Here is a 143,797-nt window from a genome sequence, read left to right as displayed (position 1 = left end):
ACACTCTACCAGATGGAAATGTCTCTGGAACCATAGTACACAAACATGCTTGCGCATACTGCATGGTAAAAATGATTAAAATCAATTAATTAAATTAAAATCACTCTCTGTTCTCTTGTCTTTTTGAGGCTAGTAAGAACAATAATTAGCGTTAAAGACTACTCTACTTTGCAGACAGCAGGTGTGAATTAAATTAGAATCGTGTAGCTGCGGTGATCTAAAAATTGATCGGCGCCCACCGCCAACTGTGAGACATAAATACAAGCTTAGCAGAAAAAAATACACAGCCATCAGACCCAGCAGAGGAATATAGACCATAATCTGGAACTTGCAACTGTGGCGTTTCTAGTCCCTGAGGTGGCACATTTTCCCTGAGTAGCTCATCCTCTGCAAACAGGAAAGACACACTCAGCTGACCCCAATATCTGAGAAGCGCTTTCCATCCAGCAGGTCAGCCACACAGACGGCGAGTGGCAGGGGGCAAAGGTCACAGTGAAGATATAGTACACAGAATTCTGTGCACCATCTGACCTCAGTTAAAAAATATATCAGGCTTCATCATATCTTTGTCTCCAAACCAACAGAAACTGTACGTAAAATAAATACAGGTGGGATTTTATTCATCGAAAATGGATTGGGTGATACCTGCTCACCTACCTGCCTTTTCATGTTATATCAAGTGTACAGTTTAACAGTTTTATTTTTTGCATCTTGAAATAAATATTTCTATGTTCTGTATCACTCTGTGTTGTGTTTGTTTCCTTGTTTTGTTGAGAAAATAACTGAGCCTTTAAATCTCCTTTGTAAAAGCTTTACGAGGCATAAATAGTCACAAAAATAGTGAACTGATAACCAGTGTTGGGTGTAACGCGTTACTAAATGACGCATTACTGTAATTAAATTAGGCCTACTTATCTACTGAAAAAGTAAAGTAAGGGATTACTGTTCATTTTTAGGTAGGCTAATTTAATTACAGTTACTTATAATGTACTTGCGTTACATACTGTAAATTAGTTCTGTATAAATCAATATTGAATTTAAAATCTAAATTTGTCGTCTAAAGGTAAAAGTGAACGCTGCCTCTTTAAAATCGTTAACTGTAGTGCAGCTGCGCGTGAGCTCGCAACTTCGCACCAGTTGGCTGTGTCGCTGTCTGAAGATGTCGGCAGAAGCGAGTGGCTGTTTTGCAGAATGGAAATATTCCAGTTACTTCACTTTTTACACAGGTAGGCAAGAACATTACGGAAAAATGTAAGCTATGTCCTAGGGAGAAAAAACTACTTGCGCGTTCTCTTAGAGACGGTCTTCAGTCAGTGCCCACTCAACCAAAGCGCACACACATAGCCGCCTCTCGCGAGTGTCAGATTTTCGCGGTTTATTACGCATAAACGTTCAAATACACACACAGTTATGTCAAAATGCCCGTCTTGGCGCATATTCGCGTTGGTTATGTGAATGTGAACAGTATGTGTAACAGCATATTGTCTCCGTCCATTAGGTCTTAGTGACAGAAGCCTTTAAAACATAGCCTACTACTGTCTAAAGATAATCAAACAACAAAAGAAAAGCTTTAATAAGAATTAATCTATATTTAATTTATAAAGTTATGACTATGCAGAGTTATTTAATATTTGATTATTCAATTTCTGTGATATTTTTACTTAACCTACTACTATTAGACCTACCTGAAATAAATATATAGCATTGTTTTATTTGTATCTTTAAATATTTTTACCGTGGTATCGACTTTGGTATCGAGTATTGTGCACTTTTGGTGGTACTGGTACCGACTACTAGATTTTTGGTATCGTGACATCCCTATTTGTTACTAAAAAAAAAAAAATAAGTATTTTTAATAAAGCTAAAATGTTTTAAAAAGCTATAAAAGGTTAAAATATTCCATGTTTGACTCATATTTAAATTATTAAAAGAGTTTGCTTTCTATTGTCTATCTGGTCAAAGTTTATAGGGATTTTAAGAAGTAATTAGTAATGAGTTGAATTACTTATTAAGTAATTAAATTACTTTCTAGACAGAGTAATTAGAAAAGTATTTTAAATACAACATTGATGATGTAATTAGTAATTAATTACTTTTTTGAAGTAACTTACCCAACACTGCTGACAACTACTAACTGACAACTACTAACTACTGACTACTACTACTAGGGAAGTGATTTTTGATGTCAGTCATATGGAGACTTGCAGAGTAATTAAAATTTGATAAAAGTGATAACAAATACAAACTTTTTAAAGTTAAAATAGTATGCGTCAATAAATCATACTGGTGTAAAGCGACTGAGCCATTTTCTGAGTCAGGAAAGCGGTGACTATTCAATGTGATTAGACATTCATATTTATTTATATTTACATGTTTGTCCAGTCAACCTTGTTAGTCAGGTTAGAAGGTGAATAGAATGATTTCCTCAGAGATATGACAAATTGCAGTTGACATTTCATATCACAGCCTCTCACAAAACACAAGCTAAATCTTTTTAAATTAGTCTGGTCCACACTGAAAGAATTCTCAAGTAAACAGATTATTGTCCGACTGCAGCGTGCTAACAGAAGTAATGCCACCTGCGTGATTAAATCTGACATTTTCACTGACATTTATAGAAAGAAACAAGGAATTATTACTATTACTGTTATGTTTGAGATTTATGTTTGTATTATACCTGGTTTCTCACTAAAAGTGTTGTGGAGACCCACTGTTAGGTCATGAAGTCATGTTTGTGTTTTGGTGGGGTTAGATGAGTTTATGAAAAACACCTGATAAATATATATTTATAGATGCTGAATGCAAGTAAAAATATAGTGAGTAAATAATCTGGCTTAGGAAGGACTCCAACATATGCAATAACCAAAACACACAATAGTGTGATTGTTGCATAATTCTCATAAGTGATTTAAATTAAGTACATATACATTTCTAACAACTACATGTCTTCTAAAAATGTATACCACTTTCCATCTGACTGGCATGTAATCTATTTGTCTATCTACTGAGTTTGCCAGACTGTGAAAGTGCTTTTCTGTTTTGTGTGCTACATGCATCAGACAGTCAAGTGGACTGTGGGCGGTTTGTGGGTGTGTCATCTGAGAATTTATTTAGCACAGAAAAATAGTGATTTAAACCAAGAAATAAAGGAACTATTCAAGTTGATAGAAAAACATCGTTATCTCATCCGAATAACATTTTGAGCCTAAAGTAGCCGCCTGCGTCTAAGAAAAGTTTTCATACAGAACATACAGTACAAACCTCAAGTTGCATCCCTCAAATGGAAGCAAGGTGTTAATACATCATTTTCCTCATCTTCCTTTTCTCCACCTTGCTGATTGCCAGATCAAAGTCACCAGCCGCTGCCGAAGGCCCGAGCCTAAAAGACGGAGACACTTTAGCATATAAAGACTCGCCTGCAGTCATGATCATTACCCCACATAATGTACAATCACACCCAACCTGGGAGTGCACAGATAAAGGTGTCTGGTAATTTGGTGTCTTCCCTTTCACTTCTATTTCTCCGCCTGTCAGCGCAAGCTAGCGAAGGAAAGATTGTTTCATTAGTGTCGGGTCCCTCGAGCAGTCAATCAGAAATTTTAGTTGTTCCCCTTTTCTTTTTTAGCTCTCAGCTGTGAGTAATTGGTGTTAGCATTGTTAACAGTCACTCGTGTCAGCTGACTAACGGTGTTTTCTGTCTCAATTCTCCAGGCCTGTTTGCCGAGCAAATGCTGCCTTATAGGAAAGATGTTTTGAAAAGAGATGACAACTGAATAATGAATCTGTCAGGTGTTGTTTATTTTAAGATGTTATTTCGCTAACTCATAAACTTCAAGAGGAATCATTACCAGCTAATACGGCTAAATAGACTGCTTGCACTGCTTGTGAAGTAAATATTTGCTTGTAATTTCAAACACAACTTAAAGGGATAGTTTACCCAAAAATGAAAATTCTGTCATTAATTACTCACCCTTATGTCGTTCCACACCCTTAAGACCTTCGTTCATCTTCGGGACACAAATTAAGATCTTTTTTAATAAAAGCTGATGGCTCAGTGAGGCCTGTATTGACAGCAAGATAATTAACACTTTCAGTGCCCAGAAAGGTACTAAAGACATATTTAAAACAGTTCATGTGACTACAGTGGTTCAACCTTAATATTATGAAGCGACGTGAATAATTTTTGTGCACCAACAAAACAAAATAATGACTTTATTCAACATGATGGGTGATTTCAAAACGCTGCTTCATGAAGCTTTGAAGCTTTACGAATCTTTTCATGTATCAAACTGCCAAAGTCACGTGATTTCAGTAAACAATGCTTCATTACTTCATAAGTGTTTTGAAATTTCAATGGTTCACCACTAGGGGGCGTGATTTTGGCAGTTGAAGTCACAGGAACTGTTTTAAATATGTCTTTAGAGTAGCTTTCTGGGCATCTGAAAGTGTTAATTATCTTGCTGGCATTGGAGGCCTCACTGAGCCATCGGATTTTATCAAAAATATCTTAATTTGTGTTCCGAAGATGAACGAAGGTCTTGCAGGTGTGAAACAACATGAGGGTGAGTAATTAATGACCTTTCCATTCCCTTTAAACTATTAACCACAAGTAGAAAACCTAGCAACACGCTAGCAGCTACATGTGCTAAAAACACTTGCAACACTACTTCCAACACACTAGCATCATAGAGGCTATTTTTATGCAGGCAAACACTAAGCAATTTTAGTTATTTCTGAGTAGGCCTACTTACTGCAGTGAGTCAAAAGTCAAATGGTAGGACATTTTAAAAAAATCACAACCTACACTGTTTAGCTGCTGCATGTGGACTGTTATCTCTCTGCACTTTAATCAATGCTATCTATATGTACTCTTTTCTTTTTCAGGCCCTTTGTTGCCAAGTTGCAGGTCGTCTCCACTGACGCTTTTAATTGATTTTACTGCCGGCAGAAAAGAGCACAATAGGCCGACTTGCACTCTAGAGAAATCGAACGTAATATAGTGCAAATGTCCCTTGCCTTCAAAAGTCTCAATCAGAGATGCCTCTCCCGTAGACGAAGTGTACATGATCAATACTGATCCTTCCTCAAAAGGGTCTCTGTTTCTCGCACAAATACACAAAACACAATCGCTGACACGTAAAACTATTTCCTAAGGGCAAAATTAGCACAATCATGCAGCTTGTCACAAATAATATTTCTGGAAGTTGTCGTCAGCTCACATCCGGTCCAGGTTTTCGTGACAAATTCTCAAAATCATATTCATAAAAAAGGGTTTATGTTTCATATAAAGATAATCTTCGGATAAATAAGGAGCCTCAAAGAGGCACAGGAAATATTGTTTTCATTATTTGTTATTGCACTGAAGGTAATGCCATTTGTGCAAGAGCGCTCGCAGTTTAGCTGACGGACAAATATTGCACATATTGTGTTTATGATTACTTATCGGGAATACAAAAAAGCAGCTTTCAAAACTTGCATTCATTTGCTGAACCTTTCAAACTGATGTGGCTGTTTATACAAACAAAAAGTTGATTGTTCGATTGTTTCGTCTTGAAGTCAGACTTTACTATTACTGAGTCATAGGCCTATACTTAAAAGACATTTTCTCAATCTAGCAAAACAAACAAACATACAAACAAAAAACAGTTAAGTATTAGCGTTAACGATTTTTCTTATCTGAAAATGAACTCAATAAAAACATTCACACTTTATCATTTATAAATTAAACTCTTTAAAAAGTTAAAGGTGCAATTAAAAGGTGTTTTGTAACATATAGACCTACACTATTAGACGCCTAGACGAGTCACAGTTTTGGTAAACAATATCACATTTCCAGTTATATTTGCCCTAACATGTCCTCAGGGAAATGCATAATATTGCACATGGAAATAAGTGCGAATAGTAGGTTAGAGAGAGAGAGAGATAATGAGACGGCGCGAGGCTGGCGGCTAGAAGACCAACCCTGAAGGCTGTTGATTTCTCTCAGGTGCTTCAGCCACCACAGCATTTTTAAAGAGCCAAATGCAGAAATCTCACGGGGTTGCTGGGCAACCAGTAAGGCAGGGTTGGGAAGACTTCAAAAACACCTTCAGTCTCATATCTAACGCTGAACACTGATGATGTCTGTCCTCATGCTCTTTACTAAATGTCACATAGATACTTTAAAACTGCACATAATCAACATTGTTTTCAGATTATAAAGTGTTTCTCTTAAAGTATTGACCCTAAAATAGCCAGAAACCCCTCTGTTAGTGAAAAAAAAACAAAAAAAAAACAAGCATGTTTTAGTCAAACACGCAGCAGTTCAAGTTTTCTGAAGTTATGAGGGAAATGGCACGGAAGAGCTCAGACAGAGGAATGAGCAGCTGGTCTTTACCACACTTCTGTTTAAACGTGCTAATTTATTCATGTTGAGCTGAGGGGATACTACAACAATTCCTATAGAGGATTTGCGTCATGAAGGAGCTATTTTCACATCTTTCTTTCGCGACTTGTTTGACACATTTGCGTGGTGGTTGTGATTTGATAGCAAGACCAGACTTGTTGTGTAGCCTATGATCTACTTAAGTTTTCCTTGTGTGAAATTAAATCATACAATCCTAGTTCAGTGATTCCCAAACAGGAATAGCTTACTTGTTATTTTTTCTAATCAGAAATTGTCTTAAAAATATTAATTAACATAAAATATTAAAAACATTGAATATGAATATTAAAAAAAAAAATAAAATAAAATAAGTAATCATTTAAGATAAAATATTAATTATAAAGAGAATGCTAAATTATATCCAGTAAAATATATTTAGTTAATAATAACCATAATAATATATTTCATTTTAAGTGAATATTTCCATTTCATCTTTGCATTACAGTACTTGCATCTTGCAGTTCAGACATATTAAATAAAGATAATTATTTCACATTCAGCATTTCCTGATTCAATCCACAGAAAGATCATTGCCTTCTCCCATGTACTGGCATCATGCTTTGTGCTGTTTTAGGAAGTTGACTGAGGGCAAAAAAAATCCAAACAAGGAGAGTGATTCATTAGTGGTGTTAATTGCAGTTGTTCATTCTCAAGTATCAAAGTTTAATGAGTAGCTCATCCCACATTTGTGCTACAGACATCATTGACACCTCAAATCATGGAGCATGTTGAGAAGTGTTATTACTTTTCTAAATGATCAGACTTATTATTTTTTGCCTGACAGACAATATATATAAATATTATAGACTTGCATTGAAGGAGGGACATATGAAGCCTTTGAGTAAAACCTTAAAAAAAATGTGATTTTTAAAAATAAATAAATGAAATAAAATCACACTGTGAGATTTCATGAGATATAAAGTCATATTGGGAGAAAAAAGTCATATTATTATGAGACCTCATTGGGAGATGTCATATTATGAGATATATTCATAATTCTGTTATGAGATATGTTAATATTCTGAGATATAAATATTAAAATAATGTCATATTATGAGATATATATTTGGAGAACTCAAGATAGTGAGATATAAAGTCATATTATGAGACAGTCATAATTATGAGATGATAAGTCATATTGTGGTAAAGACTATTCAGATATATAAATGTCATTGTGATATATACAGTCATATTTTGAGACAAAGTCAATATTGTCAAAATGGGAGAAATAAAGTCATGTTACGAGATATAAAGCCATGAATGCCAAATGAACAGTCATAATTGTGAGATATAAAGTCAATATTGAGATATATAAATGTCACATTGTGAGATACAGAGTCATATTTTGAGATATAAAGTCAATTTTTAGCAATGTAAAGTCATATTGGGAGAAGTAAAGTCACAATAGTGAGATATAAAGTCATGTTATGAGATATAAAGTCATAAATATCAGATGAAAAGTTATAAATGTGAGATATAAAGTCATATTGGGAGAAATAAAATCACAATTGAGAGATATAAAGACATATTACAAGAAATTAGATTGTATATTGTGATATAAATCTCCATCTGTGAGATATAAAGTCATATTGTGAGCTATAAAGTCCCAATTATGAGATACTTTATTATGTCATAATTGTGAGATATAAAGTCACAAGAAAAAAAAAGTCACAATTGCCTCTCTTTTTAACTCTGAGGAAGAAACAGGCTTCCATGTGGATACATGTCATATCTAGAGACCAAAACATGATAAAGACTTGATGGTAAGATATTTAGACCTTGACCTGCTAAACTGCTAACCAGAACATCCTAGTCTCACGTAGCCAGACCTTCAGACTGACGGCAGAAGATCTGGACTCCATAGCAGCTTTCATTGGCCAAGGGCCACCCAGAGTCCATCTGACTGAAATGTAAAGCTACCAATCACATTTTGTTTCTTGTCATGTTTAAGGGCCTGAAAATGTAATATCAGTGTTCCCGCAAGACCCAACAGACCGGTGTGCAAAACTCTTGGACATATTTTAAAGAGTCTATTCATGCCGTTAAATTTACAGACTTCACAAACTTTTGAAAATCCAGTGTTTAGTTGATCCTGATAAGCGCTCATTGTCACAGTTGAAAACATGACAGCATTCTTCTTCCAAGAGGGGGTTTGGCGTCACGGCATCTTTGTTTCCAGGCAGACCGTTAAAGAACGTGACACACATGTCTCCCGGACATCCTGTAGAATTCAACCACTCAGATGACGACTTCGAAAATCCTGAAGTGTGCCATATCAGACGTTAAACCAATGGTCCGTGGGTATGATGTCTGAGGCTGAGACTAAGAACATCCTAGCAGGCACCTAGCGACCAGTCAAAACACATTAGCAACCATTTGGCAACACCTTTCCAACCATACAACATAGTAGAAATGTGTTTTGCACATAAAAATCTATTTTATAATACATTTTCATCATTAGTTGAACTCACTTGCTTTCAGAAGAAATTGACACACTGCATCACCCCCATATAGTTTTGTTTCTCAAAGATTTTACCTTTTCACCCTCTTCTCTTTCGTACTTGTCTCTTTTTAAATGTATATGCTTCTGGGAGAAACCTGACAGGTTTGTTTTCGGGTGTGTTTATAAAGTAGTTTAGTGTGCCCTATCACTGCTCTGTATTATGTGTGTGTGAGGCAGAGACGGAGAGGCGTTTTAGAGCTGAGATAGCACTGTGACAGATGTTTGTCTCTTTTTTTCAATGACACATTGGGTTATGTTCCAGCTCTCTTCCACCTGCTCTGCTGAAACATCTCTCAGTTTGAACGAGTCAGCATATGTTGGGGCACAGAACCTACAGAATGTGTTTTAAAGGGTAAAAGACCATCAAAACCCCCTTGTTGATAAGAACAGCTCCCTGATAAACTGTATTTTTATTTCTTTGACACAAAAGTTTGCTGTAGTAAACTATGAAACAAGAACTCAGTTCAGAGTAACTGCAGAAGAGGATGGTGATTATTACCGTCTTGGTTTGTCTCAGATACTACTCCTAAAGTTCCCTAGGAGAAAGAAATGAGACAACTGTTGACATACATTACAGACATGCAGTATTACTGTTAATGAATGTGGATAGCAACTCTTTGATGAGAAATGTTTGAGGTCATATTGAGATCTGACATTTCATTGCAGTCTTGGTCTCTTGGCAAATTGGAGGCCTTTCTAAAACACTTGAGATTCTTCTGAAGCTCTAGTGGAGGCAAATTTGAGATTATTTTGAGACACTGTTGAGATTTCTTCTGAAGCTCTAGTGAAGGCAAATGGGAGATTATGGGGCCTTTTTCTTTCCGGTCTCTTGGCAAATCTGAGTGTATTTTGAGACACTGTTGAGATTTCTTCTGAAGCTCTAGTGGAGGCAAATTGGAGATTATTGGGAGCTTTTCTTTTCGGTCTCTTGGCAAATCTGAGTGTATTTTGAGACACTGTTGAGATTTCTTCTGAAGCTCTAGTGGAGGCAAATTTGAGATTATGGGGCCTTTTTCGTTTCAGTCTCATGGCAAATCTGAGTGTATTCTGAGACACGTTTGAGATATCTTCTGAATCTCTAGAAGAGACAAACTTGAGATTATTGAAAAACATGAGAAGTAGGAAAAAGTCTTAATTTGATCTCCATTTAATCTCATCAGTGGCTAGGAGAAAGAATTGAGATAATAAACATTGTTTATCCTTTCCTACATTTATTCTTTGAACATTTATAATAGGAATGCTCATTCAAATTTTATCCAGCTGTCTCGCACAGACTGATCGTTGAAGAGCTGAAGATAATTTTGGTATTTTCCCTCATAAAACTACGGTACAATACAACTATAATATAACAAAATATTTGACAGTTTTTGTTAATTTCAATAGATGAATGAATAAGTAAAAATAGTTTTATATGTTAAACAAATAAAAAGCAGAAGTTTCAAAATAAATGAATATCACCATAAACAGTTGTATATCCCAAATAAATAAATAACACTGCAAAATAGATGTATATTCTAAATAAATGACACTGTAAAATAATTGTATATTCCAAATAAATAAATAAAAAAACTAACAAAATATTTTTATGACGTGTAATTCCAACACCTATACTATAACCAACGAAACCTTGACTCCCTCTGGAGAAGGAATGGTGAAACAAATGCATTTAGATATGAATGTCATACATTTACCCATAATCCTTTACATCCATCATACCTTCTGATGTCGTATGATTCAGTCAACATTTACTCACCTAATCCTGAACACTTGTGCAATTTAGCACTAAATCAAGCCTTCCTGATCTACATCTGTCACAGACAGCTGACACTTTGATTCATGAATGATATGCCCTTCACCTTAAAACAGGGAGGAGAGCATAGAAAGAAAAAATAAAAAGGATGGGAAAGAATGCCAGAGGTGTGCATTTATAAATGATGGCGGTGTGAAGCCATTAGTTGGATTTGATCTGAGCTGAGAGGCAGAGGTTTTAGGCAGGAGACAGAAAACCAGAGAGATGATCGATCTGACGAGAGGGGTCGTACATCACGGAGGAGAGAGAGTGTTTCTGCAGGTTTGAGTGATGACACGAGATAGTTACGGCTGAGTTCAACTCCGCTCTTGGACTCATTTTAATGAAATTACTGGTTGAAGGCCCAGCTTTAAATTAAAAGCTGATATGTGGCCACAACGGCTGCCATCACTTCTGCTCTGGTTAAATTCCATCTATATGCGGCGAGTGGGAGTTTGATGCTTCGTAACACTTCACCTCCGCCCTCTCAGACGGGTGTTGAGTGTTTTAGCCCACTATTTTTTATTCCCATCCATTTTTCAAATTCTATTACACAGCAGGAGTCACTACTTTTTAATTTTAGCAAGTGCTCAATGCAATTCGTAAGGCGAATTCAATTCTTTATCTGACAAATAAATGGATTATCATGAGTTTTTTATGATTAGAACTGTGGCTAGTTGCACATGGTTTATTGCTACGTGACCATGCTACTACTAACTCTTGCTATGCTAGCATATACTAATACGTTTACACTGTTCCCTTTCAGTCGGTCACGTTCGACGTACGTCAGAAGTGAACCGACGAATTGGGATATCGCTAGAGAGCCCTATCATCTTCGAATGTAACTAAATGAGCCAATGGAATTGCCGTGCAATATTTGCATAACACGCACCGCCCGCACAGAAGCGGATGCACTCGCACTCTGTCTTTCGCTTTGGAGCTAACTTGTGTGTTCCTGCAAGACTTTTTTGAGTGTGCTACTACAAGCCTTTGAAGAGCTTTTGTGCATCTGTGCTGGTGTTAAGGCACCCTACAGCGAAGGCGCGAGCTATACAGAGCTCCCAACTGCTGTTAACTGCTGTTAGCACAGCAAGCTGTTTCTGCCGGTTGGTTTGCGATTTGGGCCGGTTCCTCTCTGTGTGTGACTGTTAGGCGATCAGTGTGTACCTGCAGTCACACCGCGTCTGATCCCTGTGTGCTTCAGCACAAAAACAAAGAGCTGTTTTACCCCCTTCTAAAAAGAGCTTCACAGACGGACACTGCGTCTTTTTCAAGATGTCATTCCGTATGTGCGTTACTGGATGCGGTCGTTCCTTGCTCCCCGCTGATGGTCACAATCGCTGTGTCACATGCCTGGGTGTTCAGCATGCCGAGGCAACTTTTGTGGATGGCTCATGTTTTCACTGTGGGAACACGGTGTTGAGGTCTAGACTTTCGTTCCTTGGTTCTCAGGGAGCGGGGGTCCCCTCCCCTATGCCCCGTTTGGCCGTTTTCTCTGGCCCTGGCCAGGGGGACTGTGCGGCGAAGAAGAGTGACATGAGGATCATGGAGACGAAGACTCGGCTGCATTGCCTCCCTCTGGGACCGTAGCATTGCCCGAGTCTGACCAAGAGTTGGCGGCTATGCTTTCACGGGCCGCCGAGAAGGTCGGGCTCATGTGGAATCCTTCTCGACTGGACGATTGGTTTCTTGGGGCGGCCCGCACTGGTCCTCAGCATCCCGCCCTGGTGCCATTCTTTCCGGAGGTGCATGATGAGGTCACCAGGTCGTGGAAGACGCCGTATAGCGTTCGAAGCAGACCTGGTCCCTCGTCTGCCTTCACCACTCTGGATAGCGGGGAGGCTAAGGGGTACGCCGGGATCCCTCCAGTTGAGCGTGCCGTCATGATGCAACTGTGTCCGACGGCCGCTGACTGGCGCGGTGTCTCCCACGTCTCCCATCCCGGGCCTGTAAGTTCTCCTCCGGTCTCACCAAGAAGGCTTACAGAGCCTGTGGACAGGCTGCCTCTACCCTGCATGCCATGGCGTTGCTGCAGGTCTATCAGGCCAAGGTGCTCATGGACATGCCCCAGGGTGGCCTTGACCAACAGCTGTTGAGGAAGCTGCGCGCTGCTACTGACCTCGCCCTCCAGATGACGAAAATAACTGCGTGCTCCATTTGTCAAGCGATGGCCACACTTGTGGTCCAGCAGCGTCATCTGTGGCTGACCCTAGCCGACATGAGGGAGGCCGATAAATAACGGTTCCTGGACTCCCCCATGTCGCAGGTCGGCCTATTCGGCAACATGGTCGAGAGCTTCACCCCGCAGTTCTAGGCCGCACAAAAGCAGACGGAGGCTATAAAGCACATCCTGCCCTGGCGGTCTGCTGCTGAAATCTTTTCAGAGGCTCCTGGGGCATGTGGCATCCGCAGCCGCAGTCACGACGCTCGGATTGCTTCATATGAGGCCGCTTCAGCACTGGCTTCACGGCCGAGTCCTGAGATGGGCGTGGCAACGCGGTTCCTGCCATTCACGTCCCAGGCATGCTCAACCGTGCAGCCTCCGCTTCCGGGCGAATGGAGACTGTATCACCAGGTGGTCCAGCTGATATGGCAGCGTTTCAGGGCCACACAGATAGATCTGTTTGCTTCTCCGGACACAGCCCATTGCCAGTTGTTCTACTCCCTGTCCGAGGGCACTCGGCACGGATGCACTGGCACACAGCTGGCCCCGGGGCCTACGCAAGTATGCGTTTCCCCCAGTGAGCCTACTCGCACAGCTTCTGTGCAAAGTCAGGGAGGACGAGGAGCAGGTCTTGTTAGTGGCTCCGTATTGGCCCACTCGGACCTGGTTGCCAGATCTGATGCTTCTCGTGACAGCACCTCCTTGGCCCATTCCTCTGAGGAAGGACCTCCTGACTCAGAGACGGGGCACCTTTTGGCACCCGTGTCCGGACTTCTGGAAACTCCATGTCTGGTCCCTGGACGGGATGCGGAGGTTCTAAGTGATCTACCCGAGTTGGTTGTAAATACCACTACTTCCGCTAGGGCTCCTTCTAAGAGGAACCTCTATGCTCTGAAGTGGAACCTGTTCGTCGAATGGTTTTCCTCTCACAGAGAGGACCCCAGAGTATGTTCAATCAGGTCAGTGCTTTCCTTCCTGCAAGAGGGCTTGGAGCGAATGCTGTCTCCCTCCACCCTCAAAGTGTATGTTGCCGCTATTGCCGCACATCATGATGCTGTTGATGGTAAGTCCTTGGGGAACCATGACCTGATCGTCAGGTTCCTGAGAGGGGCGTGGAGACTGAATCCATCCTCACCCTCCCTCCATACCCTCTTGGGACCTGTCCCTGGTACTTACATCTCTCCGGGGACCTCCCTTCGAGCCTTTGCAATCAGCTGAGTTAAAAGAACTCTCCCTTAAGACCGTCCTCCTGGTTGCATTGGCCTCGGTTAAGAGGGTAGGGGACCTGCATGCATTTTCGGTCGATGAATCGTGCCTGGAGTTCGGGCCGGGTGAAGCGCTGCCCTCGGAGGAGGCAGACCCAGCCCTGGCTTTGCTCTGTCCCATTCGTGCTCTGCGCCTATACGTGGACAGAACGCGAAGCTTTAGGACCTCAGATCAGCTCTTCGTCTGTTATGGAGGCCAGCAGAAGGGAAAGGCTGTCTCCAAGCAGAGGATGGCCCACTGAATAGTGGACGACATCGCCTTCGCTTATCAGTCCCAAGGCGTGTCTTGCCTGCTCGGGTTGAGAGCTCACTCCACTAGGGGAGTTGCTTCTTCCTGGGCACTGGCGCACGGCGCCTCGCTGACAGATATATGTAGAGCTGCGGGCTAGGTGACACCTAACATGTTCGCTAGATTTCATAGCCTTCGTGTAGAACCGGTATCTTCCCGTGTATTCGCTTCCAGTAACTGGTAACATGAAGGACCAGTTCTAAGTGTTGGCTTGCTAAGCCATTCCCGCCCCCTGGGCCGGATACGTGCATCTATTTTTTCTCCAGCGAGTTCCCTATCTCGGCGAACCCTGTTGAGTTCCTCCGCCACCCCCTGTGGCTCGGACATTGGGGAGTGTCTGATGCTAGACCAAGTGTCCGTCGCTGACACTGATGCTTGGCTGGGTGCCATATGTTGTGACCCCTTTACGTAAGCGGTCCCATATGTAAATTGTCTGTGGTTAACTCCCCACGGTGAGCCTGTGTCTTTCCCTTGGCAGAGCCCGCTCTGCCATTCCTGTCAGATGTGTCTCCCCCTGTCCAGGCTGGAGCCATCCCAGGAACTCCATATGCGCACTGCCCACGGCCAGTCCATATGTGTATTTCATGTAATACCTCCCCCTCTGGGTAGGTTGTGGCTTCCGCAGCGTCCCCTATGGAAAGCGTCCAGCGTCCCCCTACTTCTGGAAACTCCATGTCTGGTCCCTGGACAGGACGCCGAGGTTCTAAGTGATCTACCCGAGTCGGTTGTAGATACCACTACTTCTGCTAGGGCTCCTTCTAAGAGGAACCTCTATGCTCTGAAGTGGAACCTGTTCATCGAATGGTTTTCCTCGCGACAGCACTTCCTTGGCCGATTCCTCTGAGGAAGGACCTCCTGACTCAGAGACGGGGCACCTTTTGGCACCCACATCCGGACCTAGCTCTAGCGATATCCCAATTCGTCGGTTCACTTCTGACATACGTCTCCATTCCCTCCTTCAGGGAACGAGGGTTACATACGTAAATGAGACATTTCCTAGCTAGACTTACTTGTTTTTACACCGGATTTGCTTTAAGAGTTACGAATAGCAAAAATGCAGCACAACTTAATGTTTTGATTAAAATACAGCTATTTGAAGTGACTTTTGGACAAATTAGTTTTCACTGTGGGCTAGTTAGCACAACATGACAGAAAAACAAACTAGTGGCCTGATTTTTTGTTTTAATGCACTAGGCTAGGAAATGGTGTTATATGTAATGAAGCTTGAAAATAGACAAAACATGCTCAGAATGCTAGTTGAAATTACTGCTAGTTTTGCTTATGGACACATTCACAAAAGTAACAGTAGCATACATGCAAATGCTAAACTGTCGTCAATTACCCAGCAGTCCCTTGCTGCAGACATCACTATTTTTTCATTCATTTCAATAACATTATGATAAGTAAGCTGAACCAAAATGTGATTTTTATGTAAACAGAAAACATTTTTATGTAGTGGTTAGAGATGCTATTAGCAGCGTTGCATTATAGCGACAATATAAACACATTCTAGAAAATGTTTTGAGCTCTCATGTGGTTCTGTGTAAATTACATAATTGAGAATCATTTTCATGTTTCTGGAGGGGAGAAGATGATAAACAGCTTATGTTTTCAGGTAAGAGTTTCAATTGGAAGAAAAATCCATCTTACATAATTAGGTGCTTGGCATCATGTTTCCTACACTGTATCCTAAAAGTGACCCTCCATCTAATACAAATCAATAAAATATAATATTTAATCAATATTATTTAGCCTCATTAAATAATCAATAATTTAATTGTGTTGAATGAGAGTCCATAGCGGTCAGCAAAAAATAAAATCAGACACATTCAAATCTTTTAACCAAATCTCTTTTGTTAGCTAATTGTGGACTTTACATCAATAACCTGTAGTTAAAATCTAAAAGCAGGGGAATTAATGAAAGACATGTATCTCAAGGGAAGTTCAGTTTAGACAATAATAAGAGCAAGACTGTACTTTAAATCGCTAATGCATCCGTAACAAGTACAAATGGCAATCATGAAAATGTATGAAATCAAAAAATCGACCCTATTTACATTTAGAATACATATTCTTGGTCTCATATTTGCAAGTTTTATCTTCATAATCTTTCACCAAATTATAACAACTTGCTCCGCCCCCAAACGATTCTTATTTCTGATGACATCATCAAGGCCTCTTATTTTCAACCCCTCCCGTCAATCTGCCTGTCATATAAAGACTCAAATCGAGCGCAGCGTTAGTTCAGTCAGGCCACGTAGGCATAGAGCTGCGACCAGCTGATGCAGTCAGCTGTCAAATCGCTCCAGTCACTACCATTCTCCTATTAGACACGGGGCATATATACGTGGCATTACTGCTTGGTAAGTATGCTCGAACTGCTCGCAACCCTCCCTCCCTCCCCATTATATGCATGAGCATATTACTGTGCACCTTCTGGTTGTCGTCTTCTCTTGTTTCAGATCACTAAGGCTTTCAAGTCCTGGCTGGCATGGACCTCACTGCTGAGAGACACTCATCCTCATAGCCAAGCTACAGTATAGACGTCCCACTGCCATATCTACACGATTACCATGTTCGCTTATAAAACATTACTAAGTGTCATAATTGTCTATGTATTTTCAAGCTGATGGTTCCAGGGGGTTAATGTTAAAGCACTTGTATGTTCAATTAATTTTGGAGCAAGAACCCCCATAAGGAACCATACCGCCAAAGATAAATTGTGTTCAATAAACTCAAGTAACTTGCCAAAGTGGTCCTGTCTGAACTGAATATAGTGGCTTCTGTTCCCGAGTCATTACCTAACTACACTAATCACACCGATGATGCAAACGAACCACGGTTAATAGTCAAATACTAAAATGTGAAAGTGACCGGCAGGGACTATAAGATGAGGGGGTGGCATCAAATTCTGGTTTAAACCAAGCAATTGAACCCTGGCACTGGAGACCACCTGCAAACAAGCGAACTGTGGGAGTCTATATGTTCCAACCTACTTGTCTGCTCATTACAGACTTGAATTATCAAAGTACAGTTCCCACTTCAACAGCCATACACCCACTAAAAGAGCTGTGCTGATAGATGAAAGAATGAGAGAGGACAATATGAGCAAAACTAAACATGAAAATATTCATTTTGGCTGTTGGGAAGAGACGGGAAGTTAAAATGACTCAAAATGGTGACATGAATCCTGCTTTATCTTCCTCCACAACAAGGTGAAAAGGGAAATAAAAAGAGAGACTTCAATTTTTCTTCCCGTTAGTTGATACACTCAACCTTTTGTCCTACAACTTGTTAGACGGTTGCTTTTGACACCGTATCCCTTCCTGTCTGTCTTTCTGCATTAGGGACTCAGAATTACCTCGCTACATTCACCTGGACTTTATTTTCCCTGACACTCGGATACCTGATACAGTCCTGAAAGGGCTGCCTGCATTGGATGCTGAATTCTCCTCCAAAAGCTTTTAACCGATCTTGATTTATTTATTTTTTTTCTTTCAACATCAGCGTCTGAAGCTTTGTTGCATCGGTATGAAGAAACTCAAATACTGCTGTCTTCCCAGGTTCAACTCCAAGAGATCATATTCAATGGGATAGTAGTAGTAGATTCTAGATCAGCACTTTCATTTAATTTTATGCTTTTTCTTAAAAAAAAAAAAAAAAAAACAAGAGAGAGAGAGAATCGTCATTACAGCGAAACTTGGTATGGGACTACATTTTAGCTGTCTAATATTACGGATTGACCAAGCAGCAAATAATTTTCTTACTACTTTTTTTTTTTTTTACCTAATTAGTTGCGCAAGTCAGTGTCGGAAATACATTTTGACAGTTTCTAATTTGGTTTTGCTAGTTTTTGATCTAATTGGCTGCATTTTTTCGCACTGTGCATTATTTCGCTTTCAGTGACGACAACAACAAACATAATACTCAAAATTGGATCCATTACAACTGGTGTGGACAAGGTGTACCTCTCCTAATGTAGCTTCAAAATTAGATAAGTAAGATAAATCATGATTTTCCTTTTTTGACTTTATGCAGCTCCAAATGGGATTGTTTTACAAAATGTTTAGGCAGAAAAATGGTATTGTAATTAGGTACAATGCAATGAAATGTCAATTGCTAACTTATCGTGTGTTAATTTGAGTTTTTGTCCTAGCTACGTGACAGCCAACATTCTATTATTTGATTTAGGGTACATTTACACAACAATGATGTACTAAAAACTGAAAAGTTTTTCCAATGCATTTTTTCCATTCCAACAGACAACAATGTTGTCAAAACGATCCCCATTCATACGGATCCACAAGAACGACTAAAAAACTAGGGCTGCCCCCTAATAGTCAACTAATCGTTAGTAGACGAGAAGAGGCTTAGGTGCGATCACTTGAATTTAACTTAAAATACTCATACGTCCTTTCTGGTCATACAGATAAGAATAATCCAACGTCGAAACTGTAAATTTATTTCTGTATAATAACAAAACGTTGTGCTTTTGTAAAACAAGGAAAACAAAAAGGATGTGCTTTCTGCTGTCTCAGTCTCAAGTAAACTTGAGTGCGTCACAAAAATAAACCGAAACTCAGCATATACTACAGCCTCACAGACATAAGAAATATATCTATGGAGAGCTTGAAATGTCTACTTTTAAATGAACAGATTCAAATCTAAAACAGATGATGTACTCTGTATGAAACCTGCATATGGGTGCATCCACTACTGCAAGTCAGCATCGTCAACTTCATCTCTGCAGCCAAAAACACATAAAACACTAGCTTATCAATAAATTATTCAAATGTTCAGACAGTCTCCTTCTGCTTTTTCAAGCCACAGTTATAATCACCATGTTTGTCGGTGTGCTGCTGCAAGCTTTATGCATGCGTTTAAGTGCTGATTACACTATGTAGGCAATTAAAGGCTCATTATTATGATTTATATGGTTTATTAATACTGTATAATCTTAAATGAATGACTACTAATCGACTAGAAAAATCTTTAGTCGAGGTCAGCCCTACTAAAAACACTCTGTTATGCAAGCCAGACCAGTAGTTGGCTATGTTACTTGATGCGTCATGTAACTAAGTTAGTTGTTCAGGGAAGAAGGAGGCGGGAAACGGCAAATGTTCGATATACATTCATAGTCAAAATAAACAAACAACAAAATGAAAGTGGCAGACCCTCACAGACGACTGCCGCACAAACATAAACAAAACACAAAGTAAAATCCTCTCTCGTCCTTCACTGTCGTCACTCCTCCTTTTATGCTTCCGGAGCTCCTCTGTGAGAGATACGATTCTCACAACTCTCGGCCCCACCCTGCTTGCCACACGCCAATAGACATGTTATACGCTTTCAGGCCTCCAAAATGCCATTGCTGAGAAATGACAGTACAATGTCAGTAAAGATTACGGCCACTTTTTCCTTCTGGAAAAATGTCTGGAAAAATTACCTCAGGTAATGCTAATTCCGTGTATAGTATGTATATATGTATGTATGTGTGTGTGTGCGTGTGTGTGTGTGCACGTGATATCAGGAAGCAACGTAATATGCACATGACGACAAGGAGGTGACAGCGGTGTGTAAATCGAGTTACCCCTCCCACTTCTGGTAGTTTTACTGAGATTTCTTATCCCGTGCGAATTGGCCATTAATATTACAGATGTCCTGTGGTAAAATTACATTACTCCATCTACCCTTGTAAAACTAATTCCGTCCCATAGGGCTTTACAGTATGTTCATCCCTATAGAGCAAAATACTATATTTTGAACATTCACACTGAGCTACAAAAAAGCAGGATAAAAGTTAGGACAAAATGCAACTATAACTCACCCAGTGTTTCCCATGTTTATCTTTACACAGTTCCAAAGCAGCCATTTCTAACACTTGACACTTGCTTAATGAACGCAAACCAACAAGAACAAAACCCATTGTTTGTTCCTGTCAAGGCCGCGACAGATTCTCAATGCATGTCAAGATCTTTTATAACATAACTATTACAAATAAACAGAGTGGTTAGAAGAAACGAGACACACAGAAATGTAGCACATAAAGCTACAAAAATGTCTGTTTTTTATTATTAAATATACATTTATTTACAATACACTTGTATAATTCTAACCATATAAAACCAGCCTAAAATAAGTCAGTCATTATAGTCCATAACACAGTCAGTGATTTGTCATGTTAATGTAAGATTTGGTCACACTTTATATTAGGTGTTCTCAACTATGTACTTACATCAAAAAATAAGTACAATGTATTTATTGTGTTCATATTGTATGGCAAAACACTTTTGCTGCTATTGAGGTGGGATATGGGTAAGTTAATGGTATGGTTAGGTTTAAAGGTGGGTTACGGTGTAAAGGGAAGGCTCAGATGTAATTACAGATAAAATGAATTACAACTGTAATTATTTGCGGGTATTTTTAAAATATAAGTACAATGTAAAAACATGTAAGTACACAATAAGTGCACTGTATCAAATGGTTGAAATTTAAATGTAAGTACATAGTAGTTAAAGACTCCCAATATAAAGTGGGACCAAAGATTTAAATGCACTTCAAAAAATTTGTTTAGGCAACTGACTGCATTTTTTCCAAGCAGACCTGTGACATTCAGCAGAATGCCATGCAACCAAGACTGTTCGGATAACATAAGATTTTACCTCTGTGAAAGGTGTCATTTGTTAGTGCTTTCTGGTGTACTGGACACTCTGGCTTGTTATGAAGGAAGAGAGCTGTGTGCATTACGTGCAGCAGCTTGGTGAATTTCAGCAAACATCTACAAAACAGCATAACACAACTGCCATGGCTACAAACACAATACTCTGGGTCCTCCAAAAAACAGATACTACTTCATATTCCTGCATTCGGTGAAAATTCACAAAGGCTAAACAGGTCACACCTCCTGGAGACTTAAGTTTTTATGATACGACTGTTGTACCAGGGGTGTAGGAAGAAATGAATAAACCTTATCAAATGTGGCTCATGAATATTAATTTGATGACATTGTTCACCCATTAGTACTAAATTATTTGATGAAAGGGAGGTAAATTGGCTAAATACAGCTCACGCATCAGTGTTATTATTTAATCTTTTCCCCCCCAAAATGTCCTTTTAATTTAGTCAATATTTAATCAAACTATAGCCTATTTAGGTGATGTTAATGTGTAATCAGTGTTGTTACTGTTAACTAAAACTATTAAAATGTTTTCAATAGGCCTAATTAAAATGTCATTTCCAAATATTAACAAATACTATAATAGTATATTAATAACACTAAAATAACCTAAATTTAATATGACTAACTTGAACCAAATTATCTATAATTTTGGAAAATTTGTTTACCCAATTTCAAGCCAAATTAAGCTGTTTAAATATAACAATTATTTCCCAAAAAGTCCCATGCATTTTAAATGGTCATTACACTGCTGGATGTACTGAAAGCTCCCATTTTTGTACTTCTAGTGATGCGTAGCTTAATTTAAAAAACCTACATCACATCTTAAACTTCCTTTGAGCTGCTAAAATTGCTCGGGAAGCCATCCTGCTTTGCGTCCGTTTCGGAGGCATGAATATCTGAGATTGAGGATTCATTACCTCTGTGAGACGCACTGAAATCTAATGAGAGGAATGAGCCAATCGTGGTACAACATTCCGGCTGGTGTTTATCCATGCTGAGATGGATTTAGCTGTAAATCGGACTCAGTTCTGAGCCCAGGGCTGTTTGAGAGAGGATCCATCATCTCTGTTCCATCGCGGGAGTGACATTTACATAGATCACGGCTAGATAAATATCTAGCATTACTGATTCTTTGTCCTGACGCCACTGAAAATGACAAATGAGGGGGTTGGGTGGGGCGATGATTAGATACCGCCTCGAAGCTTCGATCTGCTGCATTGTGGGTTTTATCAGAGGAATCTGCACTTCTTGACCCTTTCCTATGCTATCCTGTTCAGAACATTTTTTTATCATGTTGAGTCCGGGAACCAATTATATTTAGATTATATCTTATAGCGGCGAGGAAGAAATCTTAATATGATCTAAGACATATTTGAGGCTCATACGGGAAAGACCTGGCAACCTTTAAAAGGATGTGAATGATATTTTGACTCCATTACTCGGTTCCTCTGGAATATAATGCAATAGAATCAGGTCCCACCAGTACAGAATGAATTCTCATATTCCCAGTCTAAGAGTTTATTGTGGACTGGTGTGATGCACTTCAATGTGAAACCTTCTCTTCAGTGGATTCTTTTTTTTGGAACTGTTTTTTCCCGGAAAAGACATCATGGTCACTTTTTAACAACATATGAGACTTTACACAAGTAAACGTGAAAGAAAATGTACCTTCTCAGTTTGTTGGTACATTGAGGCCTTATTTAAGGTTCTTCAGCCTTGGCAGAGAGTTTACAATACAATTTTTATCTTTTGTCTAGTAAAAAAAAAAAAATTTTTAAATGAACTTTTGTTGTTGAGACCCAGATAATGTGATTTATGCAAGAAAACAAGTTTCAACATTTTTTTTTTTTTTGTGGTTCTGTAACAGCATATCTTCCAAGCAACCTCAGATTTTAGAGGTTGCGTTAGGGCCTGGAACATCCTTATAGGGCGCATCAGACATACACTTCCATAAAGAAAATCTGTAAGAGCATTTGATGGAGTGATAGCACCAGAAACAGATGCACTGGACAAATGAGTCTTAGAAAACATAAAATCAAAATTGACCCTATAACGTTCCTTAAAGACCCTATGAAATCAAAATCGGTGTTCTGCTGCTTGTAAGGTCAATTCTATTAGCTTTGATGCCGTTTATATGCTAGCTCACCTTTAAAAATGGACTAAATAAACGTTTAGCACCTCTACGCATTTCAAATTTACAGTCTTCATCTACTAGAAGACCCATCTTGGACTACACAGATTTGTGTCCAAATAAAATCCACTAGATTGAGAATTTCCCTCCCCAGATACCAACTACAATTGATTAGCAAAATCAGAAGAAAATCAGGATTTAGCCATGAATACATGAAATAGCCAAGAGTAGTTTACAGCATAAAGGTAAAGCTCCTTTGATATATCATGCCTCACTTTCCTGTTTCAACAGGAAATACGTCAGCACAGGAAAGAAAGCTGTGTCAAATCATTTCATCGGGTCTTTAAAGACTGATCTAAATTAAAGATTAACCTTTACTTTATTCCACATCTGATACAGCTTAACTTTTCTGTTGATGCAACTAAGGCCATGTAGGCAGAAAAAAATAATGACAAATGTCAAGTCTATTTTTCATGATCTAATCAAATCTTGCCGAATAAAATAAAAAAAGTCCCACTCTACATTATTTCTTTCTAAATATTCAGTTTCACTGAGCTATAACACATAACATTAATTAAATGGTCCCTTGTATTTTGGAATTTTGAATGACATTGGTGCAACATTGGTGCAAATTACTCAAAAAAACAAAAAACAAACAAAAACTTGCTCCGCCTCCTTTTAAGATGACATCATAGATCCAGCCCCTCCAACCACCCCTTCCATTCTGGAACATAATACCTACGTTTCACGACTCAATCATGGATACAATCAAGTCATTAATTCCCTCTCTTTCCCTCTGAGATTCGTCACATGACTGTAAAGTTAAATGCATTGTGAATGCCGTTTCAAGTAGTCCTTAGGAAAGGAAATAGGAGTGAATGTAGAAACAGAGCAAAGGAAGGAGGAAGTGAAAGAGCCTCACTGGTAACATCACCCACTTTATTTGCATTACTACATTGTGCTCGCCCGTGGCTGAACAAGACCATTCGTGCCGGATTAGTACGGCACCAGAGCTGTTTGATTGGTCACGGTCCACAGAATGGAACCGTCGAGTGTTTGTTTGTCTGCCAGAGTGATTCGCATGTGTGCGCACACAAACGATCCTGTAATCTCTTTGTTGTCTGGTTAAATAATTAGCCCTGAAAGCAAAAGAGTCGCTTCAAATGTTTGATTCTCCATCCTCTGCGAAGGGCTGAAGGCCATGTTTGGGTACGGCTTCAGAGCTTTGAAGCCACCTGATCTTCTAACTCTTGGGAACATTTTGTTTAAAACTGCAGCAAATAACCACCGAATTCAACCCCGTCTGTTAAAATCCGCCTCGCTGCTTACGTACCACTATAGTTCAACGTATCTGTGTTGTGAACTTTCTGTTCCCTGAATCCTGGATGCTAAAGGACAGTGGTTGGGAGGGTGAAGGGCACTGGCTGTGTCCACGAGGCTCAGCTGACTTCCTGTCCCCGATCCCTGTCCACTGAGTTGGCGCACAACACAGGGTCACAGCGACTCAGTGGGGGTCACGAGTTCGTATGCCACAGGTCAGATGAAGTACTCTTTCCTGCTGTCCCTCATGGCACTGTGTAGGTCCAACTCGGCCCGATATCGGAGTTCTGGCCTGGGCTGGTGATCTTTCTCCTTGACAGTGGCCAGCTGACGGTTACGTTCGTGTCGATGGCGGTACAGGAAACGGGTCATCACGGCCACGGCGCAGAGGGTAATGAGCACTACTGCTGCTATCAAACCTAGGAGAGACAGAATAAGTAAGTGGCGCCGTTTGCCGATGCAATTGCAGACAATTAACAGTTAATATATTCACATTTTCCGTTACTCTGTGAAATTCCATGGGCAAAATCCAGTCATTACAATAGGAATGCACAATTCCGAGTTTAGATTTTGCCTGTGTTCAAGTTAGTCATATTAAATCGCCATGCAGACCAACAGAAAGTGACTTCTGTGTTAGCAGTGCTGCATACATCTCTGTGCTACTGACAATGGACCTTTTTTGCATGCAACATTTTGCTACTGTGACTGCAACTTAGTGTCAGCTTTTTCACCTCCAAGATATCTTACCAAAAGTTGACGGTAAAATTCTGTGAATATTCGTAAAAGGCGATTTTACAGCAAATTTGCTTTTAAAAATGGAGCAGGTAAGCAGCACATACCTCCAATTACTGCGGAATCATTCTGGGTAGAGTTCGTAAGTTTCTTCCCTCTACTTCCTGTATCTGCGTGATCTGTGAATAAACAGAATAAGAGATGTGGAAATTACATTAAAACGCACCTTTAATTCGAACGTTGGCTGGTTTGTTAGTTTGACTGGTTGGTGTTTTAATGCCATGCCAGCTTCCTTGGATATTTTCATGGCAAGTAACAAGCTGAAATGCTATAAAAGAGCATATAGAAACTTGTTTCCACTACTGAATGAAAAAAAAAAAAAATGTAAAAGATAATTGCAAGTTTATATCTCGCAATTCTGACTTTTTCTCGCAATTGCAAGTTTATATCTCACAATTATGACTTCATTTCTCAGAATTGTGAGTTATAAAGTCCAATTTTGAGGAAAAAAGGCAGTTCACAATTCTGACATTTTCTTACAATTTTGACTTTATAACACGCAATTGCGAGTTTATCTTTCACAATTCTGAAATGATCAGAATTGTGAGATGTAAACTTGCAATTGCGAGAAAAAAAGTCAGAATTCTGAGATAAAAAGTATTTAGTGGCGGAAACAAGCTTCCATACCTAAATAAGGCTTTTAAAGTTTGCTTTGGATAAAAATTCTAAAATGGATTCAGGGTTGACTCTGGCATGAGGAGCACAGCAATGAACCTTTATTTGATATTACATTTGACATAACTTGTCTGTGATTCTGGAATATTCCTATTTAACATTGTTTATATATGATCTGATCCCAGTGATTATTGTAAATATAGATGTGACTTTTACCTCACATCAGGGTTAATTTCTTACAGTTTTTTGTTCGTACTCTGATCCCATTAATTTTGCCACTTGGTGAAAACATAAGATACTATTGTAGCTTTACCAACCTGAAAAAGATCTGGACGAAGACTTATCCGCCAGCTCTCCGCAATTTGACTCTACCAGGTTACCAAGAACGTTGACCAACGAGCTGCCTCGATTCAATATGGCCGCCTTGAGAGGAGCCAAATGGTTGAACTGAACTGAAGACAGACAGCCGATGAAACCTTTTGACCCTGCTTGGAGAACCTCCTCATCTACACCAGCTCGACCTGAGAACAACGAGACGGCACCTTAAATGCAATTGGTGGACTGGAGGTTCTTTAATATTTGTCCGAACAACTAGCAAAAATAGTGCTAAGCCAGGGCTAGACAACGTCGGTCCTGGAGAGCCACTGTCCTGCAGAGTTTTGCTCCAACCCTAATCAAATACACCTGAACAAGCTAATCAGGGTCTTCAGGATTACTAAGGCTACAGGCATGTGAGTTGTATTTTCAGGGTCGGAGCTAAACTCTGCAGGACAGTGGCTCTTCAGGACTGAAGTTGCCTACTCCTGTGCTAAGCGAAAGATTCTTGCCTGTCGAAGTATCTCAAGGTGGCTTGGTGTGGTGAATTAGTCAGTTAAGCAGTAGCTTGCACACCCACAGCTTTAATCTTGAAGTTTAATTAAACCGCCTACCTGTGACTTTCCCCAATGTCAAAGACCTTATCGTGATTAACTCTTTGTCCGTGGACAGGCTGTATTTCAGATTGGTATCTTTATCAATCTAAGAAGGAGAGGGATACAGAGAGAAAACCAGTGAAAGAGAGAGATGTGGCGTGACTTTTGTAAGATTCCACAAATACTCAGATATTTTATTGGTGTGAGAGAAAAGCTGTCATGTGTTAATCTGCAACACTGTGTGAAGAATACTGATAACATCCTTGAATTTAAGCACTGCTCATAAAGTCTGTGCTACTGGGGTGAATACAAAACTTCAATGTATCATCAGCCATGCACATCAAGGGTACTTTATTTAACTCAGACTGCAAACAAATCTGATCTAAATCAATTGAGAGGAACGTGATTAATGATGCTACAACTTTCCCAAAGCAATATCGGGACTCAATCATGAAAAACAAGTGAAACACTTTCATTGTAAACTGTGTAATACCATCATGTTTAAATCAAATTTGTGTAATTTATTTCATAAAACTATTAAAGGGTTAGTTCACCCAAAAATGAAAATTATGTCATTAATTACTCACCCTCATGTTGCACATCCGTAAGAACTTTGTTTATCTTCGGAACACAAATTAAGATATTTTTGATGAAATCCGAGAAGTGTATGACTCGTCCATAGACAGCAATATAATCAACACTTTCAAGGTCCAGAAAGGTACTAAAGATATTGTTAAAACAGTTGACGTGACTGCAGTGGTTCAACCTTAATTTTATGAAGCAACAAGAATACTTTTTGTGCACAAAAACAAAACAACATTCAACAATCTCTTCTCTTCCCTGTCATTATCCTCACGCAGGTGATGAGGTAAGCACAGTGAAGACTTCTGTGTTTACGTCCGAATGGCGGCTCAGTATTGGCCAAAGCTGATCACGTGAGCAGCACGACGCGTGCTGACGCAGGAGCTGGCCAATAATGAGTCAGCATTCTGATGTAGAACCTGGAAGTGCTGGATTAAACAATGTATGAGAATGACACAGAAGAGAATGTCTTGTTGAATAAAGTCGTTATTTTTGTTTTGTTTTTGCGCACAAAATGATTCTCGTCGCTTCATAAAATTAAGGTTGAACCGCTGCAGTCACGACGACGGTTTTATCGATGTCTTTAGTACCTTTCTGGACCTTGAAAGTGTTGATTATATTGCTGTCTATGGATGAGTCATATACACTATATTGCCAAAAGTATTAGGACACCCCTCCAAATCACTGAATTCAGGTGTTCCAATCACTTCCATGGCCACAGGTGTATAAAATCAAGCACCTAGGCATGCAGACTGCTTATACAAACATTTGTGAAAGAATGGGTCTCAGGAGCTCAGTGAATTCAACCGTGGTACCGTGATAGGTTGCAACCTCTGCAATAAGTCCATTCGTGAAATTTCCTCACTACTAAATATTCCACGGTCAACTGTTAGTGGTATCATAACAAAGTGGAAGCAATCGGGAACAACAGCAACTCAGCCACGGAGTGGTAGGCCACGTGAAATCACAGAGCGGGGTCAGAGCATGCTGAGGTGTACAGTGTGCAAGGGTCGACAACTTTCTGCAGAGTCAACAGCTACAGACCTCCAAACTTCGTGTGGCCTTCAGATTAGCTCAAGAACAGTGCATAGAGAGCTTCATGGAATGGGTTTCCATGGCCGAGCAGCTGCATCCAAGCCCTACATCACCAAGTGCAATGCAAAGCGTCGGATGCAGTGGTGTAAAGCACGCAGCCACTGGACTCTATAGCAGTGGAGACGTGTTTTCTGGAGCGACGAATCACGCTTCTCTGTCTGGCAATCCCATGGACGAGTCTGGGTTTGGCGGTTGCCAGGAGAACGGTTCTTCGCCTGACTGCATTGTGCCAAGTGTAAAGTTTGGTGGAGGGGGGATTATGGTGTGGGGTTGTTTTTCAGGGGTTGGGCATGGCCCCTTAGTCCCAGTGAAAGGAACTCTTAATGCTTCAGCATACCAAGACATTTTGGACAATTTCATGCTCCCAACTTTGTGGGAACAGTTTGGGGATGGCCCCTTCCTGTTCCAACATGACTGTGCACCAGTGCACAAAGCAAGATCCATAAAGACATGGATGAGCGAGTTTGGTGTGGAGGAACTTGACTGGCCTGAGTCCTGACCTCAATCCGATAGAACACCTTTGGGATGAATTAGAGCGGAGACTGTGAGCCAGGCCTTCTCATCCAACATTAGTGCCTGACCTCACAAATGCTCTTCTAGAAGAATGGTCAAAAATTCCTATAAACACACTCCTAAACCTTGTGGAAAGCCTTCCCAGAAGAGTTGAGGCTGTTATAGCTGCAAAGGGTGGGCCAACTCCATATTAAACCCTACGGATTAAGAATGGGATGTCATTAAAGTTCATGTGCACGTAAAGGCAGGCGTCCTAAAATTTTTGGCAATATAGTGTATCTCTTGGATTTCATCAAAAATATCTTACTTTGTGTTCCGAAGATCAACGAAGGTCTTAAGGGTGTGGAATGACATGAGGGTGAGTAATTAATGAATCTTCATTTTTCAGTGTACTAACCCTTTAATACGTAAAAACATTTTTACGTAAATTGTTGCACAATGCAACACACCTTTATTCGAGTTTGTGCAAATTGTTCATAAAACCAATTTTACATAAATGTGACTAAGACATTTAAATGTCCGTGCCAAATGTTCGTAAATACATTATGTAGAGTCGCAAAATACAACTTGCACCTTTAATTTAATATCTGTTTGTAAAACCATTCATATCTAACTTGTCACACACATTTAAATCTGTGCAAATTTTAAATAAAACTCTTCTTACATAAATTGTTGGATGACTGCAGCTTACATCTTTAACTGAATTTCTATGCAATTCGTTCATAAAACTATTTGTCCGTATTTTGTTGCATGACTGCAACCCACATCTTTAATTTCTGTGTAAATTGTTCAGAAAACTATTTAGTGAATTGTTGCATATTTTTCACTTGAACTTGTGACAATTGTTCATAAAACCATGTTTATGTACAATGGTTTTGGTTTTGTTCAATGAACAATTTGATGCTCGTAACGAAATTTGTGGCTCATGTTACATTAATGAGGACCAATGATTTAACCCTCTATGGTATGCAATATGATATCAATGAGGAAAAAATTATTTGTGTTGTTTTTCCTTTAACAAAATCAATAAACATTTTCACAAATGTTTAATTAATTTATTTTTTATAAGTTTGTTGCCTCGAGGCAACATTTGAAACATTTGGCATTTTCATGTAGAAAAAAGAAATATATTTATTGAAAACATCAATTTCTTTAACAAACAAATTTATCCAGTTTTTAATGTATTAAAAGTTTCATATTTAATAAAAAGTAACATTTTATATTCAGCTGTTGCCCTCAGGCAACACTGTACCATAGTGGAACACAAGTATTACCAAACCATCATACTATTATTTTATTCTATCAACTTATCATATCCATCTTCATCCTCATCTCCATCTTCTCTCTCACTCTCACTCTCTCCCTGACGGATTGTCACTATGATTTCATCTTCCTCATCACAGTATGACCCCTCATCATCACCCTCATCAACTGGCTGTGCTACCTGTGTTTTATACCTTTTTGAAGCGCTATAGAAAATGTGCAGATCATAATATATGCAGATATAGTATGTGAATTACTATTCTTATAATTGCATTACAAAATCATGTGAAAATGCAAATATATTTAGATAGTTCTAACTCTTTTCCTTACAAATAAAATACTAATAATGTGTATTCAAACCTATTATGCCTGTATGGCCTTATGCGATTCCATTATGGTACAATGTTGCCTTGAGGCAGCACACAGTTTTTTGTTACTTTTTCTGAAACATTTGATGTTATATAACGTAAAGTTCTTGAAAATACTTTTTTACTTGCCAGTGAAGGTGACTCGTAGTTTTTGTGGGTGATTAAATAGATACGAACAAGTGAAAAAAGCACTTTTCATTGGAGAAAATATGGATCCATGTGACGTGCACATGTGCTGAAACAGGACACAAAATGGACCCCTGTTGGTCATGTTTTGGTCTTTTTTGCACTTTTATTGATTAGTATTTTAGTTATTCTGTCCTGAGATACGTTTGATCAATCAATTGGTGCCTTATTTTATTAAAAACAAACTAAAATAGACCATGTTGCCTGAAGACAACACCGTACCATAATATATTGTTGACAACTGTGCAAATATTCACTATACAAGTTAGTAGGTGCCACAGGACTATGGTCCCAATTTCTTATGAAATTTATTTTGCTTGTTTGAAATATAGGCACAACTCACCTGGACGTACATGTCCCTTCCTTCTCTATGGATCTGGACTCTGTGGAGCTCTCCGTTAGCCAAATTAAGAGATGTTGGCGTAAAGATGTCAGGCTCTTTCTCTCTGTTCAACCGATACCAAATCTGCAAACTCCCTGTGGGACGCCAATGAGACGTGAGAAAGGCAGGCAATTTGAGACATAAGTGAGACAGAATCAAGTCAGCACAACACACTTTGAATGGCTCATTTCCTTCCCCACTGATGAGGGTAATTGCTAGCTTGACCGCTGTTTTGAAATATGAGAAACACAGAAAAAGATGCTCCTCTCCAATCATCACCATCACTGTTATAATCATCTACTGACAGTTTGAAGGTAATCAAAAAACAGCTCTGATTGGCTGATATAACACTGTGATTGTAACAGCCGTAACAGGACAAAATAAAATAGAAAATTTCATATATAATGCAATGAGAATACAAAAAAAGATCCTAAATAAAAGTTATATACAGTATAAGTTCCTATATATATGATGTACATTATATACATACAATATACATTAAAGTAATGACACTATTATAGTAATAAACAATATTAAAGTAACATTATATTAGTACCGTTGTGAGCCAGAATAATGGCCATATATTGTTGATGATAGGTGTTGACTGTCAGAAGCATGGCCGGCGTTTGAGTGGTGAGGAAACTGAATGCGATGCTCTCTCGTGAATTGCTGCTTTGGGCGAAGATAGCTGAGGACTGAGGACTATGGTTGCGCATCACGGAAAACGGTTCTTGGAAGGTGTAGGTCACCGAAGACCCACTTTCAAAGGACACGGAAACTTCTGGAAAGAAAGAGAACACAAAAGCTTGAAAAATTTGGTGCAAACACTTGTGGCCAGATCCTAGACGGTGATTGGCTGTGTTTTTGTTTTCCCTATCAGCATATTAACGCGCTGTCGAACACCAAGGACACAATGCTGAATGGACAGAGTGGAAAATACAGAGGAAATGAATCATTTAACTCTAAATGAATGCAAAATTATGCTTGGACTGCAACCGACCCCTGGGCATCTCATGGTGTTCATTTACTCATAATATTATCAGAATAGAAACACCATCCCTCTAGAGTCCAATAAAGAAAATGCAAAGCCAAGAAAGTCTCATTCACAGAGCGTTGAATGACTCGGTTGTCTGGCATATCAGAGGATCAAATGTGATAAAGGCTGTATTGACAGCAGAGAGGTTTAGCATTGAGCGTGATGGGCAGGGAGGGTCCACTGGGATTGGTCAGGTTGCAGCTCTTTGAGCGAAATTCATCCAAACAACTGCGGTTCACGGTCATGGACACAAGCCATATCAAGACAGCGAGACAGACAGAAAATAGCAGAACTGCACTGAATATCTCATGTTTTATCCTGCTCAGCTTTGATCAGGTGCAATCTGTGGGCACAGCGCCGTCTTCAGAAATCAAGGTTACCGAGCTCTTAAACGTCCTCCTTCTGGAACACACTTTTGATACTCCGTAGAGAAGTGTGGAGGATACCAAAGTTAAAACAAACTGTTTTTGATGACAAACTGTTCCCCTGAACAGCAAAATCATCTAGATTGTTGGTCAAAAATAACCACAGATCGATTTATTGATCAGTATTATTTGGCCATTTTTAGTGCCTTATTTTAGTTACAAATTTCTTATCTTTTTTTCAGGATTCGGTACTGTTTTAAGATTCTGTTTAAGATCTAATTAGAGATTTTATAATGTATATACTGTATTAGCATTATGTCGACCATTGGGTAACCTGCTTTTTAGATATTGTAACTGGTATTGGCAATTGAACAACCTGTATTGTTTAACTACCAGTCAAAAAACAAAACAAAACAAAAAAAAACATGTAAAACCATGAACAAACCAGGTATGATGGTAATTTCAGATAACTGTTTTGGTCCATATTAATTCTTTCCCTGCCAGTGTTTTTTTTTTTTAAGTTGCCAGCCAGTGCCAGCATTTTTGATCATATTCACAAAACTTTCATGGGCCCCAGAATATGTTAAACATGCAATATATCAAAAGAAAGAACAGAGCTTCCGCTTTTAAACAACAACAACAAAAACATTTTATTCTAGCTTCATGCATTTTTCTAACAACACTTGAATGTGAGTATAAGTTTCATTAAAATTTCAGTAAAATTTTAAACATTTTGAACAAAAAGCTGAGAAAATCTTGTTTTTGTCAAATACTACATCTGGATCGGATTCAAAGTGATGATCAAAACATAGATGGAGTAGATTGAGTCCAGCAACAAAAGATTTACAGTCCTATATCTCATCCTGGGTCGACATTTCAGTCGGTAACGTTAGGCAGTTTTGATTTATATGCTGTTTATTGTTTGATGATTGCGTTATTTTACATGTAAAAGCAATGATTCTATAGCTTGTTTTTGCTTCTTCTTCGCCTGTGTTTTGATCCAGAGATTCTGTACTCTTTCAGAAAATGCATAATAGCGCCTGCTACCATATAACAGTGAAAACAAGTTTTGCTGGGAATTTCAGTAAATGGCGGGGAAGCGTGTCATAAATGGCGGAAAATTCAGTCAATGGCGGGGAAGCGTTGTGTCGTAAATGACATAAAATTCCGTCAATGGCGGGGAAGCATTGTGTCATAAATGGCGGAAAATTCCGTCAATGGTGGGGAAGCGTTGTGTCATAAATGGCGGAAAATTCCGTCAATGGCTGGAAAAGCATTAATAACAAAAATGCTGTGTGATCTGACAAAAATCAGCCAATCATTATGTTTAGAAACATAATTAATTTCGCTGTTTGTGATTTCAGCTGGTATAAAATTAACGCAGTTACCCATTTCTTTTACTATTTTTCACTTCCCTAAAAAGACCGCCCCAAAAAACAGGAAGCTTTCTTAGCACTAATACAACAAAATTAAGTGCAAAAAAAGACAGGAAGCATCGTTGGCACTAGTACAACACAATTGTTAGTGCTAATACAACAAAATTAAGCATAAACTTGCTAAACACTTTAGCACTATTCTTCATCAGAATACATAACCTGTACAAACTTAATTGTACAGTCAACATTCACAATAAAAACTTATTACGATCATTAGCAATTGTCTCCAAACAAGATTCCTTCATTGAAAATAAAAAAATAACGTACCTTTCTTGCAGCTGGGTCCTCCGTAGGCAGAGTGTGTGCAGTCACAAACATAGCCGCTGCTTTTCTCAATACATTTCCCCCTGTTGTGACACAAGCTGTTTTGGCTGCTGCAGTGGCCCGGGCACCCCGAACTGACCCCAGGGGTCATTTTAGCCCGTTCTTCAAGGTCAAGCGTCATGCCGTTAATATTTAATGACCTGATGCACCCTAGAAATCCTCTCTGCCGCGATGCCGTGCCTCCTGTGGATTACAGACAAAAGTTTTGTAATTTTAAGAAAACAATAATGCATATGCATATGCAAAATAAATACATTTAAAATGATTAAATGAAAGTAAATTAACATTCAGATAATTTGCATTTAAACCCTATTAACAACATCTGTGTTGAGGTACAGGGATATTATTCTCTTGCGCCCTGCTGGCACAGAGTTGTCACTCATGGCTGTGCCTACCAATAAACAGCTGGCTGTTGAGCTGAAGGTGGGTGTGGCCTTCAGATGGGGCCTCCAGGAAGCGCAAGGGCAGCTGGTCCACCTGCAGCGACGCTTCCTTCACGTTCCTCTCCGCTCGTACGTAATGCCACTGCTTGTCGTTCAGCGGCACGTGAGACTTTACCGTCAGAACCACAGGGCCATTGCCCACATCAAACGTGAAGGTCACGACAGAAGGCGCTGTTGGAATCGGTTTGGGGCGAGAAGAAAAAAACACAAATCACAATAATTTATTAGCTACTGATTGTTTTATATTCATATTATTCAACATGCGACATCACCCTGGAACAAGAAGCACAAATTGGGCAGACCTTTTAAATTTTCACGTTTACATTAATGTAATTACCTCTTTTACATGCAGGCAATGTATTCTCCAGACTCTTGGTGGGAAAAAATAGCCCTAATACTTATGGGAAAATATATAAAAAAAGAAGGCGGCAGGCAATATGATGAAGATGAACAGCCTCAGTGAACTGTGTACAGTAATTACACAGCTTATGGTTTCAGTTGCTGCAGAACACAGCGGCACAGTTCAGTAAAACTGGTCTTTTGAGTGGAATTGGCTACGTCCTCTCCACTTTGCTGCAAATACTAATAACATGGCATGAATATGAGCGAGTTTTGCCATTTTATCTCCACATTTGTGTTGCTAAAGCATTATCTAGATGGGTGAAACTCACGAAACCTGTCAGGGAACATCTTCAGGTCATATTTCATGTCCTCCTAGTGCTTAGCATGTTCTTAATATATTGATCTTTTGAGCATGTTTTGGATCTTTCTTATCTTCATTTGAAAAGTTAGTTTTATCATTTCTTTAAAGTCCAGCTATCAGTATAAAGGGACTCACCGCTGAGCTCCACTCTAATGAAGTCTTTTGTGCCCAGATTTTCCAGGAAGACTCCGGAGGGAGCAGTTGTTTTGAAATAGAGCGAGATGTCGACGCTGAGCTCGGCCTGAAGCGTAGGGAAGTGCAGGTAGGACGACTCCTGGTAGAAGGAGGCGGCGTTCCACAGAAACCCTGAGGTCAGAGGAGACGGATTATATAGTTTTCATCTAAATATTCTCTATGCAACTATACAGGACGTCAGTTATTTTAATTATGTTTGAACATTTTAAAAAGTAATTAAAAGGTGCAGTGTGTAAATTTTAGTGGCATCTAGTGCTGAGGTTGCAAACCGCAAACAACAGCGCTCACCCCTCCATTTCAAAGCAAAATAGAGAAGCTAAGGTGGCCGTCTGGCCGACACAAGACAAAGATGTCATTGTCTGAGACAGCAGAAAGGACGTAAGCCAGTCAAGCAATGAGGTTTCTTCTTACTAAAAAAGAACAGTCTCTGCTTCTAATAAACCAGACGACTACTACTACTTCTTCTTTGTGCGTATTCAACGTAGTGACGATGCAAGCTGCCTCTAAAAAACAGGAACGATTAAGAATAACAACAACATAGTGACTAAACACGCTCTGTAGAACAGTTTGTCCATTTAGGGCTGCTATAGAAACATGGCGACTTGACATGTAAGGGGACCCGCAGTGTAGAGGTCTGCGTTCCCGTGGCTCTCCCGCGGGAACCGACCAGATATTTTGCGCCGCGGGATTTAATTTCCGACTAAAACACGGTAGTGGTCGGTAACTCTGGTGTAATTTGAACGGGAGCGGGCGGTCATTCAATATCCCGTTCCCGACGTCCTTTCAGAACAGGCATATCTTCGCTTTACTCAATCTTATCGACCACCCGGTATACAGCCTGCACTCAGGACCGTTATGTACGCGCTGCACGCATGGACCAGCTCTTTCTGCGTCATGCATTGTATTTGCAGGGTCTGTGCGCGCAGCATGTGCATAACGGTCCTCAGGGCAGACTGTACTGGTGGTAAATATACGGCCCTCAGGCAGAACAGGCAGGTTGTCGATGACTGACAGAGCAGAATAAGGATGGCAGAGCAAAGTGTGGATGCGCTGTCCTTGAAGGACGTTCAACTTGGACTGGAAAATGGTCAGTTTACTGCTAAGAAACCCACGTCAGGCAAGTCTGATGTATGTGAGTCTTTTTCATGTGCCATAGACGCAGATGGAAAAAAAATACCCTTTGCGCAATGTGATAAATGCCTAAAAGTGTTCCCGTTCAGCAGTCACAAGACTGGAACCTCTGGTTTAAGGCAGCACTCATGCCTCATCACAAAGGGACAAACTAAACTGACATTTACAAAGTCTAGGCCGGTGCCAGAGCAGTTTAAAAAAGAGACCACAGAAAAATGTGTTGAATTTGTTTGCCAAGACATTCGGCCGTATGATACTGTGTCCGGAAATGGTTTTAATCAGCTGGCCCAACATTTGGTCGACACAGCAGCAAAAATTAGAAAGTTCGATGTCAGTGAGATACTTCCACATCCAACGACAGTATCAAGAAATATTGAAATGAGGGCTCAGAGTCTGCGTAGACTCTGTTGTTGATGAAATCACTGCAATAATACACAAATTCGGATGTGCAATTACAACAGACATATGGACAGAAACATATCGCAAAACGTCTTTTTTGTCGGCAACCATCCATTGCGTTAATGAGCAATCTCAGCTACATTCAAGAGTGCTTTTTGCTGTCCCTTTTGACCCAAGCACCTCAAAGACGGGTGAAAACATTCGAATGCACCTGCTGCAGAATCTCAGAATTTTTGGCATTGATGCGACAGAAATGGGCAGAAAGATAGTTTTTGTCACAGATCGTAGAGCCAACATGATCAATGCCTTACGAGGATACACGAGACTAAACAGTGCACATACTAAACGTGACTCTGTCCAGTGCGTTTGGTCCTGCCATGATGGAAATGTCTCCAGAGATCGCTGGGCTTCTAACTGATGTTAAAAAGTTGGTCACATATTTCAAACACTCAGGACAGCAGGGCAAGCTAAAAAGGTCACTGAAACAATCCGTAGAGACATGGTGGAACTCAAATTTTGACATGCTGAATTCTGTTTTGGAACAGTACGAAGACATTGCATCTGTGCTAACTGAGAGCAATAATCATCACAAGATTATATGCATCAACTCCAGCACGCTCAAGTTACTAGTATCATTCCTAAAACCCTTCAAAGAGGCAACTGATGACTTGGAAACCGATAACACAACTCCAAGTGCCTCACTAGTTCTTCCGTGGTCTGTTCGATTAATTGAGCACTGTACATCAGCCACAAAAGACCCTCTGCTCTCTGAAATCGCAACCGTCTGTGTGAAATGGCTGAAAGAACTACTGTCAACAGACAGCACTTCGCCACATTCGGTTCACATGCTTTATAGAATAGCAACCTTTCTGACACCAAATCTGCAAAGTTTGAAAATGTTGGATGAAAGAGGGCATCAGGAGGTGATACAGGGTGTCAAGGAGATGATCGAAGATACCCATGGTGAGGATGTTGAGCCAACACCTGCCAAAAGGCCTACTGTTCTCTCTAAATTTTCAGATTGGGAGGACAATGAAGAATCATGTGGATTGAAATCACTAGATGTTCAGATTCAGGAGTACAGGACCATAAAACTTGAACTATCAAGTCAACAAAAAGTTTTGCAGTGGTGGAATTCACATCAGTCCCAGTTCCCTGTCCTGAGCAACCTTGCAAGATATGTCCTCTGCATCCCGGCCACGAGTGCACCTTCCAAGAGAGAGCATTCAGCCTTTGCGGTCGGATTTTGGAGGAAAGACTTTCGGCATTGAAACTTGCATCAGTCAGTGACATTCTTTTCTTGCATGGATATTTAAAATAGTTGGGAAAAAGCTGATTTTGCCAAGTAAGTAAACGGTTTTCGTTCATTTCATTTATTGCCTACAATTTTGAGATGCAATTTAATTTATTATTAGTTATTGTTGAATTTATACATTTTCTTTTGTAGGAGAGACACTGAAATCGAGGTCGGGACATTCTTCTCAGGGATGTTAAATTGTTCGGTTAAAAAGTGATTTAATTTCACGATGGAAGCCTACATATTTTGCTTATAATGAATGATGTTGTATTTTTTATTTTTTTTTCTTTCTCTGACACTTTTCCTGTGTTGACAGCAAAATGTTAAATGAATTTTGTATTTTGACAATATGAATAAAAATAACAAATAGGCTTCAATTTTTGTACAACCTACATTTTTATTTATTTTTTCTCTGCAACATTTTTTTCCCTACTGAGTTGACAGCAAAATTTTGTATCTTGACAAGGCAAATAAAATAACAATTACAATTTTTGTGCAGACTACATTTTTATTTTCTCCGTTTCAGTAGTGGAAATTTAAATGTGAAATTCTGGAAACGAGATCTAAATTTAACGGGACGGTCGGGTCGGGAAGAAAATTATTCTAAGCAGACAGCGGGTGAACAAAGAATGTATATATATCGGGAACGGGTGGGTGCGGAATATAACCCCAGCGGGAGCGGGACTTAAAAAACAGTCCTGCGCAGACCTCTACCGCAGTGTATGTACATAGAAATGGCTAAGGTAATAAAAACATAATGGTTCATTATGTAAGGTCTTTATACACCACTGAAAACATAGTTATGTATATTATATTGCATGTCTTTCAATAGATCCTCCCAAATTTTATTGCTCCTTTAATATAATTAATTTATTAAAATAATTACTTTCAAAATTTGACATTTTCTTTTCCTAAAAAAAAAAAAAAAAAAATTGTATTTTTTCTTCAAACTTGTGAAACTTTTAGTGTGGTTACACCAAAACAGAATTAAACATATTCCTATCCATTGCTTTACAATTCAGTTGCACATCTGCAACTCTGTGTCATTTAAAATTTACATAGAGTGATAAAACAAGATATTTGTTATATGGTTAAAGCCTTACGTACTGTCCCCGTAGCAGTGGAGAGATCCGACTCTGTATATAGCTTCTGACCCGGTTCGGTTTGTGTCTCCTACCAAGATCTCTGTCACTGGTAAGTGCTCTTTGTAGGACAAAACTCCTGTGTCATTCTCCCTGTTCACAAGCAAACAATAGCTTTGTTTACATGGCTGCTCTCAGTATCTATGGTTATTGATATTGTAAACATGTGGTGAGAAGATATTCAACAGATTACAAACAAAATAACACAAATTCTAATAGGAAAACTACTAGTGTAGAAACAGACAAACAGTGTGGGCAAACGGAATGATGGGATTGAACTCAAGGCTTGTACCATGAGCTGCGGTCAGCATCACAGTTGCAGAAGTGGTTCATATCGATGCAGTTCTCATCTAGGCTGCAGGCGCATTGCTGCACCCCGGGGAGAAATCCACCCCAGTACGTCCTTCTCTCTCCCGCCCGGTCCAGCCACCAGGACAAGGGCGTCCCATCTGGAGCAAACAAAACAACATTTCTTCATTTTGACAATGATTGTGACATCCACCACCACTAGACAATGAAAAACACCTTAGGGATGTGCCAATATAGAAATTCAATACAGACAGTCATTAACTGTTTTTTTGTGTTGTGACTGATAAATAGTATTATAAAACACTATTATGAATTTATACAGTTGTGCATGTTATTATTTTAAGGAATAGTTTATCCCAAAATGTTTTATTATTTATTTACTAACCCTTACAATGAAATCAGGCATGAAAACATTACAATGTACAGCTAGAAAAAAGATGGCTAACAGTTTAGCAATTTGGAAACTAGGCTTAGGAAATAAAGTATTGTTGCTGAATAAAAAAAAAAATAAAAATAATATAATATTGTATAATATTCTACATTCGGCAGATTAGAAAAAAAACAAAAAAACAGCGATTGTGACTTTATATTTGAAAATGCAATTTCATTGTGACGTTTTATTAAAAGTACTTAATTTGCTAATAATAATTTATATATATATATATATATATATATATATATATATATATGCCCATGGTATTATATCAATTTATTTAAACATACATTAATATAAATAAATAAATAAATAAAACAAATAAATCTTTTCATTTTAAACAGGGGTTCATACATGAATTTGACAAATGCCAATAATAATAGTATGGCATATATAATGTTTATGCTTATGCTATAATATCAATTTAAAATGAGGTTTATATACAATAATTTAAGAATTTGACAAATGCCAATAACAATAATAATAATAATAATGTGACAAGCAGTATGAGGCCGAGAGCCGTGGGAACGGGGCGAGGCCGGTGGCGCAAGTGTTAATTTCATGTTAATTTCAATAATTTCCTAATACGTTATTAAAATCAGAAGTTGTGAATATTATTTAATGAACCTCAGCTAACATTAACTTACAATGAACAGTTAACAGATATTAATACATTTTGTAACAAATGTATTGCTCATTGTTATATACACTCAAAAAAACAAATTGTTGGATTTACTTAAAAAAGCAGTGTCAAGTGGTTCCATGCAACTATATTGAGTAATTTGTACAAATAACAATTTAGTTGTATGAACAAAAGAAATTCAAGTAAAGCTAACAAAATGTTTTTGAGTAAATACAATTTGAATTTGTCACTGTTACATAATATTTATGCACATATTTATGTGCAGTTTACTTAATAATGTTATGTTAAATTTATAAAAGTTTATTACGTAAGGTAAACACAATTAGAATTAATTGACCTTATTAAATTTTCTCTACAAAATGCATGTAAAAAAATAACTCACTGAACAAACTCAATTGAATTGAGAGCAGGAATTCCTTCCTAAACATGTGTATATGAGTGCTCACAGGAGTTTCTGTAAAAACATTACAGAAACTCCTCTAAATGTCCAACATAACTGAACATTAAACACTAAAATAAACTAACAACATCTTTCCCTTTACTGAAAAACATAAAATAACACTTTAATCCCTAAATTTAATCTCCTAATACAGTCCCTTGCAAAGCATCCTGGGAACTACGGATCGACTGCCCAGTTAATTATGTCAACATTAATTTGTGTGTTTAACTCAGCAATGTTAAGTTGACTGAACAAACACTTAAGTACAGCTGACATTACTCAGTTTTAGTAGAAACAACTCAGTTAAATTAAGTTCATGTAGTTACATGAGTTTTTAAGTAATGTGAACAAGGATGGTTTTAGTGAAACTGACAACAGTGAAAGTTCATTTATTTTTTTTGAGTGAACCGTATTGTAAAGTGTTACCTAATAAATAACTAAACAAACATACAAACAAACAAAACATTTTAATTTAAAAAGTGGTTTACACACTAATTTGGCAACCACAGTAAAACTCTAGCTGCCTGTAGGACGAGATTTGACATACTGTACTCTGTACTCTGAGGTTAACAGATCTGAAAGAAGACCAGTCAATGGAGATATTCCCACCAGATCCAGCGACCATTATTCCACACATTTAGTCTTTATACCTAATATCCCCCAGGGAAAATCAGGCCAATCGTTGTGACTTTGCTCTACAGCCACCAGAGCGCAAGAGCAGGGACCCAACTTCAGATCTCATTATGCAAATATCTCTGTGCCCGGCACAAACTGATGAACAATTTCAAGGACCGGCTAGTTTATAAATGTCGCCATTTCCCATCAATTAATATTGTAATTAGATTGGGGTCAGGACAGATTATAGATCTGAACAAACTCCACTTTGGGTAAATCATCCAATGAGCTGAGACGTTTAATCAAAGAAAAAGGGCTTGAAAGGATGAACTGATCGGATAGTGAACATTAGTGAGGGACTTCTTGAGATTAAGCAATGATCAGTTATATATTATTAGAGTTATTATTGTTAGGTAAAACAAAACTATGTTTGTTCACTGAAACAAAGCTGAAATACTATAATATAAAAATATTAGATGGAAAAACTCAAGTCAAAGCACACAAATTGCAGAAGTTGTTCAATACCCACCCCATGTGTTGAAGAGGCGGGACTTCCTGCAGAGATAAACAACTTCCTGTTGGCACTGTTCAGACCTGCCCACAAGAGTCCGCAGCTGTTCCAGAGACGCACTGTAATTGAACTTCATCACGTGGGGCTTTTGAAGGGATGACCCTTGAACTCTCACCATCTCTGTGCTGTTGTGATTCACTACCGTCCAAACCTTATCATCTGGAAAACACAGATAGATACACAGAAGACTTTTAGACATGAAAAGTGGTTTAAATTATCAATTCAATCCATCACTAGCTGAGAATACTATTTTTAGTCAGCATACTGTATATACTGCACAGTATTTGCAGTATACTGCACAATAGTAAGTAGCACCATTCAATTCCCAACAGTCCATTTTATCTGCACTGTCAAAGTCAATCCTTTACCAAACTGAACCTGCAGCACTTTATACCTCCTCGATTCATTCAATCACAAGAGTGAGCTGTAATCCAGATAATAACATACATAAACCTTAACGAGAAAGAGCACGACTTCAATTAGCTTTAAAAATAAAGCCGCGTAGCAAGTCTCTTCCAACCCAGAGTTAAGGACAATCTTCTCTACACCCCTGACGTCAGCTTTCATTTATCCAGCAAACACCTCTCAGCAGGGGGGTTGTGTTTACCAAGCCAGCAGGCACTTAAGTCTGCATGTGCCAAGCATACAGTAATTTACATTTCATGCGGCATTTCTAATTGAGGTTGGCCAAAGTCAATGGCACTTTATTCTAGTGGAACCCGAGCCAGTAAATGTGTGTGTAAGAGAGCAACGCTTTATCACAATTCTGCAGGAGATGAGTAATATTTCACAGAACAAGCAGCGTGTATAGCGGTCCAGCAAAATGGACCGAGCCACGGTTTCCCCTGGACAGACCCATGGTTCTGCACCCTGGGACCCAGACAGCCCTGGCAGACAGCTCAACATCCATCCTCGATTGGACAAGTTCAAGCTCTGATTAATGACTCTGCCTTCATGTGGATTCAAAGAGATTTTCCTTGGCCAAAACTGCCCTTCAACAATTCGATAGCTCTGTACCTTCAACACCCTCCACCCAAGAAAAAAAAAAAATCTGAATAATAATGACGGCAAACACTTTTCAGGAATTTTTGACATGGCGGCTGGAGATTAAATTCACTCTTGAGAGTTATTTGCTATTATTTATGTAGCCTACATTAATGTTAGCTTTGTTCAATATCGATCAATTGTAGTTTCATGTTCATTTGGTAAAATTTTACAACAACGTTCTATATGTTACCATTAGGTAATGCAATAGCAAACATGAAATAGCAATCAACAATCTTTTAACTTACATTAATAAATGCTTTAAATGTTTATTTCTACTTATATTATAGCTAATATATTTTTTTAACATTTCAAGTTATATTACAGTTTTATATGTGTGTATATATATATATATATATATATATATATATAGTTATAGAGTTCAAAAGTGTGGGGTCAGTAAGATTAAAAAAATAAGAAATGAAATGAATTTATTCAGACTTTTTATTATTCAGATTTATGTTGCAAAAGATTACTATCAAATTTTACACAAAAATATCAAGCAGCTCAATTGTTTTCAACATTAATAAATGATAATAATAATTTTTTCCCCCAAAATCAACATACTAGAATGATTTCTGGAGGATCATGTGACACTGAAGAATAATGATGCTGAAAATGCAGCTTTACATCACAGGAATAAATGACATTTTAAAATATATTAAATAGAAAAGAGTTATTGTAAATTGTAATAATATTTTACAATATTACAGTTTTTACTGTATTTTTGATCAAATAAATGCAGTATTGATGAGCATGAGACTTTTTTCAAAAACATTTTAAAAAATCTTACCGAACCCAATCAGTTTTGTACATTAACATTTTAAATTGTATGAATTAACATTAATGAATAATAATAGCACTTTTGTAAATTAAAGTTCACACCGACTGTAGATTAACAAATGCTGTAAAATTAGTGGTAACGGTTGCTTCATAGATTAACTAATATTAGCGAATTAAACTTTATAAATTGTAAAGTGTTACTAAATTTTCAGTGAGTTTAAAACAAAAAAAGCTCTAGAAAATATGAAATGGTCTTAGAAATAGAATGCCAAGCTAAAACTTAGCTGTGAATGTTGCTTTTTTTAACATATACAACTTGTGAAAATAAAACACTGCACATACACATGCATCTCTATTTTTATCCCACCCTTGCAGTATTCACATTAACACATGTTTTTTTTATCCCACAGAGGTCTCACCGGTTATGTTGCAGTAGACTACGGTGGATTTGAGCGGTCCACTTCCATCGGGATCGATTGAGAAATATCCTGAGGCACTTCCTGTGAGCCGGTGGGCCTCGCAGGAGGGTTCAAAGATGGCTTACCAGAAAACAGAAACCAAAACATCAAGTCAATTCATGTTGAGCATCATCAAAGAAGGAAAATGGTTTATTTAGCATTGTAGAGAATGCATGTTTGTTTGCATTTTTAAGCAGTATTACAAAATTCAAAAGAACTGAGCAAAAAAAAAAAAAACCTTTAATAACCTTTAAACTTATTCTTTACCAATTCCAAAATCTGAGAGAGTTGAAAGAGTTTGTAACTACTTTCTCAAAACAAACAAACAGTACAGAGAAGTTGTTGTTTTTGTTTGTTGTAATCGTTATCGTTCTTGTCGACTCACAGTTATGACAGGTGGCTCCCGTGTACCCAGTTCCCGAGCAGTCACAGAAGAATGTGTTCCAGGACTGAGAACATTCCCCATCATGCTCGCAATAGTTAGGAAGACATCTGCAAGACAAATAAGATTTCTGATCAAACTTTAAGAGTACTTACTGTACGGCACAGTGGAAAATACATAATCGAATTACACAAATCACACAAGTGACACACTGCGTCATACAGTACAATATCAAGCGATAATGCATTTTGTGCTCAGAGGGATTTAAGGACGTGGCATCAATCAATAACCACAAGTGACTATTAGGGAATAGATGAGCGAGGCTGAAAGCTCACGAAAGATGCATCAATTTTGCGACAGACTGAACGCGCACTCAAGGATGAGGACAGTGGACAAGTGATGAAAGTTTGAGAGTGTGATGAAGTTAAATCTGAAGCCAAGAACCAAACTTCCTCTTGCTGTCTCTGTTGGGATGAGTCTTATTGTCAAATAGGTACAAGCAATATATCGACTATTAGCGACTCTTGAAATGATCAACACGTTCTTATCATACATGTGACATTTTGCGTTTTAATTGCATAGATAAAGCTAGGGTTTTTATTGTTTGATCCCGTTCTCATCAGCAGGTAAAAAAAAAAAAAAAACTACATGCATGTGATGCATTATTCATAAAAATCACTTAATGGAGCACTAATGACAAACTAATAACTTCAGAAAGGAAACTTTGCTGAAATTGAATTTCCGACAATAATACACAAGCGATTTAATGCAAAGCATATGCTAAATACCTGGATGTAAAAATGCTAATTAAAACGGTAACACGACTGAACTCCCTTGTTAAAATATAATTCAACAAAACCATCTGCGTATGTATTTAGCTCTAAAATTACGATCTCTTCTGAAGCACCGCTTTGTCAGCGAAACAATAAAGACTATTGAATCTGAAAGGTGTGTTAATGTTCTAACAGTTTCTGTCACTAGAAGAAAATTGAATAATTGAATCCACTAAGCAAATGCTGTACAAAATATTAATACCTGCAGAGGTGAGGAAAAAGAACTTTAAAGAATCTTAAGACGCTTGATTGCTACTTTGATTAATTTAGAGTACAGAGAGGGAACAAAAGATCAAGATAATGAGAAGAAGAAGAAAACACAGCTGTCAGACTCCATTGTAGGAGAAATAACTCATATCCATGTAGCGTGTGATGAGGAAAGGGAGGAGAGAAATGACAACCGTCTCGCCTCATAGGCTGCAGGATTGCGGCCGTGTCTGAAACTCAGCAGAGGTCGATTCTAAACCAGCGTGAGCTGATCTCAGCACTAACGGATGAACAATGAAGGATGAAAGTTGAACTCCAAAATATGTTGGAATATTTTAGATTTAATTTTATCTATTGCCATTTTAAAAAGTGGGCATTCCATACCAGCCCGGAAAGTGGAATCTGAAAGTTGAGGGAGTCTTGACGTATCCCAATTGTAATGTTTCGTTTTCAAGTCTATCATTATTTTATATTTCTGCTGTAACTTCATTCCCGTTAACCTCCATTGAAATACTACATTAACTAATTGACAGGATTTTAGGAGTGCTGTATTACCTATAACAGTAGCCAAAAACTATGAAACAACTAAGGCATAACATTACAAAGACATGAAATCATTTTAAATAAACCAATGAATCGTGCACAATAAGTGTGATGAGGGAGGGAGTACAGGAATAACAACCGTCTCGCCGCACTGGCTGCAAGTTTGCGGACGTCTCTGAAACTCAGCAGAGGTCGATCTACATCGGTGCCGGCTGATCTCAGCGCTAACTGATGAGCAATGCAGGATGAAACCTGACTGTTAAACCCTGAAATACGTTTGAATACATCTTAATTGTGTCTTTCCGCAATGTTAAGCACAAGAGTACAAAGGCCAGTCTGAAAAAAAAAAAAAAAGAAAGGAGTGAAAAGGGGCCACGGACAGTAATCAAAAGATATCTAAAGTGCTGTGGTGCGAATCTTCATTCAACCATAGCGAGTGTGATTAAAGATTATACTCAACTCTCTCATTCTCATTTTATTCACTTATTTCTGCTATGCACCTCATACAGGGCAGGGCAATGTGGGTAGCATCACTACTCTGGATCACCAAGGACAGCTATATATTTTCACCCACAAACCAGTTCCTCCCCATTGGTGCTATTCAGGGAGGGGAGTTGTTGGCAGAAGCTGAGGTGTCTTGGCCCAGTGGCCGCTGTCCAAATCTCTATTGATCTGCCTTGACATATCAAACTGCAGTCAGCTGGCAAGGACAGGGTCTTCTGGCCTAGCCATTGGTTAGACAGAATCATAAAGAGACAATGAAAGTGATGAAAAAAAAACAAAAAAAAAAACAGGAGATGGCATGCTATAGAACGAGAAAGGAATATAGCTAGAGACGGGGAGAAGTGTCTGAAGTACAGCTAGGTTAGGTCTACACAAATGATTAAGGATGGTGATCAAAAGCCATCAGAGAGAAGCATACCTTTTTGAGACTTTCTATCTTATTCTAGAGGACAGCCAAAACCCACAACTGCCCTCACTTATCTTCATTTACTCTGGCTGATAAGCTTTACTGAAGCGAAAACAGGCGCATCTTCTACAGCCTTGGTACTCAACAAGCTTCATGTGGTTCTTAATGATGTTGCATCTCGAAGTCTCATTTGTCCCTCAAATGATTCTTTATGTGTTTGTCCTTGGCTTGGCTAGACAGTCATAATTCAACAGCATTCAGGATCATTGGATCAAGATGATGTTCCCCTACTCTGGCTGCTGTTTACCGACCAATCAAAGGTAACCAAACTATGACAATTTTACTCTGGGTGCTGCTTCCCAACCTTTCAGAATTAGTGACATCCATCACTTGGACGTAAGAGGAGATGGCAACCTGTATTACTGGAAAAGCATAACGGGCAATAAGGATCAATGTGGAAAAATTGCACACATGACTATCAGTTTTAAGGTGCTGTCACATTTACTGTTGTTTAGCGAATTTTCATGGCCGAAATCCAGTCATTTAAATAGGAATCCAGGCAGTCAGGAATCTGGTGTGAGGGAGAGAGATTACACCACACAGATTTCGGTCATGTTCAAGCTGGTTGCACAAATTCATAGTGATGACCAACAGAAAGATGCTTGGTGTCAAAGTTAGTGAGTGGTGCTTTATACAGCGCTAAACTATAGAATATTTACCTTTTTTGCCAGCAAAATTTTGGCAAAATGTGACCGCACCTTTACAACAGTAAGTTACTATTTGTGGAGACTGTAGAAATAAGTGGGAAGCGCCATGAATTCTACCTGTCCCAATTTTCCCATGACTTCTCTTATAGAACAACCATTTTTCCATAGCAAATTCTAAATATTACTTTAACCAAAATGACACCAAATGGCAAAAGTGTTGAAGATGCTGTCAGGCAGTCAATTTACAAACTGATGAGCTGTTTCAATACTACAGAAGTTTATTCAGTGTATTAAACAGGGGTCTAATGCTATTTCATGCATTCTGACTTATTTACACTGTTAAAGAGTTGGATTCTCTTGCTAAACATGGCCACAGTTTCAAAAAACGAGTCGGACGTATGACGGAGTATTTCTGTGCCAATACACTCCTTCAGAGTTCGTACAGGTTTCAGAAAGTTTTTTTTTTCTTTTTTTTTTTTCTTTTTTCTCGAGTATGGCCATGTATTACGCAATAAAGGGCGAAATTCCATGTATGGGCACTTCTCCGGGAAGAGTGTGCGCACACATCAACCAGAGTGAGAGCAAGAGCAAGCCCATCAACGTGCTTCGTTCGGGTTACGGAAATCGTCGGCAGAGCTGCACAGGACTTGCTCGAGAAAGATTTATCACTTTGTTTTTTAGACCACGAAATCAACAATGTCACCAAAGAAGTGTGTTTTTGGTTGTGAAGGAAAGATAACCTTGCTTCCCAAAGAACCCAGCGTTAAGTGGAGCTGAGAGATTTGTGCTCACACATTACATTGATGCGGTCTCAACATTTGTCTTGGAAATAACCATAGAAACCGCCTTAAATTAACTATCAAAATAAGGATAAAGTCGTGTCTGAAAGTTGCAATCAATTTTTTATTGGTTAAAATGAATGGAGAATATCTCGTGTTTTTCCGTGGCTGCTCGAGCCCTCTGGATCGGCGCTTATGGTTTTATAAACAAGGCCCAGTTTGATGCTGGATTTAGAGATTGTTTGAAACTGAAAGATAGAGTGCTCACAGCGATAATGATCCCGGTCATGAGTCAGAACCGCAGGTGGTAACTAAAACTGTAAAACTGTATCAAATGTCTGTTTTGTCGGCAGTCGGTGCACAAGTGCATATAATGTAAACAACATGAACGTATAATGAATCAAAAGTTATCCAGGGATAATGTGATGGTGTATTGTGTGTGTTTAAATACACGTTTAGCTGACCGTCGATAGCTTCGCTACGCAAAAGCGTACTCGTGACACTTTAGCTTTGCCCACGGCACGCCTCCAGGAGCTCAGCTGTTTTCGGAAAGACTCAGTACATCGTATCTGTCTTTTGTAAATCTGATAAAACTAAAGAGTCTTCGTAGATATGAAGGATGCTATACTACTCTATGGGTACTCGAGATTAACATGAGATTGGCCGAAACTGTGTGTGTTATGTACCCTTTAAGGCATTTTTTCCAATGACTTTCATTCAAACAGAACTATCTTCTGCCGTGTTACACCTTTTTGAGCTAACCTTGAAAGCTTGCCCTGCGGGAATGGCTCAGATGACATACCCCTTCTCGAGATGCTGTTGACTGATCAATCAGAATTCACCATCACTCTGACATGTACCTATTCTGGATGCTGTTCACCTACCCTTCAAAATTAACTACCACCCTGACATGCCCCTGCTCTGGATGCTTTCCAACCCGAATAGTCAGAAATAACCATCACTACAACATGGCCCTCTTCTGGATGCTGCTCACCTACCCATTAGAGTTTTCTAACACAATTTATTGAGTGTACTCCTCCAATGAATTTTGTTCAATAAGAGCTACCAATTTTTCTGCCTTTCAGAATCCCGCACCTTTTTTAAGATAAATTTAAAGGCTTAACCCTGCTGCAAGGGCTCTGATAACATGCCTCTAATCTGGATTCTGGTTCTTGAGCAACCAGAAATGCACTTATTCTGGGTGCTGCTTAACTACCCATCAAATTTAACACCCTAATGTACCCATTCTCTTGATGCTCTTCAAACCTTTAGCAATAACCATCACTACAACGTACCCCTACTCTGGTTACCTACAGTTACCTACTCATCAGAACGAACTGTAATTCTGACTGGCTCCTATTCTCGTTGCTGCTCATCAGCCCGTCAGAACTAACCATCATTCATGCCCCTACCATGGTTGCTGCTAACCAACCCATCCGAATTAACCATCATTCTGATGTGCCCCTACTTTGGATGCTGCTCACCAACCCATCAGAATCACTCTTATGTATAGCACTCTGAAAAGAAGTGTCAAAAAGTTGTCAGTAGATAGGACAACTAGGATTAGCTAGTTAGCCTAGGCTAAATTCTGAACAGTCCACACTAACTTTTCTGTCAAATTGTATAACAAAGTGTATAATCTCATAATTTAAAGGATTAGTTCACTTTGAAATGAAAATTAGCCCAAGCTTTACTCACTCTCAAGCCATCCTAGGTGTATTCTGATGAACATAATTGCAGAAATATTAATAAATATCCTGACGCATCCGAGCTTTATAATGGCAGTGATAGGGATCAGTGAGTATGAGCTTAATAGAGGCCTTCTAAAGCGAAGTGATGCGTTTGTGTAAAAAATATCCATATTTAAACATGTTATGAAGTAAAATATGTAGCTTCCGCAAGACCATCTTCCGTATTGAAGTTACGAAGAAAGTCTAAACTGGCGTCACATCAGTTACACTTTTTCCGTAAGTTGAATAGGGAAGGCGTAGGACGTAGCGTAAGCTTTATGAACTGCAAGAGTTTTACACTTTCTGCGTATATGTTGAATCCGGAAGGCGGCTTGTGAGGAGGCTAGATATTTTACGTCATAACTTGTTAAATATGGATATTTTTTTACACAAATGCATCGCTTCGATTCAGAAGGCCTTTATTAACCCCCCGGAGCCGTGTGGAGCACATATTTATGATGGATGGATGTGGATGGAAGCACTTTCTTCAGCTCATACTCATTGATCCCTATCACTGCCATTATGAAGCTTCGATGCGTCAGGATATTTATTAATATTTCTGCGATTATGTTCATCAGAAAAAAGAAAGTCATATACACCTAGCTTGAGGGTGAGTAAAGCTTGTGCTAATTTTCATTTCAAAGTGAACTAATCCTTTAAAAGACTTAAATTGAGGTCCCAAAGCAGCTAAGATTGAGTACAACTTCTCAACGAAATCATTAGCCAAAGGGAAGAAACCTTAAATGTAAATGTTTCACACCATATGTTTTAGTTCAACATCTGCTACCATGAAGGCCAAGGCGGTTTCTTGTGAACAATTAAACTTGTCACAACATAATTTTGGCCTATTTTGGATCTGAGATGATGGTTGGTCAAAAGAGCATTTCAAATTTTGTTTGACAAGGGCACATCAGACTGAGTGGGTCGTGGATGCATGCCTGGAACTGCCTTTTTCCCCTGGAACGTTCACAGCATGTTGGCAGAGCTGAAATCACAATTCATCCCCATGCCGGCCCTGCCAACAGTCATTTGCCCAGGTGCCAGGTCTGAGCATTTGCTCGGTGAAGAATGTGGCATACGTTGCCAGAAAGACCTGCAGAGACGAGACTGACAGGAGAGAATTTACGATCTCATCCTCCCTCCTTTTGCCTGGCTAGCGTTCCCTTTCAGTAATGCTCTTTCCTAAACCTCTCTCTCTCTCTCTCTCCCTCTCTCTCTTCTCCCCTGACTATCTTTCTCTTTGTCTAATGCTCTTTCCCTAACCTTACTAGCTAGATGGCGTTCTTTTTGACTTTCACGTTTCACTTTACCTAATGCTCTTACCCTAATCTAACTAAACTCATTTTTTCAAGTCTTTCTTTCTTTCTTTCTTTCTTTCTTTCTTTCTTTCTTCCATCCATCCACCTGTCTATCTTTCATTCTGTTATACTTTCAGTTATCCTTCCTTCGACCTCTTTTTTAACCCTTTAACCCTCTATTTCATCCCTCCATCCTTCAGTACATTATTCTTTCTTTCTTACATCCTTCGTTTTTTCATATTTTCATACTTCCTTCATCAATTTAACCATTATTTCCTTATTTCTTTCATCCTCCATCCTTCAGTACACTAGTCTTTCTTTCATTTTTTTCCGTTTTTCCGTTCATTATTTTTCATTTTATCGTTCATCCTTTCTTTCTCTTTTTTTCTTCTTTCTTTCTTTCTTTCTTTCTTTCTTTCTTTCTTTCTTTCTTTCTTCTATTTATCAGTTATTTTCTTCTTTCTTTCATCCCTCCATCATTCAGTACACTAGTCTTTCTTTTTTTCTTTCTTTCTTTCATCAATTTATGTTATTTTCTTATTTCTTTCATCATTCCTTTATTATTAATCCCTCCATCATTCAGTACACTAGTCTTTCTTTCATTCTCTTTCATTCTTTCGTTCCTTATTTCTTTCTTTCTTTCTTTCTTCAATTTATCAGTTATTTTCTTCTTTCTTTCATTCCTCCATCCTTCAGTACACTAGTCTTTCTTTCTTTTTCATTCATTCTTTCTTTCTTTCTCTTTCTTTCTTTCTTTCTTTCATCAATTTATCTATTTTCTTCTTTCTTTCATCCCTCCATCCTTCAGTACACTAGTCTTTCTTTCTTTCTTTCTTTCTTTCTTTCATCAATTTTTGTTATTTTCTTATTTTTCATCCTTCCTTTATTATTAATCCCTCCATCATTCAGTACACTAGTCTTTCTTTCATTCTTTCATTCCTTATTTCTTTCTTTCTTTCTTTCTTTCTTTCTTCAATTTATCAGTTATTTTCTTCTTTCTTTCATTCCTCCATCCTTCAGTACACTAGTCTTTCTTTCTTTTTCATTCTTTCTTTCTTTCTTTCTTTCTTTCATCAATTTATCTATTTTCTTCTTTCTTTCATCCCTCCATCCTTCAGTACACTAGTCTTTCTTTCTTTCATTCATTCTTTCTTTCTTTCTTTCTTTCTTACATCAATGTATCTTCATTCTTTATTTCTTTCGTCCTTCATCAATTTATCCGTTATTTTCCTATTTATTTCATACTTTCTTTTATCCCTCCATCCTTTCTTTCTTTTCTTTCTTTCTTTCTTTCTTTCTTTCTTTCTTTCTTTCTTTCTTTCATCAATTTGTCCGTTTTTCTTATTTATTTCATCCTTCCTTTATTATTCATCCCTCCATCATTCAGTACACTAGTCTTTCTTTCATTCTCTTTCATTCCTTATTTCTTTCATCCTTCTTTTCTTTCATCCCTCTATCCTTCAATACACTATTCTTTCTTTCTTTCTTTCTTTCTTTCTTTCTTTCTTTCATTCTTTCTTCTCTCTCTCTTTGTCTAATGCTCTTACGTTAGCTTTCTCTCACCTCCACCCAAACGCTCCTGCCTAGCATTCTCTCTCTGTCATTCTGCCTCATTTTTCTGCCTCCCTTTTTATCTCTCGCTTGTGTGTGCATGTGTGCCGTAAAGTAGACCATGGAAAACAGACCATGGAAAACAGGCCAGGATGCTGAGGGATAAAGGATAATGGGGGAATTATCACATCTGCTCATTCCCTCATTTCAATTAATTCTGTCATTATATCATTCATAGTGCAAGCTGCAGTGTTGAGTACTATGGTGTCATATTCACAAGGAGAACACATACATACAGAACAGCGATGCTTTGCCCAAACACATATTCAAATAATACTTTTTAAAGCAGTTTTCCTTTTTAACTGTGATCTCAAGTCTCCCAGCTTGCTAATTTCATCTAATTCCTTGCACTGTTATAACACCTAACGAATGTGTAACAAAGGTTGTATCCTTGTTTAATGCTGCATTTTTAAACTTTGCCCACAGCTTTTGCACTCATGCAGAGTGTAGTGTTAAATAAACTTAAATGTTTGAGGTTGGTTTGTTATTCACGTAAACATCGCATTAACCTTCAGTCCTCTTGGGCGAGGTGTGAAACATTATCGCACATCTGAAGTTTCAGGCAAAAAGGTGAATCCCAATTAGCTTGCAAATCACTGGCATGGATTTTAACACTATGCTATGTTGTTGTGAAACTGTGCTTCTTCGTGTCACTCATTACTGTATCTCATAATGAGTGAATTTAAAAAGCCACTAGTCATTAGCACATCAAAGAGAATGACTAATGGATATATACCTGTCACGAATGCCACAGATGTCAAACTGGAGCTTGCTGTAGTTTCCCAGCAAGCCTTGCTGCACCAGGTAGAAGTTGATTGGCTGGTTGTTAATGATAACAGAACGCATGCAGCCTTGATAGGCCAGTGTCGGATTCCGACAACCTTGATTGGTTAACACTGATGGGCAACCTGTTAAAAAGACATAATAGACAATAAATATCAATAATGTAGCAGTGCAACAAATGTTAATAGAACTTTTCTTTTGTAGTTAAAGCGTTATCTTCTCACTGGCTATATTTTGACAATATGTGTTTATTTATCTCATAAGTGACTATGTTTTGGCTATATAAAGCTCTTTTAGTCATAATAAGTGTGGTATCAGTCACAATAAGTGAATGTTTTTAATAGTTCTGTAGCTCAGAATGCAGCCTGATATCTGCTTAAAAAAATAGGTAAATCTCACAAAATGGCCACTTTTCACGTCTAAACAAAAATTCAAATCCTATTTTAGGACCATTGCCATTGTTGCTATTGTGAAGCTTTTACTTTACGTTTTTTCTCATTAATGATGATTCTCATTGTAATACAATTTTTTTTGGTTATTATTTATCACTAAGGTAATGTATTGCTGAATTTTTTTTTTTGCATTATGATAAAGAAAATAGGGAGTCGGGGGCTTAATCGTCATGAAAACAATCTTAATGATCCTAAAATACTGTAGGCTTCACTTTGTTTGTGCAAAATATAATTTCATATTTCTTTCCTTTTAATTTTGTGGTGAAGTGTGACGTATTCTTGAAACTAAAACACCTGATAATCCATGATAAAATGTGGATGATAAAGTACCAAAGAATTTGATATTGTGATTACAGCCCACACATTCCATTTACATATTGTTTAGTTACATTAAATTAATGCTTTTAATTGTAAAACTAACCCTTAATTAATTTGAATGCCCTAGCACCCTACCGCCAATTAGCACGCTCTTCCCAGGCTGTGCGATCTCCTTCAGCTGCATGGTGGATGGTGGCTCGTCGTCCACTGAGAGGGAAACTTGGAAACCTCCCACGCTAATGGCCACCGTGTGCCACTGACCGTCACTCAGAGCCTGACCTGGCAGAGGAAGACACAGAGCGATGTTACGCCTCAAACGCTGTGCATTAATCAGGGCGAATGATTGACAGATTTGGGGTTTGTGCGCTGGAGCTCAACGAGTTAATCTGCATATGTCAGCCCAGCAGAGAATCCACTATTCCCCTTGAGAGGGACGTGCAGAGATTCAGTTTGCCGTCTGCGATGGCAGCTTGCCAGGCAGCCGCATCCAAAATTCAGTCGACATACAGGTGTGCCTGCCAAAGAGTGTTTTACAACTAAAAATCCTGTTTGAATTCTCGGTAAACGCTTTTAGGGCAAACGTGTGCATGCGGGATTGGATTTTGTTCATGTTGTTGTATATTGGAGATGCACATGCGAAGACAAACGTGTAATCTTGTATATTAATCCCTTGGAGGGACTTCCCTTTCACATCTGTTGTTCTTAATATAAGCTAATTATAATTAGACTAAATGCACGTTTGTTTTGACAGCGATTTGCAGTGACAAAACAACCGCCGAGATATGGCATATTTGAGACAACATAATAATAATAATAATAATAATAATAATAATTACTTTTATTATTATTATTATCAGTACTATTGTTGTTATATTAACAATAATTATTATATTATATTGTTAATACTACTACCACTACTACTAATAATAATCATAGAAAATAATTATTAACAATAGCAATATTACTAATAATATATTTTAAATTAAGCTTATTTTTCTCCTACAGATATGCCTGTTGAGCAGAAAATTTAGTTTAACTTTAGGTAGTGTTGTGGTTAGTCCCACCTAGTGAATTCTCATTGGTCTAAAATCCTACCTCACATAACTGAAGTTGTTAAGTACACATTCTTGTACCTTTGCATTTTTGTCCGATTTTCAAATACTTTTTTACTTCAAATCAAAGTTTGTAATGTTATGTTTCATCTTGTAGCTGGTTGGCTTGGTTCATGGCTTATAATGCTTTAACGAAGACTTTTTTGAAATCCTTATGGGAGAAATGAATGGGAAAAAAAATCCACTGTCAAGGTACAGAAAGGTACTAAAGACATCATTAAAATATTCCACTTGACTACAATGGTTCAACCTTAAATTTATGAAGCGATGAGAATACTTTTTGTGAGCAAAAACAAAACAAAAAATAACTTTATTCAACAATATATTCTCATATGTTGTTTACGTCCAGCGCATCCAGGTTCTACATCAGAACACTGACTCATTATTGGCCGGCTCCTGCATCAGCATCACACGCATGCGTTGTGCTGCTCACGTGTACAGCGTGGACCAATACTGAGCCGGCGTTCGGACGTAAACATGGAAGCACTGCACTGTGCTTACTGCATCAGCTGCATAGGAGACTGCCGGGGAAGAGAATGGATTGTTGAATAAAGTCGTTATTTTTGTTTTGATTTTGCGCACAAAAAGTATTCTCATCGCTTCATAACATTAAGGTTGATCCACTGTAGTCATGTCGACTATTTTAATGATGTCTTTAGTACCTTTCCTGGCCTTGACAGTGGTGGTTAAATTGCTGTCTTTGGACGAGTCATATACCTCTTGGATTTCATCAACTCTCATTAGAGTATTAGTAGACTGTTAGGTTAGGGTTAGGGTTGGTAGAATAAGTTGACATGTAGTTGCAAAGTTACTTATAGTCCGTAGAAAGTTTGTTGGGGGAGCATCAAAAAAAAGTGTTAGCAGATATTACGCAGACTGTCTACTAATACTCTAATGAGAGTGGTTGACATGTAGTTGCTGTAAGTTACTTATAGTTAGTAGAATGTCTAAAGTGGAAATAAAGTGTTACCGAATTTGGTTGTGTGATGCTTGCTTAGGAAACTGGTAACCATAAACTACACCTTTTGAAGATTTTGAATGAAGTATTTAATGACGGATTGAATAAATAAACAAATAAAGTAATAAATGAATATAAATAAATACAAATAAATTAAAAATATTTTTATTATTAATATTATTATTACTAATAGTAATATTTTTTGGGATATTGTGATTTTAATTGCAACATTATTTTTGTTTTGTTTTTTGAACAAGTGGATAAAGATGACAGCCGGAAGGTTAAAGGTTCAAATCCCACAAGTTGAGCTCCAGAAATTTACATTTACACAAGTAGACGTCTCACCGATGACTATGTCAGAGCTTTGAAGTGCTGATCTGTGGTGAGTGAATCTAAGCTGCCCATGAACAAGAAGCAAAAGCAGTCTCTCCGACTCTCGCCTCAGCGAGGCTGACAGTAACATCCCTTCCCGGTTCCACGTTCGGAACTGGAAGGTCACCGACAGCGTTTCCGTGGCAGCATCCAGTGGAAGCGACAAAAAATTACTGCTGGAACTCAGAAAGGTGGCGGAAACCAGTTGAGCATCTGAGCAGGTAAAAGTCACGTTCCCCTGAAAAGACAGGTTATGGGTTGGATGGTTAGTTGTTAAAACTGAGGAAAAAAAAAATCAACATATGGTTGCGCAACGGTATTTTTGGGTGAACTATTCCTTTAAGGACAAGTTTAGAAAATATTTCAGTGTTCACACAAAAACAAACAATTTTCCCCAAATCTAAACACAAACCCATGCAGAAATATGTTCCTTTCCTTCTCTGACAGGTTTTGCCCGCAGGCAGGCAGACGGAGCGACAGGGGAATAAACAGTAAGTCAAATGTCACGACTTCGAAGACTGCAGGTCTCCACGGAAACAGAATAGGGGTCTGTTTTTAGACCAACAGTCCAATGGCACTGGACTATATAGTGGACAATCCATTGATCCGTCTTCCTGTGTGGTCTCAGACAGCAAACCACAACAGGACCGGCTCCAGACTGTCGGACTATTGCACAGGGAACTGTTAGAGGAAATACGACGTGTTTGGATTCTTTAAGTAAGGAATGTGACAGAGCGCTAGCTAAACACAATCCAATAAAACCCCAAACACCACAGAAACACCCCAAGCCTGTGGTGACATACTCGGCTCCATCTCAAAGCAAATAAACTTGATTAAAGCGTTAGTTCACCCAAAAATGAAATTTCTGTCATTAATTACTCAACTTCAAGACCTTTGTTCATCTTCGGAACACAAATTAAGATATTTTTTGATGAAATCCGATAGGTTTTTATCCTCCATTGAAAGCAACAAAATTACCATCATTCAAGGTCTAGAAAAGTAGTAAAAACATTGTTAATAACATTGCAGAGCCTCCATATTTAGGTCTGAACACCAGATCAGTATTGGCCAATACTGAGCCAGCGTTCAGACGTAGAAACTGGAAGGGCTGCAACATACATAAATATAATATGAGAATGACAGGAGAGAGACAAATTTGTTGAATAAAGTCAAATGTAATTTCATTGCTTTCAATGGAGGATAAAAAAAAAACCTCTCGGATTTCATCAAAATATCTTAAAGGGAAACCCTGGTATTAATACTTGTATGGCTTAATATAACGTAAATGATGTCTCTTACTGAAATATGTAGTAGAAAACCCATGAAAGATTTACGTTATTTAAAAAATCCATTACATATTTGGACAATGGGCGGTGCCGTTTTGTTGTGTTTTGTTGATGTCGATGATGCACTCGGTGAGCTACTGACACTGCCCTGTTGTTAACAAGTCGCAACACAACTCGGAATATAATATATTATATATATATATTATATATATAGCATTTGGTTTTAATTTTCAGTCGAAGGACAACAAGAAAAGCGATGTAAGTCTTTACTGCTTTACTAGCGATAAGAGGAGAAAAGAATGGGAAGTTGTGAAGAATGTGGATGAATAAAACTTCCTAACTGCGTCTTTGAAATTACAACCAAAAGCTGCACAATGTGGCATCGTATATTATATTCCGAGTTGTGTTGCGGTAAAAATAACAACAGGGCAGTGTCAGAAGCTCAATGAGTGCAACCATTTGACATCATCGACATAGAACGCACTGTGCACCTAAACAAAATGGCGCCGACCATTGTCCAAATATGTCATGGATTTTTTAAATAACGTAAATCTTTCATGGGTTTTCTACTACATATTTCAGTAAGAGACATCATTTACGTTATATTAAGCCATACAAGTCCTAATATCAGGGGTTCCTTTTAATTTGCATTCTGAAGATGAACGAAGGCCTTACAGATTTGGAACGACATGAGGGTGAGTAATTAATGACAGAATTTTTATTTTTGGGTGAACTAACCCTTTAAAGCCAACAGGAAACATCTTTCGTATTTGCATTTTTCTTCTGTAATGAGGTATGTCTGAGTAAAAACAATACTTTGTAAGTAAATAAATAAATATATTAATTTTTTAATACTGTCAAATCGATTACACACACACACACACACACACACACACACACAAATATATATATATATATATATATATATACAAATAAATATATATATGTGTGTGTGTGTTTGTGTGTGTGTGTGTGTATACAAACTTTTATGTTAGATGTGATTAAAAAAGAAAATAAATATTTAGAAAATAAAATAATTAGAAAATAATTAAATACTGCTGTTGTTGTTATTATTATTATTTATTAATTACCACTTTAATATGAATATTAAGCAATATTTAATATTAATATTTAATATTAAGTTTTCATACATTTTAAATTATATTTATTTGTATTAATCCATTGTTTGTTTTCTTGTTTTAAGCACAAACCAGAATATATTCTTATATATTTAATTAGATTGAAAATTTGGAAATTGGGGTAAAATAAAATTTTTTTTTAATAACTTACACAGTGTAATCTCCGAAAACAAAGTGCATTTTTATGAAATTTTGCTTCTGGAGTAAATGCCAAGAAGCTGAAATATTTTACTAGTTAAAAAAAAAAAAAAAAAAAAAAAAAAAAAAGAAGAAGACAAAAATAAGAAAATGATTTTTTTTTGCAGTGTCAAAACTCAAAAACCTAGTCAAATTAAACTGATTAGGATACATTCAACTGTAATATAACAGACAAAAAAAAAAAAAAAAAAAACATTTGTTTTAGACTTTTTGACCCTAGTAATCTGCATTCCAAATATGCACTAAAGTCCCACTATGATCGTGCTAGTCGCTCAAGAGACACCATGCCTCATTGCCTGGCCCTAATTGGGCTCCAAAGGCCCCTTAGGAGCCTGTATATTTGCCTCACTGAAAACTTACTGCATAATTGAGAGAGAGCCAGAGAGAGAGTGGAGGTGTCCGCTGTGAAATTCTCAGAGGGTGGCACAGACTAAGTGGGACTCGGTCCTCTCCGTCATTAGTACCAGAGTCCCGCTGAACTCCCTCCCGGTCCATTAAAGGATGCAATATCCAGCATGTGGGCCAGATTAATGGCTGGAGTGATTAGCTGTGCTCTGGTGTAGTCCACTGCACTGATGTGACATGATATGACAGCGGACGACAAGCCATTACACATAATCACAGTGGGGAAATGGGCACTAACAATACCAGACCAGAAGAATAGGATCTTCCGAAAGTTACTTGATTTAGAGGACTGTGATTCCTTGAGCCTGTGAACTGGGAAAATGTGGAACAATAAAGCAGGACTGTGGATTTATATTCCGGTGCTGCATCATTAAAAAACAACAACAATAGTAATACTGTCATTGTCAGGGATTTAGGTCCAAATATTCCTAGTTGCTTAAAAAAGTGTCTGTCATTCTGATTCTATTCATCTTGTTCTATCTACTGTATCTAGTTCCATATCTTTCTATATCTGTCTAATTCTATATTCCATTGCTATCTACAGTATATCTAGTTCTATATCTATCTATGTATATTTATCTATATCTGTCTAGTTCTATATCTATTCTGTAGATAGATAGATACAGAATCTATCTATCTATCTATCTATCTATCTATCTATCTATCTAACAATTATTGTATATTTACAGCAAATATCTCAATACAACCAAAACAATGTTAAATAAGACGGACATTTGAACATCACAGTTGTAATGTAGCGACATGAAGAAGTAGAAATGTGTCATAATACAAAGCCATCCCTCTTATTAAAACCCCTCCTTCATTTCAAAATGACTGTAATTTAGTCCCCAGACCTTTCGCGAGGTACGATTTTATGAGGTATTTCGTCAGTGGATCATTTATGAGGCGTAATCCAAGGCCCGAGCAGCTCTTGGAGACTGATTGCCCACCTTGTAAAAGATATTTTAATGACACGGCTCTCAGTGCTGTGGGAATAATGTGGACAAAACCACAATTCATTCTCTTAAAAAGCTCCCTTGTGGTGCCATAGTATACTGGCGACGGCTCAAAAAAATCTGAACCGTTCCATTTCGCTCCCTGCTGCCCAGTTCCGCAGAGAACTATGCCAGCGTTAAGATGCATTTCTGCAAAAATTCTGGTGAAAACTAATGAGAATGAAAATATAAATCAATCTCTCTACAAACACTATTTGTGCCCCAACTATGAAAATTCATCACAATCCACAAACTTGGCTGCAGAATGTTCTGGCACCTCTCCATGCTGGTGCTATTAGGGAGAAATCACTAAATACTCAGGTCAAGAACCATTCATTATGGACTGGATGGGATTGCTAATTTATCAAGACCTGTGGTGATTTTTCCTAATTTATAGCTTTTCATGGCCTGACAACAACAATAACTAATGTATGAGATTATCAATAATAAATGTGAGATAGACATCCTCACCACACTGTAGATCTGAGGTTTGCGTCGTTTGGCTAGGTCGATGATGTTGACACCGTTGTAGTAGAGGTTCTCCATACATCCATGGAAGTTTTTCCGCAGGAACGTGCCTGGTTTTCCAGGAAGAGGGATGCCTCCAAAACTGAGCTTTGTGAAATGAATAAAAAACAATAGCGATGGAGAGGTTTTACAACACAGCGAGAAATGCATCCAATCATTAGTCAAGTGATTTGGTGCCTGAGTTGTTATACTCTTAACCAATCAAAATTACTTGATTATGGTCACCATGATACTAATCTTTAAACCAACATGTTACAGATTACAGGTAGTCAAGCATTCATCCAGGTCTAGATGAAATCTGCAGAATTTTATGCACTGCTTTGAGGCAAATCTATATATAAAAAAAAAATATAAAAAAAAAATATTCTTATTATTATTTTCTTTACTTGTATAGCATATTTAATGCTCTTCAAAGAGCAACAAACAATGTAAACATCAAACAAATAAACACTATTATTATTGTTATTTTTATTATATTTTGCATAGCGTATTTTATAAAATGCACTTCAAAGTGCAATAAATAAACAACAAACAAAAAACAGACAACAAAAATTGTCTGGAGATCAAAGGAGATCAAAAGGGGGACAAAATTGACTATAATGGATAATTTTTTAAATGATTAATTATTAATAATAAATGAATACATTTATTCTAGATCTCTTAATGCATTGATATATTTATTAAAACTGATAAATTAGACATTCAATTTATAATAAACTGATTCTAGGTAGCATTTAATTTGACAAAAAAAAAAAAAAAAAAAAAGTATTTCAAGACATCATCAATACTTTTAGTTCATTTTCCCAGAAGAGACTGTACATTAAAGATGCAAATACCTGCTAAAAGTAAGGTGACCTTAAAACTAACAGCCATGGACTAATTCTCATTTTGATAGGCGTCTTTGATAAAAGTTACTTTTTTCATATGGATCTGCTAAGTATAATTTACAAAAATGTAATAAAACAACACAAGTAATCAAAAACATTCTCACCTCATAATCGACTTCCAGCGAATCATCGAGCCCACCTGTCCTCACGTGTTTGGTTAGTCTGTCCACAGTGAAATTGATCTGTTTGTTAAATCGCTCGATCAGGACAGAGTGCCAGTGCTGGTCGTCCAGAAGACTACCCAGAAACACAGAGACATGGCCACTGCTGGGGTGCGTCTTAGCGTCGTCTTGAAAGAGAAGACAGAGAGAGTTTACTAGCAACACTACACATGGGCATGCAAAGGTAAACCCTTCAAACTGTCGCTCTGCAATGACAAAATAATCTATTAGAAACTGTACAGTGGTGCGTTTCCCGAAAGCATTGTTAGCCGACTATGATTGCAATTTCCGGTGTTACCAATGTAGTTGAATGATTTGGCGTTTCCCGAAACCATAGTTCCAACGAACATTCACAAGCTTACGTGGTTGGAACTACAGCTCTCAAGCTGTGGCTAGAAGCATTTCTTGTTAAATGACATGTGGATTTAAATGCTCTTGGACACAATTAGCAAGCTAACATTTAGTACCTTCTATATCTTTCATTCTAATATATATATATATGTTAATCTATATACAGTATATTAGCGTGTCAACAATCAGCGCGTTTTTTACGCATGTGCGTAAAATGTAGTATGGAGAATGACATATGAGGGAATCCGCGATGAATCAAACATCAAATAAAGCAAAATGACATGGAACAAAAACAGTGAAGTAGTCATTGGGTGCCATGTTTGTTACAGCAGCATCTGGAGATCCTGAATAGATTCATTAGAAGTTATTACTCCTCCAACTTTGTGTGACATCCATCACATTGTATAGGAAACGCACCCCTGGTCAGTGTTATTTTAGTATTATTTATATACTATTATAATATTTTCATTTCATTTCATTTCATTTCATTTTTTTTTTTTTTTTTTTTTTTTAATTTTCACTTTAGTTTTAATAACTTTGTGCTTTTGTCATTTATTAGTTTTTTTATTTTTATTTTTTATTTTAGTACTTAAACTTATTTTATTTCAGTCAGTCAAGGTTTTTTAAAGTTTTTCATCTAAAATTAAAATTTTATTTGAATTTAGCTTTATTTTGATTAACAAAAAACAATTTTAATAGTTTTAAGGTATGCTTACAGGACAACAATGTACCAAAAAACAGATTTTTTTTTTCTTTCGCATTTTTAAAAGTTTTGCATACAGACTACACCATTGTCAAAACAATCCCCGTTCACATGGATCTGCAAAAACGAGTAAAAACTCTGTATTATTCATGCCAGGCCAGCAGTTGGTGATGTCACTCTGTAAAGAAACACTACACACCTATAGTGCGCATGACGCCAGTTTTCACAAATTCACGTTTTTGTAGTTTACATAGAGACAATAATGGTATAGTTTTCAAAAGTTTGCATTTTCAGGCCCCCAAAATGCTGTTGTCATGTAAATGAACAGCCAAAACGCATAAAAAGTTAAACGCCCCTTAATCTTAGTTAAAAATAATGACTCTGATACAGGTGCACACTTAACAAATAAATGTATTTCATGCTGCCAAATGAATTGAAAAAAATATTGTTGGAAGCAAACATTTAATCAGTTGCTAATTTTATAGCAACTTTATAATGGGCAAACTTATAAAGAAAATTATCAAACAGTCTTTTTTTTTTTTCAGCACATATTCTCAAAACGAGCCATAAATAGCTTGGGAAAGGTGTGCCATGTGCCGTTTCCTCTGTTTGATCCTTCTGAACTTCCTGGAAAGAAACCTGCTGTACTGATGATAAAAGAGCAGAAAGAACGGAGTATCTTGACAAAGTGAGAGAAGACTGTCAGGAATACGTTCAGCTCATATTTCACCACAAAATCAAAAGAGAGATAGAAGAAATTATATTTTGCATAAAGAAAATGGAGCCTATTTTTATAGCATCATTAACATATTTTTTGCATTGTGATATTAATTGCATGACAATTAAGCAAATAGTCTTCCCGAAGTGACAGTGATGGAAAAAAAAAGGTAAGTATTTAATATGATAATATTTGTTTTAATCTCTTCAAAGTTTTTGCATTCCATTCGACAGATAGAACCTTTTAGTTTTCTAAATAAAAAGTCCCAAAATGTACACAACATTAAAAAAAAAAAAAAAAAAAAAAACTAGGGTTAGGGTTAGGGTTACATAATGTAAATGTAAAGTTGTCACAGAATAAGAATATGTGAATAACTCAATTTTGACAAAAATGTCAGATAGAACGTTATAATTCCAAGGGGACGATACACACACACACACACACATGCACGCACACACGCACACACACACACACACACACACATATATATATATATATATATATATATATATATATATATATGAAAATTGTCTCACAAAGTTCTTAATGGTCCTAAATATATGATCTTTTCCAATTTTGGAGAAAAACATGAATCAGACACATTTTAGTGAGATTCACCTGTGAAGGTGACAAAATACAGCGTTTGAAATTATCTTTGAGAGCTTTCAGACGGAGAGTGAATGCAAATGTAAAAAAAAAAAAAAAAAACATTGTCCTGATAAACAGCATCATCATAATCTTCTGCTCAGAATACTTGGCAATCAGAGCTTGCCGCCGCTCTTAGCGTAATATACAGCTTATTCCATCTGACTGCTGGTGCTAATTGAACATGAGGCTCAGAAAGCTCTGGGACTCTACACTAGACCACTCTTTGTGACAGCTCCATACACTTATATGTGATTACGCCGCAGATTTGGCCTCTTAATCAAATCTTTGTTTCACAACTGCCTCTCATGTGATTACCATAAGATGCCACGATTGTGAAGTGAAAACTTCCTCTTGCTGCAATGATAGGAGAGCTCTACAGAACCCATAGACGTGAAATAACCTAAACGTCAGTGTGAATCTCTTGCAAAGATCACAAAATTGGAGGTTTGTGGCTTTTAGTCCACATCTATTAGCTTTGAGGCTGAGCTGTACACTTAAATGTTGTTTTGCGTTACTTTTTAAGAAATAAAAACAGGTAAAGAATGATTCCTATTGATATAGGGTCCAGGAAAGCAACTGGGGGTTTTAAAACTCTCAAGTAGGTTTAATTGTTAAAATAATCATGTGCTACTGAAGTTCATATAACCAGAAAGAGCAAAAAGTATTCAAATAAAATAATTCAAAGTAGAAAAAAAGTTAAATTTGCCCAATTGTTGACCCGAGAAATTTTATGTAAATGCCTGGTTTAGCATCCCTTGATGCATCACATTGTGTTACGAATGTTTGCCACAATTCAGAACATAAAAATGCACGAAATTAGCTTTTCCGAAGCATTTGCATCCACATGATTGTGTAGAATATGTTTCAGGCCTCCCACTTGAGTTTTGAGTTTAAAAGGCTAGAGACCTCTTGCTCACCCAGATTGATATGCAGGGCCAGTCGGCCCTTATGCAGCTCTAGTGTTATGTAATCGCCCCTTTGTCCCTCTCCATGCACAAGGACCCCGTCCGCACGCTGGCTCTTAAACCGCAGCGAGATGACGTCTTTCACCGTGCTGGTGGACTTCTGATTGAACCGGTACAGCAAAGAGCTTCTGCCATTGAAGTCTGCGACATCCGACTCTGAGAAATGGAAGGGGAAAAATTCATCTGCATCATGGTCATAAATACCAAGAAAGATAAATATGCAAAATTGAGCTTATTTATTATAAGAACTTTTACATTGTGCATAATTCATCAATAAATGTTTTCATAATCTTTTATAAACAAAGCAAAGAGAAAAAAAAAGAAAAGAAAAAAAAACAAAGCTACGCAAAAACAAAGTAAACCAAAGCTACGCAAAAGCAAAGGAAATAAAAAACAAAAAACAAAAGGCAAAGCAAAAACAAAGAAAAAAACAAAAAGCGAAACAAGGCAAAACCAAAAACAAAAAGCAAAGCAAAGCAAAGCAAAGCAAAACAAAACAAAACAAAACAAAACAAAACAAAACAAAACAAAACAAAACAAAACAAAACAAAACAAAAACAAAAACACCCTTGAGTGTTTTGTTATTTGTATATAAATGCTAAATAATAATAATAATGTTTCATTATTTCATAATATTTAGTATTTAATTTAACACATTAAAAGCACTGAAAAGTTTGCAATATGTCACTCATTTATTAGGTGCAAGTTTAAAAAAAAGAACCACAATGATGAAGTCTCTGAATAAGACCCATCTTGAGAGTTAAGGTCAGTTTATTTATCTTATTTCCTTTTTAAAAATGTTGGCCAGAATTTAAAGAAAAATGAAGCCTGTCTTAAAGCAACCCTTCAGAACAAATTCTACCCTGGGCAGTAAAAGGCAGAAATGTGGATTTTGACCCGGGCTCAGAGGTCAGACATTACATTTTGCTCTCTTTCTCCATCTCTCCTCGTCGGACACAGGAGTGCGAGAGACTGAAGCTAACTAGCCATGACAAGCAAAGCCGTGCAAAGAGCTTGGAGCCGTCTGCTGAATATAGAACTAACACAGAGGGTCCAGGAACATCAGCAAGTGCAATGAGGCTGAGTTAGATAAAGTAAGGAGATCAGACAAGAATGTGTTTGGTTTTCGCTTTTTGCACGAGTTGGCGTATCGATGGAGGTGCAATACGTGTCAAGATGGAATGATAAGGAAGTGTATCTTTATCTCAAAGTCTTTTAATCTTAGATACATAACAATAATCAAATCACCATAGAAGTTACATAAACAATGACCTTGACAACTGAAAGGATAGAAAGAAGTTGAAAACACTGCCAGGTTTAGCAGTAAAAAAAATGCATATTGTATAATCCTTCCTGAGGGGAAAGAACAAAAACAATGAAGTTCAAACTCTCGACTGCATCTGAACTCAGCCAGACGGCTCGCTAAACACAACACACAGCGGAATCTCATTATGGTTGAATAATTTATTATTTAAGATTGTGTGTGGTAAAATAAAATTCTGAAATAAATTATAAATATTAGATGAAATACAAACTAAACGAAAATTAGAATTGTTGCCAAAGCAAGTAACTAAAATGAGTTTAAGTTGGAAAAATAGATAAACTAAAACTGAACAAAAACTGAAATAAAAATAAATTAAACCTGTATATTAAAAACATAATTAATAAAAATTAAAATGACAACTAAAAAAAATATATATATATATATATATATATATATATAAAATAAAAGTTAATTTAAAATATTAATAAAAATGAGTATATATAATTAATATTAATATAACACTAAATCCAATGAATTTCTGATGGATAAAAACAAACAACAAACAAACAAACAAACAAACAAATACATACATACATAAAGCCCATCTACTTATTTTTCACTTTGAACATCTTATTTTGGATTAATTTAAGATTAATAAAAGACAAAAATTCTAAAATATTTTGCAGGCAATTGACATTTAACATTGACTTAAAATATATTTTATATTTAATATAAATAACATTGTTTTACATTTAGCTGATGTTGTGATGATGTAGGTCTAATTTGCTGTTTATTTATTGTTAATGATGATGACTTAAATATAACGTTAAATGGTTAAAATAATATAGATTGCAATCACAACAACAACAACAACAACAACAATAACAATAGTAATAATAATATTGAAATCAGTAATACTGGTCTTGACGGTCCTTGGTATCAGATTGAAAACAACTTCATACCATATTTACTCTTTTAAGATCTATTTCACAATATTTTAATGAATTTTCCCCCATCACTTAGAACAGAAAGTATGTGGAAAAATTGTGCATATCCTGCATGGGCCTATTTATTGCTTAAAGACACACATGCAATGTCGTCCACAAACTCAGAATTAGACCTCACTTTATCTGTGGGTCTCTTGGTGGCATCAACACAGCAGTGCTCCAGTGTGAATTAATGACTGTACAGGGACACACACACTTAGAGAACGTATCCTCTTGCTACACACTCCCATTTCAGACATACACACAAACAGTTTATACCACGAAGCCACGGCCTTAAATTGCAGTTAGCAGCAGAGGCACTTGACAGATTTAAAACTAATTGACTTCAGGAGCATTCGGGAGTGCATGAATAAGGCCAACGCACTGCTGAGGACGTCCGGTTTATTCTCCAGAAGAGAAATATGAATGGAGGGAGACCAGGCGCTATCCTGAATGCATGCTTTCTCTCTGTTTTTTTTTTCTCTTTCTAAGTCTCAGACATGTTTGAATTTATTTTGCCCCACGTTTGACGCCAAGTTTTTTGTTTCAACCCCCTTTCATGCTTTTCCTCTTTATATATATTATTTCTTATTTCTTTATTTCTCCCCTGGAGTTCAGGTTAACAGACATGTTCATATGCGAGGGTGTGAAGTAACAAATCACAAATACTCACGTTACTGTAATTAAGTAGTTTTTAATCAAAAAATTTTACTTTTTTAAGTAGTTTAAAAATAGTGTACTTTTTCTTGAGTACATTTTAAGTGATGAGTACATTTTACTCCACTATTTTCCCTCCGTTTATGGTCACTTGTTTTAATTTCATTTTTATCCATCAATGTGATTGGATAGGGGGAGAATAATCAATCTTGTGACTCCCATCCAGTCCAATCAAATCAAATCGCATATAGAAAACTTGACCTACAACAGTAGATGGCGCCAGCTGCTGTTAATCATGGCTGCCGTGGAAGAACATCCTTCAAGCATCAATTCAATTGAGGTATCAGCATTTAATTCATTCTCTAATTTGAAACATTTTCTGATTTCTGCTTACTAGGTGATTTGTATACAGGGTCTGAAATATGACATGAGGTTCCATCTGTAGCACATTCGAATTTGGCAGTTGATCACGTGATGCACTGAACATTCTAATCACACCGGTGTGATCGTATGCTCCAGGGATTCATCTGAGATGTAAAAAAAAAAAAAAAAAAATTATTTAAAAAAAAAAAAATTAATTTTATGCAATGTGAGCATTGTATACTATATGGAATTACACTGTAATTAGTGTTAGCTCATCTTTGCCTATTTCAGTGCATTATTTGAAGTGAACTGTTTGATAATATTAGTGATTCTCATTTCTTTATCACAAAACGCTAAAACCGACGCCATTCTGGAGAGAAATTAGCTATATCTCTCTTTTTTAACCTGTCTCTTTTTCTATTGTTTTTGTACTGTTTGCACTGTTCAAAAAATATTTATATTTTATGTCCAACAATAGCTTGCTCAGTGTTAAAGCAGTGTTAAAGCCTGACAACTAATTTTAAACCTAATCTTTTTATACATTATGATTTAAAATGCTGATGAGTGTACTGAAATAACTTTTTTATTTTTCAACTATACTATAGTCTTTCCTTATTGTTTTGGAAGTAGATACATTGTATCACTGATAAGTAATATATTTTAAAAAGTCAAAATTAAAACATGCTGGAGGGCACAGATATTCTTCATTCTTTCTGATAAACAGCAAAAGAGAATGTGAAGTACAGTATGTATAGTGTTTAAACACATTGTTTATTATAAGGGAGGTAGAATCTGCAGCTCAGTACTCACTACTCAGTACTCATGAGTACTTTTAAATAAGCTACTCTTTTACTCTTTTTTTTTTTTTTTTACTCTTACATTTTTCAGTACTCTTTCCATCCCTGTTCATATGCCCTTTGTACTAACACTGAGCAACGCCTTGTGAAGCCATTGTATGTTCAACGTCTACTAGCGCAGGGCTAATTATAAACGTAATTACCGAGCACTAATTCACTGCCTGATTCATCTATGGCTCCTTTGGAATGCAAGTGTGCACCCGCTGCTAATGCTAGGGCTAACCTGCCAGCGGTCTGACTTTGAGAAAGCACTACCGTCTCCGTTATCAAACCCTATTACTGAAATACTGTGTGGTCAGCATCCACTTATCATGTTTGATCAACGTGGTAAACCGAGTCGCCCCCAGCGGTGTCACATTCTGCCCTATCTCACAAAATTAACGCATAGAAAATAAACATGGCGGTGATAGGTCACCGAGTCAAGCTTTGAATTGACAATCGGTGCAGCTAGTGCGCAGACTGCAAATACAAAGCTCCTGAGGAGAGACTGAGAGTAAGGAACAATGAAGGAATGAGGGAAAGAAAAAAGAGAGAGAAAACGAGCACTAGCAAGGCTGCGTTATAAATATTTCAAGCATAAGACGTGTGGTGCTGGCTACCCTTGAGGTAACCGATTGATTGTTACTCTGCACTTTGATACCCAGGGAAGGCAAGTCTAAACCAACTCAACTCGACTGCAGTAAAACAGTGTTACAGTGAACTAGCTACAGCTAAAAACAGACTAGCTGAACTTTTGAAACCACAGCTTGCTTGCTTTTTCATCCTTTCTTCCTTCAGAACATATCAGTATGATCGCGTATGCAATACGCGCACAAACATCACCACAATATCGGAATTTTCAGTCAGGAACCTCAGGATTTTCTTCAGATCTTTCGGAGTTCAGAGAGCGACAATTAAACAATATCATTGCAGACATGGAAAAGCTAATTGCTACGAAGCTAAACAAAGTTTTAATTGTGAATTTGCATTTTATGTGCTTCGATGAAAGAGCAATAAAACTCATTTAGCTGGGTTGTAATATGTTGACTTGTAAGACAAAACTAAATTTCCCATAATTCTGCGTGGAAGCATAAAGGCTGACTGAATGAATGCTTGCAATCGATTGTAAAAAAAAAAAAAAAAAAAAAGGTGGGACTACATGATTGGAGTTCCAGATATTTCACCAGAAGATCGAGTTATGACATTATTAAAAATTACAAGGTTACAAATTCTTTTTAAAAATAATAAAAAAGGATGGACAATGCACGGACGAATCATTCACAAGACCCATAAAAAACATAAAGTACCAATTATACACCAAATGTACATTCAGTACTCACTGTATACACAGCCATAGACTTCCACTCTGAGGCCCATCCATCCCCCGGGACTCCAATCCACAGGCAAGAACCGCAGAAAACGTGTTCTTATGGAGTGTGAGAGTTTGTGGTGAACAGTCCCATCGGAATTTGTGTTTCCAGGGAAAGTCTGCAGGAAAATATATACGTTTGCACAACAGAAACTTACCCAAGATTTGGCTTTGGTATGTGTACTTCATTTGTTCATGAGTTAATATAATGTCGAACGAGGTGAGGTATACGAGGTATAATTTTCAGACACATTTTTGTTTGCAAAGAAATTATTTCTGTGGTGCAAAAATTGCAAAGTTGTATTTTGCTAGCATGCATTAAACTCATTTAGCATGTATGTTTGACTCACACAAACTCTTCTAGAGTTAAACCTTTTTTTCCCTGCCAGATAAAAGGCCTTTGTAGAGGCCTTTGCAATCAATTTTACCATTGTTCAGCTAATGATCACGAGTAATTTCAATAGGAATCTACATAGAGAATTTCTAGCTGGATGCTAAATTTTCATAGAAAATTTTCCTAATGTGACCACACCTTAATACTAATGTGTTACTAGCTCTCCTACATCTATTTACAGTAGGTGCTGTAGTGAGGTCTTAGTAAATATTTAGATGTTGCCAATTTAAACATTTTTCAGTGACTAACGTGCAATTGTTAGCATTGTGTACAATGTTAGCACTCAAGTCTGAAGGTTTGGCTAGTTAACATGTGCTGGTACACGCCGTAACTTCATCATTCTATTTCTTCATTGACTGCCCTGATAGTCGCTAGTGAAGGTAGCCTCCCAAGTGGCATGTGTAATTCGAAAGACTTACATTGAATTGACTGGGAATGCTAACAGTTTTTTTTTACCCATCTTAAAGTAAATTAGCATATAGGTTTACCTCAAAGAAACTCTTCCAAAGTCAGAGAGTTGATTATCTATACATAGAGCTGAACTTTTGCCAAGCTGCATTTACCTGAGATTTAAAAAACTAACACAAAAAGTTAGCGGGGAGCCTCTGGCAGCGTTAGTTTCTTTAAGCTGCACTCAAAGCGTCAATGCTAATCTAAACCTCCAGTTTTAGAATAGCTGGGGGTCCTACCTCCAGCTGTAGTGCCTTCCAAAAAAATGGCACGACCGGAAGGCACCTACCGCACTTTAAAAATGTTCCACGTCTTTTAATCTTCCACTCATTAAAATGTTTCACACCTTCAAAGACTTCCATTAAATTCCGTTCTCAAACTAATCAGCACCTTTTTTTTTCCTCCTGCTGGGTGGAAGATAAAAGAACCGAACATTAAACCATCACTGAACAAAAAAAATAAAATAAAAAAAGTTGTAACGAGACGAGTTAGCCGTAGAAAATATATACACCACCTCCGCCTCCACCTCCTCCTCCTGCTCTCTGTTTGTTTAGTTTCAATCATTACATTAGCAGGAATCCAAGCTTTCGTAATGAGAGACGACAGAGATGGCAAGTAAGATCTCGGTAATGTTTCGCCCCAGCTCTCTTTGAGCCGCCGCTAAATAAGAACGCCGGGGAATGATGGAGCTTTGAAATGACTACTATTGATTCAGAAGAGGAGGGTGAAGCCCATTTGTTTGCCTGTAAGTGTGGAGGCAATGCAACTGCTGTCTCTTGTGGTGCAAGGGCTGCACCAATCGATTCCAAAGTTGTCAAAATAAAACTATCAAAAAAAAAAAAAAAAAAAAAATGTAATTCAAGTTGGGAAGACAAGGATTTTAGCTGCACTGCCAGTGACCAGTGAGGTCAGGAGACCATGAAATAAGTTTTGGCAGGGATATAAAGTCACGTCACTCAAGATAGGTGGTGTATTTAATCTTAGTTTGGGCGATTAAGTGAAATTCAAGTCGGTAATTAAAATTTGAACATTTTGTGGGTGGTTGGTTTTGGATGGGAAGTGTGTGCCGACAGTGTCTGACAGTGCAGGGAAGGATGTGTTAATTTATCCTAGTAAATTATTATGATTTAGTTAAAGACATAGATGCTTAATGATTATGGGTGTGAATGCATTTTATTCCGGTCATAAAAGCCCCCCTGATCCACATTATCCGGAAAGCTTTTACAGTGCTTATTGCCCTGACTGAAGTACTAATGCATTATAAATATAATAAAAGTCTGGATTATTTATAAGAGTACTTGGATAACTCACCCCTATGTTGTCCTCTTGTCTGAACTGCTTCCAAGCTCTTCCTGTGTCACTGTACAGCAACATGTAACTCGTAACCCAATCAGGGCTCCCAAAACGACCCTGGGTCGCCACAGCTGTGACCTCGACCCTTTCTCGCAGGTCCACCTGTAGCCATCGTAGCCTGTCTGTTCGTTCTGGAGCCCAGCCGCCACCTCCTAACACAAGAACAGAAGGGCTGCAATGTAACTAAGCTGAGGTACAACCCACAAAAAGATATTATTCAAAAAAATGTAAGCTGTCAAACTGTGTTGAAAGTTCAAAAAAAGTGTAATTTCTGTGCTGCTATGGTGATGTCACATCAGCGAACTTTTATAGGCAAAAAAACAAAACAAAAAAAAAAAACAAGTGCTTTCAAACTAATGTGAATTAACTGGTGAATCCTCATGACCAACTCGAACCCTTTGCAAAATCTCTGTGGGGAAATTGTTCTCCCTCACATGAAATTCCTGATTATGTAAATTACTAATGCTAAACTAGAAATTAATAGATTTCGCCCACAAAGCTTCACTGAACAACTGTGTGGCCACAGACTTTAACTAAATATTTATTTCGCTATACAAAAAAGCTAAATTGTGAATATATTTGAATTGGTTTGCTTGAAGTGAACTCTTAAAGGACTATTACACTAGGAGACTATTACAAAAAAAAAAAAAAAAAAAAAAACAGTTTGAAACCTATTGATGGTTCATATCAACTGCCAAAAGGTGTATTTACAGTAGAATTTATGCATGTTGAATTATTTCAAACCACTCCACGAATATGGCCAAAAGGAAATTGTCATAGAAGTGAATGAAACACAAAGTCTATTATGAACACACCTTTAATGAACCGACTCATTAAAGAAACCTATCATTCTAATTGAAATGATTCCCTAAAATTATTCAGAATTCCCAACATGTCTTGAGAGAGAGAATAGCATGTTTTATTTTTATATCAGCTTACTCGCACAACACAATATTGCTAAGTAATGCAACATTCTGTCACGTTACAGTGCTATTTACAGTATATAAGCTAGCATGCTACTGATAGAACGACTCTAAATTTGCAGCATTGCTTCTTTTGGCTAGTTTCTCAACACTGTAGTTAATTAAGAAACATTCCTTCATTAACAAAAGATAAACTTTTAATTAAAGGCAGAAAAGGTATTTGAAGCACTTAGCATCCAGCCAAGCCTCAACTTCAGACAAGCCTGCCAAGCGAGCTTCTTTTAAGCCTGTCTGTTCACACTAATTAGCTCAGCAAATCTAACTTACATTGGCGTCGCATCTATTAAAAGGCTGAGCAAATAGACAACAAACCCAGCGCTAGTCTTAGCACAGGGAACTACTCTACTAACACGACCACACCAAGCCACAGAGGTAGGTGTCACATGGGGGCTCCTGTCGCTGTCAGGCAGTAATTCACTGTTTGGTCTGCTTTTGACCCGTAAGTAAACTGAATTACAATCCAATCGACTCTAAAAGGCCAGGTCATGCTTGCTAATACTCTGTCACAAGTCGTACTGGATATGTATCCCTGCAGTGGCATATCAAATGACAGAATTTCATTTTCTGAATACAATGGATTACTGAACGGACTCCAGCATTAGCTAGACTTAAGTTTGTAAAATGTATGGTCTGACCATGGTTTTTGACATGCAAATAGCGTTCTTTGAAATACCTTAAAGTCTTAAAGTACCATGTAAATACCATGGTATATAAACACTAAGAATTAGGCAAAAAGCGCACACATCCAGCAGGCAAAAACACAATACTCAAATCAGTGCATGATTTATATCAAAATTACCATGGTATTAGCACCAGATACCATCACTGCACAGCTTTTGCCAGTTAATCTAAACAGGTTCTTGATGTAGTACTGTCTAAATGAATGGTTTGTATTTAAATAATAATTGTAATGTTTCCACTAAATTATTAAATAAATATAATCTTATATAAAACAGTATATGACATTCAAAACTTCCCATTTTATATAATAATAATAATTTAACATTACCAAAAAAACCTGAAAACATTGGGTTACGTTAATTAAAGTAATTTTATAGAAATACCTCTGTAAGGTAACAACCACACATTTTACTCACCATCTCTTCTGTTGAGTTTGGCAAAATATGGTGACTGACTGTCGGAGGAAGATGAGGAGCTTTGGAACGATGTGGGAGGAAGAGCAGAGACCAGTGGCCCATTGCAGTGATCTAGAACAGCAGGAAACACCGATTAGCAAATCAGATTTGACATTCATGGTTTGTGAATGATTCCATTTCGGCATGGAATGCCCACTTTTCATAAACCAATGAGCTCCCAATGGATAACGGATCAAGTTCCGTTCTTCATTATTTTCCCCATTGTATATTCAGTTTCTCTCAAAAATACATTACCCTGCAGTCATAAAATGGCTTGTGAATGTTGCAAAATTAGTGAGCGTGATTGTTAACACCCTCAACCTTGGCCGTAGATACCAGTTAATGAACCAGAAGAAAGCAGTCTGCAGTACTCACAGGGGTAAACTTCATTCATCCAGTCAAAAAAGGGACTTTCAGCATCCATTCCCCAGCTTAACGTGCAGAGCAAGATAATGATGAGAAAGAACGAGCAGAAAGGAGAGAGAGTGAGAAATCTGACAACGGCTCTCATTTCAATGTTTGAGAAAGCCGCACCGATTTCTCAGCTAATTAACCTTTCAAACGCTTCCTGAATGAGCCTGACATCAAATAGCATCACTCACAGAATTGCAAATGTATTCCAGACCAGGCAAAAGGTGAGATGGGGAGATGAGAGGGAGAAAGAGAGAGATAAAGAGATGGAAAGACATGAAATAGAGAGTATCCGGGTAAGGTCGTAGGAAGGAGAGAGGCCGGTAGCTAGATGTGGCCCCATCTCCTCTCTTACAACGGCTTTGAGAAGCAGAGATACCTGAGCAAATGATTCAAAAAGAAACGTCCTCTTCTGGCTCAACGGTATATTTAGCTTGGGAAAAAAAATCCCTAATAAACAGGCAACCTCTGAAGCAGACGAAGCCATTTAAAAACACGCCCCATGATGCATTTTTTAACAGGGGGTCTCTCTTGCTGACTATCTCTCTATCTTTTCCACTGTACTTGTGTAAAGTGAGCAAATTGAGCATGTGATCTTTCTGAAACTCATAAATATGAATGATAGGAATGACTGACAGGGGCTTTCTCTTCTCCTTGTGGTGACGGTCGTGTGGAGGATATCAGTAGCATTGCCTCCACCAGAGGAAAGAGACCAGATTAGATTTTTCCTTGAGCAAAAGGGAAGTGAGATGGACCTAGTGGCTGTCTAGCACCTGATCCTCTTATGGTACAAGAGACAGGAATCGATTCAGCACAACCATAAACCAGAAGCTTTGAGATGTTTGTGGGTGCTTGCACATGACGCAGTGCTCTGATGGAGCATTTTATGGACAGAAATGTGTAAAACCCGTTTGAGGGTGTGGGAAAAAGCCATGCATTTGAAATCGAGCGGGATTTCAGAAAACACAACTGGATCCTACAATGGTCAATGTTGCGGCAAACTTAAAAATGTTCTTAACTTTCGGTTAGATGCCAGGATGCAGTTTTCAGAAAGTTTATCCTTCTACAACCTTGTGATGCGCTGTCCCCTTTGAAACAAACCGATTCACCACTCTTAAGAAACTACAAATCTATTTCTTAATGGTGTCTATGTTAGAGCAGCAGCAACTTTTGGTTGCATGACTGAGCATCTGTTGACCCTTGAACTACTACTTTTACTACATTCATGCAATGCACAATGCCATTTAAAGCCAATGAGTTCACAGCATTAGCTTATGCAAACACTGGTAACTGTACTGACTCACACAATCCACAAATTTTATTCAAAACTGCATTGTTTCAACATTTTAGGTTCCTCATTAGGTTAAAGAGGTCGAGGTTAATGAATGAAAAAGGGCTGAATGAAATTTGTGGATACCAGGAGGCTGTCGGAGAACGCTGTGGATCCATTAGTTTCAAATAGAATTGTGCATTGCAAATAAGAGGAAGGTTCTGAGAAAGTGAACAAAAGTTGCTGCAACATAATTGGCACTGAGTGTCCTGTACTCAACTTGGGTTGGATATGCACTCTTTTTCTACAATTTATCCATGAAAGCAATCAATAAATCACATGGGCTTGATTGGAACCAATACTGTATCTCTCATACAAGCATAATTCAATGTGTCTTGAGCATATATACCAACTGCTCCGTCACGGCTCCAAATGAGTCCAAAAAGTGAGCAGCTTTTTAGCACATTTTTCTTTATCCTTCAAATGTTTCCCAGATGTTAAAATATATATATATATATATATATATATATATATATATATATATATTGAGAAGAGTTATATAAGATAAGTGTTCTCAATCATGGATCAATGTTTTTCCTAGAAGATCTTTATCTTGGAAGTAGGGGCAAGAGATTTAAACAAAAGTCTCTTTTGCTCTCCATTTACAGAAACATTTGAGAAATTGAGAGAATTTTCTTTCCTATGTCTACATAAAGCTAATCAAGAAACCAAAATCTACAGTTCGTTTTTATAAAATCATGCCTATTTTGACTCTTTAATGTTTGAATTTATGCCAATCATCAGAATGCCAAAAATAATTTATTCTAATCAAATACAATGACCTGATTGCTGCATACATAATTGGTTAATCATGCTAATATTAATCTCAGTTTAGCTTAGTAATTAGTGTAAATGAAGTGTACTCATGTATGCATGTAATTAATAAAATTGTTTAACGAATCAAGAACAGTGCTCACTTTTTTATATAGCAATTCATAACAAGAACGAAAGCCAAGGGATGTTAGTGCACACCCAGGGCTGCTTGTTGAACTGTAAAAAACATTGTTTTCCCTATATTTGACAAACACACTACGTGTAATTGTTTCTACCGGGATCAGACGGATGCTCGGCATGAATGCAAAGACAGGGTTGGAAGGGTGGGGGAGATTAAATTTTTATATTTACCTTGGAAATTCTCCTAGTCAGCACTGCCAGTTCTACTGACATATGCATGCTGCGAAATTAATGTTTATGGGAGGAAAACAACTCAGCAGCACTGGTATTAGCTTGAGGATAGGTCGCCTAATTTGCCGTTTTGCTTGCTAGACAGTCGAATGGTGTAAAACGTTAGCATTGTAAGAAAGACGTGGTTGTTGTTTAGACACGTTTACAAAGACAAGCTCTCAGAATCATAAAAACATCCTTTAGACATTACTAACTCAGTTCTCTACTGTTTTCTGTTTAAGAGTCAAAGCTTTTAAGCAAATGCAGTTTGGAAAGACACATATGAGGCTATTAACGGAGGCAAGAATCCATCCAAGAAATAGCAGAGAGCCGTTTTGAGCTGTACCCCCATCCCCCCGTGCAGTATTCATACGCTTTATTAGACGTAAAAGCAGCTCAGTGCAAACCCAGCACGACAGTCCATTTTTCCTGACCCCAGCTGCGCTTTTAAGAGTCCGTACCTTTAATGGAATCCCTGGATGTCCCAGTGCATCTGCGCTGTGACAGAACATGTGATTTCTAATGCAGTTTTAAAGAAGCTTTTCCCACATTGAATTGAGTCTGGTGCCTCTAACAAACTTTTCCATTGGAGGCATTAAGAGGGAGAGGAGGGATGGAGAAAACGCAGAATGCCTGGACATCTGTGAATGGACACCTACATCCTGTAGAAAGTGTGAAACACTCATTTAAATCCTGTTGGAGAGTTTGCACGCTCTCGAAGTGTCCCAGATTTCTTTGTACACAGAACACAATCCATCCTCTGTGAATTAAAGCTTTCTTCTTTTTTTACCAAAACATTTTTTTTTTACCAAACACTAGTTAGTAAGCCAAAGTCTTTGACAGTCAAAACAAGACAACTGCACAACGTTATGAGAATTTTTGTGTTTACAAATAGTGTCATTTAACTTTTTAGCAGTACACTCTTAAAAATAAAGGCCCTAGATAGAACAAAAAAGGCCAGCAGTGTTAGGCAGTAAATTTGTTAAATGACACAATAAAATAAAGAAATAAAGGATTACTAAACCATAAAAAAAAAAAAAAAAAAAAAAATTAACATTTAATCTATCTCTATATTCAAGAACATTACACTTTTTAATTAGCTAAACCCTTTCGAATTGAATTAAAAATAAAAACCATAATAAAATTAAAACAAAAGGTTACTAAACAATAAAATAAATAAAACAAAATAAACATTTAATTCCAGCTCCATATTTGTGTAGAATATTACAGGGATTAATAATAATAATAAATGTTGCATAAATCACACACATTAGCTTTAAACAATCCTAAACCCAATATACTGATCTGAAAAACCTATAAAAACTTTATCAATTTCCAAAGCACCATATAGCCAACTCAAAACTCCTATCCTATAAAATGATCATTCTAATACCCCTCTTCTTGCTATCTGATGAATTACCATTCTCAACACATTTAAGTAGTTTAAGAATTGCCGGATCATTCCAGAGCCTCGTGAGAGGAGTTTAATCTTGCATGTGTAGATAAAACCAAGACCAACATCTTTGTAGATTAAGCAACAAAACGATTCTGTCTTGTTTGTGCCATTTTTGATTGTCCTAAAGGTGCCACAGCCATTCAAACCACACACACACACAAATATAGAAATCTTTTGTAACATTATAAATGTCTTTACTGACATTTGACAGAAAGTAGCACTATTATATGTATAATCTATTATTATTTTGCAGATTTTATATATATATATATATATAAAATTTGCCAAATAATAGATTATAGATACTTGCCATTGCCGAATATGTTAAAAGGTGTTAATTGCCATTTGGCCAATGTTATGAGAACATGAACGTGGACAAACATTAATAGCGCTTGGAACAGTTGACGGGCCAGTGCTGCATCGGCACGAAAGTTTAAGTCTTGCCAATTTAAATATTCAAGCGCAAGAAAATGTGAAAGGGAACTCTATTGGTTTTTCATGTGCTGTGGGAAGTTTTTTTGCGCGCAAACATCCAAAGCACGCGCCCAGAAAGCAGTGTCTGACAGCACATGAATACTGAATTGAGTTCTCTTTCACGTCTTCCTCCACTTGAAAGGACAAATTCACACAAAGTGTCCTAGTAAACATAGTCGGATATGTCTTACTGTAAGTGCATGTAAATAGTTGAGAGAGAAAACGCATGTGTACAGTATCAGTAGCCCAGGTATAGGCAACTTAAATAGGAAGACGGTGCACTCCCATTACTTATATCGGAGAAAGTGCAACACCCAATATGGCGAATACGCCCCGCCTTCCAAGTGAAAGACCCAATCGTTGATTAGTAAAGTCATTGCGTCTCTGCAGCTGCCATTAGAAGCTCTGGTTGCTATAGAAACACGCATGCGCATTGGCTGGTCTAGCAAGAAAAACAAGCTTTTTTATGAGACTGTTGTTGTCAGATTTCATTGGTGTTTTTAAAAATGAAATTTAATCATAAGCTTAGTAAACAGTTTTGGAGAATTTGATGTTTCCCCATTCAAAAAGATAGGAGCTGTACTTGGATGCCCGAGAGGTGTTTCAAAGATGGTGAAATGACTTGTCTTAAAGGGACTTTGACGTTGGTCTTGGAGTGCCGCTGTCCTGCAGAGTTTAGCTCGAAGCCTAATCAAACACACCTGAACAAGCTAATCAAAGTCTTCAGGATTACAGGATTTGTATCTTTGCTCTGTTGTATTTGTTTATGCTATATTCTCGAATATTGCAGATAACTTCCATCCATCCATCCATCCATCCAAATCGTATATGGGGCATCCAAAGGGAGACTTCCTTCCTTCCTCCCTTCCTTTCTTCCTCCCTTCCTTCCTTCCTTCGTTCCTTCCTTCATTCCTTCCATCCATCCATCATCCATCCATCCATCCATCCATCCATCCATCAATCCATCCATCCATCCAGTCCAAATCATATATGGGGCATCCAAAGGGAGACTTCCTTCCTTCCTTCCTTCCTTCCTTCCATCCATCCATCCATCCATCCATCCAAATCGGATATGGGGCATCCAAAGGGAGACTTCCTTCCTTCCTCCCTTCCTTCCTTCGTTCCTTCCATCCATCTATCCATCCATCCATCCATCCATCCATCCATCCATCCAATCCAAATCATATATGGGGCATCCAAAGGGAGACTTCCTTCCTTCCTTCCTTCCTTCCTTCCTTCCTTCCTTCCTTCCATCCATCCATCCATCCATCCAAATTATATATGGGGCATCCAACAGGACACTTCCTTCCTTCCTTTTCCTTCCTTCCTTCCTTCCTTCCTTCCATCCATCTATCCATCCATCCATCCATCCAATCCAAATCATATATGGGGCATCCAAAGGGAGACTTCCTTCCTTCCTCCCTTCCTTTCTTCCTCCCTTCCTTTCTTCCTCCCTTCCTTCCTTCCTTCGTTCCTTCCTTCATTCCTTCCATCCATCCATCATCCATCCATCCATCCATCCATCCATCCATCAATCCATCCATCCATCCAATCCAAATCATATATGGGGCATCCAAAGGGAGACTTCCTTCCTTCCTTCCTTCCTTCCTTCCTTCCTTCCTTCCTTCCTTCCATCCATCCATCCATCCATCCAAATCGGATATGGGGCATCCAAAGGGAGACTTCCTTCCTTCCTCCCTTCCTTCCTTCGTTCCTTCCTTCGTTCCTTCCATCCATCTATCCATCCATCCATCCATCCAATCCAAATCATATATGGGGCATCCAAAGGGAGACTTCCTTCCTTCCTTCCTTCCTTCCTTCCTTCCTTCCTTCCTTCCATCCATCCATCCATCCATATTATATATGGGGCATCCAACAGGACACTTCCTTCCTTCCTTTTCCTTCCTTCCTTCCTTCCTTCCTTCCTTCCTTCCTTCCTTCCTTCCTTCCTTCCTTCCTTCCATCCATCTATCCATCCATCCATCCATCCATCCATCCATCCATCCAATCCAAATCATATATGGGGCATCCAAAGGGAGACTTCCTTCCTTCCTTCCTTCCTTCCTTCCTTCCTTCCTTCCTTCCTTCCTTCCTTCCATCCATCCATCCATCCATCCAAATCGTATATGGGGCATCCAAAGGGAGACTTCCTTCCTTCCTCCTTTCCTTCCTTCGTTCCTTCCTTCGTTCCTTCCATCCATCTATCCATCCATCCATCCAATCCAAATCATATATGGGGCATCCAAAAGGACACTTCCTTCCTTCCTTTTCCTTCCTTCCTTCCTTCCTTCCTTCCTTCCTTCCTTCCTTCCTTCCTTCCTTCCTTCCTTCCTTCCATCCATCCATCCATCCATCCAAATCGTATATGGGGCATCCAAAGGGAGACTTCCTTCCTTCCTCCTTTCCTTCCTTCGTTCCTTCCTTCATTCCTTCCATCCATCTATCCATCCATCCAATCCAAATCATATATGGGGCATCCAAAAGGACACTTCCTTCCTTCCTTTTCCTTCCTTCCTTTTCCTTCCTTCCTTCCTTCCTTCCTTCCTTCCTTCCTTTATTTTCCTTCCTTCCTTCCTTTTTTTCCTTCCTTCCTTCCTTCCTTCCATCCATCCATCGAGAAAACACTAATAGTAATAATATTTACAAAAAGAATTAAATAAATAATTAAGTAAAATGATAAAAAAATATTTACAAAACCATTTATCATCCTTTTACAACAGCATTTTACATTCAGACATGCCCCATTTACAGCACCACCTCAGACCTCTATGCCCTATCGCGCAGCATTTTGGGTAATTAAAAAGACTCGGGCCACGTTTCTGCCCCCCTCTTCAAGCTTGGCATTTAGCGTTGACCTGATTTTACTAGCGGTTGCCCATGGCAGCGAGGGCTGATGTAATAGAGGAAAATGAAAGAGAGGCTATTATTTAAACCTGACAGCGACACAGAGAGACTCTTCACTTCCATTGTAACACTCCACGCTCACCTCGGCAGGTGGAACACAACGAAAAGAGCATGACAAAGCCTGGGTAATTTACCATCACCTATTTAACTGCGCATTCAATAGCAAGATGAGGCCATTACATCATGGTATTTGGGAGTTTTAAACAAGAAATGTCAATACAGTCATTATTTAGATACCCTCATGTTGTTCTAAACCTGTATGCCAATCTATATGTAATTTCTGAGTAAATAATGACAGAATTACACAGTGTACAACATTTTTTTTAATAGAAAACAAGCCTGAAGTCATACACTGTTTTTAAGAGTTTATGCTGAGAATTAGATCAGATTTTGATTGATTTGGAGTCAACTCAGAGAAGTTTGAATGCAGTTCATGCTGAGAGTATGTACAGTACATGTATCGACTGACACTTCAATGCAAGAAAAAGTAACACTTTCCTTGAATAACAACTTAGGCTTGGTCTGTACATCACGCAAACCTATTCGATGACCTTGGATGTGCACCTAAATCATAAGGATGGGCCACTTTTATGATGTTTTTTGGAGTGATAAATGAGTGATGATAATAATAATAATAATAAATATGAGTGATAAATGAGTGATGATTATAATAATAATGATAATAATAATAATAATAATTATTGTTGTCATAAATACGCAAAAATAAATAAATACAATCTATATATACACAATTTATACAATTATAGAATTATAAATAAAAAACTAATATATATTTATATATGTGTGTGTGTGTGTGTGTGTGTGTGATATTTTTATATTTTATCTATATCAAATAATAACGATAATAATGATAAATATGGTTATATACATTAATATTCAACACTCGTTGTAATTTCAAAATAAAAAAAATATATATAATTATTGTATTTCTATTTTTTATATTATTTGTATTATTTTTACATTAGATCTATTTATAATAATAATAATAATAATAATTAGTTATAAATAATAAATAGTTATATACGTGAACAGAAAATTTATTAAATAATAAATGAAAAAAATATGTATATTGTATTTTCTTTTTTATATTATCTGTATTTTTTGTATCGCATCTATTTTTAATAATGTTGATGATGATGATGATGATGATGTTTTTATACACATTAACAAAAAAATGAAATTATAAAATACTAATAAATTACAATCTATTTACAGAAGTTAAACAATTAATGTTACAAAATACTCATTTTAAAATGATTTTAAAAGTATGATTTATAAATGATTTTCTATTTTTACTCATTTATTTTTGGTAACACTTAATTTTAGTGTCCTTGTTACATTTCTTACATGTAGTTACTATAGTAATAACAATAAAGTATGCATAACTACATGCAACTAACCCTAAACCAAACCAACCCTAACCCTATATTAAGTACATGTTGTTAATTAATATAACTCAGCACTTAAATGTATAATTGCGCTGTAACAAAAAAAAAGTGGATTCTTATTTTCATATTAAAACTGGAATATGTTAAAGCAACTTCAATGCCCTGGACATTAGAATGTCATAGACTAGTTTACACAAGGATCTGGAAGTATGACAAGGTTTAAGCGTTAATATTTTAACAGCTGAAACTGCTTAGTACGTATACGGCCAGATATAGTTCAGTGTTTTTCATTGTTGCTATTTTACCTCTTCGGTTAACACAGCAGACTTGGAAAAACAAACTTATCATGGCCTCCGATTGGCCATCGACTTAAATAAACAACAATATACATTCTGAGAACCTTGACCTGGATGCCATTAAAGCTATGGAGATGTGTTTACAAAACCCTTTCTCTACATTGATCAGAGCAGGGAACGTCTCCAGCGATGTTCCACAAAGAGTGTGTTATGCCGGCAGAACTTTCTGGGATATTTGTGAAACACCATTAGCGGCTTGTTAAGAGTTTGTTTTGCTTTGGATGATATTTATGAAGTTGGGGAGCATATGTTTGGCAGACTAAACGCCCACTAACACAGACCGAAAAGCATCTCATTAAGGGAAGATACATTAAAGGATCATGTTTTTCAAGGTACTGTCAGCAGTGAACATCAGTTGATTTCGGGTTAGTTATTTTATGTTGATGGATTAGATCTGTCAGTCATCATCTCATGGTTCTCTAAAGTTAAATAAATTTGATATACCTGGAAGGATTTTTTTTTAGTTTCTATATGTATATATATATTTATTTTTTTCTATTGGGATAAACTTTAGTCTTATTCTGGCCACAAACTTCCCACTTAGACAGGAAATACCATCTGACTGACATATAAAGTGACCAATCACAGTTCATTTTGGTTTTATGTGCCATCAACCTTTATATGAAAGAGTTTTCCCAAAGTACACTAAAAAAAAAAAAAAAAAAGGTGTAGGATTTACTATTGTGTAGGAAGCAATTTTAACTCAGAAATTGCTGGTAAGTTCTACAAATAATTACAAAAAAATGGGAAATATTTCATTAAGGTATTTATGCTAACTTGCACACATAACATTCTCCTGCAAAATATCCCTCAGAAATTTTTTGTGTACTTTTTTCTAATTTTTACTTTTGAGTCCTGTTAATTGCGAAATTTTAAATACAAACATTTACACACAATTTTACATGCAAATTCGTGCAAACAGACAATTAGCGAATGAAGCTTAATGTGATCAGATTTTTGCGTACTCCAGGAAGTCACACTGCACCAACCAATCACATTTTAACTTCAATTGCGTACAAGTTACGTATTTGCGCACAAAATGTTCTCAAAAAAAAAATCCATCTGAAATTTGTGCTTAATTTTTTCACATTTTTAGTTTTCAGTTAGTCAGTTCTATAAATTGTGAAATTTTAAATACAACTTAAGCAAGATTCACACACAATTTTGCATGCAAATTTGTGCAAATGACAATTAGTGAATTAAGCTTAATGTGATCAGAATTTTGCGTACTCTAGGAAGTCACACTCTGCCAACCAATCAGGGGTGTGTTTCCCAGTTCTGTCATTACTAACATAGTTCAATGATTTGGTGTTTCCTGAAACCATTGTTCAAACGAACATTTGCAAACTACATTGTAAACTATATCGCGAACTTGTGTGGATTGGAATGGCAGCTCTCGAGGCTCGAGCTGTGGTTAAAAGCATAGTTTCTTACTGCATGTGGACTTAATAAATCCTTATCTTGAGCAAAATAAGCAAGCTGACATTATGTACAATGTATATCTTTTATTTTGAATATATACAAATGTCATTTACATATTTTAGTTTGTCAAGAGATTTTAAGCAACGATTTTGAAGTGTGCGCATGTACGTTACATGCTCTGAAGCAAAAGATTTCTTTTTTGTAATATGCATTAGTGATTTTGGGCAGTTCGTGGAAAGAATGTTACTCCAGGAACATGTGCCACACACCTTGGACCCTTGACGCCGATACTCTGGTTGTACGGAAACAGAATTTTCACAAACATTTAAAGCAGCTGTTTGTCAATATGAGGTTTGTACCATTGGAATTTGAAACAGAACTTGTTTATATACTGTATATCTTGTTATTTCAGTAGTACCAGCAGTCTTCATGTACTGCGCCAAACCTTTTGGGGCCCCTGAAGATGAATTCAAACTTGATTACTTATCTTTTGATTACTGGTTTGGAATTTCCTATGGAATTTGCCGCTTATTAAAAACCAAGATGTTCCCCCGAATCTCACAGACCGGCTAAGAATCTTTTCCCTTTTTCCTTTATCTTCTTCTCATTTTCTGGCTTTTTTTTTCCAGCCCACGCATCTTTCAGAATAGATTTTCTGGCATTTATAAAACTTCTTAAAATACCCAGTGGGGCTGTCGTGATAAACACTCACCGGCAGTGAAAATCAGACAGAGGTACACAGGGTAAAGGCCATTTGCGAGTTTGTAGGTAGGCTGGGGTGGGGTGGGGTGGAGGGGGTTGGTTGTTTGTCTTTAACTTCTAAGGTCAGGCTTTCACAACGGCTATGGATCCACCTCTTGTTTGGGGCCGAAATTACAGCTGACACATGTGCTGACAAGATCGAGGCAATTATTGAGTTAGACAATGATCTACTGTACAGTGCAAGCGCTGCGGTTTTCTTTCCTAGACAAGGAGAGAGAGACGTTTGAGAGTTAGAAGGCCAGAAGAGATGCCCTATCTGTCCGTGAACATTTTTTCATTCTTTATCATAATTTAAGTGAATTTGTCCATCAAAGTGGTTCTAAACCGGTGGGTCGCAAACCAAAGAAAATATAGCATTCTAAAGAATAAAACAGAACAACTCATCTCATCTCAACTCATATTTTGTTTAGATTTTAAATGAGCTTTTTCAACACTATCTCACGACCAATTCATACGTATTTTACGAGGTGGCTAATTTGTATGAATTCGTACAATTTGTCTAAACCCCAGTGACGGGTAGGTTTAGAGGCGGGGTTTGGGGTAGGTTATTCGTATGAATTCATACGAATTTGTCAACTCGTAAAATACGTACGATTTAGCAAAAAACGTATGAATTCGTACAAATGAGGTTGTATGAATTAGTACGAATTGCCGTGAGATCGGGTTGGCTTTTTTGAGTTTTACTTATTCCCAGTAGTAAAGAGGAAACTTGGCTACACTTTATTCCGATAGTCCACTTTAGACATTCTACTACAGTAAGTAACTTTGTAACTACATGTCAACTAACTCTCATTAGAGTATTAGTAGACTGTTAGGTTAGGGTTAGTAGAAGAGGTTGACAGGTACTTGCAAAGTTTCTTATAGTCAGTAAAAAGTCTGTTGGCGGATCATCAAAGTGTTAGCAGATATTAAGCAGACAGTCTATTAATTCTCTAATGAGAGTTAGTTGACATGTAGTTGCAAAGTTACTTATAGTAGAATGTCTAAAATGGACCATCGAAAAAGTGTTAGCGAAAACTTTTTTATTGTTATTTACAACCAGTGCTGGACAAATTCCAAAAAAGTAATTAATTACTAGCTACTAATTACATCTTCAACTCCAATTAGATTACTGGAGCTATTAAAGTATTAGTTCACTTCTGAATGAAAATTTCCTGATAATTTACTCACCCCCATATGTCATCAAAGATGTTCATGTCTTTCTTTCTTCAGTCGAAAAGAAATTCCAGGATTCTTCTCCATGTAATGGATTTCAGGGGTACAAGGGGTTGAAGGTCCAAATTGCAGTTTCAGTGCAGCCTCAAAGTGCTCTACGCGATCCCAGACGAGGAATAAGGGTCTTATCTAGTGAAACGATGGGTCATTATCTAAAAAAAAAATACTAATTTATATACTTTTTAACCACAAATGCTCGTCTTGCACTGCTCTGCGATCTGCACGCATGATGTAATCACGTTACAAAGGTCATGCGTGACGTAGGTGGATGTACCGATCCAGTGTCTACAAAGTGAACAAACATTAAGCTAAATGCCCTTTACAAAAAAAAAAAAAAAAAAAAAAAAGGTAAATCAATGATATCAGACGATTTTGAAGTAGATGAAGTTTTTCGCCCTATGTTCCGCGTGACCTTTCAACATAAGCGTGGCGCATTGAGGAGCAGTGCAAGACAAGCATTTGTGGTTAAAAAGTATATACATTTTTTATTATTTTTTTTTTTTTTAGAAAATGATCGATCGTTTCACTAGACAAGACCCTTATTCCTCGTCTGGGATTGTGTAGAGCCCTTTGAAGCTGCATTGAAACTGCAATTTGGACCTTCCACCCGGTGAACCCCACCGAAGTCCACTATATTTAGAAGAATCCTGGAATGTTTTCCTAAAAAACCTTAATTTCTTTTTGACTGAAGAAAGAAAGACATGAACATCCTGGATGACATGGGGGTGAGTAAATTATCAGGAAATTTTCATTCAGAAGTGAACTAATCCTTTAATTACGTTTTCTAAAAAGTATTGCATTACTTACTAATCACTTTCTAAATTTCATATCAAACTCTGCCAGTTGAACAATACAAGGAGAAGGTTACATTACAAACATACATTTTAACACTAGATTCTCAGTTTTGATACATTTATTGTTTTATATAGTATTGTTCTATAGTCTATACAGTAATGCAATTACATAAGAAGTAACTAATTAAAGTACAGAAAAATTGAGTAATCCCTTACTTTACCTTTTCAAGCGAAACATACTTAAATTACAGTAATACCCAACACCATTGACATCAAATATAGGGAATCAAAATTTCAACATAATTTCGGCACAAATTCATCAAGGACAGACAGGATTAAACAAGAATAAAAATAGTTTATGCACAGTGGTTTTCATCCAAAATGTTAATATTTGATTTCAGTCACCATGTCGAACACAACATATTGGGTCCTGAAGCACCAACCACAACACTACGACCTCTTTATTTTAACGATTTAAGAGCAGAATAAGGTCCCTGCTGATTTTTCAGAGTCTGGACCTTCCAGATCAGGTAATTAAAAGGAGTAATTGACTTTTTCGGCTGAATGCTGTCAGGCATGTTCGATCAAAGTGGAGAGGAAATCTAGGCCACCAACTACAGACTCTCTCAAAGACACTTTCCCCTCATTACATTTAATAGTCTGTAATGTTTCCACCTCACAAGAATACATATCTCCAAATCTTACTCACAAACAACACTGTAAATAAAGTATATGGAGGCGTTGTTATTTTGGTGCCGGTTTCTAGGCCCTGTTCCAGTTCTGCATTTCATTACGAGACTCACTTTTATCTATTTGCAATCTGTTGTATGAAGAGTTTGTTAATTATATTTTGTGCAACCTAATGGGTTATGAGAACGGCACGGTTAGAGCAGTTATTAATATCAGCAAACTGCTCGCGCTTAACCACAGATGGTTTCATGCCTGCAACGTCCTGCAGCCTTCTGTTATATCTCTAATCTATAATTATTATCTAACACTAATATTTATTTGGCCAGAAAGGCACTACTAATTATGCTGCAAACATTAAGCCATTTCCAGTCAAGGGTGATAAGCTTTTGAGTTTATAGTTACTACGGATCAGACAGTCAAACAACAAGCCAATCAAAGTTGAAATTCAGAAATAAAGAGCAGTTTGATTCGCCATTTCAAGCTTCGCAATTCTCCTGAATCATTCTGAATAACAGATGAAATGGTTTTGCACAAACTTGTAGAGTCGACTGCTGTAGTCATTAAAACAAAAAGGGGGATTTTTTTAAAATAAACATTAAATATAGTCTGTGTGTGTGTGTGTGTGTGTATGTATGTGTGTATATATATATATATATATATATATATATAATTTATTATAATTTTATATTTATATAAGAAACATTAAAATGGGATCATAATGCGCATACTCTACCATTAAATTAGCTGTCAAGGCACCAGTCGCTATCCACATGGCCTGAATTCCAACCTGCCAAGTTCTTTATGGATGTTATGTTTAGACACATATGCAAATGAACCATAAGGGATTTGCATATTCATGTTGGACAACCGAGTGCTACACCAGAGTCTGAGGTAACAAATCTTCCTTAGAGAGTAATGTAATTCTCAATTCAACGGATATATGACTCATTTTTACAAGCGTAGAAAGAAGTTTTGCCAAGTGTCGCTCTGCCTGCTATATTTTTATTTCTTTAATTGGTTTGCCAGCTTTTCTTAAATCAAACCATTTAAATTGATCCATCAAATACTGTATGAATCAACCAAAAGAGAACATACTTCTAAAATAATCTGCAATATGCACTTGGTTTTAAATTTGTGAAAATTGTAGGATATTCAAATTACGACTACAACTATCCCCAAGCCATTTAGTCCTAGAGCTAAACTTTTCTTTCAAGTATTGTCCTCCTACGAATTACATAAATCTTTATAAGTGCCACTGATGGTATGCGTAAGGCCCTTGAATACGGCGCTATGATTCATTTAGATGTCAATGGCCTTACAGGTTTGAGCTATACGGGAAAACAGCGCCACCTAGAGGTCGCATCTCACGCTAAAGTGGACCACAGAATTCTGTCTTTAGATTTTGCTCATCAATATATAATTGATTTATTGAATAACTTATTTATAGCTCTTTTTTTCATCGCATACACGTAAATCACCTTTATGCACGTATTTGCTTCCTGGATTTCTTAAGTCAAAACCAAAGAGTGGAACCAGTCTTGACTGTTGCTGTTTCTCCCTGACTGCTCTCATTAGTTCAGTGGCAGCACCTTAAACATGCATTTAATTAAACTCGTTGCCAACAGAAATGCATAAATAACAAATTCATACTGTACAAAAGCATTAAAAATAATGAATATATATATATCATTATGACAGCTACTGTATAAAAGGTTTCCAAAATGAGAACCTACAGAGTTGTGTGCCTCCAACGTGAAACTTTAGCATATGGCTCGAGAGAAGAAACACAAAACGCTCTCAAAAGCTATTAATTACTATCACTACTAATAGTACTATTACTAATAAGCTGTAAAGTAATTGTTGCAAATAATAAATATAGTAGTTTTGGAACACACATCAGAACCTGAAAACAACAGATATATATATGCACACATAAAATATAATATATAGCATGTAATACTATTCATTTATTATTAAACATTTACATACTTGGCATTTTATTTAAATTAAGTTATTAATTTAGTGTATATATATATATATATATATATATATATATATATATATATATACACACTATTTTGGGGGGATATATTCTAATATTTAAAATATATTTATTTTATTTTATTTTTTAATAATGTATGTAAATATACTCACAGTTATTCGCCGCCAGCGTGGTTCGTAGCGCGCAGAGGAGCGCGAACGCGTGGAGACTGAGCGCGTGCATCACCACCACCGTCATCATCGTCTCTCCAAAAGCAAAATAACGCTTATCCAAGTTGCACTATATTCCCAGCCAGTGAAAAAAATAGCTCCAAAAAGCCAGTTCGGGTCCGGTTCGGGATCGGGTCCAGCAGCTCTTCGGCTAGTCTGTCCGGTGATGAATCGAATGAGACACTCCCCCCATAGTTCCTCTTAAAGACATTCGTTAGGCTCTTCCCACGAGACTCTACGTACACTAAGTTTTTTTGCGGATTTGCCTTGAAGTCTTCAAATCTGAGTCATATTCCGAATTGTACATGTCCAGCTGAAGTCAAGAAGACAGTGAGGTCAGAGTGAGACTTGGTGCGTTTTGAAGCGCAGACACAGCGTGGAGAGGTTGTGCGCTGTAAGCCGAATGATACGATCTGTGGAAAGCAGTTGAGTTTTAAGAGAGAGAGAGAGAGAGAGAGAGAGAGAGAGAGAGGTGGGCTGTAGAGCAGATTTCAGCACCACATATGTGGACAGCGCTCGCTGACGCGCTCCAGTTCTACACACGACGCGTTCTATCACATTTCACGTTTAAACGCTTATAACGTCTGTTTTTTTCGCCGAATGCGTCTCAAATATTTGGGCTATATAATACTCTCATATTTGTCTGCTACAAATCGAAAAGAGTTTACAAATTGAAAATCTACATCAAATCCTTAAACTTTGTAAAATAGTATCAAGTAGAAAGAATGCTGAATAACCTACTCCCGATGATTGCTTTTCCTATTTAGAGACATAAAAATACGCACAAATGTCAATAGCTAAATATAGCATTATAAAGAATGCGGACAGATTTCTTTGGTCTTTAATGACTTTTGGAAACTTGGTTTAAAACACTGTTTGTCTTCTGAGACTCTTTGTGAGACTGGTGGTCTTTTTTTCCTTTAAGATCAATCTGAGACTTGAGTAAAGGTCTGAATTTGTTCTGCTTTTAAACTCAACCGTCTAGGCGAAACAATCGTGACATTACAAGGACAAGCTTTGCAGTGACCAAATAGACTGCTCACTGTAAACCTAAAAAAATCAAGTCTAAAGTCCCATTTACACCAAGAATGATAACTATAACGATGACTAGAGTCCACATCAGCGGACGATATCGTTCTGGTTCTGTTGTCTGCCGCTTAAAAGCTGGAGGATGGATTCTGATTGGCAGTCAAGATCATCATCAGCTGAAAGTAAAAAAAAAAAAAAAAAAAAACGTTCTGAAAGAGATTCCAATATCGTTTCTCTGTGCTGTTATCGTTACAGTTGTGGTGAGGACACATGCTTTCTTTTATATTTAGAACGATTTTTAGAACTGTATCTTTATAGTTTTCATTATAATTTTCATCCTTGGTGTATGGGCCTTAAAATTCTAATATATATATATATATATATATATATATATATATATAATTTGTTTACTACACTTTTAAAGATGAAGGTTCTTTATTGGAATTTATGGTGTCATGAATAACCTTTACCATCCATGGAAACTTTCCATTGGACAAACAGTTCTTTAGAGTAGAAAAAGGTTCTTCCGATTATAAAAATGTTAATAATAGTTCTAAAAATACTTCTTTTAAGAACTGTTCACAGAAAGGTTCTCTGGGGAACCAAAAATGGCATCACTATTTTTATTTTTAAGAGTGTAATATTAAAGCTTGAACAAACCCAAGGCTTTCTACCTGTATATCTGAAAAAATGTTGTCTGAAAACTCTCAAAGATTAATATAATTATAAAGTCCATTTTCTCCAGAATGCTAATGTGATGCATTCCCTTTGAGATTGGATAACTGAGGTAATTATTCTCTCTATTATCTAAAACACAAAGATGCTTGGTGATCCATCATGATACACTATGGAGAAAATCAAGTTGAAGACATCATAATGTGATTGTTTTATGAACCCAGTGCAGCTGAGCACAAAGAAAGCTCAAATTATATGCAAAAAATATATATACGCATTAGTGTTAATGCATTAGATGCAATGTTAATCTCTCAGCAGGTTAAAGGGCCCAATGGCATGTGTTTGAGAGTGGATTATAGGAATCCAGACTACAGGGATTAGAGAATTAATCCTAGAGGTCATTTGGACAGAGAATGATATTGTCCTCTATTCAAAAAGCAAAGATCCTCTTTGGTACAGTCTGCACACAGAGATGGTGGTCAACCATGGCACATTGTGTATCTACATCTTTTTCTATGTTTTTGTTCACAGATATCTCTTTCCAGATATTTTGAATGTTGCCACAATGGAATTGCAGTAATTTTGTCATTGGGAATTTTATAGATAAGTGCAGTGCAGCTATCTGAACGTGTTTATAGAAAGATAATTGTATTCATGCATACATACAACTGATGATTAATTCATATTTCATGTGTTCAGAAACATTAACAGTATTCTCTACAAAACAGCCTAGAAGAATACTAAGATTTATGGACAATATTGAAAGGATAAATGTTAATTATAAACTCAGACTGAGATTTAAATGTATAAATATATCAAATGAGAAATAGATACATTATTTTTAAATATGACATGACATACATAAATCCAATAGCAGACCTAGGCAGGTGGAGCTGGGGGAGGTGGAGGGTTTTAGAGGAAATATGATAGCATGTTTGCAGGATCAGTTTACATCAAACAATAAACTATATACTGTATGTTAGGGATGTAACGGTACACAGAAGTCAGGGTTTGGTATGTACCTCGGTTTTGGGGTCACGCTTCTATACAAGTTCGGTACAACAGGAACAAGTAACTAATCCCCAGTGCTAGGTTTCTTTTCATTTATTTTGAACAGACAGTAGTGCAAATTACAGTTTGTTTCACCTAGCGGCATTTAGTCCCCCTTGAGGTAGTTGGTAGAGTACAGCCTTGTTTAGTGTAATTAAAGGGTTAGTTCACCCAAAAATGAAAATTATCCCATAATTTCCTCAGCCTCAAGCCATCCTATGTGTATATGACTTTCTTTTTTCAGCCAAACACAATCGGAGTTATATTTAAAAAATATCCTGGCTCTTTCAATCTTTTAAAAAAAAGGATGAATAGTAACTGAGATTTTGAAGCCCAAAAAAGCGCATCCATCTATCATAAAAAGTAATCCATACGGCTGCAGGGGGTTAATAAAGGCCTTCATAAGCGAACTGATGTGTTTTTGTAAGAAACATATCCATATTTCTAACTTTATAAACTAGAGTCACTCGCTCCCGTACACGAGTTGAGCACCCGACGTATAACGTATTGATGAACGCCAAAGCACAGAGGATAGAGCAAAACAAAACACCGGTCACGAATTAGAAGTCTACAATGAGAATTTTTAAAGAGAAATGTCAGAGGAGCTTAAGTTTGTTGCCCAGACCTATTTGTTTGAACCACGAGAGGCATCTACTCTCACCTAAGCTTACGCTACACCTACGTCCTACATCCTTACATCATACGCCAGAACTCAAGTCTCTCATGAACACACGGACAGACGTTAGCGGAAGCTAGTGATTACAGTTTATAAATTTATAAGACATCATTCAAAGACATCATTCAAAACTATTTTTATAAACATGATGCTGCTTTCTGCCATCCAGGTTTCCTTTCCATCTCTTCTTCTTCTGCTCTTTTTCCTGTTGTGGCAGTTAGCAAACAATGTTGCATTACTGTGCGTGCCCCCTTCTGGACTGGAGTGTGGATCACCTGTGACTGATTGTATTTGATTGTGACGTTCGTACTGTGATGGTTTGGGACGAATATATGTTACGCCCCTAATAAATGTATATTCTAGCATTTGCCTTCAAGGTACATTCCCCTATTTATTTTTCCAAAAATATATAAATAAATAAAAAAAATTGTTATTTCAGTCATTTTATTTCAATAAAGTCAAATAGAAAACAATATTTTATCTATATATATATATTGCATAAAGTGATACATTTTTTTTTAGGTAAGTAATTTAGGTTTAAGACGGTTTTCTATGCCACATAATTTCAAAGTACATCTAGGATTTTACGACCTACCTTCAGGAGTTCTCTTTCTCAGTCTCCTCATTGGGAATTCTTGGTCTGCTCTCGCTGGAGATCCATTTCCTGTCTCATCGTTTTTTAACATCCCAGCATGCTGTGCTCTGATCATACTATTAGACTTACAGATTAGCGGCTTTTAATTTACTCTCCCCGCTCTCTCTTCCTGTCGGCTCCTCACGTCTCATGTCTTCCATCCGCGGTCAAGGTTCTCGCCTTCCACCTGCGGTTGAGAGCGTTTGGATTTCATTTGGTTAACCTCACTTTAATAAGCTGGGTAATGATAGACTGGATGGGTGTCAGCAGTTGCATGAGGGTGAGATAAGAATGGTGTTGGGTAAGTGATTTCAGAACTGCGTCTTGCTAAGATGCAAGCTACTCATGGTTTAAAGAAGTTGATCTACAGTCAAAAAGCTGCTAGAGTAACTTGAAAAAAATGTGTAATTCATATACAGTAACTGAAAACATAGTTATGAGCAGCAGTCTTTAATATTTTACACCTTTAAAAAAGACAATGTTGGGCTGGTTATCAGTGAATACATTTTTTTCTGAATGAATCTGACTTAAACACTACCTGTATGATTGTGCCAATTATACCAATTCACAGAGTAAAGTAATTAAAGCAGAGAATAAAGTGTTTAGGATGAAGTAATTCACTAAAATGAATCAAACATTTGAACAGACATATGAACAAGGGGACTGTTCAATGAACCAATTCAATAGAATGAAGCAGAGAATGAAAGATTTAGGATGAAGTGATTTACTAAAATGAATCAGACATTTGAACAAGAGGATAGTTTAAAAAGAACCAATTCACTAGAATCAGACACTGAAAAAGCATTTGGCTGTGCTACACTGCTTCTTGTTGTAAAGTTCAGCTTATCTCTTATATAAAAGCTATATATAACTATTTTGAACACAGCTGATCTATTGTCGTACTGCTGAAAAATGCGTTGCTACTTATTTAGTAACTCCTCAATGCTAGATGAGAAACATGCTAAGAAGGAGAGAAAGTGAGTCTTTCTCCGTAAAGGACACCGTGTTCATCTCCAGGAGCAAAGCTTTGGGAAGAAAGAGTGAGCGAGGAAAAAAAGATAAAAGACGGGAAGAGAAAGAAACGAGAGAAACAGACCAAAGAGACGGGGTAAAAAAAGCACCTTCAGTTCCAGCAAAGGTGAAGCCACACACAGACAAAAGAGTAGAGCAAGATCAACCATTAATAAATAATGACATTATTTATTAATTACATATTGTGGATGATGTTTCCTCTTTTTATGTTCTTCATTTTTCCCTATATTTCAGTCTTTCGTGCTTTTGTGTGTGTGGTTATGAACTTTCTCTGTTCTTGGTTTTCCTCTGTCATTAAAAATTAAGAGGTTCAATATATATGTCCAGGATTTCATTATCGTTGAACTTGATGAAGGTTCATGCATCGATTTTAATACACTGGCTTGTTTGTCTCCTGTATATCTTATATCTAAAAAGTGACTAGTTACAACAATGAAAACAAATAGTCACTGGAAGTCATCAGAGACTCAGAAACACTTATTTTACAGCTGATAAAGGTCTTGTCTTCCTGACTCATTCTTATCTCAAACACCCAAAAAAGCACCTCGGCTGCTCTGCAGAATCTTCAAGAGTTACTACCCTTTTAAAGTGTTTGTCTTTCATTTAAATTACTTGCTCCACTTCTGACTTTCCTGTTTGGTTGACGTCAAAGTCATTGTTTTAGCTACTAGGTAACGCAACCTTTCTATGATCTTGCGAAAAGTTCAATGCTGGGTAAGGCTAATAATAAATAATGGTAGGTTAGAAAAAGCAGCATTACCTTTGGAATATGTCAAGATGCTCTCAAGGGTGAGCTTGATTTTCAGGCTTAACATCCTGGTCGAAAAGCCTCCACAATCCACTGCAAACTCACATTTAGGTATAGTCCCATTCTGGTATGAAACTCCCTCTTTTCACTAATGAATTCATGAGGAATAAAAGCCAGTTCTTGCAAATTGAGAACCCTTTTGTCAAGGTCAGTTCTTCAGATTAAACCATTCTTAAATTTAAATGTTCTTCAGATCAGCATATTGGTTTCAGGCACCAGTACAAACAGTACACTCTTACAAACAAACTTTCTTTATTGGCATCTATGGTCCCATGAAGATGGAAGTGATTGTTCTACACTCTTACAAACAAAGGTTCTTTATTGGCATCTATGGTTCCATGAAGATGGAAGTTATTGTTCTATGGCAGGGGTGTCCAAACTCAGCCCTGGAGGGCCACCGTCCTGCAGAGTTTAACTCCAACTTGCCTCAACACACCTGCCTGAAAGTTTCTAGTATGCCTAATAAGACCTTAATTAGCTGGTTCAGGTGTGTTTAATTGGGGTTGGAGATAAACTCCGCAGGACAGTGGCCCTCCAGGGCTGAGTTTGGACACCCCTGTTCTATGGCCCAACCCCAAAGGTTCTTTATTGGCATCTACAGTTCTATGAAGAACCCCCTTTTAGAACCTTTATTTTTCACAACAAGGTACAAATTCACTTTTTCCAGAAACTTCTCTGTTTCTCTTTGGTGGAACAACCTTTAAGAAACAGCAAGAAAATATTTCCTTTTACAGCTTTAGATTGAGTACCACTCTAGCTTACACCTGAAACTTTTGTACTTGGAACACTGTTGACTCCTATGATAAATTTATTGTACTGTTCATCATTTGTAGGTTGGTTGGATAAGAGCATCTGCTAAACTTTATGTAGTCATTTTTTTAGCCTCTTATTGGCAACATTAAAGAAAAAAGTAAACATTGTCAACCAAATTCACCCACTTCAAAGTATAGGAGCTGGAACTGTTCTTCAACTCTGAAACCTGATAGACTCTCCTCATTCATCTGCATAGTCCAGCAGCAGATGGGTATTGACAGCTGGCTGACATCCAGTCAGAGAGAGCAGTGTGTGTTCACTCTCCTGGTGATTTCTGTCTGTCTGCATGGGTTCTTTACATCCGTGCGGAAGTGTATTGGACTTTAATTATGGCTTCTGTTTGCTCTGGATTAGCGATATAATCCCAGCTGTGAGAGCTACTGCAAAACGACAAAAGCAACTATTCAAACTAGTGGTTTACATTTTCGGAAGATGGTGGTGATTGCTGGTGCAAAACTCACTACTGAAAGCTGTGCTGTCATGTTTGGAACAAATATGGGGCCACAAATGTGTGCATATTTTACTATATTTAATAGCAGCTTTGAATAAGCCTAATTAGATGTTAGAGCCAGAACTATCCATACTACATTTTAATGCTATACTAGAAATATTATAGCTCAGTGTTGTATTTATTTTCTATATCTAAACTTAATTTAAATTTACACTTAAAGCAACATACAATCTTTTGACATTTCAAGCCCTAGAGTAAGAGTTCTAGTCCCAGGAAACCCAGAGTCCAGAGTTTACTGTAGGGAAATCAGGGCTGTGCTGAAAATGGCATGGAACCAAGGCGGAGGAACCGTCCTATCCGTCATGGATCATTGGCTTCTAGAGAGAGCTCCGTGTGGGGGTTTGAAATCATCAGTACACTAATAGAGTGAACTTACCCAATGGGGTTTATGGCAGCCCATCAGACCGATGCTTATAGAGTGCATTAGTGCCCGCCCACTTTTTCAGTGGTGCTGGTTTCAGAAATATTTATTTTTCCATTCATTTCTCCCATAAGGATTTCAAAAAAGTCTTTGTTAAAGTATTATATGCCATGAACCAAGCCAACCAGCTATAAGGTGAATCATAACAATGACTTAAAAACAGAAGAAAAACAAAAATCAATCGGTTCACTCCAAACAGAATCAGTATTTTAATGTTTCCGTTCTGCTTTCCTTTTTTAACAGTACAGTTCCGAAAACAGTTTGATTAGAAAGAGTAAAGGCTAATGTTTTATGTATTTGAGGAGCCGAGAAATCTTTCAGTTTGATATTTGCCTTCTAATCATAGGCAATACAGCCTGTGCATAGCACTTCATCTTTTGTACACAAGATTTTGGCCAAATGTATTAAATGACAAGAAAAACTGCCAAATTAAAATATTAAACAGAACACTAAAATAACATTATTAACCGATTAATGGTAATTTCAAATAAACGTTTCTGTTCAGAAAGATTAAACTTGATTTTGTTTTTGTTTAAGTTCCTGTTAAAATGTTGTTAGTTTCCGGTTTTTGTTTTCGTTCCTTGAACTGGTTTGGAGCCCTGATCATAACATTACAAACTTTGATTTAAAGCAAAAAAGTATTTGAAAATCGGACAAAAATACAAAGGTACAAAGACTGTGTACTTAACGACTTTAGTGAGGGAAAGAACTACACTGCTCAAAAAAATTAAAGGAACACTTTAAAAACACATCAGATCTCAATGGGGAAAAATATCATGCTGGATATCTATACTGATATGGACTGGGTAATGTGTTAAGAACAAAAGGATGCCACATTGTTTGATGGAAATAAAAAATGATCAACCTACAGAGGACTGAATTCAAAGACACTCCGAAAATCAAAGTGAAAAAATGATGCAGCAGGCTAGTCCATTTTGCTGAAATTTCATTGCAGCAACTTAAGTAGTAGTAGTGCTCAGTAGTTTGTATGGCCCCCACGTGCTTGTATGCATGCCTGACAACGTTGGGACATGCTCCTAATGAGACGACGGATGGTGTCCTGGGGTATTTCCTCCCAGATCTGGACCAGGCCATCACTGAGCTCCTGAACAGTCTGAGGTGCAACCTGGCGGCGTCAGATGGACCGAAACATAATGTCCCAGAGGTATTCTATTGGATTTAGGTCAGGCGAGTGTGGGGGCCATTCAATGGTATCACTTCCTTCATCCTCCAGGAACTGCCTGCATACTCTCGCCACATGAGGCCGGGCATTGTCGTACACCAGGAGGAACCCAGGACCCACTGCACCAGCGTAGGGTCTGACAGTGGGTCCAAGGATTTCATCCCGATACCTGTCTAGCCTGTAGAGGTCTGTGCGTCCCTCCATGGATATGCCTCCCCAGACCACCACTGACCCACCACCAAACTGGTCATGCTGAATGATGTTACAGGCAGGTATGTCACATGCTCAGGGTGAACCTGCTCTCATCTGTGAAATGCGCAGGGCGCCAGTGGCGGACCTGTCAATTCTGGTGTTCAATGGCACATGCCAATTGAGCTCCATGGCGCCGGGCAGTGAGCACAGGGCCCACTAGAGGATGTTGGGCCCTCAGGCCACCCTCATGAAGTCTGTTTCTGATTGTTTGGTCAGAAACATTCACACCAGTGGCCTGCTGGAGGTCATTTTGTAGGGCTCTGGCAGCCCTCATCCTGTTCCTCCTTGCACAAAGGAGCAGACACCGGTCCTGCTGATAGGTTCAGGACCTTCTATGGCCCTGTCCAGCTCTCCTAGAGTAACTTCCTGTCTCCTGGAATCTCCTCCATGCTCTTGAGACTGTGCTGGAAGACACAGCAAACCTTCTGGCAATGGCACGTATTGATGTGCAATCCTGGAGGAGTTAGACTGCCAGTGCAACCTCTGTAGGGTCCAGGTATCGCCTCATGCTACCAGTAGTGACACTGACCCTAGCCAAATGCAAAACTAGTAAAAAACAGTCAGAAAAGATGAGTAGGTAAAAAATGTCAGTGGCCTCCACCTGTAAAACCATTCCTGTTTTGAGGGTTGTCTCATTGTTGCCCATCTAGTGCACCTGTTGTTAATTTCATTAACACCAAAGCAGCTGAAACTGATTAACAACAGCCTCTGCTACTTAACTGACTAGATCAATATCCCAGGAGTTTAATTGACATGATGCTATTCTCTGATTAAAAAGTGTTCCTTTAATTTTTTTGAGCAGTGTATACAAAATTATGTTTCTCCAATTTGTTGTTGAAATATAATCATCTACACAGTGGCTGTCATAACTTGTTTTCATGACAGATTTATTTATACAAACATTAAATAATTGAGACATCACTAACGGGTTAAGTAAAATAATTAATATATAGGCTAATATAGTGCATATATTTAGCGAAAGAGTAATTTCTCTAGCGAACTAACAAGCTGTGGACACTGAATGACTTTTCTGAGGTAAATGTAATGCTATGTGACATTGTTTACAAGCTGTACTCACCTGTGACTGACTGCGTTCGTCTGAATGTATGCACCGAACCGTGACGTCCATACCGTGGTGGTTCGGGGCGAATATATCATTCGCTGTGCTTCATGGGAGTGGGCGGAACTAAAGAGATATCTTGGCACGTTTTGCTTGTTTCGACTCTCTGATTGGTGGACTGTTCTGTACAGAATCATGGGTAATGTCATTTTTTTTTTACCACAAATTCTGCTGTTAAACACAATTATTTTAAAACTAAGTTGAAATAATGTGGGCTTACTGCTTCAACAGAAGCAAATACAATATAAATCAAATTCTATAAATTAACAACCTCTTAGCTCACAGTAAGCCTGTTTTTAAAGATTTAGAAGTTATCGTTAAAAATCAAGTTTTTACTTCTGGAACCCGACTGTTACACTCTATAAGGCATGTATGGAAACATGCGGATGCTCAAATTTCACGATGACACTGCCATCACTTGCCTTCGCTGGCATGCAAATGTTTTGAAAGGGCACTTCAGGTCACATGGAAGGATCCCTCCTGCACGCCTGTGCTGGAAAATAGCTGGCTAGGTGAGGGAACATCTGTTTTCAATGGATTCTGTCCCACCTCGCTGGGAAGCCAGATGGAAAGAAAGGGAGATAAAAAGGGAAGGAGAGGATGTGTTGAAAAAGGTATCTATAGAGAGAAAAAGCATTCAGAAAAGTGTCTAATTACGCTACTGATGTCTGAATTCAGACTGTGAAAGTGAATTACACATCTAACAGGCTGTGACTCTAGAGAACCGGTGTTTGCCTCCTTTGATTGCTCAAGGTATTACAAATATTTCACAGGTTTTATTTCCCCTGAAAGAAGAGCTGGACGTGCTTCCCATAGATCTAAATTCACTTAATCTCGTTAAGCAAGATGCAATACAGTTCGGCTGACAAAGCACTTCAGCCTTAATGGAGATTCTCCTCAGCCTGAAGACCGTTGGCTTGTGTTTCCGAGAAATCGACGCTCATTATCTGGATCTGGTTATGGTGCGACAGCCTGACATTGCAGTATCGCGGTTTTGTGGGGTAAATTTACGGAACGCTCCGCCCGTTCCCGAGCAAACGCCATTAACCTCCTACATTAGCTAACCCTGAGCATATGCTGGAATTTATTAACTTTTACGACCAATGATTACGACGATAATTTCCATTATAAAGCCATTATGAGGCGCTTCAGTAAATGCCTGAGATTTGTCACATAATGGAGGAATTACCCAACAGTTCAGTCATATTGAATAGCTGCGGGCCTTTGTATGGTTAACATCATTTCAAAATGAAGTACAGAGATTGTCTGAAGAAGGTGAGCAGGTCAGCAACGAGCTGATTTTTTTTTTTTTTTTTTGCATTGGGTGAAGCGGAATGGTCCATTTCTCCATTTAACTACAGCATGTTCATGTAGATCAGCTATTAAAACATAAATGTGCAGATAAAACTAAATAAACAGAGCGTTATGTTCAGCTCATACTATTTGGATTGTCCTTTATCCCCTAGAAAAGAAAAAAAAATCACATGAGAGCTCTTTAATATTTCATTTTATTCTCGTAGACTGCAATGCAAAATCATTAGAGAGCAAATGGAAATGTCTGGTTATGTTTCCTTCTACTCAGATTGCTCACCTGAACAGATTCCATTAATCTCAAATGTACCTCTTCAGAAGTTTCAGAAGAGATCTAAATAATGTCTCAAACTTTGCTCAGGATATTTCTGCAATCAAAGATCAGATATTTCAGTACTCAACTTCTACAGTTATCCACAACTATAGGAAATCATGAGTGGAGATCTCTTTACTAATTTAGTAATTTCTCTTCGAAAGCAATGAGATTAAACGGCAAAAGTCTTACGCATCTGAGATTTTGTCCCATGAATTCTCTAGGTTTGCCAAAGTCTGCAAAACCAAAAATCAGATCTCAGTATGAAACTTTCTCTTCAAAATCTTTCATGACAAAGTGATCTGTGCTATACTATCCACATTCATCTTATATTCTTATTTTGTCAACAATTGTCTAGTCTTGCGTAGCCAGACCTTCAGACTGACAGCAGAAGATCTGGACTCTTTCGCAGCTTTCATTGGCCAAGAACCGCCCAAGAGAACGTATGACTGACATGTAATGCAACCAATCACAGTTCGTTTTGTTTCACATCAAGTTTAGGGGCGTGAAAATGTACCGTCGGTGTACCTACAAAAACAGACCGGCGTGCATCTAATAGATTATTCATTCAAGAATGTTGTGCAAGTTTAATGCAACAATGGAGCCGTGAACTTTACATACTTTTGAAAATCCAGTGTTTAGTTGATCCTGGAAAGCTCTCATTGTCACAGTTGTAAACATGACGGCATTCTTCCATGAGGGGGTTTTGCATCATGGCATTTGTTTCCAGGGGGACCGTTAAAGAACGCGACACACACGTCTCCCGGACATCCTGTAGAATTCAACCAACCAGATGACGACTTTGAAAATCCTGAAGTGTTTCCAGTTAAGTGAGCCATATGCATCAGACGTTCAGCCAATGGTCCATGGGTGTGACATCTGAGGCTGAGACTAACAATTGTCTAATGTGTTTTCATTTATCCAAGTAATCACATAGTTTTTGAAGACATCTCAATCTAAAAAGTCAGATCTCAATATGAATTATTTCAAAACCGAGTGATTATAATGATAGTTTCTCCTTCACATCCATGAGATAAAATAGATAGCAAATTGGGACGTAATTCACCCTTTCTCCAAAGAATAAAACCCTAATCTTATAGTTTTTGAAGAAGTCTCAATATGTCTCAGATATGTCTCAAATAGTTCCAAGTTAGCAAAGTCTAAAAACAAATGTCAGAAATTTCAATGTGAATGTCATATTTTCAGTATGCCATGCTACTCTTTGCAATACCTTCTGTTCTATATTACCATTCCACATAAGACTACAGGTGTCAGAGTTACTTTCCTCTGGAGATTTAGGTCTGTCAAAATGGAAAGGCAGGAATTGTACGGTTCTTTATACCAGCTTCCTGTAATACGTTGTCTGCTTCTTTTTAATTTCCCCTCTTGTTAAATTGAAAGAGGCTTTTTTTTTTTTTTCCTGTCTCTGCAGCTGTCACCATGGCATTTATGTCTATGTTGGACTTCAATAGGTCGAAGCACTGTTTATCAGACGCTTCTTTTCCTAAAAGAGTTTCAGACTCACCACCACTCATGTGTCGTCCGCCCAAGGGAAGCTCAGGCAGTTTGTCAATAGGCCCATTATGCGACCTGTCAAGGAATATGACAAGGGCCCATGGCTCTCTCAGTTACTGTCTGGGTATTGAGAACCTCACAAGAAAATGCCACACGTTCCTACAAGAATTAAACCTTGTAGCGGTGAGCTATTTTTCTTATTATGATAGCAAAAAGAGAGATACAGTATCTCTTCAGAACAACCTCACTGGAGGTGCCTTGGAGTGCTATTTCAACAAGGTTCTCCTGTGCTTTACCATAATGTCTCTAAAAATGTAGCCCTTTTTAAGATTGTTTCAGATAAGCCTTGGTTATTTCCAAACAGTATTCGGCTTCGGGCACATCACTATATATTAGCATGTAAAAAAAAAAAAAAACTCAAATGTGACAACTAAATAGCAATTTAACAAACTAATGTACATGCATACCCATGTAAAAAAAGAAGTACAGATGTATCAGCCAATTGGTATCGGCCGATAAAAGCAATTATATTCACTATCAGACGATTGTTTAAAAACAGCTGATGATCAGGGCCGATTATATCCTGTCAATCAAAAGGGGGCGGAAAAACATGTCAGACTGGAACTCCTACTGTGTGTGAATTTTCCTAAAGTATACTTATTTTCGTTAGGGCGGTCCAGTACTAAAAACAAATCTCTCTCTTCTTCAGGCCTCCTGGGCTTCCCGAAGTTAGTACAGTTGTGCGGGCAGGACAATGTTGTTCATTAGCTAAACAGGGTCAATGCTGTTTCTTTCCCTCCCACATCCACCAAATCAGCTACACTGCCGGTTCCCCAGCAGCGGCCCACACAGCAGGTGTTTATGGGTAATTGCTGTGTTTGGCGCTTTAGATTGTTTGTGCTGATGGTGGTGGTTCCTTCCCAGGCATGACTATAATTTTAGGATAAACACTTTGCTACTACGCATACATTTTATACGCATACAACAGCAGAACAGCACTAGTCGGTGAGTATGTGGTCCAAGATGACGGTTTTAAACCACTGTTCAGGTGAAAGTCACAATTTGCAGGGGAAAAAAAATGTCCAATTAAATGCCTTTTCTTATAAAAAAAAAAAAAAATAATAATAATATTGGACCTACTTGTTTCATGAATTTTCTCTGAAAGTTTACTCAGAAATCTCCCAAATATGACCTTCATGACCATGAGCTTTTGTTCCTCCATTCCGGTTAACTCTTCTGGGGTATTTGGAGGGCTTCATCTCATCTAATGACCTCCATCCAAGTGAAATCTACATTTCGTCGATGGCGTTTGCCAAAATACTGAGGGTTAGAGTTGCATTAGACCGGCTCTCTACACAATACTGAACAAATAAAGCATGGATATAAGAGATCTCAAAACTATCCATCCAGCTGTACTTGAATTATTCTTCCAGCTGGGCCAATCTGGCGAACGTGTGAGAGAGAGGCGAACGCCTGAACGTATTAGTGGAGTTGTAAAGACACCTGGAATGAAACAAAAATAACTGTTCTACTTCCACCCTGGTATTTTTGATGTATTTTCACTGAATCCACAGGTGGGAACTGTTGCATGTGACAAGTGTGGTATTTTAAATTCTTCTCAGTGCTGCCATTCCTGTTGCTGCAGCCAGCGGCCTTTAATAAAAAGTACAAGAAAGACTGAATCAGAGAGTAAAAGTTTGAAAATCTCATTTCATTAAGTTGTGTGTACCAGTAAAAGCTATTTGGAGCACCTAAGATAAGACCAAAAAGCATCTTCTTTTGTTGGTTATAGGTTATTCATGTAACACTTTTGTTTCTGCAGATTATTGTACTGGTTGTACTATAGGTATTCTGTCATCATTTACTCCCCCTCAAGTTGTTCCAAACCTGTAGACATTTCTTTGTTCTGCTGTACACAAAGAAAGATATTTGGAAGCATGTTTGTAACCAAGCAGATTTCGCCCACCATTGACTACCATAGTAGGAAAAAAAAAAAAAAAAAATACTATGGCAGTCAATGGTGGGCAAGATCTGCTTGGTTACAAACATTCTACCAAATATCTTTCTTTGTGTACAGCAGAACAAAGAAATCCATACAGGTTTGGAACAACTTGAGGGGGAGTAAATGACAGAATTTTCATTTTTGAAATTATCCTTTTAAGAAAGGAAAATCTATAAATAAATTAAAGGGATAGTTCACTCAAAAATGAAAATTCTGTCATCATTTACTCACCATCAAATTGTTCCAAACCTGTATGAATTTATTTCTTCTGATGAACACAAAAGAAGATATTTTGAAGAAAATGGGTAACCAAACAGTCGATGGGCCCCAATGACACTATGGAAAAATACTATGGAAGTCAATGGGGCCCATCATCTGCTTGTTTACAGACATTCTTCAAAATTCAAACATTTATTTTTAGATTTGCTGTAGTGAGAATACATGATTACAAAGTTCTGATATACTTTAGGCCAGTGTCACAGAATATTATTTATTACAATTAAATATAATTTACCATTCACTCCACAGGAAAAGGCACCTTCTTTCCCTGCTCCATTTTTATTTGCGACTCAGAACAGATCATCTATAAATGCCCCACCTGTGAAGGAAGTTTCATTAGATTATTTATTTGTTTGTCTGTTAGAGGAAATGAGAAGAAATGGAACTGACCTTGCCAGCCAAAATGTTTCTCTTAATAGATAAGGCTGGCTGGATATGCTGTCCCTGGGCTATTGTGTTTAATGAAAATGAAGACCCTCTGTACCCCACAGAGGACTCTGCAGGTGCCAAGCTCTGATCTATTATTCTCAGAAAATGGCACAGAGAGTGAGGCAGACCACCGTTTTTCAGTTGTCGTATGAAATTTTCATCTGCTCTCTTCTTGAATTCCGTTTCCTGGCGTACAATCATACTTGCATCGCTCTGAATGAAGCATTCCGGCATCAGGCACTTACATTAATCTTCGTCTTGGATTGAATTTCACCAGCACTGATTCATTATCGAAGGTCCCTTTCAGGCCAGAGCCAGGGCTGACATGCCTGCACGAAACCAGCCCATAATGCTTAGGTTGCAACTGCATCGATCTGAAACAGCCAAGGAAAGATCCACACATACCCGGCCAGTGATTGTGGCTGATAGTCAACCCGCAAGAGTGCCGCCCCCAGAAATTGAGAAACTGCAAGATGACCGAACAGCACAGAACCACATGGCTATGGGCGACACATGAGTTCATGGAGTCAGACATGCTACATTTCATACTGTATACTGTAAGTACGCAAATGCATGTGCAAATATGGCTCATGCACTGGAAGTGTGCAATTAACGTACATTATTAGTTGTAAACATGTCAACATAACTAAAGTAGCTAAAAGCGTTTGTTTTCACTTTTATGTAAAGTTTGTTACAGGTGTAAAAATTAAACATTAGGTTTTATGTTTGTTTGTTTTTTTCTTGTTAAAAATAGCAGTTTTTAAATAACAAAATATGCCGGATTTGCTTTTTTGTTGTCTTATTGAAAATAATATAAATTTTTATGCCCGAATCAAATTTTATGCAATGACTTTATGTAAACACAAACATATTTTTTCACCGTGTTACCATGGTGATTATCAGTACATTTTAAAGTACAGATACATTTATTTATTTCACACTTCGCATTTCAAGTAAAACTTAAAATAATGCTAAAAAACTGTCAAATACATTTTAGTAAAAGCGCATAAGCCTCAATTGATTAACTGATGTGTGAGATTAAGCTTATGCAGCGTGTAGTATAGACATTTCAAAATAAGAGTCCCGACGACTTGTCAAAAAGTGGTGGCTTTTTCTGGACCTCGGCGGTTAACTTCTCTGCGATGTCGTCTGCCATTTTAAATGCGCGAGCCCTTAAATTAGAATAGATCCTGATTGGCTGTCAGTATTTTATCGTTCAACAGCTGGAAAAAAAAATGTTCTGAAAGTGATCCCACCTATATCGTTTCTCTATATCATTATTGTTAATTATAGCTGTGGTGTGGACAGTGCTATTCTTGAATGATTTTTAGAACTATATCTTTATCGTTATCTTTATAGTTATTGTTCTTGGTGTGAACGGGCCTTAAAGGGTTAGTTCACCCAAAAATGAAAATTCAGTCATTAATTACTCACCCTCATGTCGTTCCACACCCGTAAGACCTTCTCTCATCTTCAGAACACAAATTAAGATATTGTGGATAAAATCCGATGGCTCAGCGAGGCCTGCATTGCCAGCAAGATCATTTCCTTTTTCAATGCCCAGAAAGGTACTAAAAACATATTTAAAACAGTTCATGTGAGTACAGTGGTTCAACCTTAATGTTAAAAAGTGACGAGAATACTTTTTGTGTGCCAAAAAAACAAGATAACGAATTTATTCAACAATATCTAGTGATGGACAATTTCAAAACACTGCTTCATGAACCTTCGAAGCTTTACAAATCTTTTGTTTTGAATCAGTGGTTTGGAGCGCCAAAATCATGTGATTTCAGGGCTTTGTTATGTCATAAGTGTTTCGAAATTTCAATAGTTCATGTGACTTTGGCAGTTTGATACGCGCTCCGAAGCACTGATTCAAAATAAAAGATCCGTAAAGCTTCGAAGCTTCATGTGGCAGTGTTTTGAAATTGCCCATCACTAGATATTGTTAAATAAAGTCGCCTTTTTTTTTTTTTTTTTTTTGGCGCACTAAAAGTATTCTCGTTACTTTAGAATATTAAGGTTGAACCACTGTACTCACATGAACTGTTTTAAATATGTTTTTAGTACCTTTCTGGGCAGTGAAAAAGGAAATGATCTTGCTGGCAATAGAGGCCTCACTGAGCCATCAGATTTTATCCACAATATCTTAATTTGTGTTCCGAAGATAAACAAAGGTCTTATGGGTGTGGAACGACATGAGAGTGAGTAATAAATGACATAATTTTCATTTTAGGGTGAACTAACCCTTTAAGACTTCTATATGTAAATGACCTCTTAAGATTGACTAACATCAGCAGCATGGTTCACATTTGTCTGTTACTCTTATTTCAAAAGAGCAAGACAAAATGTACACTTTCCATGATACATAGATAAACAAACAAGCTACTAATGCTGGAAGAAATAAGTAATGATTTTCTCTGTCAAAATGTTTAAGAAATTTAAAGAAAAAGACAGACAGTATCACCTCAATCCATGTCTGAACTCCACATGCTTTGTTTTCTGTGAGAGAACAGAGTAATGCGGTTATATGGCTGTTTTCAGACTCATGCAAGATCCGTACAGTCATTCGAAAGAAACACATTACAAAAATAAAGAAAGAGAGTCCCATTATCGCTAAAATGAATACAGTCAGCAGCACTTGTGAAATATTTGTTTTTCTTCTCTATACTGTATCTGTTCTTTGTCTACATTATTCTGCAACATCTCACTGGAAATCTCAGTGCAGTTCAGAAGTGTGCTTCATAAACGAAACCTCGACAGCCACAGCATCTTCCTCTGCGGTAGAGCCAATATTTGTTCTGAGACGTTTCTGCATGTCTCTCGGCTGTGCGTGAAGATATCCAGGAATAATGGCTGAGGAATGTTTCCCTCTTTTAGGACTGACCTGAATTTTATTACAAAACCTTGCTGCAAAGAACCTGATGATGAACATCCAATAGGGCAGCACAATTAGCTCTTTCCCCGCCGTTTATGACACAGCGCTTCCCCGCCAGTGATGGAATTAAATGGTTTAAATTTGTTCAATAAATAAGAATCAATAAATGATGAAATTAAACTGCCAGTAGGTGGCGGCAAACGACCGTCTAATGAGTGTGTCATTGATTCATTCTATAAAATGATTCGTTCAAACAGCTGATTCATTCAAGAATGAGGCAGTTGTTTAACTCAACTGATTCTTTCAAAATGCTGAATCATTCAGTAATGCAACACTACTGAGTGTTAATTGCTGTGAGACATGATATGGTTCTGATGTGATCTTTGTTTGGAACTATATTTTTGCTGCTGAAATAGAACAAAAACAGTCAATATTGCTCCTAAAACGTAAGTGACTTAATTTTAACTACTTGTTTATTGATGTGTTGTATGATATCATTCAGTGTCACATTTTCAATCGTGATTTCACTGTATCATATGTTATAAAAAAAAAAAAAAAAAAAAAAAAAAACTCCATATCTTGCATTATTTTAATTCAGTTTCTTTGTGTGTGCTGCTCTCATTTATTTCGATTTTTCATCGAGAGGCCTGCGCGAGCCTCAACAGCGCAACATTGTTACTATATATCAGTCGCCACTTACATTGATAAAATCAGAATCATTATCGCGTTTTTGGTGATTGCCTAGTTATTCTTTGTTACTGACGTTTTAATCAGGAAATTTGGCCGGGTGAGAAAGTAAAATTCTTTTTACTTGCCCCTTCAAATAAATCCACTTGTCCCGACAAGCGTTAATGCCGAGCCCTGGTAAACCTAAGTGCCGGGGCTCAGCTCCGGACGGCCCTGGCCCAATTTAAACCCTGTTTATAACACAACGCTTCCACACCATTGACGGAATTTTCCATAATTTACAACCATGCTTCCCCGCCATTGATTGAATATTCTATCATTTGTGACACAACATTTCCATGCCATTGATGGAATTTTACCCACCATTAACGGAATTTTCCGTCATTTAAGACAAACGCTTCCCCGCCATTGATGGAATTTTCCTTAAGATTCTTGTTCTTAAGATTATCTTAAGAAGTACTAAAGAAGAATTTTTAGTATATTAAGTACAAAATTAATACGCGAAAATAGAGCACATTCAGTACATTATAGAAATTTACTTTTTTTTCACCTGGGTTTCCCCGCCATTGATGGAATTTTCCATCATTTATGACACAACGCTTCCATGCCATTGATGGAATTTTCCATCATTTATAACAAGGCTTCCCAGCCATTAGCGGAATTTTCCATAATTTATGACTCAACGCTTCCCCACCATTGAAAGAATTTTCCATCATTTATGACAAAACGCTTCCCAACCATTGACAAGATTTTCCATCATTTATGACACAATGCTTCCCTGCCATTGAAGGCATTTTCCGTCATTTATGACACAACATTTCCCAGCCATTGACAGAATTTTCCATCATTTATGACAATGCTTCCCCGCTGTTGACGGAATTTTCCCTCATTTATGACACAACGCTTCCCAGCCTTTGACGGAATTTTCCGTCATTTATGACACAATGCTTCCCCACCATTGATGGAATTTTCAATCAGGGACCAGCCTAGAATGATCCCACTAGTGTGATCGTACACGTCAAAGGGTTAATTACTCACCCTCATGTCATTCCTAATTCTCCATAGACAGCTACGTAACTGACACATTGATGCTTCAAAAAGTTCATAAAGAAACCGTAAAACTAATCCATGAATTGAGTGGTTTGGTCCAAATTTTCTGAAGAGACTCAATCGCTTTATATGACGAACAGATTTAATTTAGGCTTTTATTCGCATTTAAACATTGATTCTGCTTGCAACATAAAGTCTATAGCGACCCTAAAACAGAATAAAAGTGTGTGCGTGTATGTGAAGACAGAACTGATCTTATATTGCAATAGAGCAGCAAATATTTGTTTTTCCACAAACTAGCCAGATATTCCAACCGAAGAACAAACTGTACGGTTTGTTTGGGGACTGTGCTTTTTGAAGAGGGCATAAATCTCTTTCGAAGGTCTTTTTCAAGTAGATAATGCTATAATGCAATATCCACTTTCTCTCACACACACACAAATATTATTCTCATACATTTTCACTGTGAAGTTCCCAAGCACTAGACATTCTGAAATTTATGAGGGCCACACAATTAATCAGCAGAATTATACACATACTGATAATATTGTGTGATAAATCACATTTCCTGAAGAACATGTGAGTGCACTACCCTGTGGAAAACTCACCACCATGATGTGCTGTGTCTGGAATTGAATACTTCCCTAATATATTGTATGCAAAAAAAAAAAAAGTACAAAGTACAAACTTTGAATATTGGCTAGACAAAGCTTTGTTTAAAATTTCTGGGGAGGAAAACAACAGCATCCTGATTCATCTTCCTGTGGGTGTGGCAAATTCAATTCAAATTAAAGCTGCAAGCAGCGATGAAAGGGCCCTCACACCCGGGGCCACCACAACCCGGTGGCCTTAGGAAAACAGTGAATAGTAGGTGACATGCATGACGCGTGTGCAAAGTTTCATGAGTTTTCGAGCATGTTTAGGCACTCAAAAATGTGATTCATTTCGGAGAAGAAGAAGAATTGACTGAGCAATTACAATAGTGTCCTCACACCATTGGTGCTCGGGCCCTAATTAAAACTCATGAACTAAAAGGTGGCCAATTCTTTTATTCTAAATTGCCCTACCCTGGAATTGTTGGGTGGTTATAATAAGAGTCTCTATGATATTCAGTCTCTGTTAATGTATGTCTATGGGATTTCTGTGTCTACATTGAGTGTTAGATTTTGTTTTATTATAAGAATCTTGAGTCTTAAATTACTTCAAAATTGTTTTACAGCAAGCTTCAGTTGGTAGGAGGTTCTCAAAAACATGGACTGCCATTCTCACTCAAATCTAAAGCTAAAGAGAAAAATCGTGGTTCGGATTTAGGATTGCATCTGGGAGTTTATCTACAGCGAATGCAGATCTGACAACCGACGCTTCTAACAGGAGTTTCAAAATGCTGAGCACACAAGAGTTTATCGTCTTATGCCATGTAAGCGTAGAATAACTGCCCAAATTATCCCCATGTTATTCATTTACACTACATGAAATGAACTGCACTGCGACGGCCTCCTGGCTAGGTTCTGCATGTTTAAAGGATGAATTTGAATTTTAGTCATCTTTTCATTTTTTTCCTGTATTGTTTTGCCGAGGGGTGCAGATGGCCTCCGCTATACCTCCTGCTAGGTGCATAATGTAGCTTATTTTGTGTTTTTGCACCACTGTGATGCTAAAATAAACAATGGATGAAAAAAGAGCATAATTAGTTTTATTTACACCATCTGATCGATGCGTCCTGAACTCCCAAGATCCATGGAGACTTGTCAGTCTGCCTCAAATTGATGAAACTGTCCTGTTTACTGATTAATTGAGATCCTTCTATTAGATGTCTACTCTTGAGATGCAGAACAGATTTGATGCTTGATTTAAGCATGATGTTTTGTATTACTGTAGATGCAGATGTGGCGTTAAAGAAATATTTAATGTAAAAATGAAAATGCTGTTAACATTTATACACCTTCATTTCCTACTATATTACTATAACTACTATAACTACTAAACTATATTAGGTTTGTTCATACGTGGAAAACAAAAGAAGAGGGTTTAATGAGTTTTCATGCTACTCTTTTACTGGTCACCAGTGCAGGTCAAGCTCCAAAAATGACAAAATAGCACCATAAATGCATTGTAAAAGTAGTCCAAAAAAATTCCAAAATCTTTACCTAGATTTACCTAGACTTCAACATAGTTCTAGTCAAAATAGCACATTGTCTTTGATTACAAAACACCAGTTGTGTCTGGAATCATTGTCAAGGACATGCAAACAAGATTTTCTGTTAATAACGACTTCAATTTCATTTGTTCGTAACACAAAATCATTGTGGAATACTTTTTATCGTATTTTTAGGCATGGCCATAACTACCATATTGAGACATAAACGTGGATTACATTACATTAGAATGTTATATTAGCCTTTCTACCTTTCAAACAGGATGCTCTCATGTCCATCTACAATTGTTTTTATAAAAGGTCATTGCAAAAGAGGCTGGCTGTTCACAGAGCTCTGTGTCCAAGCACATTAATAGAGAGGCGAAGGGAAGGAAAAGATGTGGTAGAAAAAAAGTGTACAAGCAATAGGGATAACCGCACCCTGGAGAGGATTGTAAAACAAAACCCATTCAAAAATGTGGGGGAGATTCACAAAAGAGTGGACTGCAACTGGAGTCAGTGCTTCAAGAACCACTACGCACAGACGTATGCAAGACATGGGTTTCAGCTGTCACATTCCTTGTGTCAAGCCACTCTTGAACAACAGACAGCGTCAGAAGCGTCTCACCTGGGCTAAAGACAAAAAGGACTGGACTGCTGCTGAGTGGTCCAAAGTTATGTTCTCTGATGAAAGTAAATTTTGCATTTCCCAGAGTCTGGAAGAAGAGAGGAGAGGCACACAATCCACATTGCTTGAGGTCCAGTGTAAAGTTTTCACAGTCTGTGATGGTTTGGGATGCCATGTCATCTGCTGGTGTTGGTCCACTGTGTTTTCTGAGGTCCAAGGTCAACGCAGCCATATACCAGGAAGTTTTAGAGTTCTTCATGCTTCCTGCTGCTGACCAACTTTATGGAGAGGCAGATTTCATTTTCCAACAAGACTTGGCACCTGCACACAGTGCCAAAGCTACCAGTACCTGGTTTAAGGACCATGGTATCCCTGTCCTTAATTGGCCAGCAAACTCGCCTGACCTTAACCCCATAGAAAATCTATGGGGTATTGTGAAGAGGAAGATGTGATATGCCAGACCCAACAATGCAGAAGAGCTGAAGGCGACTATCAGAGCAACCTGGGCTCTTATAACACCTGAGCAGTGCCACAGACTGATCGACTCCATGCCACGCCGCATTGCTGCAGTAATTCGGGCAAAAGGAGCCCCAACTAAGTATTGAGTGCTGTACATGCTCATACTTTTCATGTTCATACTTTTCAGTTGGCCAAGATTTCTAAAAATCCTTTCTTTGTATAGGTCTTAAAATATGTGCTAGATGGGTATCTTGCAGCGTCTCCACTATCAAAGTAGTTCATTTAAATCATTGTGTCAAGTTAAAACAGTTGTGTCAATCTATGAAAAAATATTTAGCATTTTGTGTGATACCATTGCCCTCTGTTTAGCTTTTTAGAAATGCATGAAAGCATCATTTTTTTGTTTGTTTGTTTTGTTTTTTGCTCTTTTTGGGAACAAAAATCATCAATCATCAGTCTCAGCATTCAAGAAGACGTGGCATTTTCCTTTAAACAATTAGACAATGATTTGTCCCTTCCAATAACAAATCTCTTATTAATCTTCACACCACGCAGCAGATGCTGGAGAAACTCAACTGAAACTAAAGCATTCCAGTTTGAACTGCCTCCATTGTTACGCCTGGGAATGAAACCATTTGTAATGATGACACAAGTAATTTATGGGAAAGTAATTTTTAATGCATTTATAGCTTATGAGCTCTGAGTATATAATTTTCTCTTTTTAAAAGCCCTCACAGCATATGAACTCGGCATTCATTCTTTAAGCTGCAGCGGTAATTGAAGGAAAAATACATCTACTGTACGTTTTCCATACTTTTCCTGAGTGGATGGTGATTGGTGGACATGTGACGTACCGCTATTTGTGGGGCACTCTGAGGGATCTTTATCTTTTTTTTTTTTTTTTTTTTTTAGGTCTTTATCCCTGTAGTTTCATTTTCATTTGCACAGAGTTGAAGTCAAGTCCAGTCTCTGTTCTATAGGCCTATTCAAAGGAGACGTGCAGGAGTTGAGCTTTATTTTGAGGGTTTTTTATTGCATCTTGCTAACCTGTGGTTCTCAGTGGGTCCGTCGTCTTTTCTGATTACTCTGCTTCTGACAATGAGAGCCTTAGTATCATCACGCTGAGAAAATACATATCAGTCCAAACTATCAAACAAAACCAGACAGACCTTCTCAAGGTTGCCAGCCGTTCCACTTTTCCTCTCAAATTAGCACCGCAAAAGCCATCCTGATCATCTCAGTGTGGGCCTTTCTGTCAAGTAAAAATAAATAAATAAAAACATGTTCAATGTGCTTTTACATGCTTCATTGCTACATTGTAGGCCTATACTACTAAATCTACAACAAATAATTTTGTGTTCACTGAAACAAAATAACAATACAAAATAAAACTTAAAAAAAAATAAAAAAAAAATGAATAAATAAAACAGAAAGAATAATAAACAAATAGATCACTTTTGTCTTGTTTCCACCAAAACATCCTTAAATGAAGAATAATAATATTTTTGAAAAATCATTCTTTAAAAAAAAAAAAAAAAAAGTTGAGCATTAACAACAACAATAAAACATTTTTATTTTTTAGATATTCATCTTATTTATCTATTTATTATTTATTATTGTGTAATATAAACCACTCTTGGTAAAACAATAAAAAGAATATCTTTACCAAGAGTGTCTTTAGATTACACATCTTTTTTTAATATATAATGTAAACATATTTTGATATAATTAAAATTGAGAAATTGGATGGAAATCCTATTTTTTATTATTATTATTAATTCGGTGGGATTTGCGACAAATTCTCAGAAAAGTGTCAAGATTAAAAAAAAAAAAAAAAAAAAAAAATAAAAAGTTCTAAAAGATGCAGGTCAATTAAAGGTGCAGTAAATGATTTCTGAGAAACACAGTTGATATTTGAAATCAACCCAAACAAACACACCCCTTCCCTTCATTTCTCATTGCTTTATCACAGCAGAAGTGAAGCAAAACAATGATTTGTGAAAGAATAAAGCAAAAGGTGATGAACAAACGACAAGGAATAACAGAAATGAACATATAGTGCACAAGAATATATACAAGCAAGAGTTGGTTGTTAGTCGCCAGCAGCACATCAAACCTGTCCTGTTACTATAGCTAGAAGTACAACAACAGCATATTTTGGTTTTAGCAAAAACCAATGTTACTCGCGTCTGGAGCAGAAACAATGCAACCTCAGTGTCCGTTTTCAGGCCTTCCCTCCTATTCTCTCCAGCGCTGGAAATCTTTTCTAATATTAACGTGGGTCCTTAAGATCTTGTCTGATCAAAACCCTTATTTTTCCAGTGATATTCCTCTGACCTTTTTGTAATGTCTCTCAGCCATCTCTCTTTCTACAGTCTCTCTCTTGCTCAGTGTTGCCACCTAAATTGGCAACACTGCTCTTGCTCATTCTCTCCTCCCCCATCATGAGTGGACACGCCCCCTACTGCTGATTGGACACAAGTATGTTGTGGTGCTCGTTCCGATCCACTTTCAACAGTGTTTCTCAGAAATCACTTACTGCACCTTTAATCAATATTGGTTGCCACATGTAACCATTTCTGACATCATCTGACAACAACAGGATGAGGTATATTTATACATAAAAAAGTGATGTATAGGTTTAGAAAAATCAAAAGAAAGAAAAAAATGGCCATGTGACCATTCAATGCAATTTAGGGATTCAGTGAAAAAGTTCTAGCCAAATGGTTTTGAATATATGTGTGTAAGTGTAAATTAGCATACTGGAGCACTACCTAGTCCAGTAATGAATTTATGTTTACCTGAATAATGGGTGGGATTTGGGAGCATCCAATCAATTTTGGCATCTCTGTGTTTTACGGTTTCTGGTTCCAAGACATTTCTAGGCCAGATAAAACAATTGTTCTTGGTTTTTGGTGCTAAAATGCAAAACCATATTAACCTTGGCTCTTCTTACAGACATTGACATGTCAACATTGACACCATTATCTTTTAGTTCTTCCTAGGTCACGTTTGATGTGGCGTACAAGAGGAACGAGACCCAAACGTGCCCCACATAACATCAGAGGACTGCAACACTTGCACGCCCAGTTCATAGCACCGCTTGTTTACAAAATGGAAGGAAGATGACATAGTTTTGTAATGACATCATCCTTCAAGCTGGTAGCCAAGAGCAGGGTGTACAACTGGAGCAGTCTAGGGTCCGCTGTGAATGATGCCTACCCCAAACAGGACACTTTGGGGGAGTCTGCGTATTGATCTAAAACAGAGCTTAAAATAGAGACAGCATAGGAAACATGTTAAACTGGTTTAGAGTCACACGTGTTGACAGTTTTGTGATCCGCAGCTCTACGAATCTCCAATTTCGTGGCTCGGTACTTTGAAACCAATTAGTCTCAACTGGTATTTAATTAGTAATTGATCTGCAATCTATTTTGCTCAGTTGAAAACCAGCAGCTCATATACTCCTACAGGCCTACGCTAAAAATGTGCCTTTATGTAGAAAGAACTGCTATTTCCTTAGGCAGTTGAATTTACGGTAATTACCTCAGAATAATGTAATTGCCCACGTATTTAGCAGACGTGAATGTGCAACGAACAAAGAGCGCAGCCTTCAATTCAGAGCGGTTTTATGTAGAGTGGCTCTGACGGGCTGCCTTCCAGCTGTATTGCACAACCTATAAATCTTCCTGCAATGTTTCTTTTCCCTCTAGAACCAGTTAATTAGAATCTTTTCAATAAATTAACGAACTTGAGGCACCTAGCATTAAAAAAAAATAATAAAAAAAAATCCAGAGAAATGGAGCTGAAAGCGTTAAAAGCTCCTGGGAAATTGGATTCGTTCACAACAATTAGTCACCGATTGACATTCCGACCACCAGTCAGACCCACGGCGATGCAGCATTCACTAGATACTGCTACGTTTGTTAAACATTTTGACCCAGATCCAAAAAAAAAAAAAAAAAAGAGTATTGCTCTATGTATTTGGGTACAAAATAAAACTTTCTGCTTTGACTGTATTTCATAATGCATAATTAATCACGCAGCGCTCAATTATTTACCACAATGCGGAGGTTCTGTGCTTTCCCCAGCGTTGAGGGATCAGCTGTGTATACATTTGTCTTGTCTATGGATCCCTTTTTGGCTTCTGCCAATGCAGTTATAATCACCCGCACATCTGAGAGAGAAAGGCCTGGAAGTCAAACAAATGATAAAATAATGTTTTCATATTGTGATAACGGCATTGAGATCATGTTGGGAAGCCTTTTTTTACTCGTGGAATCTGTGGCTCTCTTGATATCCTCTTTGCTTTGTTGATATTGATGACTAAATTGATTAACTAAAATGTTTTGATAGCAGGTTAAAACATCCAGTAGATGTAATTGTCTTCATATAATTGGCACATGTTGTTGAGGAATAAGAAATACAAACAACTATAAACACTTCAAATAGTTTTTACTGGAAATCCACGGGGGTAGCCCGACACATAATCTGAGACAATAACCAACAAAGGAATGAACAGAACAGGGAGTATATATACACATAGTAAATTAAGAAACAGGAACTGTAGGACAATGATTGACAGGTGTAAACTATGCTTAATCAGATACAAACCAGGAGATAATCAGTAAACAATGAAACCAGAACTAGGTAAAACTTAGATAAATAAAAGTAGGTAAAACACAAACACAAAACAAACATTGTGACAATAATATAATATATATTAATATCAGCTAATAATAATAATAATAATAATAATAATAATAATAGTACTAACTATAATTATCATTAACATTATGAATGTATTATGTATATTATATTATACTGTCATTTATAATAGAATAGCTTTTAAAGAATAAGACACAAGAAAACAACAGAGGGCGCTCAGAGACGCAGCATTGACATATACAAGACTTAACAATGAATGAGTGAAAATACAGGGTTTATATAGGCTAAGTTTAACCAGATAATGAGAGACAGGTGGAAGTGATTCAGCAAAAATGAGACAGGCAATGGGTTATGGGAGATGTAGTGGTGGAATCGTCTGGGGATGAGTGCCCTCTGGTGGATATCCTGGGCACATCAGCCGGTGATCTTGACAATAAGATATAATAACAACAACTAAATTTAAAGGAACATTTTTGGATTTTTTTTTTTTTTTCACTAAAAATAAAACAAAAGGAAAAACTAAATCAAATTGGGGAATCGGTGGGAAATTTTAAAGGTAAGTTCAGTTACGCGTCAGTTACGCTTGCTTTGTAAGTTGAAAATGGAAGATGTAGGACGTAGCGTAAGCATTTTGAACTGTGAGTTACACTTTCTTCGTAAGTTGAATATGGAAGGTGGTCTGGTGAAAGCTAGATGTTTTACTTTATGACTTGTTAAATATGGATATTTTTCTTAAACAAATGCATCACTTCGCTTCAGAAGGCCTTTATTAACCCCCGGGAGCCGTGTGAAGTACGTTTATAATGGATGGATGCACTTTCTTCAGCTCATACTCGGTGGTCCCGTTCACTGCCATTTTAAAGCTTGGATGCGCCAGGATATTTATTAATATAACTCTGATTGTGTTCATCAGAAAGAAGAAAGTCATATACACCTAGGATGGCTTGAAGGTGAGTAAAGCTTAGGGTAATTTTCATTTTAAAGTGAACTAATCCTTTAAAGAAGAAATGGAAATCCGTGTGACCTCTAAAGGATTAACAGGCCAGAGAAATTTAGAGTTTAGCTCACACACTTCATGAGATATAAAGAAACTAAAACTATTAGGGAAGAGTGTTTTTTCTTCTTGTTCACTCTCAAACTTTAGCTATCACACACTTCTTCTCAAATTCAAGGCTGTCATCGGAGAGAAGGTGACTTACTGTATAAAGGCAACATCTTCAAGTTGATTTACTTTTATCTCATTTGACCTTTCAGTGTTCGGCTTTGTATTAAAACCATTCTGTGTTCACTGAACCCAAGGGATCTTGAGATAATTCACACAAAATGGAAAATTCTGTCATCATTTACTCACCCTCATGTCATTCCAAACCTGTATGACTTTCTTCTGTGGGAAACAAAAGGAGCATTTTGAGGAATGTGCTAGTAGGGTTTTTTTTTTTTTTTTTTTTTTTTTTAAGTTATAATGCATGGAAACCAGAGCTTCCAAAAAAAAAAAAAAAGAAAGAAAGAAAAAAGAAAAAGAAACTTCACAATCTAATGCAACAATTTAACAGTCTGTTGCAGCATTATTAAGGTCTCAACACGGGTCTTGGAAACGGGTGCCAATGTTCATTTACTCGCCATTTAGCAGATGCTTTTCATCCAAAGTGACTCGCAGTACACTAATTGCTGGGAGAATCAGTCCCGCAGGAGCAACCTTGGGTTAAGTGCCTTGCTCAAGAGCCCAGTGGTGATGGAGCACAGCAATGATCTCACTGACTCTTGGGTTTCAGGGTCCCCTGCTATGTGGAAGTGAACCTACAACCTTCACATCACAATGTTTGTGCAAACATGCATGTGAAAACTAGGCAACTAGTGTAGATTACTTGCAACTTAGAATAAAATAGGAGCGCCGAACCTGATGACACAATTAGTGCGACAACAAAAAAACACTTACCCTCATGTCGTTCTAAACTTGTAAGACTTTAATTTATCTTCGGAACACAAATGAAGATCTTTTTGATGAAATCTGAGAGTTGTCCGTCTGTCCATTGACTGCCTTTGCAAAGACCACTTTGATGATGCAAAAAGTTCATAAAGAGTTTGTAAAACTAATCCATATGAATTGAGCGGTTTAATCCAAATTTTCTGAAGAGACACGATTGCTTTTTATTATAAACAGATTTAATTTAGGCTTTTACTCACATGTAAACATTGATCAGCGAACATAAGCAGAAGCCCAACCGAACCTGAAAAACGCATAAGAACAAACCTTGAACCTATAAACTTTTTGATGCATCGAAGTGGTTGAACAGACGAACAGTGGACGAACAGACATCTCTCAGATTTCATCAAAAAGATCTTCATTTGTGTTCCGATGATGAATGAAAGTCTTACGAGATTGGAACGACATGAGGGTGAGTAATTCATGACAGAATTTAAAATTTTGGGGTGAACTAACCCTTTAACGAATCTTGACTGTCATACAGTTTGACATTAAATATGAATCCCACATTGTGATATGGTGGGGATCATGTTCGTACAGTCTGACAAGCAACAATCATAAACGACTATTATAAATCATACAGTGTGCACCCGGCTTAAATGGATAGTTTACCTTGACTTAAATAATTTAATTATTTAGTTAATTTAATTACTTTAAAACTTACAAAAAAATAAAATGGATTGGTTGCACACAGATAAATAGCATAATTGAATGTTATAAACAAATCAATAAGTAAATAATAAAAAAAAAAAAAATAGAAAATGTGTTGTAATAAATCAATTAAATAATTAAATTATTTTAAGTCATAAGTTATAAATAAAACCACAAAGTCACTCAAAGTCAGTTATAAAATAAAAATAATTAGTCATAAATAAGTTATAATAAATCAATAAAGTATTAAATAAGTCAAAGTAATAAAGTCATAATAATAAATGAGTAAGTTAGGCTATAAGTCTTTAAACAAGAAATAAAGCCAAAGGTAAAAAAAAAAAAAAAAAAATGTACATGGAGCAAATGTTGATATCCATTGGATAAGAAACTCAAAACCTTTCGCCAGGAGTTTGATTGACAGGCGATCTAACCAATCATAACACAGAACCCGCCATTTTGTCTGACAGAAGTTAGCAGATTAACGTCGGTGGACTTGAACTTGAAAAATGTACTGACGTCTTTCCGTGACTGAAACAACATTCCTTATGATGTTCATTCATGTTTATTTGATGCTATAAATTATCTAGTAGGAAGAGATGATCGGTTCACGAGACGCTTGAACTGAGGCGGTCTGTCGTGACACATTAAAGAGCCACAAAAGTATCATAAAGTAACCTGCTCTGTCTTGTCTGTCGATGCGTTATCAGTGTCCTCTTTGCTCCACGATGTATTTTTCACTGTGTGAGAACATGATGTGTGGCCAGAGATCGGCATGGCTTGTCGGACGTAGCAACAGTAACTAAAGGGGGCAGGTCTTTGCGAACAGTCAATTGTGGGTCCTTCCTTGCTGCTTTGTTTCTCTGTACGTGTAACAATCAATTCCAAAGATGACGAAGAAGATACAAATTGAAGTGTCTTTATTAAAGTAAACTCAGGTAAAATACAAACAACTCAGAACAGCGTGCTAAACACGAACAATACCGGACAACTGAAGAGTGAACAAGGAGGAACTTAAATACACAGTGGTAATGAGGTGATGACAAACAGCTGTCATGATAATCAGTGTCCATAGGAACTAACAGTAGGCGGGAAACTACGACTAAGGAAACATGAAACTGATGAATGCAAACTTAAAATCTAAAACACAACAGAAACGTGACAGTACGATTATTGGATGAGCTCTAAAATAGGCAGGACTTCACAAGGACTTCAGTCATAAATGTGACTGACTGCACATGAAATGAAACCATACTTGAAGATATTTTATCTTGCCTACTGCTATTTAAATATAATATTACATAAATATAATATAAATATAATAAACTATAAATCTATAACATTTACATTTTTATTAAGCAATTATATTAAATTAATAGTAATATTATTTAAAATATAATACAATTTAAAATAATGTTACAATAAAACATAATATAAAGTTCTGAGCTTGGTCAATCATTTCAAGTCAAGTAATTCAAGTAATTCCGCTTTATAGTAGTAGTTTCACAAAGCAGACACTTTCAATCCCACACGCTTGAAAAGAACCAACCATCACTGTTTTGGTCTTATAATGACCGTGGCGTATCTGACAAAGTGTCGCATTTATTATTGAAGACGTGCAGTCTTGGCCTTTAAGACATCTCATAATGACTGGCCACATGCAATTAAACCTGAATATGAAAGAAAGCTCCCGTTTGTGTGTGCGCGCACATCTAATTGTCAAGGAATATTTCACAGCTACATGCTTCAGCACCCAAAGGGCACTTTAAGGTCACAGGGATGGCAGCAATCTGACAGGAAAGTTCCGTGAGGCGCCTTAGATTGGTAAACCCCTCCAGCCAGGAGAGATTTCAAAACAACTGTTTTATTTTTTTCCAGCAGTATCATTCTTAGAGATTACACCACACCGCACACACTATCTCACAGTTGCTGAAGGACAATATGGGATGAGACAAGGGTCAAAGAGACGAGAAAGAAGATGAAGGGCAGAGATTGGTGTGATAGGTGTCATGCTGAAGTGCAAGGTAGGTGTGTAAGTGTGTGTGTGTCGTGTATACGTCTCTGAAAAATGTCCTAGTGGATGGTGCTGGGTGATAGAGACTGAGATATTCTGTCTGACACCTTCACAAACAACTCGCAGTCAGGCCAAGACATACACAACTTTTATCCGTCCATCTGGAATGTGAAAAACACTTCTAGTAAATAAATCGCTTTGTGCACAACAATATTTACCATAACATATGTAATTCAACAATTTTTCTCTTTATGGTTTTGAGCAATATGTTGCTTTGCAGGGCTAATTAAATTCTAGCAGACTAAACAGATTCTAGCTGTTCTTCTAGCTAAGCAAGCTCGATTTTGCACGTTATTGCAATCTGAAATGGTTTGAAGCTAATACAACTATTCAAATACATCGCAAATCCTTTTACTTTTATTTTGCCAGATTATATGCGTTATATCAAAGTCTCTTTAAGACAAGTCATTTCACTCAGCGGCCATCTTTGAAACGCCTCTCGGGCATGCAAGTGCAGCTCCTATCTCTTTGAATGGGGAAACATCAAATTCTCCAAAGCTGTTTGCCAAGCTTTCGATTAAATTTCATATTTGAAATCACCAATGAAATCTGACAAAAACTGTCTCATAAATTTTGTTTCTAAACTCTCAAATCATGACAAAAAAAAAAAAAAGTCTTTTCAGGCTAGATCAAGCTAATGCACAATCTTAAATGCGCGTCTCTTGCGTCTCATTTCAGAGGCACACATCTGACTGTTTCTATATGAACTGGAGCTTATAACGGCTGCTGCAGTTACGTGATGACTTTACCAATCAGTGATTGGCTTTTATTTAGAAGGCGGGGCTTATTCCGCCATATTGCGCATTGCACTTTTTCCCATTCAAAACAATATGAGTGACGTGTCTTGTATTATTCTATAGTCTTTGACAAAGTTCCTTTCAAAGAAAGTCTGTTCAGTCGGCGGTCATATTTGCAACACCTCTGGGCAGCTACTTTGGGCATCCAAGACTAAGCCCTATCTATTTGAATGGGGGAATCTTGAAATCTCAAAAACTGCTTGGCGAACTCCCAATTAAATTACATATTTCAAATCAGCAACAAAATCTGACATGAACCTTCCCATAAATGTTGTTTCTCATGCTAAAATAGCATTAAAAAAAGCTTATTTTTCAGGTGCGAGTCTCAGGTTTTTATGGGAACCGGCAGCTACAGTGACGCAATGACTTTATCAATCAGCGAACTGGCTCTTTTACATAGAAGGCGGGACATAGTCCAGCCATAATGTGCATTGCAGTTTCTCCCATTCATAGCTAATAGGAGTGAACCGTCTTTCTATATCTATAGTTTTTGTTTATGTGCAGCAATGGCTAAACTGTCGACATTTTATAGTACAAAAGTGACTGCCTACTTTTTCAGTGACCATGATACCATATTGTTGTTTGGGATCATTCTTTGATACTTTGTGTCTTTTATAAAAAGCTTCCAGTGGCTAATCAACTTCAGAAAAGTTTGATTGTGAATTGGACACGATATAGGATTTTCAAATAGTACAATCCCTTTGAACGAACGGTACTTCGCAAATTAAAAACACCAGACTAAGGTCCACTGAGACCAAACAACAACAAGCTGTAGAAAATATTTATTATCTGTATACTGCTGAGTCTCTGTATTGCCAAAACTTATTAAACATCAACAATTGTTGTTTTGGCTGGAAATCAAGAGCCGCTTGAAGTAAATTTAAAATAAATGAGCTTCTCTTGATTCTCAGCCAAAACAACACTCCAGATCAGAGGCGTTTAGACGTCTGAAACATCTACCCACCCACCGTCACACACACATACAGGCAGAAACTCATCTTCACATTAGCAATGTGAGTCATCATCAAGCTCTCCCTTACCACACCAGGGTCTGATTGGGCGAGATTGAAGAAATTGCAGGGGCAGATTGCCCAGTAATGGCTTTGTGAAATGTGAGTTGAGACTCATCCTCATCTTCATCGTTCTCTGTCTGGCCTCTACATCCTTTCTACTCTCACTGATGCTCTAAATACTTTTGATGAATCCATCTTGGTCTGGAACTGATGGGTTCTTTTGAGCAGGTGGTTTTTGCTTGCTGGTCCTACCAGTAATTGTAGCCCGTGCCCAATAAATACGTCTGATTTGAGGCGCGTTACGGTAGAAGACGTTTGAACAAACATGCAATACATCACACGGCGGTCCGTGGAGATCTCTAGTGTAATGAAGGGTAGAGAGGCTATGTGCCGAGGTAATAGCTTGCAGCAATGAGAGACTGAAATGTGTGTGTGTGTGTGTGTAGAAGTATAGAATGCGTTTATGATATGTTAGCTACTCTCACGACAGTCAGACGCTCGATATGTTGAGTGGTGAGCTGTATTTGAGACGCCAGGGGTGCAGGTCTGTGGCAGATAGTCTTTCAGCATTTGACGCCAACTCTACGCTGTGGGTGGTAGAAGAGGAAGTGTGTATGTCCATTTCTATATCGACTTATGTGCATTTTATTCTCAAAAAAAAAAAAAAAAAAAAGCTGTTGTAGTACAGTGATGGTAATAACATGGTTCTTTGATATTCCATGACATTTGCATTATAATTTAAAGGGTTAGTTCATCCAAAAATGAAAAGTCTGTCATTAATTACTCACCCTCATGTTGTTCCACACCCATAAGACTTTCATTCATCTTCAGAACACAAATTATATATTTATTATTATAATTAGATATTTTTGATAAAAACCGAGAGGTATATGACTCGTCCATAGACAGCAATATAATCAACACTTTCAAGGTCCAGAAAGGTACTAAAGACATCATTAAAATAGTCGACGTGACTACAGTGGTTCAACCTTAATTTTCTGAAGCGACGAGAATACTTTTTGTGTACAAAAACAAAACAAAAACAACGACTTTATTCACCAATATCACCATAGTACATAGCAATAACAAGAAATTCACTCCATATAAAACCATTTTAACACTCACAGGTTGGGAAACGCGCCTGACGCGTTTTGATAGATTTTTTTCACATAGCAGCAAAATCTACTTAAAATACTATGTCATTTTTTGTCATAGAGACAGAAGTAATATATCAATTGAAACTATAGAATGTCCTCTTTTATTTGTGTACACTCACAGTAAAAACAAAATGTTGAGCTTTTTGCAAAATAAAGAAAACTAACATGATGCACGACCTGTCATCTCTCTCAGAATGAAGTCCAATCTGTTACTCCTTCAGAAAATGAACTGTAACTTAGTGAATACTAATCACACTAAAATGAGATGTATGTCTAAAGAAACATTGAAATGTCAGGTTTTAAATCATGTAAGTCAAATTGAAAACTAATATTCTCTGTTTATGTAATCGGTTTGAAAAAAGAGAGATGTCAGTTGTTCGCAACTCAGCTCATTATCCACTAATGCGGCGACACCCACGGAGCGCGCGTTATATTCAGACACAAATTCTGAGGCGATTAGTGCAACAAGGAGTGAACACCCGCGTCAGCTCGGAAAAACAGCATCAAGCTCGTCAGTTTCATGTACTTTTCATCGTTTTGAGATGCGGTGAGGAATAATTCTAAAAGGATTTACCTAAATGGAAGAGCATGAATGGATTCAATTTCATTTCGAACTTGATCAAGAAGAGGATTGTGAAAGGTAAGTTTTTTATCCCTAAATTCTTTATTATAACCACGATATAGACTCGAGTCTGTCAATATTAAGCCACAAAAGACTGTTTAAATATGAATCCTGTATGTTCTGGTCTGTGTGAATGATTATTGGCTTTTTCCAAAAAATATTGCTATACTGAGATGAGTGAAATCGACTGAAATATGTAATAAATACTGAAATAAAATGTGTTAGCAAAATATTAAAAACTACTACAACTATTGTTGTTTTTTCTGTATTTTTGATCAAATAAATGCAGGCTTGATGAGCATGAGACTTCTTTCAAAAACATTAAAAATAGTAATGTGTCATCTTTTGACTGGTACTGTAAATAAAAATATAATAGGCCTATACAAAATTTTCTTCACATGATGTGCAATAATACGTACATGCATGAGATCACAAAAATCATGTTTTCTGTTGAGTGGACATAATACAATAGCTGATATGATCCTGTTATCAGCATGCTCACAGAGGGTTTTTTTTTTTCCTTTTTTCTTTTATCTCACAGATTTGAGAATTATAGTATCCAGGTATTGGCTCACATTGGACTACATGAATATGATACTGAGATTACTGAGTGGAAGCAGGAAAGTTTTTATCTTCTTCTTCTTCTTCTTTTTTCTTCAGTGCAGAAACACCAAATACCAGGTATGTGATGTTCACATATATCTTTGAACAGGATTTATTTCCAGGTATAACTGTGTATTCAAATGTGTCTTTGACTCTCATTTATGTTGTTAATTATATTTTAAATAAACTTCAAACAAATGATACATTATTTTTGTCATTGTATTCTTTCTTAGTTCACTCAGTCACATTTCTCACTGAATGGCTCATTATGTGGCTCATTGGGGGCAGGGTCTTAAAGGGTTAGTTCACCCAAAAATGAAAATAATGTCTTTTATTACTCACCCTCATGTCGTTCTACACCCGTAAGACCTTCATTCATCTTCAGATCACAATTTAAGATATTTTTGATTAAATCCGATGGCTCAGCGAGGCTTGCATAGACAGCAATGGTACTTCCTCTCTCAAAATCCATAAAGCTACTAAAAACATATTTAAATCACTTCATGTGAGTTCAGTGGTTCTACCTTAATATTATAAAGCGATGAGAATATTTTTGTGAGCCAATTTTTAACAATATCTAGTGACGGGCGATTTCAAAGGAAGTCACTTAATTTGGCCGATCTCACAAACCAATCACAATTTGATGAGTTTCCACCAATGCACATCTAAACAGTATAAAGCCCGGAACACACTAAGCCGACGCCGACGAACTAGTGGCGACGAAAGCAGACTGTGGGGTTGGCACACGTCGGCAGCGTCTGGGTCCAGAGTTGCCCTGACACACCAAACCAACGCTCGACACCCAACGGCCAAGTAGCACGTCCGTTCTGAGCCTGCGTAAGAAGAAATGCCTTTCCGTACCAGCAGGTGACAGTAGCTGAACAGCCAATCAGAATGACCAGATGGCCCGACTGACCGACATGTCAACATGTCGAATCACCGAAAAAAAGCCAATGAGGACCAACTTCAGCCGACGGTGCGGAACACACTGAGAAAACTTAGTCGGCCGACGAACAAAAACTGCCCGACGACCGACCATAGGCTTGGTGTGTTCCAGCCTTAAAGATGAGACGTTTGCGCCACATTCTGCTTTGTATCTTTGCAAAACATTAGTAAACCATAGTAAATCTCACATCTTTATTTAGAGCAGGTTGAATCAATTCAAACGAGCCCAACATAACATAATGCGTAGATCTTGAGAAAATCCTCACCGTGTGGCATGACATGCTGCTTGGCTAATGCAATAGGGTTGAATGATTGGGATCGGTATTGGACGATCATGATGACAAGAAATATGTAGTCTGTATCAGCTGCAAAAATCCTGATCAGAAAATCCCTAATTATTTCTGCAGGAACTGATCAAAGTAGCCCAGCTAAAACAATTATGACTGTGACTAAAACACACCTAATTCCTTCACCATAAAATGGATTTAACTGGTCACTTTTAATTTTCAGTAAGGTAAGAGTAATCTAGAATCAACAAGACCTAATTTGTAGAACCTTCTAGGGCAGTAATCTTTACTGCATTCTTCGTTTTAATTGTTTAGCTTAATTGTTTGCAGAACTAGCCCCAAAGGGCCACAAATGTCCAAGTTAAGGCGGAGAGATCTAAATCAACCTCCTTAACACCTTCCAATTGCTTCGACACAGTTATCTATGTGAGAACTGAAAAAAAGGACAATGACAAAAACTTCTCCAAGTTTTTTGGAAGCTTCTATATACTGTAAACCTTCACCACTCTCACCTGATAGCTTTATAGAGCTGAATTTATGTTATGTAATGTTGAGGACCAGCGCTGCCCCCACAATTCGATTAAAGTTTTACATACCGAGACGCCTGACATCAATTTCAGTTGTGCAATAAACCAGCACACCTTGGCAGCTATTTTCCCACCCTCCAATCAAATGTAGTGTGCCATGTTTGAGCAGTTTCCTTTACTCAAAAACCTCCAGTGCTTGTAGTTCCACCATTAATATGACTATCCAAATCAACAAGGAGCTAATTTAGTGAATTAGCAAGCTCACAGATTTTCATGTCACTAATTTGCTAAACATAGCAAAGAAATTAGAAAATGAAGTCTATATTTAGAACCATTAAGATGTTTTTGCATTATAATACTTTCAAGACAATTAAGCTCAAAATGCAAAAAAGGCAAAAAACACATACATACTCAAAATACATGCAGTGTTGGGGGTAATGCATTACAAGTTACTAGAGTTTCGTAATCCGATTACTTTTTCAAGTAACTAGTAAAGTAACATTACTTTTAAATTTACAACGAGTTACTTTTTCAAATAAGTAACGCTAGTTACTTTGTTTTCCCATGTATTGACTGAAAGCTCTCCTGTCGCCATGTTGAGAGAAATCGAGAGTAAGTGCAGAGGCATTGTGTGTAAACATGATGGTTATTGTAGTTCTAGACTAAATGTGTAGTTCTAGACTAAATCGCTTGCACAAAAACAGATTCAATATTTCTGAAAATGAATAAAAACAGTGAAATGCAAACTCAGAATATTACACAAAACTGCAATAATATATGCAATAAATATGTTGTATTACACAGATATACTATATGTATTTACATCTCACTTTATTAACCAATGTCTTTGCTGCTGACCATCGATGATCCAATTCAACAATACTAATAAGCAAAAATGACTTTAGAAAAACATCACATTTGTGATCAGCCTGAGGCTTTTTCATTTCACTTTTGCATTACTTTCCATAAAAAGTAACTAAGTAACGCAATTAGTTACTTTTTTAGGGAGTAACACAACATTGTAATGCATTACTTTTAAAAGTAAAGAAACACAAAATATATTTACAGTTATATACATGTATTTAATTCACATTGTAAGTAATTAAAGAAAAAAACGTCAACTTTGTATTAATGTTTCACTGATATAGTGTAAAAATGCATTTTAAGTTACACTAAAACTTTGAGAGTTTAATGAAAAGTTAAATTTTGCTACAAAAAAAAAATAGTGAATACATTTATTTTTATCACATCTTTATAACAAAAAAGGGACTATTTGCATAGCCATATTTCTTAACATGGTTCCTTGTTTTATTTTCGTTCTCTACCTTTTTATCAACCATGAAAGACAAGCTTTTGTGGTCAGTGAAAGTATGTGTTAGTCGTAAGTGGTTTTTCGACAAGCACCATTCTAAAAATGTACCAAACAGTTCTTCCATCCTTCCTTTAGCAATGTGTCAAGCTCATGAGAGATCTACACACGTTTGCAGTGACGTTTGATTGGTTGCGGCTCTAGAGCAATTCACCATTCCTGACAGAATTAATAGAGGAAGAGTGGCAGAGAAATTATGTTAAATGAAAGACGCATTTACTTTTAAGTAGGTACGAAGGCTTTGACAGCAACGGTGTCGGCCCCATCAGCTCACACAACTCTCAGCGTCAAAGCAGTGGAACAAAACGCAGCAGGTCTGTGAAGACTGGCGAACCAGGTCATGTTTATTTGCATACAGGAGGTAGAAAGTATGTCAAGAAGTTGTCAAAAATGCATGTGAAGTTCGGAAAAAAACAAAATGTGCAAAATCCGACAGCCGATTAAAGTAAAAGGTTATGTAATAGTGGACTGGCTAGCAACTGTTCTGACTGATGTTATTGTACCTTCACCTGTTCATTTTCCAAATAACCTGAAATCACATACAATAGTACCACTGAAATTTGTATTGAAACATTTTATCAATTCCTCCCACATAATTTATAGTTATACTAGTGAGTGGCAAATTCAGTGGGAACAACCAGATGAAGACTACAAGATCTCACAAAACCTGTCAAGAACATGTATGAGCAATATTTCGTCCAACAAACAGGCAAAAAGTTTAAATTGAACAAGAAAAACAAGACAATTTTTAGGACTATTGAGATGTTTTGCATTATTGGCATTGTGTTAACTCACAAGGGGGAAAATAATACATTACATAATACACTAAATATAAACTAAATTAAAAGAATTAAAATACACAATTTTATTATTTATTGTATTCCCACATTGTGGTAGTAATGCATTTATTCCGAGTAAAATAAAAACCTTTGATTTATGTTTCACTGCTATAGAGTAAATAATGTATGACAGTTGAAATAAATAAATAAATAAACGAATAATACCTCATTTACCTCTCAGTAAATGAGACCTAGACTTGTTGCAAATGTTAAAAATTAGACCTACTATCACATGTTCCAAATGTTGCAGTTGCAGTGGCAACACTGAAGCAGATCAGATGTGTCCTGGTTATATTAGGGTCTTTTTTTAAAAGGCCCAGCAAATAAGTACAGCCTATTTAGAGTACATTTAGAGGATATGCTTGAGATAAATCCACATTATAAAACCGTTGTCCTGGCCTAAATTGCACTCTCAGCACTTTGGACATCCTCAGAGTTCACACCCTAGTGTGACATGGACTGATGGGTAGTAGACTCTCATGAATTCCACACTAGTACAGACTTCCAGGGTACTTCAAGGGCACAAATAGGGCGCTCACAGGCACCCTTTTGAATCATTAAATGACAAAGGGGACAACCTACCACTCTATGGACTTCACAGAAGTGGAAAAAAGCCACAAGAAAAAGTCCACATCAAGTAAATCTTTGGGGACAGAGCTAGTATCTTTGATATCAAATGATGGACTTTGAGACTCATTTAAGACAAACTAAAGCAGTAAGAATGTCAAGAAAGTGTATGGCTTCAAAGCGGGATTTCACTAATGCAAAAGATGCAAATCAGGTAACAGTGCAACACGCCCAAAATCTTGTGTCGATACCAAAGCGAGTCCAGCTGCAGGTGTAATGACATTGGGACATCTCACTTTCTACCATGGCTTCCACGCTTGTCAGTTTTTCAGTGCAACTACAGGCCTCTGTACACGTTCCTTCGTATTTCTGCAGCATCCAACTAGCAACACCGTATTTGGAGTGAAAAGTCGAAAGAAAATCTTGAGCTCATTGGAGAGATGGAGAGAATAAGGAACACTGAGCAGGGAGGCTGTTTCAATTTCATTTATCAGACATCATTTCTCTGCTCCACTGACTCAACAAATTCAGTCTGTTGGCTCAGTGTCACTCCGCAGGGTCCCTCCGCCCTCCATACACACGCCCGGTGATGGTATGTTGGTAAATGACTCTCTAATAAAGATCTAAACCCATCCCACCACCAGTGTACATCCGTTCCCATTCCAGTTATTGATCTGAAACTCATTTCTCCCATTCCCAGTTGAGAAGGACCAAAGGTGGAATGGTTCCCTAGAGGTTGGGGAAGGTTTGTGTAAGTTATGAATTGGGAATATGTTGTGACGGGGTGAGTTAAGACCTAGGAGGTCTATAATACCTAGAGTTATCTGTTAACATTCCCATTCATCTCAATGGCAGTTGCTTGGCTCGGCATTTATTCCCCTGGCAATTTGTTTTTTGTTTTACTTTTTCAACAGAATCTAACTCTTCCAGGCTGGAGGACCAATGGACTATTGTCTCTAAATGATGAAATACATGGGATTGTGGGAAAAAAACAAACCTCAAATGGGGTTTGAAACAAGAATAATACGAGAAGAAAGTAGGTTAGACAAACAGGGATGCTTTGAAACTGTGCTATACAACTATCTCTTGGTCTTGTAGCTTGAGGTTTATGGATTCTAACACACAACTTCAGATCAGCCCAACTCTATTCTTTTCCCTTTATAATGTAAAAACAAGCCCAGAAGTTACTGTCTTCACTTGATCCTTGACCCTCACTTGATCCTTGACCCTCACAAACATTTAGACTTTAGGAAGCCAAACATCATTTTGATTACCATGGAAAGTGACCAGTCACCTGTAGATTCCTTAAAAATACAAGGTTTCTAAAGAACTATGGTGGAGTGGAGCAAATATTTTTGTTTGTCCAGGTGTCTCTGTCCTTCGAATTGCATCATTTAGCCAAGCATAACTGCATTTATACACAACATGTGAATAAAATAAAATCATTAAGTTTTGAAACAATTTCTACGCAAGGATGTGTACACAAGCTACATTGTTTTGTTCCAAAATGTCAGACTTCATTGCGTTTCTCAAACAAAGTCACATTCTCATCATTACCACAAGAAATGATGGACTTTAACACACACAATTTTCTCTTTCACATCTTAAAAGGTTAGTTCACCCAAAAATGAAAATTCTGTCATTGATTTCTCACTTTCATGTTGTTCCAAACCCGTAAGACCTTCGTTCATCTTCAGAATACAAATTAAGATATTGTTGATGAACTCCGAGACCTTTCTGACCTCCGATAGACTGCAATGTTATTACCACTTTTAAGGCCCAGAAAGGTAAGTAAAGACATTGTTAAAATAGTCCACATGACTACAGTGGTTCAAACTTAATGTTATGAAATGAAGAGAATAATTTTTGTGCACAAAAAACAAACAAAAATAATGACTTTATTCAACAATTTCTTCTCTTCCATGTCAGTCTCCTACGCTGTTGACGTAGTAAACACAGTGCAGCGCTTCCGGGTTCTACGTCGGAACACTGGCTCATTATTTGCCAGCTTCTGCATCAGCATCAGACGCATATATTGTGCTGCTCACGTGAACAGTGTGTGTTTACTATGTGGACAGCGTAGGAGACTGACATGGAAGAGAAAAAATTGTTGAATAAAATCGTTATATTTGTTATATATCGTTATAATCGTTATATAACATTAAGGTTGAACCACTGTTGTCATATGGACTATGTTAACGATGTCTTTACCTTACTGGGCCTTGAAAGTGGTAATAACATTGCAGTCTAACTAACCCTTTAAGTGAAGGTGGAGCAACAGTTTAAAGACAACCTTGCTGAGCAAGTTAATGTGCAGTCCCATTAACAAAATTTCTGTGAAATTTTGCAGGCCGAAAGGCTCATTGTCAATAGCGCAGCGATGTTTGAAGCACAGCTCACATAGGAGTCACTTTCACACCAAGCAGATTTCTGTTGGTAAACATGACAAATTCACATGACCAACTGAACCCAATGCAAAATCTTCAAGGGGAAATATTTTGCCCTTAATGCAGAATTCCAGATTGCATGGATTCCGATTGAAATGACTGGATTTCGCCCATGAAATTTTGCCAAACAACGGTTAAGGTTAGTTAACTAATAACAGATTTGGTTTAATTTCACAAACATTTTAAATTAACTTTAGCCAAGTTTTGAGTTGTCACCACTAGACTAATGCAAATATGCACCATCACATACTTGCAAAGCTTCAACCAGTAGCACCTTGCACACTTGCATAGAGATTGCTAAGTGTTTCCTAATGTTCTATTGTTTATAGGCATTTGAATGAACCTCTTAACCCAAGTATTATATTACGTAACTATTTCAATACTTTTATAAGCAATCAGAATCTAGATTTTCACCTGATGGAAGAAAAAAAATAAAAAATAACAATAGACTTAGATTGAATTACTGATCAGAGCCATATCTGAATATCAGAATAACACTGAGACTTGGAGGTCAGCTAAAATGACTTGGGCAATCAAAAACACCCTTGAACTGTGGCAGTGAGTTTTGTAAAGGCAAGCAGCACTCAAGTTTTCTTCAGAAAATGTAAAAGTCTAATATTTAATAAATGTTCAGCTTGATTTACTGTAAGCATGTATGTGTACTAAGTGTGTGTAGCTGTAGACCTGTAAGCAAGTGCAGTGAGGTTTCAAATGTCAGAAAGAGGTTTGGCGACACTGTGGCTGCGACATGGGGCACAACAGCCTTCTGGGAATAAGCCACCAGTCTCAAACTTCATCTCTCTATTTCTTTCTGCCTCTGCACAAAGATTCAATTACTACAAGACCGAGGGCCAATGCAAAACTTTATACATACAGAAACAAACACGATGGCGTGATACCAAAGAATGAGAGAGTCTCTCAGTGTGAATCAGGCCTCCAGCAGAGATGAAAGTCACACGCTCAAAGACTATTTGATCTATTTGCTTGATCAAGCACTACATAAGATACATATCAAAATCTCTAGGGAATGATGGACATCTCTACATAAAACAGAATATTTGTTATGAAGTCTTAAGTGGAAGATCATTTATCCTGACTTACATGCTGTAGACGCACTCATGTCAGGTCTTATTTTACACTTACATTTGTCACAGCACATCCAACACTGACAAGACGCTAAATGTTTTTAGATTCAACCTTCACTTCACTGTTAAAAATAAATGTTCCAATTTGAAATTTTAAATATTTTATTTTTATTGCCTGACACCACAAGACAGTGGCTGTGTCCGAAATCGCTACCTATTCCCTCGCTGGTAGGCCTAGTTTGTGCTTGCTCTTTAATAATTATTTGAAACTTAGCAAACTGGCAGCTCCAGTAGCAATGAAAAGATTTATTTTGAACTCTGTGGAAGCTATGGAACCTGTGTAAACGTTAATTAAACAATTTAATAATCAATTAAAAAGGAATTTATACCTGCATGATATTACGTTGTAGCCTCATTGGACCAGTGGTTTGGAAATGATTGGATGATTCAGCTGCGGGCGCCATCTTATGGTCAGATGCGGAAATTCAACCGGCATGACCCTCACAGTGCATTATGGGTATTCTCTAGCTGTTGAGCGTACATTGGTTGTACACTCATTATTTCATTGCATTGTGGGATTGAATGAGTGCACTCAATAACGTCCACTGTGGTTTCGGACACCGCTACAAATCTCGAACACAGCCAGTGATTCTCAACCAGTTTTGCTCTTTACAAAAAAAAAAAAAAAATTACACTGGATTTACATTGGACGTGGAGACTCAACACAATATCAGAATAGCTTGTTTTCAATCACGTGGTTCTGATGACGCGCAAAAAAAAGAAACAGAATGGAAGACATATATGAAGGAAAAAAGTCTGTATTGTAGCGGTTTAAACATTATTTCAAAAGATAGATATAAACAGAAAATCACCACATATGTTGGACGTAATCCTTATGTTATGAAGAGGAGCAATTTTTCTACTGAATTGAAAGACTTGCCTGCCATCGAGGTGGTAGATATAGAGAATGTGAAGCTGCCGTTACACCGTATTGAGTTCTAGTCTGGTTTGTTTATATCGCGCTGCCTTTCTGCTAGTGAGTTTAGGGCAGTATTTTGGTTTTCTGTCGTGACTGTGAAAAATGTCACCATTGTAGGTCATTCATGTTGAATCGAGAATTGCAATAGGAAGTCACATCATCGTTCAGGGTAAAAACTGAACAGTGTAATGCAATTTTTGCCTTTTCTGCCTGTAAAAACACTAAGGGAAGCAGGTTGAGGAGGTGACGGGAAGACACCGTATAGCAAATCTAATAATGTCACTAATTAAACCCACTGCCTATCACTCAATAAAATAATCACATTGCTGAGTGTTTTCTAAAGTTTTGTATTTTGTTTGATTTAATAATTAACATTACATTTGCGATGACTCTCACTCGGCTTGTGAATGAGCATAACTTGCACACAGCCACTTCAAAACTGTTCACAAGCCTCTATGGTTTTGATTTTGGTTGTCATTTGTTGAAATGAATACAAAAAAAATACAATGTGCAGGTGCCTGTATGCTGAATGTGACCCTCTGATTCTCCTCCGTGGCCATATGGGAAACTGAATATTTACAAAGACAACATTAAAACTACATTTACATTTACACCCTTCCAACAAAGAAATGGATCGACTTCTGTCAGTTTGCTGAACAAATTTTTTTGGGACATTTTCTACCATATGATGGCTGAAGCAGCAGCGCGTGACACTGTTTTCACTGTAACCAGATCAACATTGTGAACGAAATTCTACAAAAACTTAAGTGAAACCACCAAATGATCATGCAATGGGATAAAATAGCTTCTCTTCCCTGCAAACGATACCATGAAGAATGTGAATGTGAACTGGTCCTTCATTATGATTTCCCTTTTTTAATTTTAGTTAGTGTGTAATGTTGCTGTTTGAACATAAACAACATGTGCAAAGTTACAACGCTCAAAGTTCAAAGCAAACAGAGATATTTTCTTTTAAAGAAATCGCTTTTTAAGAACTACAAGAAACGGCTGGTAGGGACTACAACAAGCTTCTTCCCGGGTTAGTGACATCACTAACCCTAAAATTTACATAAACCCTGCCCCCGGGAACACGTAACAAAGGGGGCAAGGCCATGTTTTTGGGAGCTTACAGTAGCCTACATAACACAAATGCAATAGCATGTCATAAAAGCAAGATGACAACATAAGTTATAACCATAATTAAACTAAACTATACCTGTTCTATCTTCATGCAGCATATATTCTCTGGCTCTGTAGGCATCTTACAACAGTTCAAACATGAGCAATATAGATTATCATGACAGAATACGCTAACCAATGATTTTAAGATAGTTAACTCCACGTAAGCTACATAAATTCATCAACTAACCATTCAGAAACGTCCTGTTGCATTCTACATGTTGTCACTTCTTCTTGAGTCTCTCCATCATTGTCAGACTCTGGTTTGAACATAAAAGGACAGTTTCTGACATTTTCAGTGAGTCTGAGGTAATCGGAGCTGCTAACAGGAGCTCTTGAATCTGTGGGGTATTTTGAGGTAAAACTTCACATACACACTCTGGGGACATCAGAGACTTATTTTACATCTTGTAAAAGTGGCATTATTTGACCCCTTTAAAGGTATAGTTCACCCAAATATGAAAATGTTTATCTGCTTACCCCCAGGGCATCCAAGATGTAGGTGACTTTGTTTCTTCAGTAGAACACAAATGATGACTTTTAACTCCAATCGTTGCAGTCTGTCAGTCGTATGATGCATGTCAATGGGAACACCATCGATAAGAGTCAAAAAAACATGCACAGACAAATCCAAATTAAACCCTTCGGCTCGTGACGACACACGGATGTCCTAAGACACGAAACGATCGGTTTGTGCGCGAAACCGAACAGTATTTATATCATTTTTTACCTCTAATACACCACTATGTCCAACTGCCTTGAGCGTGCGCACGGCATCTGGTGCGTGAGGTGTGTACGCGCTCTGGCGTAGTTTAAAGGATTAGTCCACTTTCAAATAAAATTTTCCTGATAATTTACTCACCCCCATGTCATCCAAGATGTTCATGTCTTTCTTTCTTCGGTCGAAAAGAAATTAAGGTTTTTGATGAAAACATTCCAGGATTATTCTCCTTATAGTGGACTTTAATGGTCTCTCCAAACGGTTGCAGCGTAAGCTTTTTGAAGAATACGGAAAGCGGAAGCACGTGCAAGGCGATCATTTGTGTTTATAAAGCATATACAGTTGTATTTTTTTAGAAAATGACCGATCGTTTCGCTAGATAAGACCCTTATTCCTCGTAAACTGTAATTTTGACCTTCAACCGTTTGGAGAGACCATTGAATCTAATCCTTTGAACTACGCCAGAGCGTGTACACACCTCACGCACCAGATGCCGTGCGCACGCACAAGGCAGTTGGACATAGTGGTGTTTTAGAGGTAAAAAATTATATAAATACTGTTCGGTTTCTCGCACAAACCGATCATTTCGTGTCTTAGGACATCAATGTGTCGTCACGAGCCGCAGGGTTTAATTTGGATTTGTCTGTGCATGTTTTTTTGACTCTTATAGATTGTGTTCCCATTGCCATGCATTATACGACTGACAGACCGCAACGGTTGGAGTTAAAAGTCATCATTTGTGTTCTACTGAAGAAACAAAGTCACCTACATCTTGGATGCCCCGGGGGTAAGCAGATAAACATCAAATTTTCATTTTTGGGTGAACTATCCCTTTAACCAAGTCAAAAACAAAAAAGGTAAGCAGGTATGCTAAAAGTTAAGTAAACGATAAAAGCTCCTTCTGGTTTCTCGGTTTGATCGATTTGAACAACCATAAATGATGCAAAACATAGGAAGAGTTTTTTTGAGTTTGTGATAGTGATTCCTATATAGAAAAATCACGTCCTGCCCTCCAGCTGCATTTCACGCCACAGCAATGACGGCATGTGCAAGCAATCTATTTTGTTTAAAAAAAAACAAAAAAAAAACACTGAAATTATTAATATTACCATGTTTCGACAATATGCAAAAATATGCAAAAATAGACCCTGGGCCTGGCTGAAATATCAAAGTAAGGTGGTTGTTATCAAGGTAACGATTGCTTGATTAATTGTATTACACCTTTTTTCACTTTCACAGCCCAGACAGAGTAAGAGGTTCAGACCTAGTTACCGCTCTCATTGCTTCAGAGAGCAGATCTGTGAAATTACTTTTAAAAACTCTACATTGTTCACCATTAACAGACTGTGGCGCTCACTGGGGTGAAAACCCCCTCCCTTCAATACCACAGCTATAATTCCTTAATCAGCCGGGCCAAATGAATTTTGAAAAATGCTCTATTCTTTAAAAGACAAACTTGGATAATAGGTTTGGCATTATCAGTAATGTCCAAATGAAAAAAAAAAAAAGAGAGAGAGAAAAGTCTCATCTTCAGACTCATTCATGTTCAATGGAGAATACCCCAGTTACCACCACAAAAATTGTTGTGAAGGAATATTTGATTGTAGATGGGCATAGAGCAGTGCACGTTTTATTAATATGATGATTGGTCCTACTGACAGTTTGTTTGAATTTTGAGAGAATAAATTATTTTTGGATGAACTACTGCTTTATATAAAATAAACTAACAAGTTTGTTAACATTAGGTACTTTTACAGCATAATTCATCTCAATTTCATGAACAATGGCATTTATTTTTAACAGCAAGCATATTAATAAGTTCTTAAAAATGCTTATTGTTAGTTCACATAAATCATTAGTTAAAGTTCCACCAAATAAACACACAGGCCAATCTACCCCTAAATCAAAATTAATTATTTAAATTATCATGCCAGAGAACAGAAACATCACAAGTTAAACTTTAACAGCAAATACAAATTATAGAAATCAATT

General features: G+C 37.5%; 1 protein-coding gene across 1 annotated transcript; it reads right to left on the bottom strand.

The window, feature by feature from the left end:
* Positions 1 to 22,942: 22,942 nt before the first annotated feature.
* On the bottom strand, positions 22,943 to 93,802 carry cntnap5b (contactin associated protein family member 5b). The gene is made up of 24 exons (XM_051909985.1): positions 93,349 to 93,802; positions 76,769 to 76,879; positions 74,647 to 74,840; positions 72,463 to 72,610; positions 66,969 to 67,172; positions 63,575 to 63,759; positions 62,527 to 62,670; positions 58,006 to 58,270; positions 55,726 to 55,869; positions 54,774 to 54,945; positions 45,423 to 45,529; positions 44,999 to 45,118; positions 42,711 to 42,911; positions 40,035 to 40,191; positions 39,708 to 39,835; positions 35,714 to 35,884; positions 34,828 to 35,046; positions 34,376 to 34,615; positions 31,828 to 32,052; positions 31,233 to 31,366; positions 26,901 to 26,988; positions 26,289 to 26,492; positions 25,404 to 25,475; positions 22,943 to 24,983 (listed from the first exon to the last, which is right to left on the bottom strand). The coding sequence occupies exons 1-24, from the start codon at positions 93,434 to 93,436 to the stop codon at positions 24,781 to 24,783; spliced, it is 3,924 nt and encodes a 1,307-aa protein (XP_051765945.1). The 5' UTR covers positions 93,437 to 93,802; the 3' UTR covers positions 22,943 to 24,780.
* Positions 93,803 to 143,797: the final 49,995 nt, after the last annotated feature.

This window comes from Ctenopharyngodon idella, chromosome 10 (genome assembly GCF_019924925.1).
Source record: "Ctenopharyngodon idella isolate HZGC_01 chromosome 10, HZGC01, whole genome shotgun sequence".
Lineage (NCBI taxonomy): Eukaryota > Metazoa > Chordata > Actinopteri > Cypriniformes > Xenocyprididae > Ctenopharyngodon > Ctenopharyngodon idella.
The sequence above is the reverse complement of the archived record's forward strand: the minus strand, read 5'-3'. Positions and strand labels throughout refer to the sequence as shown.

Coding starts and splice junctions, on each gene's coding strand:
- cntnap5b (XM_051909985.1), bottom strand. CDS start 93,436: ATGATGACGGTGGTGGTGATGCACGCGCTCAGTCTCCACGCGTTCGCG. Junction 39,836..40,034: donor GATGCTGACCGCAGCTCATG/GTACAAGCCTTG, acceptor GCTTGTGAACAG/GGAGAATGACACAGGAGTTT. Junction 32,053..34,375: donor AGGACCCAGCTGCAAGAAAG/GTACGTTATTTT, acceptor CTTTCTTTCCAG/AAGTTTCCGTGTCCTTTGAA.